The sequence below is a fragment of the Musca autumnalis genome, unplaced genomic scaffold (genome assembly GCF_047663935.1).
Source record: "Musca autumnalis isolate F117 unplaced genomic scaffold, ASM4766393v1 scaffold_5, whole genome shotgun sequence".
In the NCBI taxonomy this organism is placed as follows: Eukaryota; Metazoa; Arthropoda; class Insecta; order Diptera; family Muscidae; genus Musca; species Musca autumnalis.
The window spans coordinates 19,003,532-19,147,710 of record NW_027412088.1 but is presented as its reverse complement, the minus strand read 5'-3'; the positions used below and the strand labels follow the sequence as shown (position 1 = coordinate 19,147,710).

The 144,179-nt window shown below is 36.3% G+C and overlaps 1 protein-coding gene across 1 annotated transcript; it reads left to right on the top strand.

Annotated features, from left to right (window-relative positions):
• The first annotated feature begins 53,098 nt into the window (after window positions 1-53,098).
• On the top strand, window positions 53,099-140,479 carry LOC141387100 (uncharacterized). The gene is made up of 2 exons (XM_073956237.1): window positions 53,099-54,381; window positions 137,827-140,479. Exon 1 carries the CDS (start codon window positions 53,379-53,381, stop codon window positions 53,946-53,948), a length of 570 nt encoding a protein of 189 aa, XP_073812338.1. The 5' UTR covers window positions 53,099-53,378; the 3' UTR covers window positions 53,949-54,381; window positions 137,827-140,479.
• The last annotated feature ends 3,700 nt before the right edge of the window (window positions 140,480-144,179 follow it).

Below are 144,179 nucleotides of genomic sequence, written 5' to 3'. Positions count from 1 at the left end.
GACGACAATAAAGTAGAAAATTGTAATTCAAATTTAAGTCAAAGGGGCATGATATCACCGACTGTTATAGTGCTGTAATACCTATATCGTCAGATCAAAAAGTTTTTTTCTGTTCACAGGTCATAAAACAAACACGAATAAGTACGAAAGAATGGACTACTGAGGTTATACAGCACTATAAAAGTCGGCGATATCATGCCCCTTTGACTTAAATCTGAATTACAATTTTCTACTTTATTGTCGTCGAAGAAACAATCTTCCATACCAATTTTCGAACATTTATGATACATGTGGGCAACTATGGTGGATTTGTGAGCATGATAACACATAAATTTGTACTGCAAGGATAGTTAAAAAATGAAACTTGAACTAAAATACCAACTATTTTCAATGACCTTTCTATTTTATCGATCCTAATAATATGGCTACACTTGGTATTTGCTTTCAGACAATTTCCGAAGCTCAGAAGAGATCTAACGAAATCAAAAAGTCATTTAAAGCAAGTTTATAAAACGTTTTGGTTTGAATATTTCTTGATTTTATCTGAAAGTTCTTGGTAACTTTTCAATGTTGAGAATTGAACCCACGTTCCAAATAAAGCGGGTCAAATTTGTTGTAGGATTTATCAGAATGTTCCAGTTTACTAAACTAAACCAAAAAACTGCGCAATATTTGCTTGGATAGTACAATTTTTCAATTTTATTTGATTCAAACCTATTCTGATGATCGCAAAAATTGGTCACTTTTTTGTACATTTTTTATTATAATTGGGATATTTTCCGAAAATATGGCAACACCGTCCAGTTTTTTCTTGGGAATGTTGGCATAGTATAGGACTCTCAAAAACTAAATAGTATGGATCTGCAATACGAACACATCAGAAGATACCTTAACATATATAAAGAAAAAAATTCAAACCTATTCAGATGACCGCTAGTGTATATTGGATTGTTGGTCTCGGTTGGGGTCGTAATTATTACTGCAGATAATTGTCAGTATAGGTCCACGTTTTGATATAGCTCCCATAGAACGGTACAGCTATTTTTGAGGATTTAACATCATTATCACACCAAAATGGCTAAAATTTGGTTTTAATGAAATTTAAAGAGGAGAGCATAAATATTCGTATCGACCGAAAGACACGCCTTTTTATTTGCGCTCGGTATGCAACAGTTATAGGTTCACGCTTTGATATAGCTCCCATAAAACAGTACCTCCCGATTTTCGATAGTTTGGAGATATAGTAACTTTTGGGGTCGTAAACAGTCTTGCAGAGAATTTTCAGTATACGTCCTCGTTTTGATATAGCTCCCATAGAAGGGTGGCGCCTGATTTTCGCTATTTTTGGTGGATTTAACCTCTGGATAGTGACATCTCAAGTTATCGGGATTTTACTGTATTCCAAAATGTGGAGTTGATCGTGCTATCCCACTTATTGTTTAGTGTTCAGCGTTTATAGCATTTTTAGGCACGCAAAATTATGTATATTATCTGAAATAATAAATGTTTGAACATTTTGTGATGACCGCGATATTTCACTTCCGCGAAGACCATTCAGGGTCAAGACGGTAATTACAGTAGTATTGCAAACAATCTGTAAACAATACGTTCAAAAATATCATGGACTTTAAACAAGTTGAAGGAGAACCTCCGGTCACTACACTTAGCCATATTAAAATAGCTCACGACCGCGCTATCCCACTTGTTTAAGCTAGTGTTCACATCATTTTTGTGTCACGCTTACTAAAATTATGTATATTAATTGAAATAACCCAGATAGCATTTAGAAGACTGTTTTTTCAAAAATCACATTGAGGAGTCTTTTTAGAGTCCTTTTGGTGATTAAAAATTGATTAAGTCGCTTGTGTGATCAGAAAGGGACTCGAAAGTGACTCCCTGTAATGATTAAAAAGAGTTCAATTTAAAATACAACAGCAAATGTGTAGCAATCACAAATAAATCATTAGGTGTTTAAAATGTGACAATTTTTTGTTATTTATTGTCACATTTTGATCATCTGGAAGATTGAAAAATGCTTAATCAAAACAGGGTCATACAGGTGTTTGAAAAGTGATTATAATTATGTATACTCTGATCATATTTTGAACAGTTAGGTGATTAAAAACTGTTTGCTTTGTTTTATTTTTATTTGGTTGTAAATAAAAAAATAAAATTCTCATATACACTTTCTACAAAATTTTGATATAAATGTAACGTATAATATTAAAGGTACAGACAAACACAACACAACAGGTTTTGCCAAGTGAAATGAAGAAGCAGTATACTAACCACCAAGCAACATAAAGGACAATTAAAAGACATAACAAAGCAGAAAAGACTATAAAACAAAGGAAAGAAACAAATAAGAATAAAAAGATTTTTTTTTTTTAATTTATTTCGTCTAACAAAAAGACTCATAAATGACTCCCTAAAGACTCATAAATGATTATAAACATGACTCTAAAAAGACTCGAAAAAGGGTCCGAAATAAATCAACAAAACACCAATAAATGATTGAAATACGACTCGAAAAAGACTCATTTGTGATTTGTTTAGAAGAGTCGCCTGAGGTTATGTTTTCCTACCGACAAAGGAGTCATTTATGATCAGAAAATGAGCTCATATTCTAGCTTTTTAATCGTGCAGTCGGATCAAAAAAGACTCGAATTTGATTAAAATTTTCAAAAAATGCTGACTGGGAATACATTTTTGAAAACTTTGTGATGACCGCGATCATTCAGGGAAAACAATCTGTAAACAATGCGTTCAAAAATAACAAAGATTTCTGATTTTATTAAAAACATTGTTGGGAGGACCACCGGTCACTATTCTTAGCAGTAAAAAAACAGCTTACGACCGTTCTAATTAACTGAAATAATACATTTTTGAAAATTTTGGGATGAACGCGATATTTCACTTCCGCAACGACCATTCAGGGTCAAGATAGTAATTATCATAGCAATGCAAACAATATATTAAAAAGTATCTTGAATTTCGCGCTTTTCTTAAACAATTTGTGGGGAGGACCACCGGTCACTACACTTAGCGGGATAAAAATATTGATTACGACCTATTATCAGACCTAAAAACTCCACATACAAAATTTCATAAGATTTCCAAATCGATTTTTCGGAATTTCTAGTGACATCTCCTGTTATCGGGATTTTACTGTATTCCAAACTATGGCGTTGACCGCGTTATCCCACATATTGAAGCCAGTGTTATATCGGTTTTGTAGTCACGCTTACTAAAATTAGGTATATTATCTGAAATAAGACATTTTTGAATAATTTGGGATGACTGCGAAATTTCACTTCCGCGACGACCATTCAAAAAAATATATAGCCTATTTTCACCACCGGTGTTCCCAGTACATTATCTAAAATTTTCAAGAAAATCTATTCAGCCGTTTTTGAGTCTATTCGGAACATACAAACATACAAACAAACAAACATACTAACATACACACATTGCCTTTTATATATTAGACTAGCTGACCCGGTCCGCGTTGCTGGCCCGTTGTTTGGGTTCTCTGTGTAAACTTTACTTATCTATCCAGTATTGATACACCCATAATTAGGCATCCCTCTAGAAACTTCATAATATAAATCAATGTTTTGACATAAATTCCATGTAATGGTATCCCCCAAATTTAAGATATAAAATCTCTTTTATTATACCCTTCACCATTAATCGACAGTTTAAAGCACTTTGTGACCCACATATAATGGTCGGTGCACGTCAATTGACATTGCTATATATTGGATTGTTGGTCTCGGTTGGGGTCGTAATTATTACTGCAAAGAATTGTTGGTATAGGTCCACGTTTTGATATAGCTCCCATAGAACGGTACCGGCTGATTTTCGCTATTTTTGAGGATTTAACATCATTATCACACCGAAATGGCTGAAATCTGGTTTTAATATATTTTAAAGAGGAGAGCATAAATATTCGTATCGACCGAAAGACACGCCTTTTTATTTGCGCTCGGTATGTAACAGTAATAGGTTCACGTTTTGATATAGCTCCCATAGAACGGTGGCGCCTGATTTTCGCTATTTTTGGTGGATTTAACCTCATTCAGCCCGATCGAACGTAACGCCATTTTTCTTCGCGCTCTATATGCAATAGTGGTAAAATACCCCTCAGCGAAATGTATGTTCCTTCGGGATATGTATGGCAACATTTATATAATTCATAAAAAAATTACTTCTATAAATTGTAGTTGTTATTATCGAGATTTTGCTGTATTTAAAAAAATGTATCTTTACCTAGCTATTCCAAGGACTGAAATCAATGCTCATGAAGTTTCACTTCCCACATTTTGAGATTTTATCCGTAATTATAATATTTTCGAAAATCGAACACGATCGCTGTATTCTGATTCCAATGATGATATTGTATTGTATATCAATAACTTTGCCTGATTTCCAATGGATCTTTCTGGAATTTCGATCTTGTGACATCTCAAGTTATCCGGATTTTACTGTATTCCAAAATGTGGAGATGGTCGCGCTGTCCCACTTATTGTTTAGTGTTCAGCGTTTATAGCGTTTTTTAGGCACGCTTACAAAATTATGTATATTATCTGAAATAATAAATGTTTGCAAATTTTGTGATGACCGCGATATTTCACTTTTCGCGATATTTCACTTCCGCGAAGACCATTCAGGGTCAAGACAGTAATAACAGTAGTATTACAAACAATCTCTAAACAATACGTTCAAAAATATCAAGGACTTCAGATTTTAAAAAAAAAATTTTTGAAGGAGAACCTCCGGTCACTACACTTAGCCGTATTAAAATAGCTCACGACCGCGCTATCCCACTTGTTCAAGCTAGTGTTTATATCATTTTTGTGTCACGCATACTAAAATTATGTATATTAATTGAAATAATACATTTTTGAAAACTTTGTGATGACCGCGATCATTTAGGGAAAACAATCTGTAAACACTACATTCAAAAATATCAAAGATGTCAGATTTTCTTAAAAACATTTTGGGGGAGGACCACCGGTCACTACTCCTAGCCGTATAAAAACAGCTTACGACAGTTCTAATTAATTGAAATAATACATTTTTGAAAATTTTGGGATGAGCGCGATTTTCACTTCCGCGACGACCATTCAGGGTCAAGACTGTAATTACCATAGCATTGCAAACAATTTGTAAACAAAATATTAAAACGTATCTTGAATTTCGCGGTTTTCTTAAAAAAATTGTGGGGAGGACCACCGGTCACTACACTTAGCGGGATAAAAAAATAGATAACGACCTATTCTCAGACCTAAAAACTCCACATACAAAATTTCATAAGATTTCCCAATCGATTTTTCGGAATTTCTATATAGTGGCATCTCAAGTCATCGGGATTTTACTGTATTCCAAAATATGGCGTTGACCGCGTTATCCCACATATTGAAGCCAGTGTTATAGCGGTTTTGTAGTCACGCTAACTAAAATTAGGTATATTATCTGAAATAATACATTTTTGAATAATTTGGGATGACCGCGATATTTCACTTCCGCGACGACCATTCAAAAAAATATATAGCCTATTTTCACCACCGGTGTTCCCAGTACATTATCTGAAATTTTCAAGAAAATCTATTCAGCCGTTTTTGAGTCTATTCGGAACATACAAACAAACAAACATACTAACATACACACATTGCCTTTTATATATTAGATATAGATAATGGACAAACTTAACCAGCAAAGTTGATAAAATTATCCATCGAAGTGTATAAAATTATCCACCAACGTAGTTATCCACAAATCTGGATAAAATTATCCACTAGAGCGGACAAAAATATCCACCAAAGTGGATAAATTATCCATCAATGTGGATAAGGTTATCCACGAAACTGGATGAAATTACCAAATACAGCGGATAAATTTATTCAAAAAACTGGGTAAAATTATGCACAAATTATCCACCAAAGTGGATAAAATTATTTATCAAAACGGAGAATATTATCCACCAACGTTGATAAAATTATCCATCAAAGTGGATAAAATTATCCACCTAATTGTTACACAAACATCCCCGACGGGACAAGGAAGACTTCACCTTATCCACCTACGTATTACGTAAATTATCCACTAAATAGGGTAAAATTATTCACCATCGTAGATAAAATTATCCATAAAACTGGATAAAATTATTCATTAAGGGCATAACATTTTGGACTATAATGGACGATGTGTAAAATTATCCAACAACTTAGATAAAATTATCCACAAATCTGAATGAAATTATCCACTAGAGCGGACAAAATTATCTACCAAGGTGGATAAAATTATCCATCAAAGTGGATAAGATTATCCATCAACGTGGATAAAATTATCAACCAAACTGGATAAAATTACAAACAAAGCGGATAATATTATCTACCAAAGTCGATAAAATTATCCACTAAATTGGATAATATTATCCAGAAATGTGAATCCAATAATACAGAAAGGTGCATAAAATTGATGGTGGATAAATTGAAGCGGATAAAATGATTCTCAAACTTGAATAAAATTATACACTAAAGTGGATAAAACTATTCATAAAAGTGGATAAAGTTATCCATAAAAGTGGGTAAAATTATCCAGCAACGTGGATAAAATTACACTATGCAACACTGAAAATGCAAACAACTTCTAGTATGCATTTTTTGAAAGTACATATTTAGACTACAAAAACCCTAGTAGGGTTTTGTCCTGTCAGATCCAGTTCGGATTTTATGGCCTCATCTAAACCTGGCTAAATCTACACTTTTTTGCATTTATCAGGCCTTTATCTCAGAAACGAATAGGAATTTGACCTTGCTGTCTTTAGCAATATTGTTGCCCTAAACTAGTACAACTTATCTTTTGAAAAAACCACATAAGAAAAACTCCATCTAGGGCATCAACATCTATAAAATATAGAAAATTTTACATACTTGCTGAAATTCTGGTCAGTATCGGCTAAACTATTGGGAGTTGAACCAAGTAACCTTTTGCAAAAATCTTCCAAATAAAGTTCTCAACAATTCTTTAGAACATTTCGAAACTCTAAAATGCTTACTTCATGTTGTTTCAGCGGTATTTTGCATCATATATTTCACAACACGTACGAGTATTTCATACACAGTTCACACCAACAGTTTATTCTCGCATTTCGGATTTCACTACATTATTGACATTTTTATTAAATCGTCGTTCAAAACTGTACTGAAAACAACGGAATGGAGGCATTCTGAAGAGTTGTGTATTATATTCCAGGGAATATTTTTCCAATAAAAAATATTCAAAAAAAATTAACGGTTTTGAAAATACGGTGCGAATGTATAAAAATTGTGGCATTTTTTCTAGTTCATTATTTCTCAAAATATTTTATTCTTGTCCTTACCTACAAATTTGCATCAGAGGTCAGATGAAGATTCGCATTGGTTTCAGAGATATAGTCCCGAATTTCTTTAAAAACTCAATATTTAACCATGTTTAGATGGGGCCATAAAATCCGAGCTGGATCTGACACAACAAAACCCAACTAGGGTTTCTTGTCGTTTGGGTCTGTACTTTCAAAAAATCCTCAGTTCGAATTGTTTGCACAAGATCACCTTAAAAATGTTGCACAGTTTTATTAAAAAAACTAAATGAAATGATCCATAAAAGTGGATAAAATTATCCAATAACGTAGACAAAATTATACACAAAACTGGATCAAATTATCCACTAAAGCGGATGACATTATCCACCAAAGTGGATAAAATTATTCACTAAAACGGAACAAAAATTATCCACCAAAGAGATAAAATTTACATCAAAGTGGATAAAATTATCCATAAAGTGGATAAAGTTATCTAGAATGGTGGATAAAATTATCAGGAGAGGTGGATAAAATTATCCACGAAACTGCATAACGTTTTCCACTAAAGCGAATAAAATTATACACAAATCTAGAGAAAATTATAAACAAAAGTGGATAAAATTATTCATAAAACTGTATGAAATTATCCACCACCGTAGATAAAATTATCCAGATATCTGGATAAAATTATCCTTTAAAGCGGATAAAATTATTTATCAAAGTGGATAAAATTATGCATCAAAGTGGATAAAATTATCCACCAAAGTGAATATAATTATTTATCAAAGTTGATAAAATAATCCAGCAAAGTGGATAATTTTATGCACTCCAAGGATAATTTTATAAACTTTACCGGATAAAATTATACAAATAAATCCACTAAAGTTAATAAAATTATCCAGAAAGATGGATTAAATTATCCACAATAAAATTTATTAAAATTATCTATCAAAGTGGATAAAATGATCCACCAAAGTGGATATAATTATTTACCAAAGTGGATAAAATAATCCAGCAAAGTGGATAATTATATCCACTCCAAGGATAACATTATCAGCTATACCGCATAAAATTATACAATTAAATCCACCAAAGTGAACAAAATTATCCAAGTAAAACAAAATGTGAATAACATTATTCACACATGAGGTTAAAATTTTCTACTACATATGTAATTGTTTAAACGAGTTGCAGTTTTAACCTCACTATCCGCATTTTGCCGGCAAATGATATGCAATGAATTTGTGTCTTTAAGGGTTCCCCTGTCGCTCTAACTTAACATTTGGTGAACTGCATTATCCCAGCATACATTAATGAATTTTTCTTTCTAATGAACTTCGTCAACAGTTTGTTCCGGATTAATTAAATGATGTTCAATTAGTATTCGTTTCATTTGTCGATTCCTTTCGCCATTGATTCGATTTAAACAGCTATCACGGCGGGTAGTTTGTTTTCATTGCAATTTCCATTCATAGCTAATAGTCGCTCAATGGATTCGACACAGAAGTTCTTAGTTTTTTGTGTTAAGGAATTGCAATATAAAGCTTTTGAATCAATGACTGCTTAGAATTTTGCGATAAATTTTGTAATTAAAGAAATTGCACAGAAATTGGATACAGTTTGGAAGAAAGGGATGTGAGTGTTTCTGAATAAACACTCTATGTTTATTTTTTTTTTCTATTAACCAAGCATTGCATTTTGTAACTTCTTTTAAAGCCAACAGAAAACGCTCTGCAAACGACAACCATGGACATGAATAGACTGAGTGACTGACATCTAACTAGCTATACCAACAGAAAGCAAAATCACTTGAGAAGTTATAAAAAAAGGAAAATGAAAGAGGTGTGTTCCATGCTAAAAATTGAAATAGAAACAAGGGAATGAATGACTCGCATCATTCATATGGAACATGACACGGCGGGAACAGAAAAAAAAACAGAAACATGCAATAGTTTGGGTTGTGGCGAAAGTGTCTTTGTGTCAATAGACTCAATTTTTTTTCTTTCAGATGCACAAATACCACAACGATTGCTGGGGTTAAGCCAAACAACAACCACTACTATCAGCCATTTTGACAGGCCGACAACGCCAACGCCAGCCACTCATGCCAGCCTGCTGGCACACATCACAGTTTAAACCACATCAAACCAAAGTGAAACACAGCAGTATCTAGCCATCCAGCTATTCAACATTTAGTCAACAGACTCAGTTTCAGCTTCAGTGAGTCTTTGTTTTCTTTTTTTCTTCTTCTCTTTATTTTTTTGAAGGGGAACCACAGTTTCCGTTTCTGTTTTCATTTATTTAAAAAACAATTTGTAACGTTCCACTTTTCTAAATAGTTTCCTCTTCGTTTTGTTTATTTGCTGTTTTTTTTCGTGTCGTTCCCATCGTTGGCTACAAGTTGATAACAACTCTTTCGCACACACACAAGTCGCAAATAAATCCATGGATACTCTATAAAGCATTGTGAAGAAGTTTCTCCTAGAAAAAAGGGATACGCGAAGCAGGGGCTAATTTGGTTTTAGTGGTCTATAGTTTTTGTCACTCGGGATAGAGTTTTTTTTTGTTGAGATGAAATGTGTATTAGGTTTCTCTGGGAATGTTTATAATCTACAATTTATTTTGTTTGAGCAAGTGTGAGGGATGTGGCGTTTGGTGTTGCTGAGTGTGAATTTGAAAAGTTTGGAAAAAAGTTTCATGATTTTTACAAATGCAATTGATGTGTACGGTTCCCCACGACTATTCAATGACAATGACGAGGAAATATTATGTTTAAATTTTTTAAATGAAATTTGAACAGCTAGGGTGGAGGAAGCATTCACGGCAATAACCATACAGTGGAATCCCTACTTCGATTTAACGGGGTCAGACTTCAATGAACTGGCACTGTATTATGAATTATTAATATTTTTCATTTATGGGGATGCGATTTGTCGCAATTCCACTGCAGTCTCATCTATATAAATAAAAATCAATTGCCGTTCTTTGGTAATGGCATAAGTTGAGAACGGCAGGACCGATTTGGATAGTTCTTTTTTTGAAAAGTACGTCATAACCCAACTAAGGTTTTTATGCAAAGAAAATTTGACCACGCCCACTTTTACGCCACTTTTTTAATTTTCAATTTTAATCTTTTCTACAAAAACTGCTGAACTGATTTTCCTGAAATTGTCAAGGAATGTACAAGGATGACCCCCTGTGATAATAGGCTACATATTTTGTTGAATTTCGGAGGGGGAGAGGTCCTTCCCCTATACCTTTTTTTTTAAAAAAAATGCTATATCTATATAAATAAAAATCAATTGTCGTTCGTTGGTAATGGCATTAGTTGAGAACCGCTAGACCGATTTGGATAGTTCTTTTTTTTTTTGTAATGGTCGTCATAATCCAACTTAAGGCCTCGACACATAAGTTGCCAAAGTCATATCTGATAAAACAAACTAAAGACCAAGTTCGACCTAATAAAAAGATTTTAGAATCACATTTGAATTAGGTCGAAGTTGGTCTTTAAACATTAACCAGATATGACTTAAACAAGAATGCCATGCTTCAATTTTAATCTTCTCTACAAAAACTACTGAACCAATTTACGTGAAATTTTCAGGGAATGTACAAGGATGGCCTCCGGTGGAAATATGATGCATATTTTCTTGAATTTCCATGGAGGCGGGGTACTTCCCTTTGTCATATAAAAAAACGCCATATCTTTATGAATAAAAATCAAATGCCATCATAACCCAACTTAGGTTTTTATGGAAAGAAAATTTTACCGCGCCCACTTTTTTCAATTTTACCCAGCAAAAAAAGTCATTACCAAATAATGACTTTATTCAGTAAATTTTTGCAGTTGTAACTACTTACTGATTGATCGTAAAAGTCATTATTTTTACATGGGATGTCATAGGAAGGAAGTACTTCCTTAAATGCGTTTTTATACCCTCAGCCTTTAGGCTAGAAAGGGTATATACACTTTCATACGGGCAAAATGTACCTCATCGAAATAATGGTTTTAGAACCCAAGTATGTTTGGACGAAATGTGTTTCAGACAATTTGGAGTCGATTTAGCAATGTCCGTCCGTCTGTCTGTCCGTCTGTCTGTCTGGCTGGCTGGTGCGCACGATAACTCTCGAACGGATCAACCGATTTGGTCCAAAATTTGCCTTTCGCAATATTTTGTCCAAACTCAAGAAGTATGGACTTGCCCCTGAAAAAAACTTTTACCATCGTAATTGAGGCAGCGAATGCAAATCGCTTCAACAAAAATCAAAGTGATTCGATCGCAGGTCTTAAAGTAAACTATCCGAAATTTTGTGTGGGAGGTTCCTGATGGAGTGGACAAATATAGTCCATATTTGAACCGGATCTATATCTAGTAGATATATTAGGATGTGTAAAGTATGGACCAATTCGGCCACTCCCTTAAAGAGTTACCGTATGAACAAAATTTCCGAACATTTTTGAATTTTTGTGGGGGAGGTACCTGCAGGAGTGGACCGATATGGCTTATCTTCAAACTTAAACTATGTTTGAACAAAATATTACTAAGGTCACATTTTGGACCGAATCGGCAGATCCGTTCTAGAGCTTTCTTGCGCTCCAACCCCCTCACACGGTGTCATAGGGGGTTTTTGCAACTTTCAGGCTATTTTTCAGGAAGTATGGACTTGCCCGTAATGAAACTTCTACCGTCGTATGGAGGGCAGTGAATACAAGTTTCTAAAACAAAAAACAGAGCAATTCGAGAGATGGCCCTAAACTGAACTTTTCCAAAATTTCGTGTGGGAGGTACCTGAAGGAGAGGGCCGATTGAGTCTATATTGAAACATTATCTAAGTCTGGTACACATTTTACGATGGGCAAAGTATGGACCAAATCGGTTACTCCCTTCAAGAGTTATCGTACGCAAAAATTTTCCGAACATTTTCGAACTTTTGTGGGGGAGGTACCGGAAGGAGTGGACCGATATAGCCCATCTTCGAACTTAAACTAAGTTTGGGCAAAATATTACCAAAGCCAAATTTTTGACCGAATCGGTTGATCCATTCGAGAGTTATCGTGCGCACCAGCCAGCCAGACAGACGGACGGACATTGCTGAATCGACTCCAAATTGTCTGAAACACATTTCGTCCAAACATACTTGGGGTCTAAAACCATTATTTCGATGAGGCACATTTTGCCCGTATGAAAGTGTATATACCCTTTCTAGCCTAAAGGCTGAGGGTATAACAAGTCAAAAAGTATCATTCGGCTTTGCCGAGAGAGATATACCCTCAGCCCATGTGAATTGAAACCCTTTTTGGACATTTGAACTTGTCGAAAAAAGTGGATTAGGATTAAAGTTCAAAAGTGTTGCGGAGGAGGTACTTAAAGGTATGGACCGACATAATCTATTATCGAAGTGGATCTTATTTTGGGAGTCATATACTTTCTATGGATATCGCGCCCACTAGTCATTTCTGTGGGCCATCGCATAACTTTTGGGCCAGTATGCCAGAAAGCATGGACTTGTCCACGGAAAACATAATATCGCAGATAACGAATAGCATCGGTATACATTTCCAAACAGACCCTAAACTGCACTTAGACACAAATGTTGAACTTTTGTCGGGGAGGTATCCTTAGGAGAGGACCGATATGGGCCATTTTAGAAGTTCAACTAAATTTGGACAAAATGTTGGGAGATCCAAAGTTTGGTCCAAAATGGTTGCCCATTCAGGAGATATCGTGCATACCATTTTAATGAAATTTTTTAAATATTGGGGGGAAGTACCGGAAGTTGGGAATCGGTAGTTGTCCATCTTCGAACTGAAACTAAGTTTGGACAAAATATGACGAAGGCCAAATTTTGGACCAAATCGATTGATTAGTTCGACAGTTATCGCGCTCTCCAGTCACTACATATGGTGTCATAGGGGTTTTTTACACATTTCAGGATGTTTTCTCAAGAAGTATGAACTTATCCCTAAAAAAGCTTTTACCGTCGTAATTGAGGCAGCGAATGCAAGTTTTTTCAACAAAACGTCGGCTTTCTCCTATCTGCTCTAGTTTCCGAGATATCCACGCCTCGACGGAAAAGCATAAACTTTTTTCAGTTATGAAATTAATATTTTAAAAACTTAGAAGTTTAAAAACACATTTCAAAAATCAGAATTTTAATTTTCAATTTAGAAGTATTTAAATTATTGAGGCAAATACGGAAATTTTTTTGTCACTTTGTTTCATTTGATTTACAATATTTCACATTTGTGTCATAAGTGCGGATATGGAACAAATCCACAAAAATGCTTCTTTTAAAAAACAAGTAAAAAAGTATCAGTCGGCTTTGCCGACAGATATATAACCTCAGCCTGTGCAAATTGAAACACTTTTTTCACAAAAAAACTTATGTATTTAGGGGGTTTCAAAATTTTGGTCGTATGAACCGACAAAAATGTTGATTAGGACTAAAGTTCAAAAATTTTGCGGAAAATGTACTTAAAAGAATGGACCGACATAGACCATGGGGGGTGCCATAGGGTGTACCATCGTAATTGAGGCAGCGAATGTAAGTTGCTTCAACAAAAATCAAAGTGATTCAATAGCAGGTCTTAAAGTGAACTTATCAAAAATTTTGTGTGGGAGGTACGGGATGGAGTGGACAAATATAGTCCATATTCGAACCTGATCTATATCTGGTAGATATTATGAGAATATGTAAAGTATGGACCAAATCGGTCACTCCCATCAAGAGTTATCGTGCGCTCAATTGTTCCGAATATTTTTGAACTTTTGTGGGGTAGGTACCTGAAGGAGTGAACCGATATGGCTTATCTACGAACTTAAACTAAGTATGAAAACAATATTACGAAGGCCACATTTTGGCCGGAATCGGCATATCCGTTCGAGAATTATCTTGCGCTTCCACCTATAAACATGGTGTCATAGGGTTTGTTTTTCAACTTTCAGGCTATTTTTTCGGGAAGTATGGACTTGCCCCTGAGAAAAATTGTACCTTCGTATAGGGGACAGTAAATACAAGATGTTACAACAAAAACCAAGGCGAATCGAGAGCAGGTCCTAAACTGAACATTTCCGAAATTTTGTTTAGGAGGTACTCGAAGGAGTTTACCGATTGAGTCCAGATTGGAACCTCATCTAAGTCCGGTAGAAATTTCATAATGTGCAAAGTATGGACCAAATCGGTTACTTTCTTCAAGAGTTATCGTACGCACAAATTTTCCGAACATTTTCGAACTTTTGTGGGGGAGGTACCGGAAGGAGTGGACGGATATAATCCATCTTTGAACTTGAACTAAGTTTGGACAAAATATTACGAAAGCCAAATTTTGGACCGAATCGGCAGATCCGTTCGAGAGTTATCTTGCGCTCCAACCACTACACACGGTGTCATAGGTGTTTTTGTAACTTTCGGGCTATTTTCTCAGGAAGTATGGACTTGCCCCTAATGAAACTTACAGCGTCGTATAGAGGACAGCGAATACAACTTGCGTAAACAAAAATCAAAGCGATTCGAGACCAGGTCCTAAACTGAACTTTTCCGAAATTGTGTGTGGGAGGTACCCGAAGGAGTGGACCGATTGAGCCCATATTAGAACCTCATCTAAGTTTGGTAGAAATTACACGATGTGTAAAGTGTGGACCTAATCGGTTATTCCCTACAAGAGTTATCGTGCGCACATGTTTTGCGACAATTTTTGAACATTTGTGGGGGAGGTACCTGAAGGAGTGGACCTATATGGCCCATCTTCGAACTTAAATCGAATCTGGACAAAATATTTTGATACCCAAAATTTGAACCGAATCGATTGATCCGTTCGAGAGTTATCGTGCGCACCAGCCAGCCAGACAGACAGACGGACGGACTTTGCTAGATCTACTCAAAATTGTCTGAAACGGATATCGTACAAACATACTTGGGGTCTAAAACCATTATTTCGATGAGGCACATTTTTGGTCGTATCAAAGTGTAAATACCCTCTTTAGCCTAAAGGCTGAGGTTATAATAATAATTTGGAAAATAATGTGGAACTCTAAATTAGAGTTGTATAGTTTACGAACGAACTAGTTCAATTGAACGATTCATTGAAAAGAGCGTACAAACTAGATCAGTCAATATAGTTCAGTAGTTCACTGAGCACCACCGAAAGATAAAATAACGATCAAAGAAGCAACGATTAAAGAACGAACGAAGAACGTCTTCAGAGTTAACATATGACTTTGTAAAGGCAATATTTTTGTTTACATTTTGTATTTTATACGCATATGTACACACAACTTTATTTATCGTAATTTTTGTAATTTTAATATTTTCATTTATATTTAAACTTAAATAATTGCAAATTTAAAGTTTTTAAAATTCCAAATTTGTTTTTTAGTCACACCAAAGCTATCGTTGCTGAGTTCTTCAAAATATTTTTTCAAAATATTCTCCTGTTGTTTGTTCCTTTTCGGTATACAAATGAACGAACTTGCAAGCGAACGAGTCAGAGCCGGTGAACGATAAAACAAAAAGAGAGCTGACTGACGAGAGCTTTTCGACGAACGATTGAACTACTGAACTCAAAGAGCGACCTAGTTCGTTCAAAAGAGCTGAACTAAAAAGAGCGATCAGCTAAAAGAGCTAAAAAGTACAACTCTACTCTAAATTAGACGTGCGAAAGCGATTTTTTATTCGATAGCTGTAGGAAAGGTGGACGAGCCTTTATCGTGGGACTTCTGTTTCATCTCCCTATATTGCGAATCATATCCTGCTCTCCTTAGTAATTTAAAAAATGCGTAAAACAAATTCAAAGCGAGCAAATCTAGATAATCTTTTGTCGAACTTTGTAAGCTTAAACTAATATTACGATGTACAGTTTGGACGTTAAAGCGAACAAAATTATTAAATTTTTTAATTAATTTTTCGTTAGAGACGAGCTTACTGACCAAGATGCTTTTTGAAAAAGGAAAGCCGACGATACGAACCCACACAATCACCACTGTGTGACATGCATGTTCGTATCGTCGGCTTTCCTTTTTCAAAAAGCATCTTGGTCAGTAAGCTCGTCTCTAACGAGAAATTAATTAAAAAATTAATAAAAAATGACCTTCGCCTAATAGGCAAAATTTTCAAATAAAAATTATTAAATGTTATCAAGACCGCAAGAGCTGCCAGGGCTCAGAATGTCTTAACCATACTTTTAATGCTATGAGAATTGAGATAGAGGTATGGAAGGTCAGGGTTTTACAGTTACAAGATAAATATTATCTCTATTCCAGAGCAGTTGTAGTGTAAATGGTTAGTACCGTTTCCGTTTGTGCCACATTTGCTCATAAAAAGCCATAAAAATTGTGTCATCATCACGCCAACGTTTTTTCTCTGTTTTCATTAAAATTTCATGTTTTATGGTGGCTGCCGTGTAATTACAGGTTTTTAATTGAATTTTAGTTTTTGTGTGAGTTTTTTTACCAACGGCTTTTTAATATAATAATATTCTATGGCGCTAGACAATACGTTTTTAGCACTCTTTCAGCGTTTTTTTTTTTTTTGTTTCTGACCATAAAGCCATTACAAAAGCAGCGAAGAAGTAAAAAAAATGACTAGACAGATAAAACAAAACTACTTTGCAAACAAGCTCAGATGCAAAATAATAGTAAAAATACAGAGAGCAGGAAACGAACACCAGAATAGTGAGTGGTGCTTCAATGATTTTGTTTTGCATTTTGTAGTTGGTTTTTTTTTTGGTCCACTTTTCCAAAAGTTTTTCGATTAATTTACAAGGAAAAATAATGGTGATTTGAAAATGAAAAGAACAAAGATGAAGTGCCAACAGAGGTGAGGGAAGGAGTGATATACAAACAAATAAGAAAAAGTTTTTAATAAAAACTCCATTCAAATAAAAGATGAAGCAGACGGATGAGCGAGCAAGCAATGGAGCGAACGGACAGGAGGAATGGCTGCCCCACTACTAATCCTTCAGTAAAGGGAGAACATAAAATGGTACATTCATTGTCTAACCGTGATTAATGTTTCCCATATATTTTGTTGTTTTTTTTTCCTCCATTTGTTTTTGGGATAAGATTGTCCCGAAAAGAAAACAAAAGCTTTTAGCAAACCATAAGTTTGAACCAGCATAACCAATTTCCTGATACTGAAGTTTAGAGAATAACTTTGAAACTCTTGTTTGTGTTTTTGGTTTAGCTTTTGTTGTCAATTTCCATTCGACATTATTATTTTTGCCACCTGAGAATTCTTCTTCCATGGGGAATTGTTACGTGTAATAAAACCATCCATAATCCTTCTTGTGTTACAAGGAGCCATAAGGCGTATTTATTTTTCTAAGGAAATCATAAGATACATTCCTTAAGATGTATTGGATCTTGGTAGAATTTAAATAAAGATTTGTATAAATTCTTCGCTTACCTTGTTTGAAGTGATGAAGTGGTGGGTGCCTGAAATAAAAATTAATCAAAATGTTATTAAACAACTCCAAAGAGATTTATCGCAACGGCGATAAAAATTTGAGGACAGAAAAAATTATAAATAATAATAGTAACCCCAAAAGATGTTAGTATCCGATCAATGATATGTGCCAGATATTTTAATTATCTTCATATTTTATATTTTTTATTTATTTTATTTTTTATGTTCTATATTTTTATACCCTCAGCATTTATGCTAACGAGGGTATATGGCGAAAAACAAAAATCCTTTGCAATTCCATTTGAAAAATATGAAAAAAAAATTTTGCGAGCACATCTACAATTTTTGGCATAGAGGTTAAGAAAAAAATTCTGGTTTCAAATCTGTTCGCGTTCACAAAATTGGACTATGCGCGCAAAAGTAATAGCGGTTTTTATTCTCATATAAAGAAAAAATATTTAAAAATATCTTATTTGTTGTTATGAGAAAATGTATGCATAAATCGTTAACAGCATTCCATATCAATTCGTGGATGTTTAAATAGTTATTTATTTATTATTATTTTCGCGGAAAATCAATAAATAATAAAAAAAAATTTAAGAAAATCCAAATTATCCTGTCCCAGAGTCCGTACAAACCCTCAAAAAATAAATTAAAAAATATATGCGGAATCTAGACAATGCGTAGAAAAATATGATACCAAATTTATAGAGATTGGTTACATAAACTGCATACTATAGCAACAACAAAAGAGAAAAACTTATTGTTGGAAAATATTGTTGCAAATATATTTTTTTTGGTTTGATTCCAAAAATTAGAAAAAAATATTTGGGAGTTCTCCAACTATTTCGCTAAAGTCCCATACAATAATTAATGTATACTGCTAAAATTTCATCAAGAAATATGGTTTACCATCGTTAAAACTTATTTGCTTACTGCGATATCTTATAAGGATAGGAAATTAAGAGTAATATTGAAATTACAATCATTCAAAAAATGTGGAAATTAAAAAGCTTTTTATTCGCGAATTATTTAAAATCAGTTGGTGCTCATCCGTTTTTGGATACAGCGAATCAATCTCTTCCAATATCTACACATATTTCGGTGTTTCACTCAACGGTCAAAGTGTGCCTCCAGTTGCATCACACAATGCAAAAAACCTAAAAGTAGGTAAAAATCGCGCAATTTGCATACGATTTTGATGCGCATCAAATAGATTCTTCAAGAACCGCGGATGTGCCTCAACATTCTATTTTTGGTAAAAAACCCATATTACTTGCGAATCTCTATAATTTATGACACGCGATTTCGCACATATTATAATCTATATATATAAAAGAGCTTAGTGAGTGAGTGAGTGAGTGACTGACATATCATCGCCCAGACGAAACCGCTGAAGCTAGAAAGCTGAAATTTTGGCTGTGGGTTGCTGTCGGTGTGTAGGGGTGAGATAAGGCTGGGTTTTTGGAAATTCGACCTAGAAGAGTACGAAAAGTACTAAAAGGTACTAAATATGGTACCCTTTGTATTAGGCAAACGGGAAGAGCTAGAATTCTGAAATTTGGAATGAGGGTAACTGATGGACATTTAGAAAGATGTACCAAAGGGTTTTTGGAAATTCGACTTGTAAGTGTACGAAAAGTTACTAAATTTGGCACCAATTGTATATTTTGAGCGGATATAGCTACAATGTTCATATTTGGTATGGAAATCAAGGTTGGGTAGTGGTGTTGATATAAGGAAATTATTTTGGAAGTTCGTACTTATGTGTACGAGTAGTACTAAATGGTACTAAATTTGGTACAATTTGGATTTGGGTGAACGAATAGAGCTGAAAACCTGAAGTTTGGAATTTATATTTGGGTGAACGGATAGAGTTGGTATCCTGAAATTTGGAAATAAGATTACTTATGGAGTGTAGGATTGAGGTAGTTTTGGAAATTTATACTTATGGGAACAGAAAGTACTAAATGTACTAAATTTAGTACAATTTATATTTGGGTGAACGGATAGAGCTGGAATCCAGAAATTTGGAATTAAATTACTTTTGGAGTGTAGGATTGAGTTAGTCTTGGAAATTTATACTTATGGTTACGGAAAGTACTAAATGGTACGAAATTTGGTACAATTTAAATTTAATTCAACAGATAGAGTTGAAATCCTAAAATTTAGAATTAAGGTTACTGATGGAGTGTAGGATTGAGGTAGTTTTGGAAATTCATACTTATGGGAACGGAAAGTACTAAATTTGGCACAATTTGGATGTGAGTGAACGCATAGAGATGGAATACTGAAATTTGGAATTAAAACTACTTTTGAAGTGTAGGATTGAGGTAATTCCGAAATTCGTACTTATAAGTACGGAAAATACTAAATTTGGTATAAATTGCATTTGTATGGAGAGATAGCGCTGGAATCCGGAAATTATAATAAATAGTAAATAATCAATATATATAAAAGAGCTTAGTGATGAGTGCGTGAGTGACAGACAGATCATCGCCCAGACGAAACGGCTGAAGCTAGATGAACGGATAAAGCTGGAATCCTGATATTTGAAATTAAGATTACTGTGAGTGTAGGTTTGGCATGGTTTTCGAAATTCGTTCCTATTCTGCGAAAAGTACAAAAGTACTAAATGGTACTTAATATGGTATAATTTGGATTTTGGTGAAAGGAGAGAGCTGGAAATTTGGAACTTAGATTACTGTTGGAGTGTAGAACTGAGATAGTTTTGAAAGTTCGTACTTATGGTTACTAAAAGTACTAAATGGCTCTAAATTTGGTACAATTTAGATTTGGGTGAACGGGTAGAGGTGGAATCCTGAAATTCGGAATTACTGTTGCAGATAACTATCTATCTAAATTAAGATTAATGTTGGAGTGTAGGTTTCAGGTATTGATAGTATTAGAAATAGGAGAGGAATTCGAAAAGTATTGATGGTATTAGAAATAGAGGCGGAATTCGGAAATTTGGTATTGGTGTGTAGGGTTGAGATATGGATGTTGTTGTGGATATACGTACAATAAGTGTACTAAAATTACTATATGGCACAGAATTTGGTTCCAATTGTTATTATGTAAAGGGGTACAGATGAAATTGTGAAATTCGGTATTAGTATAGCAGTTGGCGTTTAGAGTGAAGATAGAGAGGATGTTTTGGAATTTCGTACTTATGTATAGTAAAAATACTAAATCGATTGGGATATAGTTTTGGATATAAGGAAATAATTCTTGAAATTTATACATATTACAAGTACTAAATTTGGTACCAGTTTGGTGTTGCATGAAAGGTGTGTGAAAAGTACAAAATTGCAATAAATTTGGTATTGGGCTTAGGAATAGAACTGGAATTCCGATTTATTATTTATTTTTCAGGTTCATTGTTAGAGGTGGTCGTACAATAAGTGTACTAGTAATAATACTTAATATTGAAGCACTGGTATTGAGTGAATCGATAAATGAAATTTGTTATGAGGATCGCTGTGTAGATTGGATCAGAATGTTTATTAAAATCCGCCTTTAAATATATTAAAGGTTTCTACATGTAACAAGTAGAGCTAAAACTGTACAATTTGAGCTAAGGTCCTGGATTTTAAAAATTGTAGTGAATAGTGTACTATTGTTTTTATGTTAACACGAATTCGGTTTCTAAATAATGTACTGAAATCAAAAAGCAGTAAGTTAATTTGAAAAGGTAGATCTTTTTACAATAAGGTTTTTACATTCTGAGAATAAAAAGGCCTCAAATAAAATAACAAGTTTTGAATAAACGTTTTCCACATTTTGATATCACAAAATTTAGTTGGAAAATGTGGATTAAAAATGTGAACTAAATTTTCAAATATAGCATGGACTGGAATTTAAAATGTAGCCCGCTGTTGAAGTGTAGGGGTCTTTTTTGAAATTCGAACAAAACGTGTACGAACAGACTTAAATGATATTAAATATAAATTCAAATAGATGGCAGTACATCAACATTTTCAGTGTTCACCATATTAAATACTGTTTATTTGTATATTATTCCTTTTCCGCATACGAAGTAGCGGGCATTTTGCTAGTCACGTATAAAGGATTCCATTTACGTAAAAAAAATTTAAAGAAAATCGCGGTTTAGTACGCGGATTTGTCAAAATAAAGTTTTGCTGATTTTCCTATTTTCAGGGTATCTATATCCGCGGTTTTAGTGGATGGATTTGATCGCGGATGGGCTCATTAGATCCTTCGCGTAAAAAACTAGATTCACGCGGGGTACAAAGGAAACTGAATGGCACATGTAAACGCAAAAAATAGGTTTTTTAAAAAAATTCACGCATCAAATATTGCCCTTTAGGCTCCAATTACTAGGATGCTGTAAGGAGCACTCTCATAAGGTGTGCATTAAACGACGTAAAAACACGAGTTTTATAATCCTGTTATGAGTTTTGAATATTATCTTGTTGCGCATCCTAATTATTAAAACAATTCAAAAAACCCCGAAATTCCGAACCGATTTGGTCCATACTTTCCATACTTTCTTAAAATTTCTACCAGACTTAGATGAGGTTCCAATGTGGACTCAATCGGTCCACTCCTTCGGGTACCGCCCTCACAAAATTTCGGAAAAGTTCAGTTTAGGACCTGTTGTCGAAACGCTTTGATTTTTGTTGTAGCAACTTGTGTTTACTACCCCCCATACGACGCAATAAGTTTCATCAGGGGCAAGTCGATACATCCTGAGGAAATAGTCTGAATTGTATAAAAAACCCCTATTTCACCGTGAGTAGTGGTTGGAGCGCAAGAAACTCGCGAACGGATCTGCCGATTCGGTCCAAAATGTTGCTTTCGTAATATTTTGTTCAAACTTAGTTTAAGTTCGAAGATAAGCCATATCCGTCCACTCCTTCAAGTGCCTCACACACAAAAGCTCAAAAATGTTCGGAAAAATTGTGCGCACGATAACTTTTGATGTGAGTGACCGATTTGGTTCATACTGTACATATCCTAATATATTTACCAGATATAGGTCAGGTTTTCATATGGACAATATTTATCCACTCCTTTGGGTACCTCCCACACAAAATTTTGGATAAATTAACTTTAAGACCTGCTCTCGAATCACTTAGATTTTTGTTGAAGCAATTTGTATTCGCTGCCTCAATTACGACAGTAAAAGTTTTTTCAGGTGCAAGTCCATACTTTTTGAGAAAACAGCCCGAAACTTGATACAAACCCCTATGGCACCATATGTAGTGGCTGGAGAGCTCGAACCGAATGGGTATTGTAATATTTCTTTGAATATTAGATGAAATTCGAAGGTGCTGCTTATAGGTTCACTCATTTCGGTACCTCCCACACAAATGTTCGAAAATATTCTCTAAAATGGTAGGCGCGATTTCTCATAGACGTAGCAACCGATTTTAGTCCGGTCAAAATAGACATGCGTATAAGGGGGAAATAGCAAAAATTCCCACAAAGCTGAATTTGGTGGAGAGCTAGGGTTGGGCATTAGAAGCAACGTCCTAAAAGTCCCCATCGATCCCATGTGCGCAAAACAAGTTATTCGGGGTCGAAGGTCATTTTTGGAGGCATTATTCAGATTTGTTTAATTTTTCTCAAAAACGGTAATACTTAGCAAAAGCCCGCTAAAGTAAAAGTTGTAGATTCAATAATTGTCTACAAGAGTGGTATTTATGATTCTTAAAAAAGACTTACCATTTTCGAGATATCTCGATCTAAAGGTCAAATAAAAAATTAGCCGCGTAAGTACATTATGAGGCGAACCGGTTAAAGTAACGACTCTATGTGTTAGATACTTTCGTAAGCTTTCAAACGATATCTACTTTGCAGTAATCGACTCAGTAGAACCGGGTCTAACCCGGTTTTTAAATTTGGCCTTTCGGGTCTAATAACCGGCGAAGCGGTTGAAAATTATACATTTCCGTAATCAGCGAAACAAACCCTACCTTGGGACAAAACTTGAAAAAAATCTGAGAGTTTTCGTTGGGGTCGTTCCCGTTGGGCTTTCGATTATACATGTGGGTTAAATGGGCTATTTGACTCTAACACTGAATAACTCTACTAAACACACTCCGATTTTGTTGGAATTTTTTAGAAGATAGCTATAATTTCGCTCTTCAAGAAAATATATATTTTTTGAGGGACAGACCCGATTCCTTCGCTTATTTTAGCCGGTTCGTCTGAATATGTGCATATTTCCCTTATAAGTGCTTAAAAATCATGTGTTTTTTAGAACAGCTATACCTCAAGAATGGTTCCTTCTAGGGAAAAAATTATAAAGGTTAAACTTGTAGATAATTTTTCTCTCTACAATATTTACTTTAGTCACTTTTTGATTAGATCAACCGTTTTCAAAAAATAAATCCGAAAACCTAAAAACCCTTAAATTTTTACCTTTGATTTTTTTTTTTGCACACATGGGATCGATGGGGACTTTTAGGACGTTGCTTCTAATGGCAAATCCTAGCTCTCCACCAAAATTCAGCTTTGTGGGAATTTTTGTTATTTCAATGTCTATTTTGACCGGACTAATTTGGTCCAAACTTTGGATGACTAAATATTGTCGAAACTTAGTTTATGTTCAAATTTGGGCCCAATCTGTCCAATCCTTATGGTACCACCCAAACAAACATTTTTGTATGGGTAAGGGTCTGTTCGAGGATCCTTTGGACATTTTTACCGAAGGGTTTCCTAGTGGCCCTGATTACAGCGATATTATGTTTTTCGTAAGCTAGCTAAGCTATCCATCGTTATCCTCTCAAATTTTTGAGTCCATAATTTTGAAAACCCCCCTAAATACATAAGTTTTTTTTTGGGAAAAAAGTATTTTAATCCACACAGACTGAGGGTATATGGGCAATATTTTTAAAAATTTAACATCGTTGAAGCCTAGGTTTAGCCTTTAATAACTCGCGAAATGTGGGTGAATATTATACAAATTAAATGCTTTCGGATAAAATGAAATGTTTTTAGACTTGGCAAAAAATATTGACCTTAAAAGTTAATTTGCGTGGAAGCTGTGGCTACATTTATGTTAAATAATGGGTAAAAATGGGTTGAAGCCAACGTGTCTTTTTTTATTTTCTATCGATTTATGATTAAACCACACTTTCCGCAATTTTCCCATCAAAGTAAAAGTAGAAGGCAACTAAATAAGGATCATCTCACTAGTGTATAACTTTTCAAAATTTGATCTGCGTCTACCGTTAAATGATGCTGACATTTGGAAGCCAGATTTCAAGTGTTTTTTGAAATTTTCTTCTAATTTCGTTCCGCAAACAGGTTTGTAAAAAAATCACATATAGGATTGTAGAACTCGCGATTCTGAGTTATTTGATATATGTGTCGTGAATGTAGCCTACACAGCTTCACAGAAATCTGCATCCAAATACGAAAATTTTATGCGAACATTTTTCTAAAAATCATATTTTTCGGACCTAATTTTTACAATTTTCATTCGATTTACTCGTACATCCACTAAAATTCTGCGGGCCGTTTCCACTGAAAAACTAGTGCAGCATCTTCGTTTTTGTGGAAACAGAGATTTAAAAACTTCACTGATAAGGGAGCTACATTAATTTTATCCCAAAAGATAGTGTGTGATGCTACATCCACGGTTCCTGATTGATCGCCTTGAAATAGATAAATATCGATGTAGACTTTCGTGGTGACACTGAAACCGGATGCGGAACAAAATTCATTGTACTTTCCGCAAATTAGAGATGTTTTATAGGCTTTTTAATGCTTAGATGCAGCCGATGCTACATCTAAGCGTCCAAGTTATATTTTGAAAAATATATACAAATTAAAAGATATGGTCTTGCTGATAATTACGCGATTTACACATATTTTAATAATGCATATAAGTTAAAGCGGTTTTGATTTAGATTTTCTTGGTCCAAAATGATCGTATTGTTGTGTTATTTAAGCTCTTTAGACCTAAGTGTTTGTAAATAAAAATTCCTTTTTATTTCATTTGTCCCGACGTTTCGTCAATATTTGTTGACATCTTCAGGGGATACGTCTATTTTATTAAAAACATCAAATTAAAATCTAATCTTCATGAAATTATGATTTACTTACAATGAATAAAGTATATTTTACATGAAGGTTTTTGTCAAGAAGCACATTTAATAACAAACACAACTTAAAATTAGAATCACAGATCGATTATACTATATTGCAACGCGGTAACTAATGCTAATGTTATTTGTATCTTCTTTAACGTTCATTGTCCTCTCTATTTTTTGTTGAATTCTCAAGCTTTCTATTGTGTATCTTTTCCTTTCTTTGTTTTCCTTATCTAATATTTTGACATTTTCAAAGTTCGCCTTGTGTCCAGTTTTCAATATGTGTTGAGCCAGTGCTGTTTTCTGTGTTCCTTTTTCTATATCAGTTTTATGTTCCCCCATTCTCGTTTGTAAAGTCCGCTTTGTTGTGCCTATGTACACAAGATCACAGCTTTCTTCTTCATTCCCATTGCACTCTACTTCATAAACAATGTTGCTTTGTTGTTGTTTTTCTATTGGTGTTTTGACGTAAGAGAAAAGTTTACTTGTTGTTTGATTGGCTTTGTAGGCAAAACATATGTTGTTTGTGTTGTTTATTGTCGTTCTTATGTTCTTGTTATCTGTTAAACCAGGTATGTATTTTAGGCTGCAATATCGTTTTTTCTCTTCATTAGTTTTAGGGTTACCATGTTTACATTTAAATTTTCTACTTGTTTCGTTAATAATGTTGGTAATTACTTTTGTGGGAAAGCTATTGTTATTTAATATTCGGGTTATTGTTTTTATGTTGGTTTGATGAAATTCTTCGTCACTGATGCGAAGTACTCTTGTGACAAAACTTTTAGCAGTGTTTATAATTTGTGATTTTGGTTGTGTGCTGTGGTAATTCATGATTCTGCCGGATGCCATAGTTTTTTGATACCAGTCAAATTTAATGCTGTTGTCATGTCGTCTTAGTTTGGTGTCAAGATATGCTATATTGCCATCTGTTTCCATTTCAAGTGTGAACTGAATTTTTTGGTTGTATTTATTGAACTCGTTTAGAATTTCATTTACATTGTCTTTTTTGACTATGGATAGAGTGTCATCTACATATTTATACCCTCAGCCTTTAGGCTATGAAGGGTATATACACTTTCATACGGGCAAAATGTGCCTCATCGAAATAATGGTTTTAGACCCCAAGTATGTTTGGACGAAATGTGTTTCAGACAATTTGGAGTCGATTGAGCAATGTCCGTCCGTCTGTCTGTCTGTCTGTCTGGCTGGCTGGAGCGCACGATAACTCTCGAAGGGATGAACCGATTCGGTTCAAATTTTGGCTTTCGTAATATTTTGTCCAAACTTAGTTTAAGTTCGAAGATGAACTATATCGGTCCACTCCTTCCGGTACCTCCCCCACAAAAGTTCGAAAATGTTCGGAAAATTTGTACGCACGATAACTCTTGAAGGGTGTAACCGATTTGGTCCATACTTTGCCCATCGTGGAGCGTGTACCAGACTTAGATCAGGTTTTAATATGGACTCAATCGGTCCACTCCGTCGGGTACCTCCCACACAAAATTTTGGAAAAGTTCAGTTTAGGAACATCTCTCGAATCGCTTTGATTTTTGCTTTAGCAACTTGTATTCACTGCCCTCCATACGACGGTATAAGTTTCATCAGGGGCAAGTCCATACTTCCTGAGAAAATAGCCTGAAAGTTGCAAAAAAACCCTATGACACCGTGTGAGGAGGTTGGAGGGTAAAAAAACTCTCGAACAGGTCTGCCGATTCGGTCCAAAGTTTGGCCTTAGTAATATTTTGTCCAAACATAGTTTAAGTTCGAAAATAAGCCATATCGGTCCACTCCTTCAGGTACCTCCCCCACAAAAGTTCAAAAATGTTCGGAAAAATTGTGCGTACGATAACTCTTGAAGAGAGTGGCCGAATTGGTCCATACTTTACACATCCTAATATATCTACCAGATATAGATCAGGTTCAAATATGGACTATATTTGTCCACTCCATCCGGTACCTCCCACTCAAAATTTCGGATACATGTTCACTTTCGAATCACTTTGATTTTTGTTGAAGCAACTTGCATTGCTACCTCAATTTCGATGGTAAAAGTTGTTTCAGGGGCAAGTTCATACTTCTTGAGCAAACATCCCTGAAGTTCTAAAAAAAACCCCTATGGTACCATATGTAGTGGCTGGAGATCCATTCTTTTTAGTATCTCCTCCGCAAAACTTTTGATATTAAATCCTAATCAACATTTTTGTCAAATCTCCCTAAATACATGCGTTTTTTGGAAAAAATTGTTTCAATATACACAGGCTGAGGGTATATCTCTGTCGGCAAAGCCGACTGATACTTTTTTACTTGTTTGTTATGTATTTCATCGTGATGTTCTTTTTCGTCAGCTCGCTGATAGCATTGTCAAGAAGATCGTCCAGAACTATATCTGCTATAGTGGGTGATAATGGGTTTCCCACAGGCATGCCAAAGATTTGATTGTAAATATCATTGTTGTAGTTGAAATAATTGTTGTCTTTGAGACAGAAATTAAGTATTTGTAAAAATTTACTTTTTTGGATGTTTGTGTGATTTTTGACCTTGTCCCATTTATTCATAATTATTCTGATGGCTAGATTGATCGGTATGTTTGTAAAAAGAGATATGACATTAAAAGAAACTAGTACCTCGTCTTTTTCAAGCCTAATATTAGCCAATTTTTCTTTTAGTTCAATTGAATTTTTTATGTTATATTCTTTGGAGATAATATTTTTAAGAATTCGTCCAATATATTTTGATAGACTATAGCATGGTACATTTGTCGATGATACTATGGGTCTTAGGGGAGTGTTCGGCTTATGTATTTTCGGTAGACCATAAAGTCGTGGTGCTGTCGCTGCGGAACAATGCATTTCTTTCTTTTCCCATTGATCAATGATGCTGCTTTTATACAATTCTGAGATTATGGTGTTGTTTGTTTTTTGTAGTTTCGTTGTTTGGTCCTCTCTTAATTTCCTGTACGTATTTTTATCATCTAAAAGATTGTGCATTTTTTCATCGTATTCTTCCCTGTACATGGCAACCGTTTTATTTCCTTTATCTGCTTGAATAATGATAATGTTGTCGTGTTTATTTAAAAAATGTAAAGTTTTTTTATATATCGTCAAAATGAATTTTTCTTTGGAGTTATTTTTTACATTTCTTTTGAAGTTGGTAACCCTATTTCCAATCTTTGTTCTACATATCTCCTTGTCATTTTCTTCTGAAATTTGTATGCATTCTTCAATGTCGGCTAATATATGTAATGGCGAAAAGTTTTTGTTGTCAATTGGGATAGCAAACTTCTTTCCCAGTGATAGTATCCATTTGGACTCCATTGGAAAATCAACGTCAGTTTTGTTTTCGAACCAATCATTATTTAGTATGATTCCATATTTGTCAAATTGTTTCTTTTTTAATTTTCTTAGTTTATCTTGTTGTGTTTCATTGATCTTTTTTGATATTTCTATTGATCTAGTTTTCTGTTTCTTTTTGAATGATTGGTAGTCAGCAGTGGACATTAGCGTTTTAATGCTAGTGTCCAAATTTGACATTTTGTTTTTTGTTGATTTGATGTCTGCATTGGCCTGTGATATCTCCAGATTTAAAATCTTTTTGTGAAATTGTTCTTCTATCTTGCCTACTTTGTCTTTTATTTGATTACATTTGAAAAGCTGTGTTACCTTGGATGAAATATTTTTGGTATGTTGTGGAGTAATGCCGTAGTCTCTGCATACTAATAGAAATTTTAATCGTTCAGTCTGTTGTGTTAGTCTTCTCATTTCGTTGCAATATTCTTTCAACGTTCTGCAAGTTGTCTCACCATATTTCAAAGTTGTGTGTTGAAAATAGTTCTTCATTATGTGCTTTATTGGTATGTTTGATTATGTGATGATGTTTTTGATAAATAGAGTTTAAATTTTCGGCTGGCTTTCCGACAGTTTGTTGATTTAGATTTTCTTGGTCCAAAATGATCGTATTGTTGTGTTATTTAAGCTCTTTAGACCTAAGTGTTTGAATTTGAACTCTTTTTCCACTTAAGAAGTCTAATGAGTTATTTCAACAACCCGATAACTTTCCTTCTATATGAATGCAGATAAAGCAAAATCCGCCAATTTTCTTGGAAGTTTCAAGAAAAATAAAGGAAGTATTCTTATAGAATTTTTCGAATATTTTCAACTCTAGAATGCATGTGGAAACTATTATTCCAAACCAAAATTTGTTTTTTGTAACACAAATATGTGCTTATTTTGGCTATAATATCCTAACTACTATCCCGATGTTTATAAGTTTGGTCTTATTTGATTCCCCATGGAGTCTTTACTGTTATTTTCAAAAAATCGGATAACATTACAAATTTGGTAAATTTTTTGTAAATTCCATTTAACATTTAAAAATATTATGCAATCTACCTTATGACGTCACTTCGTGATAACTTTTTAGTGACAATTGTGCTCAATAAAATAATTAGCGTTTTTATAATAATTTTTTCTTAAAAGCAGAAGTGAAACCGCGATAACATTTGTCCACAACAACCAAAAATTTGCTCGCGAGCGGATTTGTACTGGGGAATTTTTTCTTAACCTATGTACCAAAAATCGTTAATGTAGCGCGAAAAGAAAAAATTAAATTTTCTGGAAATGGAATATGAAATAATTGGCAACATTTCCCATACATATGTCTGTCGGCAAAGCCGACTGATACTTTTTTAATTATTTATTTAATATTTTATACTTTATATTTTATACTAGCCGGTTCGCGTTGCTGGCTAGTCGTAATCAGTTTTAAAACTTGTCTGTCCGTCCGTCCGTTCCCAACGTACAGATCACATTTATTGTCTGATTTGGCTGCAAATTGGGAAGATAATTGTTTTTTAGTCTTCGGAAGAAAGCTATTGCTTTTGGTGAAAATCGGTTCAGATGTGGATATAGCTCCCACATATATTTTCGGCCGATTTGAGTTATTTGATGCATGAAACACGCTACACAGAAAAAAATCCGGCGATAAAAAAAATTATCATTTTGACGAAATTCGATAAAATTATTTGATCACAAAGTAAAAAAACAACTCATAAATTATTTGACATTTTTTTGCCTTCTTTAGGCGAAGGTCATTTTTTAGAGTGTTATTTGAATTAATTCTCTTCCGAGTTGAGCTATTTTGACCTAAGGAGTACATTTAAATATTAGGAATCCAGGCAACACCATTCAATATGCCTGATGATCGGCATATTGAAAAATAGGGTTACCAGCCAAGTCGGACTATAAGAAAGGTTTGTAATTAAATGACTAACATTAAAATAAAATAAATAATTCGAATATACACATTTCGAATGACTTGTGATATAAATGCTAGTTATCAAGCTTAGCCTTCGTCCACCCACTAAAAACACCATTCAATATTCCTGATGATCGGTCTAACCAACCGTGAAACGTATCATTGTGGTTGAATGTGTGGGTCTTCGGTGGATTCCTAATTTTTCAATGTACCACTTAGGTGAAAATAGCTCAACTCGAAAGAAAATTAATTCAAATATTTCACTTATTGACTAAAATATTTATCGATTTTTTATATTGAACTGATAAAATGGAATATGTGGAATATTTTGATAAATATTTTTGTCAATATGTGAAATATTTTATCAGTTGTATTTTTATTTTGTGATCAAATAATTTTATCGAATTTTGTCAATATGACTATTTATTTATCGCCGGAAAATCGATAAATTTTTGATTGAATCTTTGAATTTTTTATCAAATGGCTAAATTTTTTTTCTGTGTATATCTGTCCAATTTTAATGAAATTTGGAATATATGGCGGAATTAGGTCTATAGATAAATGTGCCAAATTATATCTAAATCGGTTCAGATTTCGATATAACTCCCATATATATTTTCGGCCGATTTGAGGTATTTGATGCACCAAAAACTTTATATACAGTATCGGCCAAAACTAAAGCACCCCCTCAGTAAATTTTTTTGAAATGATAATTTTTGTATGAAAACTAAATTATAAATTTATTTTTTATTTTTCTTTTTATTTATTTATATCTTTATAATTTAAAAATACAAAAATAAGGAGACCAGAATGTAATAAACAAAAGTAAAAATTCAAAAAATATTTTAGGTCGCAAATATAAGCGGACAAAACTAAAGCACCCCCCAATTTGAGGTACAGCAAAAACTATTGAAATCAATATTTCGTTGCGCATCCTCTATTCTGATTGACACAATTACATCTTTTTGGTATAGAAGATACGAAATTATTAATTACTGCAGGCGATATAATTGATTTTCGGAAAATTTAGATTAAATCCTTAAAATACTGAAAATCGGAAGGTACCGTTATATGGAGGCTATACCCAAACGTGGACCCAGGTCCACGATTTTTGGTGGATATGTTTTGTGACCACTAAGAACCCTAAGTACCAAATTACAGCTAATTTAGTAGGAAAATATGGCTTAAATATCCGAAATACCGAAGATCGGAAGGTACCGCTATAAGGGGGCTATACCAAAACATTTGCCGATCTTGTTCATATTCATCCAAAAATGATGCTACAGCATTCTCTGGTCAAATACTAAATTCCTTAAGTTTAAAAATTAGCAAAAGAACGAATTGCAAATGAACGGTAGACGCCGGCTTATTCAGTCGACGACCAGCAAAAAACCTTCCGCCTCCATGTTTTAGAGCTTCTTTGCAATATTTAGGATTTAACGGTTGCCCATTTGGTCCAAGCCTTTTACCATCTGAATACATTAAATTAAACATAGATTCATCGGAAAACAGTTCAAATGGGCCTTGACGAATGCCAGTCTGGCTACTTCATTTTTAGTCGATATGGAAGGTTTTTTTTTTGCTGGTCGTCGACTGAATAAGCCGGCGTCTATCGTTCTTCTGCAATTCGTTCTTTTGCTAATTTTTAAACTTAAGGGATTTAGTATTTGACCAGAGAATGCTGTAGCATCATTTTTGGATGAATATGAACAATATCGGCTAATGTTTTGGTATAGCCCCCTTATAGCGGTACCTTCCGATCTTCGGTATTTCGGATATTTAAGCCACATTTTCCTACTAAATTAGCTGTAATTTGGTACTTAGGGTTCTTAGTGGTCACAAAACATATCCACCAAAAATCGTGGACCTGGGTCCACGTTTGGGTATAGCCTCCATATAACGGTACCTTCCGATTTTCAGTATTTTGAGGATTTAAGCTAAATTTTCCGAAAATCAATTATTTCGCCTGCAGTAATTAATAATTTAGTATCCTTTATGCCTAAAAGATGTGATTGTGTCATCCAGAATAGAGGATAAGCAACGAAATATTGATTTAAATAGTTTTTGCTGTACCTCAAATGGGGGGTGCTTTAGTTTTGTCCGCTTATATTTGCGACCTAAAATATTTTTTGAATTTTAACTTTTGTTTATTAAATTCTGATCTCCTTATTTTTGTATTTTTAAATTATAAAGATATAAATAAATAAAAAGAAAAATAAAAAATAAATGTATAATTTAGTTTTCATACAAAAATTATCATTTCAAAAAAATGTACTGAGGGGGTGCTTTAGTTTTGGCCGATACTGTATGTTCAACTTTGACGAAATTTAGAATGAGCGATGGAATTTAGTCTAGAAATAACAACGCCAAATTTTATTGATATCGGTTCAAATTTGGATATATCTCACAACAGGCTATATAAGTCAAATTTTGATGAAATTTGGAGTGTGTGACTGTATTTGTTCTAGAAATAAATGTGCCAAATTATATTGATATTTGTCTAGATTTAAATAAAGTCCCCATGTATTTCTTACATATTCACAGTGGTGTAGGGTACCACATAGTCGGCTACGCCCGACTTTGATTCTTTCGATACTAATTTATTTTATATGTTATATTTATAACATATACTTTATATTTATTTTATATTTTATATTCTACATTTTATATTGTTATATTTTTATTTTATATTTTATATATTATTTTTAATATTCTATATACTATATTTTATTTACAATTAATGGAATTTTAAGCGATTGAAAATAATAAAGTAATGCCTTATTTTAATAAAACTACTAACAACAATCATCTCCCATTGCAAACTTTAATCTGCTTTTGACACTAAACAGGAGCAATATGTTGTCGTTTGCTGTTATGGGTCATTTAAAAGGATACAGTTTTGGACATATTGCCCATTAAATGGTCCCCACTTTAAAATGAAGCCATGAAATCTGTTTTGTTTTGTCTCTTTTATGAAAACAAAACTTAATTGAAAATTATCTTTATTCACTTATCGGTTTATTGTGATCAATTTTTATGATGCCACCACCTTGAATTCAAACGAAAGAACCCAAAAAAGTTCAAACTAAAGAAGACATAAAAAATTAACAGGAAAATATTGGAAAATGTATAGAAAGTCAATTGGCGGAGAGGGAGAGGTATGGCAATTTAAAATTCAATTAATAAAACAAGCTTAGTTGGAAACAATTGCTAACATTAATCGTTATTTAGCCCAGACCCTTAATATTAATTACATTTTATAGAAGCCGTGGCAAAGGGAAAGAAACGCCAATAAAGCCATTGCCTCATTAAGAGGACAGCAGTGATGTAAACAATGGACGAATAAAAGACGGGACACAACACTGCAGCAAATATTTGATGGTCTATTTTTTCAGCTATAAAGCTCATTAAAACGTTAAGCTTACAAAACCGTTTATTTTTCTTATTGTTGTTGTTGTTGAGTTTGTCTTTAAAGGATCAATAAACTTTTAGGTGTTTCTAATACCTATTGCTGTTGTCGTTTTATAGATATTGATGGTAGAGATTTTACTGCTGCTGTTGTTGTTGTTTGTTTGTTATTACAATTATTGCCATTTTAATTGGTCATATCGTTGAGCGTATCGCCTAGCCTCGTCTCATTAAAATGCCGTCTGAATAACAAACAATACGATTTAGCTCAGCCATCGGAGCCAATAGTGATTTAAGGTGATAAAATAGGTCTTTGCATATTTAATGAATGAATGTTGAAGCGACAAGGCCAAGGCCAACATTTCTATACAATTTGAAGGGGGCTGCAGTGGAGAAGAGTATCGATTATCTGAGCCAGACAAATAATAGAAAATGTCACAAAAATTGTTCTATACGAGTACTATATTGAAGGTATGCTATTTATTTAATGAATATTGAAAATCAATTGAACATTTGTCAAATGAAAACAATTGGATTTTATTTAGAGTAAGTGACTTAAAGGTTGTTTTTCAACGATTTAATGGGGCTAAGCGAAAGGATAAGTCTTGGTGTGCAAACGTGTCAGAGGGATTGTCTTACTATGAGATAGCTTACACTAGCTATCAATGTTATATGGCCCGAAATAACAACATTCTATATCTACCCACGCAGGCAATTTTACTGCATTTTTGCTGGTGTGGACCCAAAAAGTAAATGGCGTAAGTAAAATCTCGAATATTGCACATTTGACATTGATAGATAGTGTAAACAACCTCTAATTCTTGCTTGGGCATCATCACAAGTAAATATTTACACCATTTTTATACCCTACACCACACTGTGGTAAGGGGTATTATGTCTTTGTGCATTTGTATGTAACATACAAAATGTAACGAAATAGACTCCTACTTTCTTTTGGGGATATACATATAATCACAACATACAGGCCGCATTTTTTGTCCGATTCAGCTGAAAATTGGGTAATATAATTTTTTTAGCCATAGGAAAGAAAGAAAATCGGTTCAGATTTGGATATAGCTCCCACATATATTTTCGTCCGACTTGAGGTATTTGCTGCACCAAACACTCAATATACGATCGAATTTGATGTAATTTGGAATGTGTGACTGAATTCAGTCTAAAAATAAATGTGCCAAACTACATCGAAATCGGTTCAGATTTGGATATAGCTCGCATATATTTTTTCGCCCGATTTCACGTATTTGCTACACCAACCTAGCAAAAATTCGGATCCGTTAGTCAACCCATAACCCATAACAAAGTAATGTAAACAAAAATAACTACTTATATTACTCCTTACTAAGTTATGAATACGGCCGATGGCCGGGTACTTTTGGTTAAAAAAAAGAAAAAACATCGAATAGTTGGTGGTGCACATGTAAGCACATTAACCCATTACCACCCATTGTACTCGCTTGAGTACAGAAAAAAGGCAATATTTAGGCACCCACAATTTGTATAGAAAAGAGAATTAGGCAAAGTAGCGTTTACTTGTGCATTCCAAGCAATGCATTTTATAGAGAAGTGAAGATAAAAGTAGACAAAAATGTACCGTTATTGTACATGTTGTTTTGTTTTTGTACCACTTTGTCATATTTGCAAATTTTTAGTAATAATTTTCTTGCGTGGAGCAAAGACGTGTTTGATGAAACAAATGTTTTTATTATTTTTGTGAAGAGGAGCGTTTGTTTGATCATTTTACATAAAGATACATACATTTTTGTTTTTGTGGACGAAAGTTATGTGAGTAGAAAAATCGCTGTACCCAACCGAGTACAATGGGCTGATATGTATATTTTTTTAGAATTTTCTTAAAATGGAAGCCTTTACAAATTTGAACGGCGCTCTTGATTTTGTGGAAAATGATTTTCACAGTAATTTCGATATAGCGATTATTCCACCAAATCCGCAATATGTTACAGATGAGGAGGAGAGTAATCCAGATTACATTCTTTATGATCGCTTGCCAAATGATGTACCCGGTGAATTCGAAGTGTTTTTCGAAAATGATAGCGAAGACGATATTCCACTTGCACAGTTGCGACAAAAAGCCATGTCTTCAAAATCGACCAAAAATGCTCCTAAGTGGACAATGAGACCTTGCGATATTCCAATGAATCAAACAAATTTTTTTGTAGAGAATAAAGTCAAGATGATTGAAGAACTGGATGGGAAATCACCGGTGCCGCTTTGTGAAGCTTTATTTGACGAAAAAGTTGTCAATTCAATCGTCGAGCAAACTTGCATTTATGCTTTACAAGCTAATGAACACAAATTTTCTTTTAACGCAGAAGATTTGAAAATATTCGTCGGTATTTTGCTGTACAGTGGATATCGTTCTATGCCTAGAGGAAATATGTATTGGCAGCTTTGCGAAGACACGCACACTCCAATCGTTTCTCATAATATGTCGCGAAATAGATTTGTTGAAATAAAACGTTTCATTTACTTGGCGGATAACAATAAATTAGATACTACTGACAAAATGGCTAAGGTGAGGCCTTTGGCAACACTTCTCTCGGCAAATTTTTGCAAGTACGGTTCTTCTTCTTTATTTGCCTATTCGTCATACGAATGTTGGCGACCATTACAATTACAAAGAAACAATGGATTTTAAATAAAAAAAATCAAATAAATTCATAGATTTTTCACAATATCGGCAAATATGTCTCTGCTTCTGGCAGCACTAAGTAGGTGTCTCACGTCTCGTATTCCAGTCCATTCTTGAATATTCGCAATCCAACAACTATTCTTAATTTTATGATATCCTGCAAGAGCTTGTATTTTGAATTCCTCATGATATGTCCAAGGTAGGCAGTTTTTCGTCTTTTGATGTTTATCATTATCTCTCTATTTCGATTCATTTTTCGAAGCACTTTAATGTTTGAAACTAAGGCAGTCCATGGTATTTTTAAAATTCGGCGGTAGATCCACATTTCGAAGGATTCTAATTTCTTCACGTCTAATGATTTTATTGTCCATGCCTCCATAGCGTATAGTAAGGTTGACCATATATATGCATTTATAAATCTACATTTAGTTTCAAGATTTATATCATGGCTGGACAGAACTCTCTTGTATTTGAAAAACGAGTCTCTAGCAATTTCAATACGCCTTCTTATTTCCTTGGAGCAATCCCATTCGTCATTTAAAGTTATTCCGAGATATTTGATGTTTTGGACTCTTTCGATTGAGAAATTTTGTATTTTAAGGGAAATATTGCTGTGAATATTCTTCCTGCTCACAACCATATATTTTGTGGTGCCGTGACTTAACTCCCAACGGACATAACTCCCAAAACGATTTTGGGAGTTATGTCCGCCTTGGTTTGCGGACATAACTCCCAAATTTTTTGGGAGCTATGTCCGACCCCCCTTAGCGGACATAAGTCCCAATGGGAGTTATGTCCGTTTTTAAAATTTAAGTGATTATTTTATTAAATAGAATTTTTATTTCAAATGTATAAAAAAGTTAACTTTAAGTTCATATGCATTTTTTTATTTCATAAAAAAATATATATTTGATTTAAAATTTTTAAGAAAATGAAGTACAAAATAAGTAGTAGCCACCTCAAATCGAACTATATTCAAAATTTGCCTTCAAACCTAAACGAAAAATGCTGCCTACAGGAAAATAAAAAGTTTTTGTTTAAATTCGCAGATACTTTTTGAAAAAAGATAAGCGCCGCTGGCGAAAATATTTTTGAAAAAATCGCGCGATTTTTTACAAAAATATTTTCACAGTTTAAGAAGATAAAAAGTTTTTTAAAAAATATTCAAATACATTCTGAAAAACGAAAAGCGCAGCAGGCGCGATTTTTTACAAAAATATTTTCACAATTTAAGAAAATAAAATGTTTTTGTAAAAATATTCAAACCCTTTCTGAAAAACGAAAAGCGCCGCAGGCGAAAATATTTTTGAAAAAATCGCGCGATTTTTTACAAAAACATTTTCAGAGTTTAGGAATATAAAAAGTTTTTGTAAAAAATATTCAAATACATTCTGAAAAACAAAAATTGCCGCAGGCGAAAATATTTTTGAAAAAAATTGCGCGATTTTTTACAAAAATATTTTCATAATTTAAGAAAATAAAAAGTTTTTGTAAAAATATTCAAACACTTTCTGAAAAGCGCCGCAGGCGAAAATATTTTTTAAAAAAATCGCGCGATTTTTTACAAAAATATTTTCACAATTTAAGAAAATAAAAAGTTTTTATAAAAATATTCAAACACTTTCTGAAAAGCGCCGAAGGCGAAAATATTTTTAAAAAAATCGCGCGATATTTTACAAAAATATTTTCACAATTTAAGAAAATAAAAATTTTTGTACAAATATTCAAATACTTTCTGAAAAACGAAAAGCGCCGCAGGCAAAAATATTGAAAAAATCGCGCGATTTTTTACAAAAATTGTTTCACAATTTAAGAAGATAAAAGTTTTTGTAAAAATATTCAAAAATATTTTCACAATTTAAAGAGATAAAATGTCGAAAATATTTTTGAAAAAAATCGTGCGATTTTTTAGAAAAATATGTTCACAATTTAAGAAGATAACAAGTGTTTGTACAAATTCAAATACTTTCTGAAAAACGAAAATATTTTTGAATAAATAGCGCGATTTTCATAACAAATATTTTTACAATTTAAAACTTCTCCTAACTGCTACTTACATAATTTCGGGAATAATTTCGTTTTTAACTAATTTTATAAAATCAGGAGGATTTTGTGGATACTTCGGTATTGGTTGACCTTTACAAATGTATAATTCCGCTTACATTCTAACTTCTACTCTAAAATTAAAAAAAAATATATAACTATAAATTTCAAAATTAAGCAAAAAAATAATTTATAAATTAAGAAAAAAATCGTTGGGAGTTATGTCCGCAATTTATTTGGGTGTTATGTCCGCTTTGCCTCACGGACATAACTCCCAACAAATTTTGGGAGTTATGTCCGCAAACCGCAGCGGACATAACGCCCAAAATCATTTTGGGAGTTATGTCCGTGGGAGTTATGTCCGGGCACCATATTTTGTTTTTCTTGTGTTTATATTTAGTCCATATTGGTTGCTGCATGTCACTAATTTGTCCATTAATTCTTGCAGATTTTAGATACTATTAGCTAGTATTGTAGTATCATCAGCGTATCGTATGTTATTGATGTATCTACCACCAATGAGTATACCTTTTGAAGTTTTATTGATTGATTATTCGAAATTTTTTTCAGAGTATATATTAAACAGCAAAGGAGACAATATACATCCTTGTCTGACGCCTCTTGATATTAGGATAGGTTCTGTGTTGTCTCCGTCAATAATAACTTGTGCGGATTGATACCAGTACAGATTTTTGATACATCGGACTTCTTTACTGTCAATCCCAATTGAGATAAGGATATCAATTAGTTTGTCGTGTTACGTTATATGCATGAAAAACTGTCAATTGATGAATCCATGGTGCGATACTTTGGAAGCCACTCCTCAAAACAATTCATAATAGGAAAACCAGTAAAATTTGGATTTAAAAATTGGATGCTGACGAGCAGTTGTGGGTACTTATACCAGTTCGATACCTATTGTGGGGCCAAAGGTGTAAAATTAGACAGATCAAAGCTTCCCCTTAAATCCCGGGTCGTGCTTGATTTGGTAGACAACGTTCCATCCCCTTCAGATCATGTGATATTTTTTGACAATTTTTTCACGTCATATAATCTCCTGGTCGAATTAAAAGAAAGAGGATTTTGAGTTATTGGAACTGTTCGGGACAAAAGAACAGAAAAAAATGCCCATTAGAATCGAACGCCTTTTTCAAAAAGCAAAAAAGAGGATACTTCGATTGCAGATTTGACAAAACCAATAAAATAATATTTGTTAAATGGAACGACAACAGCCCTGTAACCGTAGGATCCAATTTTGAAGGTGTTGAGCCTATGCATAGCGTATGCAGATGGTGTTCAACTCAAAAAGGCGAAAATTAGTGTTAACCAGCCTAACTTGATTGCAAAATATAATTCAGGAATGGGTGGCGTTGACCTCCACGATCAAGCTCTACAAAGTTATAAAATAAAATTCCGAGGAAAGAAATGGTAGTGACCCCAATGTTGAGTTCCACTGTAGTAAATGCATGGAAATTATTTAAAGTTGCAAACAGATCACATATGGACTTGCTTCAGTTTCAACGAGATATTGTTAGATTTTATCTGAGAAACTGCAAATATTTCCAAACGGTCACTAGCTCCAGATGTTGCAACTAGTCATGGAAACCACTTTCCGAAAAGGATAAAAAATCAATTACGATGTCGCGTGTGCTATTGTACAATAAGGTGGTTATGTGAGCAATGTTATGTCGCTCTTTGCGTTGAAAAATTATGTTTTAAAAATTTGCATACCTTAGCAAAATAGCATACACATCTCCCCATTGTACCCATCCGAGTACAGCTCTAAAATCCAAATTAAAATTTGTTTTCTTTAAATTTTTTGTTATTTTCATATTTGTTAACTGCATTTAAATATAAATAAATAAATGAATCTCCATATTATTGATTTTAACTGGTCTTGGGTTTTAATGGGTTAAAGCGTTTGAACAACACTTAGTGTGCGTGGTTAAAATGTAGTGTGTACAAAGCAGAAGTTCGTGTGTTCAAATCCAGCAAATAGCGACATAAAATAAAAATATGAAGTGTGTTGAAATTAAAATAAAGTCCACCAAAACTGATTTATAAATAAAAAAACATTCTTTTAGTTTATAGCTTATTTTCCAACTTCCATTGGTCATAAAATAACTAGTAATTCAGTGCGACATGCCCTTGTTAAAATAATGGGTTAGTAGGGGTTTTGTAAGTAGTTTCGACTGCCAGAAATCCGTTACAAAACCTATTATTTTGGGAGGATTTTTTTTTGCTGGGAACGGAATTGTTCTGTGCTGTGTGACGGAATTGTGTCTAGTAATAAGGGTACCATCTATATATATAAAATAGATAATATACAAAATAGAAAAACCGCTGGACAGATTTTCCTGAAAACTTGAGAACATATTCCAACATTGCCTGAAAGTAACATAGGCTATATACATTTTGAAATTCCGCGGGAATTTAGAGATATAGCATCAGAATCTGTGGTACCTCCAGAAAATGTTAATTTAATATACGAATATCTATAGAATGGTAACACATATAGCCTCCAAATTTCGTCAAAATAAGCGGGAAGTAAGTGCACGTCATCTCCTACAAAATAAACATGGTAGGGTCAAGGGGGCTGTCCTCCCCTTTATGCTGCTAATATCAAATATCATCAATTTGAATTAATGTAAGCTTGAAATGCTTTAAACTTATAAAAAGTTATAATCAAACCAATCTAATGTATCACGAGCAAAACATCATGTTAGGAATTGGCGCGGGGGAAGTAACCCCATAGGACCAAACTACAGAAAATATTATTTATGTCTTATAATCGAGAATTGTCAAATGTCAACAGTGATCACCACGTTATAGTTTATAATTATCTAACACCGCAAATTGTTGTTCAACGGCCCGGAAATGCATCTTTCCTGAAATTCAATTGCAATGGTCTCCGCAATAAGGTCAGCGAAATTGTAGATTTTATGAGTCGGAAAAACATCATGGCCGCCGCGATCCAAGAAACAAAGCTCACCGTCACCTGTAGCTTGCGTTGTGATGGTTACAACGTTTTGCGGAAGGATCGCACAAGAAGCGGAGGAGGAGGACTTGCCTTCCTGATACACCAGTCTGTCCAGTACAGACCTATCTCGCTTGAGCTTGTCTCTAGTGATCCATACATGGAATGTATGGGGGTAGCAGTAAAGTGTGGTACTGCCGAGGTAGAGCTCCTATAGCGCTGGCTGGGCAAATTGATAGCTCCACGTTTTGCACAGTGAATGAAGACGCTCCTACGAGCATTAGACAGAGGCAATCCCACGGCAGCGGGGTCTTACGTACCGGATTGACCCGAAACCAAAAGTGTTTCGGCCAGCGGCTGCCAACCCAGCATTATATGCTGCTACAACAACAACAACGAGCATTAGAGGAGACTGCCACAGCTCGCCAGATAACACCATTGTGTCACCAGGTCTGATAAATAACGTATTCTGGCAATCCGTAATTTCCCTTAGCTCAGACCACCTCCGTATCATCATCTCCGTAAACAGACCACCCGATTTCATAGCCTCTGAACGCCGTACTTTCCTGAACCATGGGAAAGCTGATTGGCAAGGGTTCAGAGAATTTACCAATCACCGCTTCGGAGAATTGCCCACTCCCTCAGATCCTCGGGTAGCTGAGAAAACTTTCCGGGACATCATCACTACAGCAGCCGCTCGATACGTACCTCGAAATAAGACTAAATTTCCCAGCAGAGGCGACGGGACTAGCAAATGAGCGTGATGAGCTTCGTCGTACGAACCCTGAAGACCCAAGAGTTAGAGAGCCTACTCTTGAAGTCAAAAGATTAGTAGGCGAACATAAGCGGAAAAAGTGGCTAGACCACCTGAAGCAATGCCAATCACTCTCGAATCCTGAAAAGAAGTATGACAGAACAGCAGTTGCTTTCAACGGCGTGACAGTAACTGACCCAAAGAGGTGCGCGTGTTATTTTAACCGGCAGTTCATAGAGCACCCCGAGAGTGATAGGGCGAAGAGAAGTGTGCTACGCCGTACAAGAAGAGCCCTTCCAGCCGCGGAGGTACTACCACAATTTACGATGAGCGATGTTGAAGGTGTCATCCGAAACGCGAAATCATCCAAAGCGTTGGGCCCACACCGAATATCGATGGTAATGCTTAAGCAACGGGGTGAACCTGGAGTTGAGTATTTAACAAGTGTCCTCAACCTATCGTTAGCCACCCATATCATACCAAAAGCCTGGAAAGTTGGCAGGGTGGTCCGGTTACTGAAGCCTGCAAGGATGCCAGCAGGGTGAATCGTACAGGCCAACTTCGCTCCTGTCGCCAGTAGCAAAGATCCTAGAGGCACTACTCCTCCCCACGATGAGAAGGTGTTTTCCAGTTGCCCAACATCAACATGGATTTCGGAAAATGCATAGTACTACAACAGCATTAGATGCCATATCCACACATATCAGTAGAGGACTGAACCAGAAAAGGCCCTGCGACCAACAGTCATGGTGGCTCTTGAGCTATCGAAAGTTTTCGATACCGTCAACCATGCCAAGCGGTTCGAGGATATAGAGAAGACTAATCTCCAGCCATATTTGAAACGTGGGGTAATCAACTATATGTGCGGACCCCAGTCGTTTGTGGAATTCAGAAACAAAAAGTCCAAACCCAGTAGAGTGAAACAGGGAGTTCCCCAAGGAGGGGTGATATCTCCGGAACTGTTTAACCTCTACCTTTCTGAAATTCCTCAGCCTCCAGACGGTATAGAGATCGTGATGTATGCGGATGATTGTACGACCTTGGCGTCGGGTCCTATCATCGATGACATATGTGATAAGTTAAATGTCTACGTAGCTGACCTAATGCAGTTCTTCCATCTGAGGAATATGAAAATATCCGCCGCTAAACCACTGCCACACTGTGCACCACATGGACGGCTGAAATGAGGCTCCCACTGAACATATTGGTCGATGTTGCACTGATTCCGACCACTAACTACCCCAAAATACTGGGTGTAACGTTCGATAGCATGTTTAAGTCGTCCGCGCATGCCACAGATATTTGCGATAAGATCAGAAGTAGGAACAAGGTGCTCAAGTCGCTGGCCGGCAGCACTTGGGGAGCTGACAAAGAAACCTTGTTGACCACCTACAAAGCAATAGGACGGTCTGTGGTAAGCTATGCGACGCCAGCGTGGTCTGCAAAGGTTAGCACTACGCAGTGGAAGAAGATTCAAACCTGCCAGAATGCTGCCCTGAGGACTGTAACAGGGTGCCTCCTCATGACACCAGCGGACCATCTTCATGAGGAGACGAAGATTTTACCGGTGCGTCAACATAATAAAATGTTGTCGATGCAGTACCTGCTTGCGTGTTCTCGCAGTGAGTATCCCTGTCACGATTTAATGAACAGGCTTCCTCCACCTAGGCACTTCAGTAGAGATCTTCATGATCTAGAGAGAGAGGTCCAAAGTCAAGATCCGGACGATGCAACCGCCTCAATTCGTATTGGGCCCGAGTGGGCCACGATACCCAACACCTGCCCAGCATGTGGATTTTCATTTGTTTAGCTGTCCATATAACCCCACTCACATGTCTCCTGATTCCTTATGGACGCAACCAGTCCAGGTTGCAGAATTCTTGAATCTGGATACAGAGGAACCTGATAACTGAAATAATACACTAACGAACACATTTGCGTTGCTACAACAACAACGTTATAGTTTATAATGTCAATGATGATAAGGTAAGGGAGTAGTTGCATGGGGAAGGTACCCCAAAATTCATTAAAATAATAAATTTAATATATCCGACTCACTTTATGTTTGAGAAATATTAACCTCGGTAAGGATTTATTATATAGTAATATATGAAATCTCGAAAAAGGGCGGGTAGCGTCAGGGGAAGTAACAACGAATCCGTCAAATCAAATTCGGTACTTTTTATTCATCGCTGTATTAAGTTTGATATACATAATTCAAATACTTAATACTATTTTAATAAAGTACAATTTTCATAGAATCATTCAAAGTTGTAAGAGGTTGTCCCCTCACCAATTGCCGTTTTAGAAAAATATAATAAGGAAGAAATATCCCAAATGGATATGGAGTATATATTTGAATCATTATTAGTTAGCAATCTTATGTCTTAATCTTATCTTATGTGTCACAAATAAAAACGGCGGTTAGTCAAAGGGAGACAAGTAACTCCAATAGGATCCAAGTAATTGAAACTTTATAGACGATTCGAAACAAAGTATGGTCTATAGGGACCATACAGAGTAAGCTGGACATCACATAAGACTCACTATAAGTGTGAATACAAGTACGAGTTATCCTAAGAACAATTTTAGGGTGTCATAATAGGATGGAAGTAGACAATGTTACTACCATAGGATAAAAGATGAAAACAAATTTTTAATTATTATCATGGTTGAAGCACTTAGTGTCATTCCTACTGAAACGAATTTCTTTATAGGATAGATTAGCCTCAGGGGAAATGTACCTCTAATCTAACGAAGTAGCCTACAAGTCTTAGATCTTGATAAATGTAACCTGTAAATTAATGTATATTTGATCTTAGTCTGGATTGCGAAGCTCACCGGGTTCAGCTAGTATTATAAAGAAATCAGTTCAAATTGATATATATCTCCTATATTTTACATATTCACAGTGGTGTAGGGTATCATGTAGTCGGCCCCACCCGACTATGATCCTTTCCCTACCGGTTTTGTTTGTAACTTATAAAGTCATAATACTATTCCCGAAACTACTTATTTCGGGAATTTTTTTTCTAACACATAGCTAAATAAAACGTTAAGCCAAGAAAAAGTTTTCTAGTCCATTATAATTAAAACTTATACACATTCCTCTAATCCTCCGAAATACATTCAAATAATTTGCTATTATCCACTCAAAACTTAATGACATAAATTATGTAAATTAAAAGAGATATTTTCTACTTTATTTTCATGCAGCACACACTTATCGTAAAGACCAACCGACAAACTTTCTTGGTTAAATAAAGCCAAAAATACCATGCCATTCATTTAATTTCTACGCCGGCAATAACTTGCAATTAATTTTCTCACTAAAACTTAATCCGGTTAATTGAAAAACTTATAATAATGCCGTATGCCATAGTTTTTGTTTTCGGGGAAGGTATTTGCATTGCTAATGCCGCTTTACATGGTCCGATGCCGTGACAATAATGGATGATATTGCATTAAGTGGAACCATAAATATTTACATACATATGTATGTATGCATGTGTGTGTGTTTGTAGTTGGTTAGTTTACAGACATAAAATCACACAATGAAACACACAGACACAAAAGCTCGTAATATATGTATGTAGGTGGACACACGTAGTAATATAAATAGCTATGGACACAAGCGTTGCTTTTAATAAATTATTAATTAGCTTGGCGAACCACCACAGTGTCGACGAAGTAAACAAAAACCGACGGCAAAGTAATGACTTTTACAAACATACTTACATACACACACATGAGATTGTAGAGATTATACAAAGAAATTTTAGATATCATTCATTTAATAAAGGAAAAATAACACGGGAGAAAAGGCGATCTCCAAATTGCGCTACTACGCCACAAGAAATATAGTGGCATATTAATGATAAAAATGAAGTTTATTTATAGAAAGGGATAGGTGTCTATTCCAGAAAATCTCACAGCTAAGCAGGATGTTAACCTGCACGTAGGCCCTTATATAGAACTTTTCTATCGAAGAGACCCCACCGGGCAACTAAAAATTATTTGTTTTTAAATGTAGATTGCCTAAAATCGAACATTAAAACCGTTTATAATGACCAAAATTTTGACAGAATGTAAATGGCGCTTACAATATATTTCCTATTTAACGCTTATGTAAACTAGTTAAAACTAGAAAAAGCACCTTACTATAAAAAAACCAAAGAAAATAAAAAAATCCCTCTAAAGGTGACGACCACCGTACACGTTTTAAGGACCATGATCTGCGAGTCTGCACCTGAAATGTTCGCACACTTTATAGAGAAGGTGCAGTTTACGCACTGGCAGACGTACTTGAGAAGTACAAGGCCGACATTACTGCCATACAGGAAATACGATGGAACGGGAAGGCGTCACAACAACACCAAAAGGTGACGCACTGTTTAATAGCTGCCATGATACAAAGCATGAGTTTGGATGCGGATTTGTAGTTGGTCGGAGGTTAAAACATGTTGTCTCCAGCTTCACACCAGTAAATGAAAGACTCCCTGCAATTCGATTAAAAGCAAAATTCTTCAACATCAGCTTTATTTGCGCTCATGTTCCCACTGAAGACAAGGACGAACAGACCAAAGATATATTTTAGGAGCGCTTCGAAAAAACTTATGACCCTTGTCCTGCCCATGACATTAAAATTATTCTAGGCGATTTTAATGCCAAAATTGGAGAGGAGAATATCTTTGGCCCAACAGTCGGGAAATTGAGTCTCAACAGTGAAACATCTGACAATGGTATGAGGCTGATAGACTTTGCGGCAGCAAAAAAATGATACTTAGCAGTACCAGATTTAAGCATCTCGATATTCATAAGGGTACCTGGATGAACGATGAATACATTCATCGATCGTGTTGGATGTACGATCGTTCCGAAGAGCACACATAGATTCGGATCACTACCTTGTTGCAGCAAAGGTACGTACCCGTCTAAACGTTGCAAATAAAGTACGAACAGATACAACGCGGAAGTTGGACACCGGTAAGCTGCAAACACAACAGATAGCCACAGCATATTCCACTCAATTACCCAAATTGCTTAATGAAAGCACTCCTCGTCCCGATAACATATCATCACAATGGCAAAATATTGTCCACTCCATGCAAACAGCCGAAAACCCATACTTGGATACCAGAGACCTCCACCAAGGAATCCATGGTATGACCAGGAGTGTCGTGCTGCTACCGAAGAGAAAAATGCGGCATAAAGGGCGGGCTACTCTACAATCAGAAGCAACGAGTAGCGCCCGAGAGAGGTATCGGGAGAAAAGGATAGAGGATAAATGTCTTTTCCGCAAGAAAGAGAGAGAAATAGAAAGACGAGAGTGAGAAAATCGAGATGTACAAAGAGTGAAACATCAAACTGATGGCTTGGTACAGGCACATCTTCCTGTAGAGACAAGCAAGGTAATTTGGTAACAGATACGGATTGTATGCTCAGGCTATGGAAAGAACATTTCTCCAAACTGTTGGTATCCGATAGTAGCAAAGACGGCGAAGATACCACAGATCCAATCCCAGAAGATGGTATTGAATGTATACCGCCCAGCCAAGATGAGGTAAAGACAGCAATAAATCGGCTGAAGAATAATAAGGCAGCAGGAGCCGATGGCTTACCAGGCGAGCTGTTCAAAACCGGAGGCGACACACTGAAAAGGTGTATTCATCAGCTAGTTAGCACCATCTAGCAGGAAGAACAAGTAACCTGAGCATCCTGTGCCCTGTCCACAAGACAGGAGATAAGACTGTATGCTCTAACTATAGGGGCATAAATCTTCTCCCTATTGCCTACAAGATAGTGTCAGGGATAATGTGCGAACGACTAAAGCCTATGATCAATGAAATAATTGGGCCATACCAATGCGGCTTTAGACCAGATTTTTACCCTGCCGCAAATCCTGGAGAAGACCCAAGAGATGCAGATCGACACTTACCACCTTTTTGTTGATTACAAAGCAGCCTTCGAGCCATGTCTGAATTTGGTATCCATGCAAAGCTTATCCGGCTTTGTAAAATGACATTAACTGATACTCGATCGTCAGTTAATGTAGGAAAGAACCTCTCCGAAGAGCTTGATACCAAAAGAGGTTTCAGACATGGTGATGGCCTCTCGTGTGATCTTTTCAACATTCTGCTGTAAAAGTTTATACGAGATGCGAAGGTGAAAAGAAGTGGCACAGCCATATGTTACTTGCTTATGCCGATGACATTGACATCATAGGTCGATCGGTAAAGGAAGTAACTGATACGTTTGAAAAAGTCAAAGGTGATCTGCTAAAATATGTCTTGCGGTAAACGGCGAGAAGACAAAGTTAATGGTGTCGTCGCGTAATGCGTCCATAGAGATCGGGCCAACTGTTGACGTTGGTTCCTATAATTTTGAGGTGGTAAAGGACTTCGTCTACCTCGGCACTGCGGTAAACACAACCAACAACATCGAAGAAGAATAGTGTTGGCCAACAGATGCTACTTTGGGCTGAGTAAGCAGTTTAGGAATAAAGCCACATCTCGTCAAACAAAAACAACGCTTTACAAACCATTGATACCACCCGTGTTGATGTATGGTTCCGAAGCCGGGTACTTGCGCAAGCAGACATGGCAGTTCTTGGTGTGTTTGAGAGAAAAATTCTTCGAAAGATCTACGACCCACATCTGCGTTGACGTTGAATATTGACGTCGTATGAACCACGAGCTGTATCTGCTATACAACGACATCAATATAGTTAAAAGTATCGAGATGCAGCGATTGCGTTGGCTAGGCCATATAATAAGAATGAGCAATGATGAACCCGCTAAAAAAGCGTATAAACACGGGCCACATGGCAGTGCACGAAGAATTGGCAGGCCAAAGAATAGATGGCGCAAACAAGTGGATGAGGAGATGACAAGGCGCGGTATTCCAGAATGCGTAGCACAATAAAGAGAGAATTGGTGATCTTTTCTTAGTTCGGTCTATGGAACAAATGAGCCAGCTAAGTAAGTAAATAAGTAAGTAATATTTCTATGAGACATAGATCAGGTTAGAATATGGATTATATATGTATGTAAACTCCTTTGTACACTCCCCACATCTTACAATTTCGGAAAAGTCCAGGTTAGGACATAATTTAGAATCGTTTTGATTTTTCTTGCAACAGGTTGCACTCAAGGCCTCTATTACGATGGTACTAGTTTTTCAGTGGCAAGTCTATATGTCCTAAGAAAATAGCCCGAAAGCTGTAAAAACCCCTACGACCAGCATGTGTAGTGGCTAGTGCGCACGACAACCCTCGAACCCAATACTGTTTTAGTCCACACTTTGCATATCGTTTTACTTCTTCGAATATTAGACGAAATTCGAAAATGGTGGCTTTAGGTCCACCCTTACATTACATCCTCCGCAACAGTTCGAAATTATTTCCTAAAATTGTATGCGCGATATCTCATAAACGGAGCAACCGATCTTCTTCTCCGATCTTGAATCTCGAAATTTTTTGTTCAAAGTTCGTTTACGTTCAAAAGTGGGCCCTATCGGTGCACTTTTTGGGGTACCACCCACACAAACGTTCAACATTTTTTTAAAGTGTGTTTAAGGGCATGTTTGAGGATCCTGTGGAAATTTTTACCGAAGGTTCCCTAGCGGCCCTATTTACAGCTATAATATATTATGTTTTTTTCGTGGAGAAGTCCATGATATAATGGTCCAAAAGCTCTAAATTATATGGTGACCAACTGAAATGACTGGTGTGCGCGATATCTATTGAGAGGAATGAATCCCAAAATAAGACCCACTTCCAAAATGGACTATGTCGATCCATTCCTTTAGGTACCTGCCCCGCAAAACTTTTGAGCTGTTACCCTAAGCTATATTTTGTCGGAAAGTTAATACGCCCAAAATTCTGAAAACCCCCTAAATACACAAGTTTTTTGGTAAAGAAATGTTTTAATTCACACAGGCTGAGGGTATATTTCTTTCGTGAAAGCCGACTGAAACTTTTTTACTTGTTTTATTTTATTATACCCTCAGCCTTTAGGCTAAAGAGGGTATTTACACTTCGATACGATCAAAAATGTGTCTCATCGAAATAATGGTTTTAGACCCCAAGTATGTTTGTACGATATCCGTTTCAGACAATTTTGAGTATATCTAGCAATGTCCTTCCGTCTGTCTGTCTGTCCGTCTGTCTGTCTCGAAGGGAGTGACCGAATTCAACCAAACTTTGCATATAATACTACCTCTAACCATACATCAGATTCGAATATGGATTATATCGGTCCACTCCTTCAGGTACTTCCCACACAAAATTTGAAATAAGTGCAGTTTAGTGACACCTCACGAATCGTTATGAAATTTTTTGTAGCAGGATGTTCGTGCGGCCCCCGTTACGTCATTGTAATTTTTTCGATAGCAAGTCCATAGTTCCCGAGATAATGGCGCATCACCTCAAAAAAAAAAAAAAAACGCTGCACTATGTCGCGAGTTCAAATAAACGGTGGCCAAATATAAAAGGAGTTGGCGTTGACAGATGAATTTTGGTATAAATACTTATAGTTCACTGACAATGTCGAGACTCAATCGGTCCACTCCTTCGGGTACTTCCCACACAAAATTTCGTTAAAGTTCATTTTAGGCCCTGTTCAAGAATCGCTTTGATTTTTGTTGTAGCAATCTGCATCCACTGCCCCCCATATAACGGTATAATCTTCATCAGGGGCAAGTCCATACTTCCTGAAAAGATATCCTGAATAGCCTGAAAGGTACCTATGACACCGTGTGTAGTGGTTGGAGCGCAAGATAACTCTCGAACGGATCTGCCGATTCGGTCCACAATTTGGTCAATTTATATATTTTGTGCAAATTTAATTTAAGTTCGAAGATAAGTCAAATCGTTTCACTCCTTCAGGTATCTCCCCCATAAAGTTCAAAAATGTTTGGAAAATTGTGCGCACGATAACTCTTGATGGGAGTGACCGATTTGGTCCATACTTTACACATCCTAAAATATCTACCAGATATAGATCAGGTTCGAATATGGACTATATATGTGCACACCTTCGGGTACCTCCCACACAAAATTGTGGACAAAAGACAAAAGACCTGCTGTCGAATCACTTTGATTTTTGTTGAAGCAACTTGCATTCGCTGTCTCAATAACGGCAGTAAAAGTTTTTCAGGGCAAGTCCATACTTCTTGAGAAAAGAGCCGAAAGTTGTAAAAAACCCCTATGGCCCCATATGTAGTGCCTGGAAGGCTCGAACCGAATATATTACCGAAAATAGCTTTTTTATGTTTTTCGCAGGCTAGTGCGATAAAAAGCCCTATCTATCGATATCCCCGCAAATTTTTGAGCTTTAATCCTATCCAGACTTTTGTCGGTGTATAAATACATAAGTTTTTTTTGGGGAAAAAGTATTTCTATCCACACAGGCTGATGGTATATCTCTGTCGACAAAGCCGACTGATACTTTTTTACTTGTTTTATTTTATTTTATTTTATTTTGTTTTTTAGATGGCAACAGTTCACAACATATGACCCCAGCACGGATTTTTCCTGTCTCAGCTTTGGTATATTTATCTACGGATCAACCAAGTATGATTCGGAATAATTTAGATATAGCTACCGAAATAGCTATACCTTCAGATAAACTCCTTTGAATTCCATAATCTGTTCAAAGTTTATACGACAAAAAAACCTAGAAAATCTTGATACAGACCATCTTTGGTGACAACACAACATACTTGAAACTGGGAGCGTATGAGCAATTGCGATATAATGTATACGCTCCATTGAACTAACTAACGCACATCAATAAAGTAAAACACCAAAATCACGTAACTATTATACATTACATATCTCTTACGTTTAATTCCAATATAACAGTTTGAGTAACTTGTTAAGAGAGTATGAACTTCTTAATACAACAGAGTTCAGTAAAGAGAACTTTGTTAAAAACAAGACATTGCAAAGAGTAGTAAGACATCACGTCTATGCAACATTAATATGACAGTTCAGGCAATAGGTAAAGGGAGGGGAAGCAAAACTCCATCTCATTTTAGTATAAGACTTTTCACGTTGTTGATATTTGGTCGCCGCAGAGAAGTATTCAAATCCTTGTAAAATTCTCCTAAAGAGAAATTAGTTTACCGTTTATTTTCAAATATTAAACGCTTCATGGGGCAAAATGACTTCAGTACAAGTTCGAAACTCAGCTAGACGTGTTGTATCTTTCGTTGTATTTACGTTTTCAATTGAATCGTTTAAACGAAATTTACGTTGAACTTGTTGTTTGTTGTTTTTTTGTTCTTCTCGGAAATTGCTTTACCTACCAACCGTAAAGAAACCTTGAACTTGACATAGAAAAATTATAGTGGATATTTCGTCATTACAAAAAAATAAGAAAAAAAAAAGAAAACACGAAACCAAAAAAATTGCTAGCTTGTCTATCAAAAGGCAAACGCAAAATAAAAATATGTGTTTATACATGAGTGTGCCACAGTGGTGGAATTTACAAAAATTTGCTCGCGTTCTAAATGAGCGGATTAATCACACAATTGATGTGACATTTTTGTTTATTTATTTTAAATGTTTAAAGAAATGCTCGCGGGCGGAGTGCAAACGAAACGAATTGAATGCAAATGAGTGGGGTCAGTGCTTGGAGAACAAAAGCTGGGAAGTGAAATCAAAAACGAAACATGGCCATTGGCTACAAAGTGGCAATAAATTGGTGAAACTTCATGAAAATACCACAACACCCTACCAATCAAGTGAATCAAAAGTAATAAATTTCAATTATTTCCCGCCATCACCAGCAACAGCAGCAGCGTCCACAAACGCTGTCACAACCACAACAAAAGAATTGCCTGTTCTGCCACATTTTTATCATCAGCAGCAACAACAATCGGAAAAGCATCATCATCATGCTCGCCATCAAGTGTGTAATCATGAACAATTATTGTTGGTGACGGATATGAAAGTCAAAACAATACCACCGCAATCGCCATCACCTCCGCCACCACCACTACCACAACTACACATTTAAGTCAAATGTATAACAACATCCGCTACGGCCGATAAGGACAAATGTAAATAAATCATTTATTGCCATGCGAATTGTATTGTCATTGTTGTTAGTGTTGTTGTCATGGTTAAAGAGATCTGAACCACCACACTTAACAACTGAACTGTAGTTAAAATGCAGAAATGCAAATATCGAAACAAAATACAATAAAGTGTTGCTGTGATAAAAATAAAGCCAACATCATTATTACTGATGACACCGCCACCACCACCAACACCACGGCTACCAACAACAATATCATCAACAGCAACATCATCATCGTCATCATCGTGACCCAAGGCCACAATCACCACAGTTTCCATGTCAATTCTGTATATAGATGTGTCTCTTTTTGTACCGACAAATGTAAATAATTATTGTGGAAAATTTATATATTTTTGCTGTAAACTCAGAGGTAATTATCGAACATTGACATTATGGTAAATATTGAATTATTTGCAGAGTATGTGTGTGTGTGCGTGTATATTTTTAGTATGATATACAAATATGAATATCGTGTAATATATTAAAATTGTAGACAAGTTGTAATCTGCAGTGTACACAATGTCACAATGAGTTCGAAAGCAACAATTTAATTTAAATTTAATAGAATGCAAGAGAAATGTCCTTGAATATTATGTTAGTTAATATGGATACAATTCTCAAGGGAAAATATGCGTTAATCTAGGGCAATGGGTTGTTAAAAAATATTAAATAAATATTAGATTGGATAAATGTGTAAAGAAACAAGAATTTTGATATCATTATCTTGACAATTGTGAACGTTCCAAATAAATGTGTACCTTTTCACAATAACCAAATTACTGCTAATTCAGTTGGAAATTTGGCAAGTGGGAGTTAACCAAAATATTGTGAAATTTACAGCTAATTCAAAATATGTAAATTCGATAGGTACCATTGCACATTGGGAAGTTGGTTTTTCCCAAAACTTTTTTAAAACATCAAAGAAATCTGACCTATCTGTACTTACCATCTGCCCATCTAAACATTGTAATCGCGCAATTTTGATCGGATCGTCACGGTGGGTTGATGGGGGGTCCTGGAGTGGAAGATTGACTATTGATTTTGTTGACAATCGGATCATATTCAGGGTTCGGAATAGGCAAAAAATTTCTATGGATAAAAAGGAAAGGTTTAATTCGTATGCGAATATCTGTGCTTATATTAAGAGTATTCCAAAGCAAAGTCTGTTAATGGAAGTATGTAGAAAACCTCACCTTTACAAAGATGTGTAGGTGGTCAAACAACGAAAATATCGCAATAGTCAGTATAACATTCCATTTTCCATTTTTTGTAATCCCGCTACAGGTCGCAATTTTGATCGGATCCTCACGAAATTTTGGGGGCTAATGGGGGTCCCAGAGAGGAATCTGAGCTTTAAATGAATACCAAATGTTTTGGCATTGTTGATTAGATACACTATACAACATTTCCAAGGTAATTGTGTGCAAACAACTTCTACTGCAGATTTTATGAAAGTAAAGACCCAATCGACAAAAACCCTATTTGGATTTTGTGATGGCTGAAAATTTTGTTTTTGTGGCAAATCGAGGCAATATCTCTGAAACCAATTGAAATCTTGTTTAAACCTCTGACACAAACATTTAGATAAAATATTTGGAGAAATAATAAACTCGAAAAACTGCATTTATTGCCTTAAAATGTATTAAATATCTAACAGTTTCATTATTTTGTATATTTTGCACCATATCTTCAAAACTGTTAAACTTTTCGTTGGCTTTTCTATAGAAAACAAGTGAAAGTTATCAGTCAGTCTTGCCGTTATATGCCGTTACATATGTCTATATACCCTCAGCATGTGCGAATTGAAACACTTCTTTCCAAAAAATTGTATTTTGGGTGTTTTCAGAATTTTGGACGTATGAACTTGCCGACAAAAATATGGATTTGGATTAAAGCTCAAGAGTATTGCGTGGAAGGTACCTAAAGAAATGGACTTCCATTTTGGAAGTGGTCATTTGAGTTCAGTAATTTATTACAAGACATGGACTTGCCCACGAAAAACATATTATCGGTATAAACAGGCAGACATGGAGTACCATCGGTAAATATTTCCAAAGAATCCTCGAACAGACCCTAAACCGCACTTAAGCAATTACGTTGAACATTTGTGTAGGTGATATCTCAAGGAGTAAACAGATGGGGTCCACTTTTGAATATTAACTAAGTTTGGACAAAATATTTCGAAATCCAAAGTTTGGACCATATCGGTTGCTCCGTTTATGAGATATCACGCGTACCATTTTAGCGAATATTTTCGAATTTTTGTGGGGGAGGTACCGAGAGGAGTGGACCTAAAGCACTACCTTCGAATTTCATATAATATTCGAAGAAATATTACGATATGCACAGTGTGGACTAAAGTAGTATTCGATTCGAGGGTTGTCGTACGCACCATGCTGACTCCTGCTCAAAAAAGGTGTACCATCGTAGTCGGGGTATTGAACGCAACATGTTGCAAGAAAAATCAAAACGATTCGAGAGGAGGTCCTAAACTACACTTTTTCCAAATTTTGTGTCAGAGGTACTTGAAGGAGTTGACATATATAGTCCATATTTTAACCATACCTATGTATTGTAAAAATATTATGATGGGCAAAGTATGGACCAAACCGTTCACTGCCTTGGAGAGTTGTCGTGCACACCATTTTATCGAAAAATTTTGAACTTTTGAGGGGAAGGTACCCGAAGGAGTGGGCCGATATGATCCATCTTCGAATTTTGACTAAGTTTATTCAAAATATTACGAAGACCAAATTTTGGACATATGGTGCCATGGGGGTTTTTAACAATTTTTGGACCATTTTCTCAGGAAGTATTGACTTGCCCCTGAAAAAACTTGTACCATTGTAATGGAAGCAGCGAATAAAAAGTATTGCAAAAAGAATCAAAGAGATTCGAGAGCAGTCCTTAAACTGCATTTTTTTTCGAAATTTTGGTTCGGAGGTACCCGAAGGAGTGGACCGTTAGTGACCACATTCGAACCTTATTTATGCCTGCTAAAATTTTTCCTATGTGCAAAGTATGGACCAAATAGGTGACTCACTTCAAGAGTTATCTTGCGCACAATTTTTCCGAAAATTTACGAAAATTATTGGCACTACCTTTGACCAAAACTCTGATCCCGTGTCAGTATTGAACTATAACTGCTGCATCTAGCGACATATAGAGCCGCTACAAAATCGGTAAAAACGTTTGTTTTTGGTCCATTTCACGCACTCAATATTTCACCATCATCAATTTTGGTCTGAATCCGAACTCAATACAAAATTTCGTGACGTTCGCTCTATAATTGCGGCCTGGAGTTTGATTACAATTTTTTAATGGATGGACACACAAAATCGCTTTATTTCGTCGAGATATGAATTTTTGTATACCACATGGGGGTCTACGACGAATATTTTGCGGTGTTACAAGAATTTTCGGAAAAACAAATTTATAATAACCTTTCCACATTGTTTTGTAGGTTATAAAAAATAATAATTGATTTGAGCTGAGGTTCTGCAGATTCCCGAGCTGGCAACCGTTTGAAGCTGCAGGAGCTATGATCAGATACTTTTCCGCAGAAAGGTTTTCTAGGCACAGAAAACCCGTGAAGCGAAAATTTAAGAGTTATTAATTTTAACAAAAACAGGGAAGAAAGTATCAGTCAGTTGTGCTGATGGAGATATACCCTCAGACTACGACCAAAACAAAAGCAAACACATTAATTATGCTGCAAAAAAATTTTATTAATTTTATGTCAAAAAAAAGTGGAATGTTTTACTTCAATATACGTGGTATCTGTAGGTATGGTAATGTGGGGCTATTCCAAATCATATACCAATAATTTTTAGTAAGCAAACTTCTGATTAAGAGAGAACTCGAAATATTAAATTGCGTTAAATTAAGTTTGGAAGAAATTTTTGAGAATGTTGAGTGTTATCTTGCACACTATCCATTTTAATATGAGCAGGCAGGGTTTTTTGGAGCTTTTGGGCCATTATATCAGGAAGTATGGATGTACTCCAGAAAAAATTATCCGGTTCTAATAGGGACTGCGGATAGAACCTTCTGCAAAATATTTTAAATAGATCCGAGATGAGTCCTCAAACTACCCTAAGGACGAGACCGAACCTGATACATGAATTGGATGAAGTAATACGATGTGAAAATATTGGACCAATCGGAGTTATCTTGCAGATTTTTCATTTTAGTTAGTGCCGTTCGGGTTTCTTGGGGTTTTAGACCATTATCTCAGGAAGTGTGGACTTGCGACAGAAAAAAATTGTACCGTTGCAAAGGGGACTGTAAGGACAACCTGCTGAAAACAAACCAAACGATCCGAGAGGAGCTCTTAAACTTCACTTTTTCCGAATTTTGTGTGGACCGATATAGTCCATATTCGAACGCGATCTATATCTGGAAGGAACAATATGGTGTGCCAGGTTTTGACCTTCGAGAGTTATCGTTCACACCATGTTACAGAAAATTTTGAACTTTCGTGGGAGAGGTACCCGCAGTAGTGGACCGATATGGGACATCTTTGAACATAAACTAAGTTTGGGCAAAATATTACGAAGTGCCAAATCGGTTGATCCGTTCAAAAGTTACTTAAAGTGCGCATCAGTCAGACAGGCGGACGCACATGGATAAATCGAGCATATGTACTTGGCTTTAAAACCGTTATTTCCATGAGGCACATTTTTGGTCGTATCAGAGTGTATATACCCTCTTTAGGCTAAAGACTGAGGGTTTAACAAGTATAAAAGTATCAGTCGGTTTTCTGACGGAGCAGGCATAACATATTTTCACCCTCAGCCTGTGACATAATGAAAAGAAACAAATCCAGTATGGGTTGTTTTTCCAAAACATTACTGTTCTAATGAGAATTGCGAGAACTATCAGAACTAAAGTTTCAAATTTATCTGCGAACACGTCTGAACCTGCTCATAATACTGAATATTTTAACTTTTACGATGAAGGTACTGGAGGAAGTGGACATTTGGAAGAACGATTACAAAGTGCAAAAAATGAACAAAATCCAGGACTCACTTTAAGATGAATTGTTGTTAATTTTCTTAGTCAGTATGGATATACCCCGATAAAAATTATATAAGCGATAACCACCAGCTATTATAATGATCCTTGGCTACACTCCACATGGCAAATTTTAAAGATTTTTGTGGGAGGAAGTCGAAGAAGTAGACCGAAATAGTCAATGTTCGATAGAACATGATTTAAGTGTGAATGAAATATAAACATGCGCAACAATAAACATGCGATAGTTATTGTGTCCACTAGAGTGGTTTTAAAAAATCGATTTCGGAGTTTTTTATGCTTTTTATGTTTAGTTTTGTTAAGAATTAAGATTATAAAAGTTTGAGCTCAACCGGAATATGTTAACACGTACCACTGGGGTCTCAAAGTTTCCATGGGCCCTTTATATAGCTAATATTAAAATCTGACCCGATTTTCCAAATTTTTTGTAGGATTACTTGTTTAGCTACTAAGAAGAACTGGTAAACTGTTTTCATCGATTGGACAATAAATGTGGTCTGTAGAGCGATTTCTTTAAAGGCGAATTTGTATGGGACCAAAGGCGAATTTTCACAAAATCACTCTACAGTCCACATTTATTGTTTACAATAACAGTCTAGTGCCCACTAGGCACATTAATTGGTAGCTGTGGATTTTTTAGAGCTTTATGTCAGGAAGCATGGGCTTACCCACGGAAAACATTATATCGCTCTAAATAGGACAACAAGAAGTACATTCAGCCGTTAAACTGCACTTAAGCGAAAATTGTGAATTTTTGTGAGAGATAGCTGATAAAAAATATAAAACTTTTTTTGAACAGTGGGCTTGGATGCAATTTCGGGATTTAATATTTAAAATGAATTTTTTAAAAATTTTGTACTCTTCGATTTTCTTGATTTTCCCGATTTTTTTTTTTTTGTATTAAACTACGATTAATTACAAAAATTTTAAGTCCTATTTGGTAGTTGGATTCGAATAATTTATATTTTTCCTAGTTTTTTTTTATACCCTCAGCCTTTAGGCTAAGGAGGGTATATACACTTTGATACGATGAAAATGTGCCTCATCGAAATAATGGTTTTAGACCCCAAGTATGTTTGGACGAAATGTGTTTCAGACAATTTGGAGTCGATCTAGCCATGTCCGTCCGTCTGTCTGTCTGTCTGTCTGTCCTGCTGGCTGGAGCGCACGATAACTCTCGAACGGATGAACCGATTCGGTTCAAATTTTGGCTTTAGTAATATTTTGCCCAAACTTAGTTTAAGTTCGAAGATGAGCTACATCGGTCCACTCCTTCCGGTACCTCCCCCACAAAAGTTCGAAAATGTTCGGAAGGTTTGTGCGCACGATAACTCTTGAAGGGAGTGACCGATTTGGTCCATACTTTGTATAGCGTAAACTTTCTACCAGAGTAATATGAGGTTCCAATATGGTCTCAATAGGTCCACACCTTCGGGTACCTCCCACACAAAATTTCGGAAAAGTTCAGTTTAGGGCCATCTCTCGAATCGCTTTGATTTTTGTTTTAGCAACTTGTATTCACTGCCCTCCATACGACGGTACAAGTTTCATCAAGGGCAAGTACATACTTCCAGAGAAAATAGCCTGAAAGTTGCAAAAACCCCATATGACACCGTGTGAGGTGGTTGGACCGAAAGATAACTCTAGAACGGATCTACCGATTCTGTCCAAAATTTGCCCTTAGTAATATTTTGACCAAACATAGTTTAAGTTCGAAGATAAGCCATATCGGTCTACTCCTTCAGGTACCTCCCCCACAAAAGTTCAAAAATGTTCGGAAATATTGTTCGTACGGTAACTGTTGAAGGGAGTGGCCGAATTGGTCCATACTTTACACATCCTAATATATCTACCAGATATAGATAAGGTTCAAATATGGACTATATTTGTCCACTCCATCTGATACCTCCCACACAAAATTTCGGATAAGTTCACTTTAAGACCTAATGTCGAATCACTTTGATTTTTGTTGAAGCAACTTGCATTCGCTGCCTCAATTACGATGGTAAAAGTTTTTTAGAGGCAAGTCCATACTTCTTGAGCAAACAACCCGAAGAGTGTAAAAACCCCCTATGACACCATATGTTGTGGCTGGAGATCCACTTCCATAACGGTCAAAGTCGATCCATTTCTTTTACGATCTCCTCCACAAAACTTTTGGTCTTTAATCCTAATCAACATTTTTGTCGGTTCAAACGCCCAAAATTTTTAAAACCCCCTAAATACATACGTATTTTGGGAAGAAAATTGTTTCAATATATACAGGCTGAGGGTATATCTCTGTCGGCAAAGCCGACTGATACTATTTTACTTGTTATTTCTCAATACAATTTTTGTTTATACCAATGTGAAACATTTGTTATTTTACCAAAATATTAAAAAAAAAATATTTTTTTTAATTTTCAAAATTCAACAAAATATGTAGCCTGTTTCCACCGGTGCGGTTCCAGCACATTCCCTGACAATTTCAGGAATGGAAGTAATTTTTGTAGAAAAAATTGAAATTAAAAAAGTGGGCGTGATTAAATTTTCTTCCCACAAAAACCTATGTTGGGTTACGACGAACATTTCAAAAAAATATTATCCAAATCGGTCTACCGTACTCAACTGATGCAATTACCAACGAACGACATTTGATTTTTGAATTAATTGAATTAACACGGTGCTCTTGAACAAACTTACACCTGGGAAGTTTTTGTGGATTCTGAAACTACCATGGTCATATATGAGAAAAATCAAAAAACAAAAAAATTGCCGGAGCGCTTTAAAAAAAATCGGGGTCAAAGTTCACATTTTTAGTGTGATTTAGGTTTTCACGATTCTGCTGGGAAACCGCAAGCCTTATCAAAATGGCACTAACGAAAATGCTGTAGCAGTGAAAATTCTGTACAAGATTGTCCATTTGATATTTTCGTAGTTTTTACCATTTTTGAGATTTATAAGTTAAAATTGGAACAATTCACTGACTGTATCGACCCCTTTAAAACAAGTTCATGACTGCAATTTCCCAACTAAAACTTATATATCTTAAAAATGGTAAAACCTATGAAAGAATTACGAAAGCCAATCTTGTAGAGAATCTTCACAGGGATAAGATTTTCTCTAGTCCCATTCCGATGTGAGTTACCGTTTTCAAGCAAATTGTGAAAACCTACCAAAAAACTAAAAATGAGACCTGAACTTATATATCTCAAAAATTTTAAAACCTAAGAACAAATCGTAACGTAACGGTAGAGAATTTTCACAGATATAACATTTGCTTTAGCTTCATTTCGATAGGACTTGCGGTTACCAAGCAAAATAGCGAAAACCCAAAATAAACCAAAAATTGTGAATTTAGTCTGCGATTCATTTAAATATACCTCCATCGATTTGTTCTTGTTTTTGAATTTTTCTCATCTATGAACATTGCTGTTTCAGAATCTGCAAAAACATCCCAGGTGTAAGCGATTTTTATTTAAAGTTAGTTAAGGCGCACCGTACATGACATTGTTTTATAAGGAGGCGATGCAGTCAGTGCATTCTACCAATTGTAACTACTATATCTCATAAATGGTAAAACTTACAAAAATATCATAATTGTAACTACTATATCTCATAAATGGTAAAACTTACAAAAATATCATAATGGACACTCTTGTAGAGAATTTTCACTGCTACAACATTTTCTTTAGTTCCATTTCGATAGGACTCGCGGTTTCCAAACAAAATCGTGAAAACCTAAAAACCCTAAAAATGTGAACGTTGAACGCGATTTATTTAAAAAGCGCACCAGCGATTTTTTGTTGTTGTGATTTTTCTCATCTATGAACATTGTAGTGTCAGAATACGCAAAAACTTCCCAGGTGTAAGCTGTTTTCATTTAAAGTTGGTTCAAGAGCACCGTGTTAATCGAGCTACTATGACCTGAGGAGTTTGCATTGAAAAAGTGAATTCACTTCGGTCATGTTAGCTCGATTTATTCAATTAATAAAAACTTTCATAAATAATGACCTTTGTCCTTTTAGTAGAAAAAATTTAAGTTGAAAAAAGTGGGAGTGGATAGAAGTTGGCGTATTCAAATTTTCTTTCCATAAAATCCTAAGTTGGGTTATCCAAATCAGTCCAGCCGTTCTGAACTGATGAAACTACCAACGAACGACAATTGATTTTTATACCCTCAGCATTTATGCTAACGAGGGTATATACATACACTTTCATAAGGGCAAAATGTGCGTCATTGAAATAATGGTTTTAGACCCCAAGTATGTTTCGACGAAATGTGTTTCAGACAATTGGGAGTTGATTTAACCATGTCTGTCTGTCTGGCTGGCTGGAGCGCACGATAACTCTCGAACGGATTAAACGATTCGGTCCAAATTTTGGCTTTCGTAATATTTTGTCCCAACTTAGTTTAAGTTCGAAGATGGGTTATAGCGGTGCACTCCTTCCGGTCCTCCCCCACAAACGTTCGGAAATGTTGTGAAAATTTGTGCGCACGATATCTCTTAAAGGAAGTAACCGATGTAGTCCATATTTTGCTCATCGGGAAATTTCTATCAGACTTAGATGAGGTTCCAATATGGACTCAATCGGTACACTCCTTCGGGTACTTCCCACACAACATTTCGGAAAAGTTCAGTTTAGGACCTGCTCTCGAATCGCTTTGATTTTTGTTGTAGCAACTTGTATTCATTAAAATTAAAAAATCTAAGTTTTCGGGTGCTCACCGAACAGATGTTTGATATGATTTATTCCATCACTTCCAGTAAGTCTATTTTTTACAGCAATTTATTTGGTTCATAAGCTCCTAATCAAATAAACTCAACTCGAAGAACAATGAAAGCTTTAAAAAGGAACTTTCTCTATTTCTCTCTATTTTAATACGTTATTAAACAATGACGATTCACAACAACAAATACATATCTACTTTTCATGATTTCGGTTAACCATGAGACTTCAATTCCAATTTAACACAAGTTCAGTTTAAAGGTTTCCTTACGTAACTTTGACGTTACTCGTTTTACACAGTCGAAACTTTAAGATCATTCTGCTTCTTTTTTGAGTGGTTGTATTTTTATTATTTACTTGATTCCATTCTATGATTACTTCTGAAGTTTTAAATTATTCCTTCACTTCACTCGAACTTACCTCATTAGTCACTGGAAGGTAGTGTAGGCTATGTATTCAAATTGCATGAACATTTTCCCAAGCCAAAAGTTGGTTTATCCTGAAAATAACACAAATAAAACTCTCATTAAAAGGTGAGAAAATTAAAGAAAAACTTTATTTTCTATTGGTTAGAATGCCACAATCAGGAGGAATCACCTGCTACAGTTGAACAAACTTTTTGACCAAAATCTTCTAATGACCTTTGCACAGGGTTGTTGGCAGTGAGAATTTGTGTGAAGGGTCAAGCAAAAACTACATAACCAGGAGTTGAAAATAAATACTTAAAATTTGGTCTACTTGAAAATTCTCTAATTATTTTTTCGTTAAAGTAATTATAAAAATTACAGTTTACATAAATTGGCAAATTGTTAGAGGGCAGATAACCTCTTCTCTTTACTTTAATTTGTATAGTGAATTCTAGGAAGTTTATTCAGGTGGTAGAAAATTGTCAGACATTTCACAGGAATTCAATACCTCGTAGTTTCTTTTTCGAACTTAACAGCTAATGACAAAATGTCAATAGCATTAAAAACTCAACCACACCACTCAATCCACCTGTTGTCTTAAATACCAAAATAGAATAGAAGGCCAGACTTTAAAGAATCCAACACAAAAAAAAGAAACCCAAGCAATAAAAGTCCTTGAAAGCCTTGTTCTCTTTGGTCGATTGTTGTTTAATTATTGCCTTGTCTGCATTGTCATGTTTTGTTTATCTTTTTCGTTTGTTCATTATTTCATTGCAGAATAAGGTCTTGTTTGTTGCATTGTTTATTTTTTTCTTCTTCTTTTTCTACTTTTATTCTAGTCGTTATGGTCAGTTTTCTAACTATGGCTGTTGCTGTGTGTGTGTGGTAGTGAACTCAATTACTTGTAAAATATTGATAGTGCTGTTGTTTATTGTTTTTATTGTTGCTGCTGTTCTTGTTGTTGTTTGTTTTTCAAACCAATAAATACCGTAATATTTTTGCTGCAGACCATAACTCTTTTTTCCGGACAATGAAATACTATCACAAGTCCATTATGAATGGCAAAGTGTTTGTTTATGTGTGGTGTTAGTTTGCCATGTACTTGCTTATTGTTTTATTTATTTTTTTTTTCTCTTTACCGTTTTCCTCGTAGGTTTTTTATTTTATTTGTATTTAGATTTTTTGTAAATATACATTTTTAGATTTTATTTCCAGTTTTATTTATTATCTTAATTAAAAAATATGTTATTTATTTTATAACAATAGGTATTTTCATTAAGTTTTTAGGACAATACTTGAGACTATCACAGCAAAGCAACTAAGAAACTATGAATACTGTATATCAGTATGTATACTTTGAACGAATAGCAATTTAATATAAAATATAATACAAAAAATATAAAATATAAAAATAAAATATAAAAAATAAAATATATAAAATTTCAAATATTAAATACTAGCAAAGTGCCCGCTACTTCGTATGCGTTAAATACACAAAACAAATACACAATATATAATACAGAATGGTGGAAACATTTTGTGTACTAATACGTACCACTTTAGTTCGATTTTCGTCATGCCTACACATCAAGAGCAATCCACATTTTTTGAGATATTTTAATTGAGGTTCTCAGCGCAAATACGGCCTAACCCAACAACCGCCATCCTCATTTCCAGCTCTATCTGTTCCCCTAAAACCAATTATAGAACTATTAGGTACTTTACATGTAAATACATAAATACGAACCTCCTCCTATTATTTCAAAATTCCCTTTACATAATAACAAATTGTACCAAATCCTGTGCCATTGACAACTTTTCGTATATTTATGGCACATATTTCTTAAATCGGACGTTATAAGCAAATGATAACAGTAATCTTAATTCCAAATCTCACGAATCCAGATCTACCCGTTCATCCAATACAAAATGGTATCATACATGGAACCATTTCGTACCCCTAAGTGTACCTAATTCTACATTTTAGGATTCGTACGCTATAATTTCACCCAAATCCTAATTGTACAAAATGTAGTACTTTTTGTAAGCATAAGTACGCAATTCCAAAACTAAGTACGCATTTCCAAAACTAACACCAACCGTAATATTACCTCCAAAATTCAAGATTCCAGCTCTAGCCGTTCGCTCAGATCCAAATTGAACCAAATTTAGTACTTTTCGTACTCATAAGTACGAATTTCCAAAACTTCTTTCATATCTCAATCCTACACTCCAACAGAAATATTTATTCCAAATTTCTTGATTCCAGCTCTACCCGTTCGCTCAAATCCAAGTTGTACCAAATTAAGTACCGTTTAGTAGTTTTCGTACTTATATGTAAGTACGAATTTCCACAACTTCCTCAATCCTACACCCCAACAGTAATCTTAATTCCAAACTTCAAGATTCCAGCTCTAGCCGTTCGCTTAAATCCAAATTTAGTACAATTTAGTAATTTTCCTACCCATAACTAAAAATTTCCAAAATTTTATCAATCCTACAATTCAACAGGTATTTTAATTCCAAACTTGAGGATGGCAGCTACATCAGATCACCGAAATCCAAATTGTACCAAATTTAGTACCATTAAGTACTTTTCGTACCCATAAGTACAAATTTTCAAAACTACCACAGTGCTATGTTCAAACAATAAGCATAATTCCGAATTTCAGGATTCCAGATATATCCGATAACTCAAATCCAAATTTGGTACCATTTAGTACTATTCGTATCCATAGTACGAATTTCTAAACCTACCTCTATCAACACTCCAACATCAATTTTAATTCCGAATTTCACGATTCCAAATGTATCCTATCACTGAAATCCAAATTGTACCAAATTTAGTACTATTTAGTACTTTTCCTACCCATAACTACAAATTTCCAAAACTTTATCAATCCTACACTCTAACAGTACTCCTTATTCCAAATCTCGGGTTTCCAGCTATATCCGTTCACCCAAATCCAAATTGTACCAAATTTGGTACTATTTAGTACTATTCGTACCCAAGAGTACGAATAACCACAACTACCTCAATCCTACACGCCAACAGTAATCTTAATTCCAAATTTCAGAATTACAGCTGCATCAGATTACCGTAATCAAAATTGTACCAAATTTAGTACCATTTAGTACTTTTTGTTCCCATAGGTCCGAATTTCCAAACCTACCTCTATCCAGCACTCCAAAAGTAATCTTAATTTCGAATTTCAGGATTCCAAATGTATCTGATCACCCAAATCCAAATTGTACCAAATTTGGTACCATTTAGTACTTTTCGTTGCCATAAGTACGAATTTCCAAAAGTATCCCAATCCCACACTCCAATAGTAATCTTAATTCCAAATTTCACTATTCCAGCTCTATCCGATCACTTAAATTCATATTGTACCAAATTGGGTACCATTTAGTACTTTTCGTACCCAAAAGTACGAATTTCCAAAATACCTCTATCATACACCCCGACTGTAATCCTAATTCTAAATTTCAGGATTCCAGCTGCATCCGTTCCCCCAAATCCAAATTGTACCTTATTTGGTACTATTTAGTACCTTTCGTACCCATATGTACGAATTTCGAAAACTACCTCCATATCTCAAACCTATGCTCCAACAGTAATAGTAATTCCAAATTTCAGAATTCCAACTTTATAGGTTCGCCCAAATTCAAATTGTACCAAATTTAGTACCATTTAGTACTATTCGTACACATGAGTACACGTTTTCAAAACCACCTCCTTTATCAACTCATCTTCTAAACCTTGATTTTCATTCCAAATTTCAAGATTTTAGCTCTATCCGTTCACGTAATACCAAATAGTACTAAATTTAGTAACTTTTAGTACTTTTCGTACACTTATAGTTCGAATTTCCAAAAAACCATTTGGTACATCTTTCTAACTCTCCATCAGTGAACCTCATTCCAAATTTCAGAATTCTAGCTCTTCGCGTTTGCCTAATACAAAGGGTACCATATTTAGTAACTTTTAGTACTTTTAGTACAGTTCTAGTTCGAATTTCCAAAAATCCAGCCTTATCTGACACCTTCGGACCAAGAGTGACCTTCACCCAAAATTTCAAGATTCTAGCTTTAGCCGTTTAGTCTGGGCGTTGATTATCAGTCAGTGAGTCATCATTACTAAACTCTTTTATAAGTATAGACTAGCAAAATGCCCGCTACTTCGTATGCGGAAAGGAAACGAAATATATATATAAACAATATTTAATACGGGAATGGTGAATACTGGAGATTCTGTTGCACTAAGACCAATTTTTATTACCAATATTTTTTTCGATTGTAGTCAGAATTTAAAAAAAAATCTGCCGTATCGCATCCCTACACAGCTACGATATTTTTTATTGCGAACTTCCAAAACTACGCATCATATTGCAAATTTCAGATTTGACTCCTGGTTTTACCCCTTCACTAACACAGCATTTCCTTCCAGTACGAATTTCCAAACACTTAACTTTATCTCACCCCTTCACAACAACAATCACGCACATTCACAATTCAAGGTTCTAGCTTTAGCGGTTTCGCCCAGAACCCGAATAGGTCCGTTAAATTTTCGGCATTCAAAATGGCCATAAAAATCCACGTTTTCGGATATCCCCATATAACGGTACCTCTCGACAAAGTGTATTTTCAAAGAAGAACAAATGTATATTGTCCAATTTTCTTTAAATTTGGACCTTGAATACTCAGAGGATATAAAAGTTTAATTTAAAAAATCTCCACTTCAATCCACGTTTATTAGAAGAGATATTTTGAAGATTTAGAGTATTTGGAAAATCTTCTGCACATTTACCAACCGAAATTCAGAATTTGTGGCATGAGAGGTTGGAAAACTTCTTTACATAAAATTGTACTTAATGTGCAAGCGGTCAGAACAAAAAACATTTTTTGACATTTTACTTAATTTCAGTACATTATTTATAAACCCCTTGGCGTTAACATCAAATCAATGGAACAATATTCAGTACAATTTTTCAAACTCACCAAATATATTCAACAAATATTTTTCCATTTCGTATTTTTTGTACAAATAGCGTATTTCCAAATTATATAATCCCAGTTTTGTTCCTACACCCATCACCAAATTTAGTACCTTAACTATTTAAAACGGTTTTGGTACCAACATGTTACCCAACTTATCGTACACATAGGTAAACGTTTTCAAAATTACTTTCTTATATTCAACATATATCCTAACCCCAATTCACTTTTCCAGTCTTACCAGTTCCCCTGAAACCCATTTGGGGACTATTTAGTAGTTTTTGTATAAATAAGTACGAATTTTCAAAACCTCCTCCCTACCTCCACTCTAAACACCAATTGCTCATCTAATACCGAATTTCAAAATTCCAGTTCTACCCTTTACAAAATCACAAATTGTACAAAATTCTATACCATATAGCAAATACCAAAAGGTACCAAATTTTGTACCATTTAGCACTTTTCGTACACGATTTCCAATGTAGTTCCATTTAGCACTTTTCCATATGTACGAATTTCCAAAACTACCTCAATCCTACACTCCAACAATAATCTGTTCACGCAAATACAAATTATAGCGAATTTCGTACCATTTAGTACTACTTCGTGCACATTAGTACGATTTTCCAAAGCTACCTCCATATCTCAATTCTATATTCCAACAGTAATCTTAATTCCAAATTTCAGGATTCCAGCTCTTCAAATCCAAATCATACTAAACTCACTACCATTTAGGACTTTTCGACCTTTGGTACATCTTTCTTACTCTTCATCAGTGACCCCCATTCCAAATTTCAAGATTCCGGCCCTATTCGTTAACCCATATCCAAATTGTACTATATTTAGTACCATTTAGTATTTTTCGTATACTTTTAATTCGAATTTCCAAAAACCTTTCTTTTTTACTCTCCATCAGTGACCTTCATTCAAATTTGAGGATTCCAGCTCTATTCGTTCACCCAAATCCAAATTGTACTAAATTTAGTACCATTTAGTACTTTTCGTGCACTTATAGTTCAATATTTTAAAAACCTTTCTTTGTTACTCTCCATCAGTGACCCTCATTACAAATTTCAGGATTCCAGCTCCATCCGTTCACCCAAATCCAAATTCTACTAAATTTAGTACCATTTAGTACTTTTCGTATTTACAAAAACCTTTCATTGTTACTCTTCATCAGTGACCCTCATTCCAAATGTCTGTATTCCAGCTCAATCCGTTCACCCAAATCAAAATTGTACTAAATTTAGTACCATTTAGTACTTTTCGTACCCTTGTAATTCGAATTTCCAAAAACCTTTCTTTTTACTCTCCATCAGTGACCTTCATTCCAAATTTCAGGATTCCAGCTCTATCCGTTCACCCAAATCCGAATTGTACTAAATTTAGTACCATTTAGTACTTTTCGTGCACTTATGGTTCGAATTTTCAAAAACCTTTCTTTGTAACTCTCCACCAGTGACCCTAATTTCAAATTTCAGGATTCCAGCTCTATCCGTTCACCCAAATCCGAATTGTACTAAATTTAGTACCATTTAGTACTTTTCGTGCACTTATGGTTCGAATTTCCAAAAACCTTTCTTTGTTACTCTCCACCAGTGACCCTAATTTCAAATTTCAGGAATCTAGCTCCATCCGTTCACCCAAATCTAAGTTGTACTAAATTTAGTACCATTTAGTACTTTTCGTACCCTTATAGTTCGAATTTCCAAAAACCTTTCATTTTTACTCTTCATTCCAAATTTCAGGATTCCAGCTCCATCCGTTCACCCAAATCCAAATTCTACTAAATTTAGTACCATTTAGTACTTTTCGTATTTACAAAAACCTTTCATTGTTACTCTTCATCAGTGACCCTCATTCCAAATGTCTGTATTCCAGCTCAATCCGTTCACCCAAATCAAAATTGTACTAAATTTAGTACCATTTAGTACTTTTCGTACCCTTGTAATTCGAATTTCCAAAAACCTTTCTTTTTACTCTCCATCAGTGACCTTCATTCCAAATTTCAGGATTCCAGCTCTATCCGTTCACCCAAATCCGAATTGTACTAAATTTAGTACCATTTAGTACTTTTCGTGCACTTATGGTTCGAATTTCCAAAAACCTTTCATTTTTACTCTTCATCAGAGATCCTCATTCCAAATTTCGGGATTCTAGCTCTATCCGTTCACCCAAATCCGAATTGTACTAAATTTAGTACCATTTAGTACTTTTCGTGCACTTATGGTTCGAATTTCCAAAAACCTTTCTTTGTTACTCTCCACCAGTGACCCTAATTTCAAATTTCAGGATTCTAGCTCCATCCGTTCACCCAAATCTAAGTTGTACTAAATTTAGTACCATTTAGTACTTTTCGTACCCTTATAGTTCGAATTTCCAAAAACCTTTCATTTTTACTCTTCATCAGAGATCCTCATTCCAAATTTCAGGATTCCAGCTCTATCCGTTCACCCAAATCCGAATTGTACTAAATTTAGTACCATTTAGTACTTTTCGTGCACTTATGGTTCGAATTTCTAAAAACATTTCTTTGCAACTCTCCATCAGTGACCCTCATTACAAATTTCAGGATTCCAGCTCAATCCGTTCACCCAAATCCAAATTGTACTAAATTTAGTACCATTTAGAACTTTCCGTGCACTTATAGTTCAAGTTTCCAAAAACCTTTCTTTGTTACTCTCCACCAGTGACCCTAATTTCAAATTTCACGATTCCAGCTCTATCCGTTCACCCAAATCCAAATTGTACTAAATTTAGTACCATTTAGTACTTTTCGTGCACTTATAGTTCGAATTTCCAAAAACCATTCTTTGTTACTCTCCATCAGTGACCCTCATTGCAAATTACAGGGTTCCAGCTCAATCCGTTCAACCAAATCCAAATTGTACTAAATTTAGTACCATTTAGTACTTTTCGTACACTTATAGTTCGAATTCCCAAAAACCCTTTGGTACATCTTTCTAGCTCTCCATCAGTTACCCTCATTCCAAATTTCAGAATTCTAGCTCTTACCGTTTGCCTAAATCAAAGGGTACCATATTTAGTACCTTTTAGTACTTTTCGTACACTTCTAGGTCGAATTTCCAAAAACCCAGCCTTATCTCACCCCTACACACCAACAGCAACCTACACCCAAAATTTCAACTTTCTAGCTTCAGTGGTTTCGTCTGGGCGCTGATGAATCAGTCAGTCAATCAGTCAGTCAGTCAGTCAGTCAGTCACTCACCTCACTACTCTTTTATATATATAGATAAATAATAAAATGTAAATATAAAAAATAAAATATAAAAAACAAAATATAACAAGTAAAAAAGTGTCAGTCGACAGATATATACCCTCAGCCAATGTGAAGTGAAACTTTCACCTACGGACAGATCGAATGTATTTAAGGTCTTTTCAGAATTTTGTGGCCCTTTTTGGACATTTGAACTTGTTGACAATAATGTGGATTAGGAATTTGCACTAAGACACAAATGTTTAACATTTGTGGGGGAGGTACCCTTAGGGAGGAACGATGTGGGCCATTTGAGAACTTAAACTAAATTTTGACAAAATATTTGGAGATCCAAAGTTTGGACAAAATTGGTTGCCCCATTCAAGTGATATCGTCCTTGCATTTTAGAGACATTTTTTAAATATTGGGGATAAGTACCGAAAGTTGTGGACCGGTATTGCCTATGAAACTAAGTTGGGATATAATATGACTAAGACCAAATGTTGGACCAAAAAGGTTGAACAGTTTGAGAGTTATCGTGCTCTCCGACCGCCACATATGGTGACATAGGGGTTTTTTACACCTTTCGGGCTGTTTTCCCAAGAAATATGGACTTGCCCTGAAAAAAACTTTTACCGTCGTAATAGAGGTAGCGAATGCAAATCGCTTCAAAAAAAAAAAAAATCAAAGTGATTCGAGAGCAGGTCTTAAAGTGAACTTATCCGAAATTTTGTGTGAGAGGTACCAGAAGGAGTAGACAAATATAGTCCATATTCGAACCTGATCTATATCTTGTAGATATATTAGGATGTGCAAAGTATGGATTACATTTCGTCCAAACATACTTGGTGTCTAAAACCATTATTTCGATGAGGCTGAGGGTATAAAAATTAAAATATCAAATATAAAAAATAAAATGTAAAAATAAAAAAATCTAAAATACATAATATAAGATATAAACAAGTAAAAACGTATCAGTCGGCGTTGTCAACAGAGATATACGTACCCTCAGTCTGTGAGAATTCTTACTTACTTAGCTGGCCCATTACAGAACATTTGTTCTATAGGCCGAATTAAGAAAAGATCTCAATTTCTCTCTGTCTCTTGCCTTTCTTTCTAGAACACCGCCCCTTGTCATCTCTTCATCCACTTGTTTGCGCCATCTATTCTTTGGCCTGCCAATTCTGCGTGCACCGCCAAGCGGCTCATATTTATACGCCTTTTTAACGGGTTCATCATCGCTCATTCTTATGATATGGCCTAGCCAACGCAATCGTTGCATCTCGATATGTTTATCTATACGGATGTCGTTGTATAGCAGATACAGCTCGTGGTTCATGCGACGCCGATATTCACCGTCAACGCAGATTCGTCCGTAGATCTTTCGAAGAATTTTTCTCTCAAACACACCAAGTACTGCCTTATCTGCTTGCGCAAGGCTTCGGAACCATACATCAGCACGGGTAGTATCAGTGTTTTGTAGAGCGTTATTTTTGTTTGACGAGTTGTGGCTTTGTTTTTAAGGAGCTTACTTAAGCCAAAGTAGCATCTGTTGGCCAATTTGTCTACCGCCGAGGTAGACGAAGTCTTTTACTACCTCAAAATTATAGGAACCAACGTCAACAGTGAGCCCGATCTCTATGGACGCATTGCGCGTCGACACCATCAACTTAGTCGTATCTGTTACTTCTTTTACTGATCGTCCCATGATGTCTATATCATCAGCATAAGCAAGTAACATGTTGCCATTGGTGTAGATTGTGCCACTTCTTTTGACGTTTGCTTCTCGTATAACCTTTTCCAGCAGGATGTTAAAGAGATCACACGAAAGGCTGTCTCCTTGTCTGAAACCTCTTTTGGTACCAAACTCTTCGGAGAGGTTCTTTTCTATTTTAACTGAGTATCTCGCGTCAGTTAAAGTCGTTTTACAAAGCCGAATGAGCTTTGCGGGGATACCAAATTCAGACATGGCATGGAATACCTTTGAACGCAGCGGGCTGTCGAAGTCTGCTTTATAACCGATCTGCATCACTTGAGTCTTCTCCAGGATTTGCCGCAGGGTAAATATCTGGTCAATGGTGGATTTGCCAGGTCTAAAGCTGCATTGGTATGGCCCAATTATCTCGTTGACCATTGGCTTTAGTCGTTCGCACAATATCCCTGACACGATCTTGTAGGCAATCGGGAGTAGACGTATGCCCCTATAGTTAGAGCATACAGTCTTATCTCCCTTCTTGTGGACGGGGCACAGGATACTCAGGTTCCAATCGTCGGGTACTCGTTCTTCCTGCCAGATGGTGCTAACTAGCTGATGAAAACACCATATCAGCGTGTCGCCTCCGGTTTTGAACAGCTCGGCTGGTAAGCCATCGGCCCCTGCTGCCTTATTATTCTTCAGCCGGTTTATTGCTGTCTTTACCTCATCTTGGCTGGGCGGTATACATTCAATACCATCTTCTGGGATTGGTTCTGTGGTATCTTCGTCGTCTTCGCTGGATACCAACAGGTTTGAAAAATGCTCTTTCCATATACTGAGCACACTGTATGTATCAGTTACCAAATTACCTTGCTGGTCTCTACAGGAGGAGGTGCCCGTACCAAAGCCATCAGTTTGATGCTTCACTCTTTGGTAGAATTTTCGGACTTCATTCTGGCTCCTGTACATCTCGATTTTTTTCACACTCCCGCTTTTCCATCCCTCTCTCTTTTTTCTGCGGAAAAGACGTTTCTCCTCTCTTCTTTTCTCCCGATATCTCTCTCGTACGCTACGCGTTGCTACGGATTGTAAAGTAGCGCTATATGCCGCATTTTTCTCTTCGGTAGCAGCACGACACTCCTGGATTCCTTAGTCGAGGTCTCTGGTATCCATGAACTGATTTTGCGGCTGTTTGCATGGAGTGGATAATACTTTGCCATTGCGCTGATATGTTATCGGGATGAGGAGTGCTTTGATTAAGCAATTGGGCTAGTTGAGTGGAATATGCTGTGGCTATCTGTTGTGATGTCCAACTTCCGTGTTGTGTCTGTTCGCACTTTTTTGCTACGTTTAATCTGGTACGTACCTTTGCTGCAACAAGGAAGTGGTCCGAGTCTATGTTTGCACCTCGGAACGATCTTACATCCAACACGCTCGATGAATGTCTTCCATCTATCACAACGTGATCAATTTGATTTCTTGTTTTCTGATCTGAAGACAGCCAGGTGCCCTTATGGATGTCGAGATGTTTACATCTGGTGCTGCTAACTACCATGTTTTTTGCAGCTGCGAAGTCTATCAGCCTCATGCCATTATCAGATGTTTCATTGTGGAGACAGAATTTTCCGACTGTTGGGCCAAAGATATTTTCCTTTCCAATTTTGGCATTAATCTCGCCTAGAATAATTTTAATGTCATGGGCAGGACAACGGTTATATGTTTCTTCTAAGCGCTCATAAAATATATTTTTGGTCTGTTCGTCCTTGTCTTCAGTGGGAGCATGAGCGCAAATAAAGCTGATGTTGAAGAATTTTCCTTTTATTCGAATTGTAGCAAGTCTTTCATTCACTGGTGTGAAGCTGGAGACCAGATGTTTTAACCTCCGACCAACTACAAATCCGCAACCAAACACATGCTTTATGTCTTGGCAGCTATAATACAATGCGTCACCTTTAGATGTTGTTGTGACGCCTTTCCCGTTCCATCGTATTTCCTGTATGGCACTTGTACTTTTCAAATACATCTGCCAATGCGTAAACTGCACCTTCTCTATAAAGTGTGCGAACATTCCAGGTGCAGATTTGCAGATCATGGTCCTTAAAACGTTTGCAGGGGTCGTCAACTTTAGAAGGAATTTGTTTTTCTTTTCTTTCGTTTTTTTCGTAGTAGGCTGCTTTTTCTAGGGGAGGGTTACTAACCCGGCGCCCAAACACAAGTTTTTAACGTTCTTATGGGTGAACGCGGGCACATGTTAGCTCACTACCTTTAACGGGTGTTAAAGGCAACTCCCCAGGTGACACCACGGGAAGGTCATTGTCCACTTGAGATGAGAGAGGGACCAAGATAAATCCTGGACGTTGCCATGTTAAAGCCGGTCAGGACCATTCCTTGGTATCTCTCATCCCCTACGTCACCCAAGTATGAACTTGCCGACAAAAAATACATTTGGTTTGAAACTCAAAAGTGTTGCGGAGGAAGTACTGGTAGGAATGGACCGACATAGTCCATTTTGGAAGTCGATTTTATTTTGGGAGTCAGTAATTTCAGTTACTCACCGTATAGCTTTAGTTCGGGCAACAATGTCAGAAAGCATGGACTTGTCCACGAAAAACATAATATCGCCTAAACAGGACTACAAGAATTAGCGTCGGTATAATTTTCCAAAGGATATTCGAACAGATCCTAAACTGCACTTAAGCAAAAATTTTGAACTTTTGTGGGGAACGTACCACCCTAAGGAGAAGACCGATATCGGCCATTTAAACTTAGTTTGGAAAAAATTTTACGAAGGCCAAATTATAAACGAATACATGTTGCTACAACAAAATCATATCAAAATCAAAGCGATCCGATAGCAGGTCCTAAACTGAACATTTCCAAAATTTTGTGTGGGAGGTACCCGAAGGAGTGGACCGATAGAGTCCATATTGGAACCGAATATATGTCTGGTAGAAATTTCACGATGTGCAAAGTATGGACCAAATCGGTTACTCACCTAAAGAGTTAGCAAGGCACAAATTTTCCGAACATTTTCGACATTTTGTGGGGGAGGTACCTGTAGAGTAAACCTATATGGCTCATCATCCCACTTAAACTATATTCGTACAAAATATTAAGAAAGCCGAATTATGAACCAGCCAGACAGACAGACGGACGGACATGGCTAAATCGAATCAAAGTTGTCGGAAACTTATTTCGTCCAAACATACTTGGGGTCTAAAACCGTTATTTCGATGAGGCACAATTTTTTTCGTATCAAAGGGTATAAATATAAAATATAATAACACTGTGCAACACTGAAAATGCAAACAACTTCTAGTGGGCATTTTCTGAAAGTACATATTAAGACTACAAAACCCCTAGTTGGGTTTCGTGTTTTTAGATCGCGTTTGGATTTTATGGTCTCATCTATACCGGGCTAAAACGACCCTTTTTTTAATTGATTCGTGCATTATCTCTGAAACTAATAAGAATTTTGCTTTGCGGTCTTCAGCAATATTGTAGTCCTAAAGTAGTAGAACTTATATGTCTGACATACGAACTACGAAAAACCGCATATAGCGCATCAAAATTGATAAAATATAGGAAAGATTACATAATTTCTGGAATTATGGTCAGTAACTGTCAAACTATTGAGAGTTGAACCAAGTAGCCTTTCGCAAAAACTTTCCAAATAATGTCCTTAGCAATTCTTCACAACATTCTGAAACTGTAAAACACTTATTTCATGTTGTTTAGGCGGTATTTCATATCATACTTTCTACAAAACATATTTCAAACACCGTTCACACAGGCTGTTTATTCTCATATTTGAAATGTCAATGTATTGTTGATATATTTATCAAATTGTCGTTGAATAATATGCTACAAACAACGCGATAGAGGAATTTTACAACAATGATATGTTCCGAAGAGTTGTGTATTACTTTCCAGTGAATATTTTTCCCAAAGATAACATTAAGAACAATTTGACGGTTTTGGAGATACGATGCGAAATATATACAAATCACTGAAATTTTAGATATATTATAAAATTTGAGGCAATAAATGAGGTTATTCGTGTTCATTATGTTTCCAAATACATTCTTCATGTTCTTATCTACAAGTTTGCTGCGGATGTCATGGAAAGATTCGCATTGGTTTCAAAGATATAGCCCCGATTTTCTTTAAAAAGTCAATATTTAGCCATGTTTAGATAGGGCCATAAAATCCGAACCCGATCTAACAAAACAAAATCCAAAGAGGCTTTTTGTCTATTGCGTCTGTACTTTCATAAGAACCGCATATGAAATTGTTTGCACAAAATTACATTGAAAATGTTGCACAGTGTAATATATTATTAATATATTATATCAAATATAAAAAATATAAAATTAAACATTTCCTTCAAATATTTTCATAAAAAAATCAAAAATTTCATAAAACTGATTTAATCATCTACCGAATAAAACGTTCCGCAAACATCCTCTGCCAAAAGATTTAAATGTGAACCCTTTATTGAAAAAAAGCAAATATTATTATTTCTTCGGTAAATATTTGAACAAGCTTCAACGCAGCGCATGAAAACAAAATCATCGAAGTGCCACAGAACAGGCAACAGGAAGCAAGCAAGGAGCTCTACGTCGTGTTTCTTTTAAAAACAATATTGAGTTTATGGTCTATAAACGTTGTAAACATTTATTGTTATTCAATTTAGCAAAGACGTAAAAAACTTGTTAAACATTTCCTCCTCTAACCCTCCCCGTTCATGTCTTTTGTTATGTCTTGTGGCTTAAGGGATAATTTCGTTATGATTTTTTATATTTTGGGTTAAAGGATTTGCGTTACAATGTTTGCCAGAAGACAGAAGAAAGTAAATTTGATATTGTATTGTAGATAAGAAAAGCAAAAAAAAAAAAACAGCATATTTAAAAAAGGAAGTACGTACGGCTGTGCTTTTGTTCATTTCTTTATGGATAATTTCTGTTACATGCAGGTTATTCCATTTTAAAGCTTTATCTTTGGGTTTTCATTGAGCCACTATTTCTTCTGTTTTATTATTGAAATATTTAAAACGAACAACAACGGACAAGCACACATAAAATATTATCCTTGCACAGCATGAGAAAAAAAAAATGAATGAATGGATGGATGTCTATGATTCTATAGGCCACCAGTCTTTTATATATTCAACCAGACGAGCCCACAGACATATTGTCCTTTGTAGACCACATTCTCAATTCGGGTTTTTATTTTTTTTTTTATTTCGACACAAAAAAATCCATTAATTCTCGACATGTTTGAAATGTTGAAAGAAAATACCCCTCTGCCCTCCCTTTGCTTCTTTGTAATGCTTTTGATTCACACAGAATAAAATATGAAATAAAATTAAATAAAAACCACAGCAAAGGAAAAAAACTGGTAGGGATATGAAATCCAACCACCACAGTCGTCGTATTATGGTACTTCTTCAGAACTAAATATACTCACGCATTTTAGTTTAAAGACTGAGAGGCCGTTTTACCTTGAAAGGAAAAAGAGTGATTCTATAGACCCTTTCTAGACAGAAGGTCCTACTATAAATCTCTTCTAAAAAAAGGTGCATCATAAACCACTTCTGAAAGAAAGGATGGTTCTATAGACTCTTTCTGTAGGGAAGGATACTTCTATTGACCCTTTTCTCAAAAAAAGTGTGCTTCTAGGAATCCTTTTTATTTCTCAAAGAATGGGTGGGAACATTTCTCAAAGAAGGGGTGCTTCTAGAGAACCTTTCTCAAAGAAAGGGTGCTTCTACAGAAACTTCCTCAAAGAAAGGGTGTTTCTAGAGAACATTTCTTAAAGAAAGGGTGTTTCTAGGGAACCTTTCTCAAATAAAGGGTGCTTCTAGAGAACCTTCCTCAAAGAAAGGGTGCTTCTAGAGAACATTTCTTAAAGAAAGGGTGTTTCTAGGGAACCTTTCTCAAATAAAGGGTGCTTCTAGAGAACCTTCCTCAAAGAAAGGGTGCTTCTAGAGAACATTTCTAAAAGAAAGGGTGCTTCTAGAGAACCTTTCTCAAAGAAAGGGTGCTACTAGAGAACCTTTATCAAATAAAGGGTGCTACTAGAGAACCTTTACCAAAGAAAGGGTGCTACTAGAGAACCTTTATCAAAGAAAGGGTGCTACTAGTGAACCTTTATCAAAGAAAGGGTGCTACTAGAGAACCTTTATCAAAAAAAGGGTGCTACTAGAGAACCTTTATCAAAGAAAGGGTGCTACTAGTGAACCTTTATCAAAGAAAGGGTGCTTCTAGAGAACCTTTATCAAAGAAAGGGTGCTTCTAGAGAACCTTTCTCAAAGAAAGGGTGCTACTAGAGAACCTTTATCAAATAAAGGGTGCTACTAGAGAACCTTTATCAAAGAAAGGGTGCTACTAGAGAACCTTTATCAAAGAAAGGGTGCTACTAGAGAACCTTTATCAAAAAAGGGTGCTACTAGAGAACCTTTATCAAAAAAGGGTGCTACTAGAGAACCTTTATCAAAGAAAGGGTGCTACTAGAGAACCTTTATCAAAGAAAGGGTGCTACTAGAGAACCTTTATCAAAGAAAGGGTGCTACTAGAGAACCTTTATCAAAGAAAGGGTGCTACTAGAGAACCTTTATCAAAGAAAGGGTGCTACTAGAGAACCTTTATCAAAAAAGGGTGCTACTAGAGAACCTTTATCAAAGAAAGGGTGCTACTAGAGAACCTTTATCAAAGAAAGGGTGCTACTAGAGAACCTTTATCAAAGAAAGGGTGCTACTAGAGAACCTTTATCAAAGAAAGGGTGCTACTAGAGAACCTTTATCAAAGAAAGGGTGCTACTAGAGAACCTTTATCAAAAAAGGGTGCTACTAGAGAACCTTTATCAAAGAAAGGGTGCTACTAGAGAACCTTTATCAAAGAAAGGGTGCTACTAGAGAACCTTTATCAAAAAAGGGTGCTACTAGAGAACCTTTATCAAAGAAAGGGTGCTACTAGAGAACCTTTATCAAAGAAAGGGTGCTACTAGAGAACCTTTATCAAAAAAGGGTGCTACTAGAGAACCTTTATCAAAGAAAGGGTGCTACTAGAGAACCTTTATCAAAGAAAGGGTGCTACTAGAGAACCTTTATCAAAGAAAGGGTGCTACTAGAGAACCTTTATCAAAAAAGGGTGCTACTAGAGAACCTTTATCAAAGAAAGGGTGCTACTAGAGAACCTTTATCAAAGAAAGGGTGCTACTAGAGAACCTTTATCAAAAAAGGGTGCTACTAGAGAACCTTTATCAAAGAAAGGGTGCTACTAGAGAACCTTTATCAAAGAAAGGGTGCTACTAGAGAACCTTTATCAAAGAAAGGGTGCTACTAGAGAACCTTTATCAAAGAAAGGGTGCTACTAGAGAACCTTTATCAAAAAGGTGCTACTAGAGGACCTTTATCAAAGAAAGGGTGCTACTAGAGAACCTTTATCAAAGAAAGGGTGCTACTAGAGAACCTTTATCAAAGAAAGGGTGCTACTAGAGAACCTTTATCAAAGAAAGGGTGCTACTAGAGAACCTTTATCAAAGAAAGGGTGCTTCTAGAGAACCTTTCTCAAAGAAAAGGTGCTTCTATAGACCCTTTCTCAAAGAAAGTATGCTTCTAGGAATAATTTCTATCGACCCTTTCACAAAGAATGAGTGCTTCTATAGACCCTTTCTCAAAGAAAGGGTGCTTCTAGAAGACCTTTCACGAAGAAAGGGTGCTTCTAGCGAACCTTTCTCAAAGAAAGTATGCTTCTAGGAATAATTTCTATCGACCCTTTCACAAAGAATGAGTGCTTCTATAGACCCTTTCTCAAAGAAAGGGTGCTTCTAGAAGACCTTTCACGAAGAAAGGGTGCTTCTAGAGAACCTTTCTCAAAGAAAAGGTGCTTCCATAGACCCTTTCTCAAAGAAAGGGTATTTCTAGAGAACCTTTCTCAAAGAAATGGTGCTTCTAGAGAACCTTTCTCAAAGAAAGGGTGCTTCTAGCGAACCTTTCTCAAAGAAAGGGTGCTTCTAGCGAACCTTTCTCAAAGAAAGGGTGCTTCTAGCGAACCTTTCTCAAAGAAAGTGTACTTCTAGCGAACCTTTCTCAAAGAAAGGGTGCTTCTAGCGAACCTTTCTCAAAGAAAGTATACTTCTACGAATCCTTTCTATCGACCCTTTCACAAAGAATGAGTGCTTCTATAGACCCTTTCTCAAAGAAAGGGTGCTTCTACAGAACCTTTCTCAAAGAAAAGGTGCTTCTAGAGAACCTTTATCAAAGAAAGGGTGCTTCTAGAAAACCTTTCTCAAATAAAGGGTGATTCTAGAGAACCTTTCTCAAAGAAAGGGTGTTTCTAGAGAACCTTTCTCAAAGAAAGGGTGTTTCTAAAGAACCTTTCTCAAAGAAAGGGTGTTTCTAGGGAACCTTTCTCAAAGAAAGTGCGCTTCTAGAGAACCTTTCTCAAAGAAAGGGTGCTTCTAGAGAACCTTTCTCAAAGAAAGGGTGCTTCTAGGAATCCTTTCTATCGACCCTTTCACAAAGAATGAGTGCTTCTATAGACCCTTTCTCAAAGAAAGGGTGCTTCTAGAAGACCTTTCACAAAGAAAGGGTGCTTCTAGAGAACCTTTTTCAAAGAAAAGGTGCTTCTAGAGAACCTTTCTCAAAGAAAGGGTGTTTCTAGAGAACCTTTCTCAAAGAAAGGGTGCTTCTAGAGAACCTTTCTTAAAGAAAGAGTTCTTCTAGAGAACCTTTCTCAAAGAAAGGGTGCTTCTAGAGAACCTTTCCCAAAGAAAGGGTGCTTCTAGAGAACCTTTCTCAAAGAAAGGGTGCTTCTAGAGAACCTTTCTCAAAGAAATGGTGCTTCTAGAGAACCTTTCAAAGAATGGATGCTTCTAGAGAACTTTTCCCAAAGAAAGGGTGCTTCTAGAGAACCTTTCCCAAAGAAAGGGTGCTTCTAGAGAACCTTTCTCAAAGAAAAGGTGCTTCTAGAGAACCTTTCTCAAAGAAAGGGTGTTTCTAGAGAACCTTTCTCAAAGAAAGTGCGCTTCTAGCGAACCTTTCTCAAATAAAGGGTGCTTCTATAGAACCTTTCTCAAAAAAAGGTGATTTTAGAGAACCTTTCTCAAAGAAAGGGTGTTTCTAGGGAACCTTTCTCAAAGAAAGTGAGCTTCTAGAGAACCTTTCTCAAAGAAAGGGTGCTTGTAGAGACCTTTCTCAAAGAAAAGGTGTTTCTAGAGAACCGTTCTCAAAGAAAGGGTGCTTCTATAGACCCTTTCTCAAAAAGGGTGCTTCTATAGACCCTTTCTCAAAGAAAGGGTGCTTCTACATACCCTTTCTCAAAGAAAGGGTGCTTCTACATACCCTTTCTCAAAGAAAGGGTGCTTCTACATACCCTTTCTCAAAGAAAGGGTGTTTCTACATACCCTTTCTCAAAGAAAGGGTGCTTCTACATACCCTTTCTCAAAGAAAGGGTGCTTCTACATACCCTTTCTCAAAGAAAGGGTGCTTCTACATACCCTTTCTCAAAGAAAGGGTGCTTCTACATACCCTTTCTCAAAGAAAGGGTGTTTCTACATACCCTTTCTCAAAGAAAGGGTGCTTCCACATACCCTTTTTCAAAGAAAGGGTGCTTCTACATACCCTTTCTCAAAGAAAGGGTGCTTCTACATACCCTTTCTCAAAGAAAGGGTGCTTCTACATACCCTTTCTCAAAGAAAGGGTGCTTCTACATACCCTTTCTCAAAGAAAGGGTGCTTCTACATACCCTTTCTCAAAGAAAGGGTGCTTCTACATACCCTTTCTCAAAGAAAGGGTGCTTCTACATACCCTTTCTCAAAGAAAGGGTGCTTCTACATACCCTTTCTCAAAGAAAGGGTGCTTCTACATACCCTTTCTCAAAGAAAGGGTGCTTCTACATACCCTTTCTCAAAGAAAGGGTGCTTCTACATACCCTTTCTCAAAGAAAGGGTGCTTCTACATACCTTTTCTCAAAGAAAGGGTGCTTCTACATACCCTTTCTCAAAGAAAGGGTGCTTCTACATACCTTTTCTCAAAGAAAGGGTGCTTCTACATACCCTTTCTCAAAGAAATGGTGCTTCTACATACCCTTTCTCAAAGAAAGGGTGCTTCTACATACCCTTTCTCAAAGAAAGGGTGCTTCTACAAACCCTTTCTCAAAGAAAGGGTGCTTCTACATACCCTTTCTCAAAGAAAGGGTGCTTCTACATACCCTTTCTCAAAGAAAGGGTGCTTCTACATACCCTTTCTCAAAGAAAGGGTGCTTCTACATACCCTTTCTCAAAGAAAAGGTGCTTCTAGAGAACCTTTCTCAAAGAAAGGTTGCTTCTAGAGAACCTTTCTCAAAAAAGGGTGTTTCTAGAGAACCTTTCTCAAAAAAGGGTGCTTCCAGAGAACCTTTCTCAAAGAAAGGGTGCTTCTAGAGAACCCTTCTCAAGGAAAAGTGCTTCTAGAGAACATTTCTCAAAGAAAGGATGCTTCTGTAGACAATTTCTTAAAGAAAGGATGCTTTTATAGACACATTCTCAAAGAAAGGGCGTTTCCATAGACCCTTTCTCAAAGAAAGCGCGCTTCTATAGACTTTTTTTTAAAGAAAGGTTGCTTCTATGAACCCTTTCTCACAGAAAGGATGCTTCTATAGACCCTTTCTCAAAGAAAGGGTGCTTCTATAGACCCTTTCTCAAAGAAAGGGTGCTTCTATAGACCCTTTCTCAAAGAAAGGGTGCTTCTATAGACCCTTTCTCAAAGAAAGGGTGCTTCTATAGACCCTTTCTCAAAGAAAGGGTGCTTCTAAAGACCCTTTCTCAAAGAAATGGTGCTTCTAAAGACCCTTTCTCAAAGAAAGGGTGCTTCTAAAGACCCTTTCTCAAAGAAAAGGTGCTTCTAAAGACCCTTTCTCAAAGAAAGTGTGCTTCTAGAGAACCATTCTCAAAGAAAGGATGTTTCTATAGACCCTTTCTCAAAGAAAGGATGCTTCTATAGACCCTTTCTCAAAAAGCAAGGGTGCTTCTATAAATGGTGCTTCTATTGACCCTTTCTAAAAGTAAGGATGCTTCTATTTACCCTTTCTGAAAGAAAGGGTGCTTCTATAGACCCCTTCTCATAGAAACGTCGCTTCTATAGACCCTTTCTCAAAGCAAGGCTACTTCCGAGACACCTTCTCAAAGAAAGGGTGCTTCTAGCGTACCTTTTTCAAAGAAATGTTGCTTCTATAGAGCCTTCCTCAAAGAAAGGGTGCTTCTGTTGACCCTTTCTAAAAGAATGGATGCTTCTATAGACCATTTCTCAAAGAAAGTGTGCTTCGAGAGTCCCTTTCTTTATTGTTATAAATTAAACTTATTATTTACATGCATATCTTAAAAAACGGTACTTTTGTTCCTTCCTTTGTCTCTTCATATGCAATATTCGTTCCAATTTTTCATCCTGTAAACACATTTGTCCTAAATGGCAAGAACACAAGGCAAAGCAACAACACGACCGATAAAAATTCCCCAGAAGGAAAACTGAAGATGTTACCCTTTGGAGCATAAAATAAAATACGATTAACTGAAATCGGAAAAGCAACGCATGAATGCACATCATTGTTCCTTAGTACTGTCGAGAGAAAAAAGGAAACATTCGATTTTGCATCACTATCAACATTTGTAGTGCATTCATAGCAGCAGGCAGGAGGACACAGGAAAGTGAAAGGTGTGCAAGCGTGTGAAATTTGTGTGTGTGTGTGTTTGTGTCTGATATAAAAATGTTGTAGAACTTTGTAATACATTTTATATGAGCTGCAGCAGGAAATGGTAATGTAAAAATTGTGAACACGGAACCAGAACGTCCATACAACTTTGCATTTTTCCCATTGCATGTTCCATTTTCTTTGATTCAGTGTATCTTCCGCACCATCCAATAATGGCATCATTTGTGTCCAATGTATTTTATACTTTCAATACCGTTGTAGAACATCAACAAACACTTTCCGCACCAGTCAATAGGTTTTCCTACTTCCTTTTTGCAACACCTTTTATTGAACAACTATCCTCACAAAGGGAATATCATAAAAATATGGCATGGACTATTTCTCTTCACTCTCTCCCTCCCCTCCTTGGTGAATGTTAAGTACCTTATTTTCTTCATTCTTTGGTGCATTACACTGACAACTTTATTGATTCTTTTTAGTGTTTTTCTGTTTTGTTTTGCAAGTGCATTTCTTTTTAACACTGCGCTCTGTTGTATTGTGATTTTACATATATAAATGCTTCCATGGAAGTGTTTTTTGTTTGCTTGTGAGGTTGCCTAAGTGTCATTGTGTTGTTTTCCAATTTTATATTTGTATTGGAAACCCAAGGAAAAAATAATCTTTGATACTTAACGTTCAGTGTTCCATCTTTCTCACTCAACTTTTTCTTTATTGTGAACTTTGTTGCTATCGATTTTCCGATTACAACGGCATTGACAACATGTTTAACAAGCGTTACAATTACCATTTAAATACACACATGTGGACATACATACACAAATGAGGAATACCTATGAAATTCAAGTTCACTTTGTGAGGGTTGTTACAATTCGTGTAATAGAGTAATGAAAAAAAATTTATTTACAATTGGAAATGGAAAACTTTAGAGGAGCATCTGCAAGTAGTACTGGGCGGGATATAAGATGGCAGCAGCATTAATAAATAATAGATTAATAGTTCCCGTTTACAAGATATTTTTTCTAATACATACAAAATAATAATTGCACAATGTCCGCGTGATACAAAATACGGAGGTCACAATAATATCAGCTCTGCAGAGTATGATCAACTGGATGAGCTGAATAAAGCATTTATTAACAAGTAAAAAAAGTATCAGTCGGCTTGGCCGACAGAGATATACCCTCAGCCTGTGTATATTGAAACAATTTTTTCCCAAAAAAAACGTATGCATTTAGAGGGTTTTAAAAAATTTGGACGTATAAACCGACAAAGATGTTGATAAGATTAAAGAGCAGAAGTTTTGCGAAGGAAATACTTAAAGGAATGGATCGACATTGACCATTATGGAAGTCGATCTCCAGCCACTACATATGGTGCCATAGGGGGGTTTTACTCCCTTCGGGCTGTTTGCTTAAGAAGTGTGGATTTGCCCCTGAAAAACTTTTACCGTTATAATTGAGGCAGCGAATGCAAGTTGCTTCAACAAAAATAAAAGTGTTTCGATAGCAGGTCTTAAAGTGAACTTATCTGAAATTTTGTTTGGGAGGTACTGGATGAAGTGGACAAATATAGTCCATATTTGAACCTGATCTATATCTGGTAGATATGTTAGGATGTGTAAAGTATGGACCAATTCGGCCACTCCCTTCAAAAGTTACCGTACGAACAATTTTTCCGAATATTTTTGAAATTTTGTGGGGGAGGTACCTGAAGGAGTGGACCGATATGGCTTATGTTCGAACTTAAACTTTGTTTGGACAAAATATTACTAAGGATAAATTTTGGCCCCAATCAGCGGATCCGTTCAAGAGTTATCTTGCGCTCCAACCACCTCACACGGTGTCATAGGGTTTTTGTGAAACTTTAAGGCTTTTTTTCTCAGAAAGTTTGGACTTGCCCCTTATTAAACATGTACCGTCGTATGGGGGCAGTGAAAATAAGTTGCTAAAACAAAAATCAAAGCGATTCGAGAGCAGGTCCTAACTGAACTTATCCGAAATTTTGTGTGGGAGGTACCCGAAGGAGTAGACCTATGGAGTCCATATTGGAACCTCATCTAAGTCTGGTACATATTTCACGTTGCACCGACGTAGCCGGGCCCCCCGGGCCCCCCCCCCCCCCGAAATGATTTTCGATCCCATAGGATATTAGCTTATGCTACACATTTTTTTAATTTTTGAATACAATTTTAAAATGTTTTAAATTTTTCAAGAAATATGTAAAGTATTTGGAGGATGTATTACAGAGAATTATTTAACAACATTGGTATACTTATTGTCCAACATATTTGAAAGTATAAAAACTAAGGAAAGCGTTAGGCTTTTTGAGCAATTTTCCGCATAGTTGTTGTTAAATTTGAAGATGTTGTTTAAGCGTTTATTCGTAATTTTAGGCTGACTGCAAGTGTTACTTAGTTCAGAACAATACTTTGGCTTATAAACAACATCTAGAAAAAACATTCTTGCAATCTTTTGTATTTGAAATTTTTGATGAAAGCAATTCAACAATAAAAGATAAAATCGTTGCTAAATGTTTGTGGTTTTAAATTTTTGTATATAGTTTCTAACACGCTTTTGTAATGAACTATTTTGAATATCATAACAATTACAAATTCTTTATTATGTTTGAAATTTGCAAAAAAAAACTATATCAACCATTTATTATGATATAATTCTGTTCCACCGCAGTGTCGCCCATTGAGATTATTTGAAACTGGTTTCTTGCTACAAATTAGTACATGTCTATTGTACAAAAAAAAAAAAAGGATTTTTCTGTCGTATTTTTATGTTTTGTTCGACCTTTCGAATGATAGTAAAATAAAGATTATTGAGGTTAAAGTTTATATTTTATTTATTGCATATTTTTTCCAATATTTCGAAATTACATTGAATTTCATCTTCAGGGATTTTTCTGTCGATTACTCATTGAATTGCATTTTGGGAAGTACTTTCAATGGATACACATTTCTAGAAATGTTCCTTTTTCCTTCTTCGACAAAGGACTTTGTAACGACAAACGATATAAAAAAAACTGGTCTTCGTCAAAATCTCAACAAGTATCAGCCGGCTTTGCGGGCAGGAATATAACCTGAGCCTGTGTGAATTGAAACGTTTATCTATGGACAGATCGAACAACGGCTACACAACCAAAATCCCTTAACCCAAAGCTATGTATTAGGAGATTTTCAGAATTGTGTAGCCATTTTGGGACGTATGACACGGTGCTCTTGAATCAAATTTAAATGGAAGGTGCTTACACCTGTAGTGGAATTCTGTAACTCAATTTTTGAGTTACCGTTAAAATTAAAGTGCTTATAATTTCGAGAATTACCGATAGTATTCGGTAAGTTAGCGACCAATAAAAGTAGTCGTAACGGTCTACCGATAGCAACAGTGTTGTCAACTTTTATTTGAACTTTTCATTCATAATTTTGCGTTTTTGTGCTACCGATTTTTGTCGGTAACTCAAAAAATGATTTACAAAATTCCACTACTGGGAAGTTTTTGCGGATTCTGAAACTACAATGTTCATAGATGCTAAAAATCAAAAAACAAAAAAATCGCCGGAGCGCTTTTTAAATAAATCGCGATTCAAGTTGACATTTTTAGGGGTTGTTTAGGTTTTCACGATTTTGCTTAGAAACCGCAAGTTCTATGAAAATGAGACTGAAGAAAATGTTGAAGCTATGAAAATTCTCTACAAGATTGGCCTTTACGGTATTTTCGTAAGTCTTACCATTTTTGACATATTAAAGTTCAAATTGGGACAATGCACTGACTGTATCGCCCCCTTATAAAACAATGTCATGAAGGGTGCGCCTTAACTAACTTTTAAAGAAAACAGCTTGCACAGAGGAATTTCTTGTGAATTCTGAAACAGCAATGTTCATAGAAGAAAAAAATCCAAAAACAAGAAAAATTCGTTGTTGGGATTTTTAAATAAATCGCGGTCAAAATTCACATTTTTAGGTGTTTTTAGGGTTTCACGATTTTGCTTGGAAACCGCAAGTCCAATCGAAATGGAGCTAAAGAAAATGTTGTAGCTGTGAAAATTCTCTACAGGATTGACGTTTATGATTTATTCTCAGGCTGTACCATTTTTGAGATAAAGAAGCTCAGTTTACATTTGTAGGTTTTTTTCTTAGGGTTTCGCGATTTTGCTTGAATACGGCAAGTCTTGTCGGCATGGGACCTGAGAAAATTTTATAGCTGTGAAAAATCTCTACAAGACTGGCTTATGTAATTTTTCCTAGTTTGTACCATTTTTTAGATATATAAGTTTAAGTTGGGAAATTGCAGTCATGACATTGTTTTATAAGGAGACGATACAGAATTGAATTTGAATTGTCCCAATTTCAACTCCATTGTTGTTTTGATTTTTAGCATCTATGAACATTGTAGTTTAAGAATCCGCAAAAACTTCCCAGGTGTAAGCACCTTCCATTTAAATTTGATTCAAGAGCACCGTGATGAACTTGCCAACAAAATATGGATTTTATCATTGATCACAAGTGTTGCGGAGAAGGTACCTGAAGAAATGGACCGGACCAACATAGTTTATTTTGGAAGTAGATATTATTTTGGGGGTCATTCCTTTTAAAAGTTATTGCGCCCACCAGTCATTTCAGTTCTTCACCAATGTGGTTCATTTTCGAGCTTAAACTAAGTTTGGACCAAATATTACTAAATCCAAAGTTTGATCCATTCAAGAAAAATCGCACATACCGCTTTAGCTAAAATTCTTGAAATTGGAGGGAAAATACCAGACCGAAAATCACCATCTTCGAACATTATATAAGGCTCGCAGAAATATCGCGATAAACAAAGTTTGGACCAACGCAGTATCCGGTTAGAAAGTTGTCGTGCGCACCAACCACTACACATGATTGCCGTAGGTGTTTTTTACAGCTCTCGGGCCATTTTCTCTAGAAGTATGTACTTGCACCTGAAAAAACTTGTACTGTAGTAATAGGGGACCCGAGAACGCTTGTTGCAAAAAAGCAAAGCGTTTCCCGAGAGGTCTTTTTGTTTATTAATTTATTAATTTCATATTTTTATGGATTTTTGCTAAAAGAATGTATACATGTATAGACCTGGATTGGTGCTAGAATTTCATTTTAAAAGAATTAAGGACTGGTTGCCAGGGTTTTCCTAGTTCCTAATCAACTTATGAGAAGATCCACGATAGGAAACCAGAATTTCTATAAGAGAAGTCCGACCATTGTTCCGCGATTGGGTGCTAGAATTTCATCATGGATAGACTCACTATTGCTCAGCATTAGTTCTCTATCAAGAAAACCACTATCAGCCTTCAGAAATTCTTTGCGATAAGATCTACGATTGGACACCAAAATATACTTAGGGAAATAACTACAATTGGTTTCTTTATGACAATAACAACGATTGGATTTCCGAAATTGACCATATTCTGACACGGCAGCGTGATAAAAGACAAAACAGAAAAAGTGATATCACTCAATTACATAACATTCACTGTAGTTGTGAGTTATTTGATAAATTATGCTCCCTAAAATATATGTGATTATTAATAATCCATATGTGATTATTAATTAATCCATTGTTTTGAACATATATTAACTCTGATATATTGCCAAAAAACAAGGGACATTGGCCTAGAGGTCTTACGTCATTTTAATTAAAATATAGTAATGAACATTATTTCATCAGTAATATAAGTCTAAAATAAGGTTTACTTCTTTGTTAAATAAGAAATTTTCGCTAACATGAACTTTCAAAATTTTGGTCAGGTGGGCCCCCCCCGAAATGAAATCCTGGCTACGTCCCTGTCACGTTGGTCAAAGTATGAACCAAATCGGTTACCCCCTTCAAGAGTTATCGTGCGCACAATTTTTCCGAAAATGTTCGAACTTTTGTGGGGGAGGTACCGGAAGGAGTGGACCGATATAGCCCATTTTCGAACATAAACTAAGTTTGGACAAAATATTACGAAACACAAAATTTGAACTGAATCGGTTCATCCGTTCGAGAGTTATCGTGCGCTCCAGCAAGCAGGACAGACAGACAGACGGACGGACATTGCTCAATCGACTCCAAATTGTCTGAAACACATTTCGTCCAAACATACTTGGGGTCTAAAACCATTATTTCGATGAGGCACATTTTGCCCGTATGAAAGTGTATATACCCTCGGAGGAGCAATGGGGAAACCGACGGGTATAAACATTTTGAACAGTTGGATGCACAGTTCGTAAACTATAAAACCTGGGAATAAGAAGCAACCGGAGAATAAAAGGTACCTTAAGTAGCTACCAAAATATATGGAGTCCAAATCAATTTCCGATATCGAAACTTTTGGGATTTTTTGAAATTTTACCCATACACAGTTGGAACCACAGTTCGAAAACTATAAAACCTGAGAACAAGCGGCTTCCGGCGAATGATAGGTACCCTAGTGGGTATCAAATTGTTTAAGGTCGATAAACGAAATCAATTTCCGATGTCGAAAATTGTGGGACTTCTTGAAATTATACCCATGAACAGTTGAACCAACAGTTCGAAAACTATAAAACCTAGCAACCTCTAGTGGGTATCAAAATGTGTGAGGTCCATATTCGAAATCAATTTCCGATATCGAACACTTTTAGACTTCTTGAAATTATACCCATGAACAGTTGGATCCATAGTTCGAAAACCATAAAACTTGAAACAAGCGGCTACCGAGGAATGATTGTTGCCCCAAGTACCAACCAAAATCTGTAAGGTGCATATCCAAAATCAAAATCAGATATCGAAAATTTTGAGGCTTCTTGAAATTATACCCACGAACAGTTGGATCCACAGTTCGAAAACTATAAAACCTGGATACAAGCGGCTACCGGGGAATGAAAGACACCTCAATTAGCTAACAAAGTATGCATGGCCAATATCCAAAATCAATTACCGATATCGAACATTTTGGGACTTCTTGAAATAATAGTCATGAACAGTTGGGTCCATAGTTCGAAAACTATAAAACCTGAGAACAAGCGACAAACGGGAAATAAAAGGTACCTGAAATAGCTTCCAAACTGTGTAAGTTCCATATCCGTCGCCAAATGTCGATATGGAAAAATTTGGGACATCTTGAAATTATACCCATGAACAGTTGGGCCCACAGTTCAGAAACTATAAAACCTGGGGACAAGCGACTACCGGGGAATGATATATACCTAAAGTGGGTATCAAAATGTGTAAGGCCAATATCCGAAATCAATTTCCGATATCGAAAGTTTTGGGACTCCTAGAAATTATATCCATGAACAGTTGGACCCACAGTTCGATAAATATAAAACGTGGGAACAAGCGAAAACCGGGAAATGAAAGGTACCTCAAGTGGATATCAAAATATGGTTTTATAGTTTTAGAACTGTGGGTCCAACTGTTCATGGGTATAATTTAAAGAAGTCCCAAAAATTGCGATATCGGAAATTGATTTCGGATGTGGACTGTATATATATTGGTCGCTACTTAAAGTACCTTTAATTTCGATGTTGCCGTTTGTTCCGAGGTTTTATAGTTTTTGAACTATGGGTCCAACTGTTTATGGATTTAGCCTTGTGCAGCCAACCGGTTGTCTGGTTGCTGCGCAATATAACTTTCGAATGGATCAACCGATTTGGTCGAAACTTTTGTTTACCTCGTGCAAACTAAGATCAAGTTCTTTCGGCTATATATGTACATAATACCCAGTACACATTCCCGAAGGAACACAGGAGACTTTTCTGATATTAATGAGCACTCCCGATTTGGTCCACACTTTACACACCATAATATTTTTTCCAGGCATAGATTAGGTTCGAACATAGATTATTTCGGTCAATTCCTTTGGGTACATCCCATACAAATTTTCAAAATTGTTTGCAAAAGTGCAGTTTAAAACATGGATCTGATCGCTTTGAATTGTTTTTTTCCGTGTAATTTATAATAAGGGCGGTGTTTCTCTAATCCAAAAATGCTACATAAAACAGAAAGTTATATAAAAATCTTGTAAATAGCTGAAATCGGGGTTGCTGTTGTAAAGGTTGTGGCTATGGGTGAACTTGAAGCTATCGCTAAAAGGATTTGGTGAGGAGCACCAACGTATGCAACAGCACAAAAATGTAATTCCGGGAGCCCACAAGACCCAACTTTGACTTCCTGGAAGCAAAAACACCCTGCGCATATCCCTGGTGAGTTGGTTAAATATTCACCCATACTCAGAAATGTTTACCGAATTTTCTTGAAGCTATCGCTAAAAGGATTTGGTGAGGAGCACCAACGTATGCAACAGCACAAAAATGTAATTCCGGGAGCCCACAAGACCCAACTTTGACTTCCTGGAAGCAAAAACACCCTGCGCATATCCCTGGTGAGTTGGTTAAATATTCACCCATACTCAGAAATGTTTACCGAATTTTCTTCTTGTGGTCCAGTCTACCATGCTATAATATTTTTACTGGGCGAGTCCATTCATCCAGATATTATCTGTCAAAATAAAATGGCTGGTGGGTACAATCTCTTCTGAAAGGAGTGACTGACTGACTTACTTAGCTGTCCCATTACAGAACATTTGTTCCATAAGCCGAACTAAGAAAAGTCCTCTTGAAGCCCGTATTTATACGCCTTTTTAGCGGGTTCATCATCGCTCAGTCGTTGCATCTCGATACGTTTATCTATAGTAATGTCGTTGTATAGCAAATACAGCTCGTGTTTCATACGACGTCGATATTCACCGTCAACGTAGATTGGTCCACAGATCTTTCGAAGAAATTTTATCTCAAACACACCAGGCACTGCCTTGTCTGCTTGCGCAAGTACCCAGGCTTCAGAATCACACATCAGCACGGGTAGTATCAGTGTTTTGTAAAGCGTTATTTTTGTTTGACGAGATGTGGCTTTGTTTTTAAATTACTTACTTAAGCCAAAGAAGCATCTGTTAACCAATACAATTCTTCTTATTTCACAACTGATGTTGTTTGTTGTGTGTTTCGGCGATGCCAAGGTAGACGAAGTCTTTTACTACCTCAAAATTATAGGAACCAACTTCAACACCTCTGACGCATTGCACGTCGACACCATCAACTTGGTCTTCTCGCCGTTTACCGCCAGAACAACCACTTTAGCAGATTCTCCTTTGACCTTCAGAAAGGTATCAGTTATTTCTTTTACTGATCATCCCATGATGTCTATATCATCAGGATAAGCAAGTAACATGTGGCTATTGGTGTAGATTGTGCCATTTCTTTAAAAGTTTACCTCTCGTATAACCTTTTCTAACAGGATGTTGAAGAGAGTACACGAAATGCTGTATCCTTGTCTGAAACCTTTTTTGATACAAAACTGTACGGGGAGGTTATTTGCTATTTTATTGAGGATCTAATGCCAGTTAAAGCCATTTTACAAAGCCGAAGGAGCTTTGCGGGGATACCAAATTCAGACATGGCATGGAGTACCTTTGAACGAAGGGGACTGTCGAAGGCTGCGTTAAAATCGACAAAAATGTAGTAAGTGTCGATGTCGATCTTGGGGTGAATATCTGGTCAATGGTGGACTTGCCAGGTCTAAAACCGCAATGGTATGGTTCAATATCCGTCACTATCTTGTAAGCAATAGGGACAGGATATATGCTCCACTAGTTATTGCATACAGTCTTATCTCTTTTCTTGTGGACGGGACACAGTATGCTCAGAATCCAATTGTCAGGTACGCGTTCTTCCTACCACGTGGTGCTAACTAGCTGATGTATACATCTTATCAGCGTATCGCCTCCGGTTTTAAACAGCTCGGCTTTTAGGCCATCGGCTCCCGCTGCCTTATTATTCTTCAGCTGGTTTATTGCTGTCTTTACCTCATCCTGGCCGGGTTGTATACATTCAATACCATCTTGTGGGATTGGATTTGTGGTGTCTTCATCGTCTTCGCTACTATTGAAAATAACATTTTGGAAAAATGCTCTTTCCATATCCTTAGCACACTATCTGTATCAGTTACCAAATTAGCTTCTTGGTATCTAGAGGAGGATGTGACTGTAACAAAGCCATGTTTCGCTATTTGGTAGAATTTTCAGATTTCATTCTGGCCCCAGTACCTCTCGATATTTCCACTCTCCCAATTTTCCATTTCTCTCTTTTTCTTGCAGAAAAGACGTTTCTCCTCCCTCTTTTTCTTTCGATATTGTAGAGTAGCACTATATGCCTCATTTTTCTCTTCGATACTCGATACTCCTCGTCATACCATGCATTCTTTGGTGGAGATCTCTGGTATCAAAGTATTGATTTTGCCGCTGTTTGCATGGAGTGGGCAATATTTTGCCAGAGTGCTGATATGTTATCGGGTCAAGAAGTACTTTGATTAAGTGATTGGGTCAGTTGAGTGGAATATGTGTTGGCTCTCTGTTGTGATTGCAGCTTACCTATGTCCAGCTACCGTGTTGTGTCTATTCGTACTTTATTTGCTACGTTTAGACGGGTACGTACCTTTGCAGCAACAAGGTGGTTGTTGTTGTTGTAGCAGCATAAAAACCTACATAGAACCCTAGGTTTGATGCTGGGTTTGCAGCCGCAGGCCGAAACACTATGGTTCCGGGTCAATCGAAGCGATTAGAGCAAATATTGTAGCTGTGAAAATTCTCTACAAGATTGCCCCTTGTTTACCATTTTTATACCATCAGCCTTTAGGCTAGAAAGGGTATATACACTTTCATACGGGCAAAATGTGCCTCATCGAAATAATGGTTTTAGACCCCAAGTATGTTTGGACGAAATGTGTTTCAGACAATTTGGAGTCGATTGAGCAATGTCCGTCCGTCTGTCTGTCTGGCTGGAGCGCACGATAACTCTCGAACGGATCAACCGATTCGGTCCAAAATTTGGCTTTCGTAATATTTTGTCCAAACTTAGTTTAAGTTCGAAGATGGGCCATATAGGTTCACTACTTCGGATACCTCCCCCACAAAAGTTCGAAAATGTTCGGAAAATTTGTACGCACGATAACTCTTAAAGGGAGTAACGGATTTAGTCCATACTTTGCACATCGTGAAATGTCTACCAGACTTAGATGAAGTTCCAATATGGACTAAATCGGTCCACTCTTTTGGGTACCTCCCACATAGAATTTCGGATAAGTTCAGTTTAGGTCCTGCTCTCGAATCGCTTTGATTTTTGTTGTAGCAACTTGTATTCACTGGGGCAAATCCATACTTCCAGAGACAATAGCCTGAAAGTTGCACAAAACCCCTATGACACCGTGTGAGGTGGTTGGATTGCAAGATAAGTCTCGAACGGATCTGCCGATTGGGTCCAAAATTTGGTCTTAGTAATATTTTGTCCAACGTAGTTTAAGTTCGAAAATAAGCCATATCGGTCCACTCCTTCAGGTACCCTCACCCTCAAAATTTCAAAAACGTTCGGAAAAATTTTTCGTATGTTAACTCTTGAAGGGAGTAGACGAATTGGTCCATACTTTACATATCCTAATATATCTACCAGATATAGATCAGGTTCAAATATGGATTATACTTGTCCACTTCATCCAGTACCTCCCAAACAAAATTTCGGATAAGTTCACTTTAAGACCTGCTATCGAATCTCTTTGATTTTTGTTGAAGCTACTTGCATTCGCTGCCTCAATTACGATGGTAAACGTTTTTTCAGGGGCAAGTCCATACTTCTTAAGCAAATATCCCGAAGGGTGTAAAAACCCCCCATAGCACCATATGTAGTGGCTGGTGATTCACTTCCATAATGGTCAAAGTCGATAAATTCCTTTAAGTATTTCCTCCGCAAAACTTTTGCTCTTTAATCCTAATCAACATTTTTGTCGGTTCAAACGCCCAAAATTTTTAAAACCCTCTAAATACATACATACGTTTTTTTGGAAAAAAAATTGTTTCAATATACACAGGCTGAGGGTATATCTCTGTCGGCCAAGCCGACTGATACTTGTTTACTTGTTTTTTGAAAGTTTGACAGTTTTTAACGTGTACTCAGGACAGTTTGACATTAGCTTTATCTGCGCTCATGCTCCAATCGAAAACAAAGACGAACAGTGGCTTGATTGAGACAACAACAAAACATGGGTTTTGAACGCTTTTACAGCATCTTCTGGCGATGACAATCATTGACCACGCCTTTTTTCTTGAGGTGCTGAAATCAAATGAAGTCATTGGATCCCCAGCCAGGGCTGTTCGGCGCATGACCCATCAATTCCACGTTTTGTTCGGCCAAAAAGGCGTGGTTTGAATCGATGTGTGAGTGCTCGCATTGTCATGATGCAGAACGATTCGTCTCTTGCTCGTTTTTAGAAAAATTTTAACACTCAGAATTAACCTTCCTACATTTCTCAAGCCGTATAGTCGCCACCCGGTCGCTTTTGCCGAAGAAACAGACGACCATTTTATTTCGGACTCCTTAGCATAGATCCAAGCTTAGTCGTCTGTGACGATTTTATGAATGTCGTTTGAAGCAGCGCGATTGTTTTTATTCACAATTTCTTTGCACCAATCCACAAGAGACTTTTTTGAGCGATTGACCAATGTTGCTGGATCTAACGAGAAAAATTCAGTTTTGCGGCCAGGTGTTCATGCGACATCAAATGTTAGTTGGTGTAAGAAATGCCCAAAGGTGCCTCTATCTCACGGTATATGACATGGCGATCTTGCATTATCCGTTGACGAACGGCTTTATTTCTTTCTGGCAAAACGTCCAATGTTTTTTTGGCGAGTGTTGGCCACGATTGAATTCATTAACACAGTTTTTCATAGTGCTTAGGAAGGTCCTTTATCGACATACAACGATTTCATTTTATCGATACACTCTTGCCGCGTTTATCCACATCGAAACTTTTGAAAAATAATTGGACGAAAATGTTCACAAGTAAATTCCATTTTTTTGCAACGTGATTTTTTCAAGTTACTGTAAACAACCCAACCTATTGGTCGTATGTCAAACTGTCCTGAGTACGCTTAAGCTAAAAGCTGTCAATCTTTCCTAAAAACATGTAAAATGACGTTAAATGAAGGTTTTTTAGTGCCACTCGTACTTTTCAAGTACATCCAAGTTTTTACCGTTCTTATGGGTGAACGCGTTGCACATTGTTGCTTACTACCTTTAACGGGTGTTAGAGGCAACTCCACAGGTGACACAACGGGGAGGTCAGTGGCCACTTGAGATGAAAGAGGGACCAAGATAAATCCTGGGCTTTGCCATGTTAAAGTCGGTCAGGACCGTTCCATGTTAGCATTCATCTCCTTCGGCTCTGACTGACATTGGTCCAATTTGTTCACATGGCAATATTTCTCTCAAACATAGATAAAGTTTGAAAATGGACTATATCGGACAACACCTTTGAGAGTTGTTGTAAAATTTCACATTACACAGATTTTTGAAATACATTTAAATGTCTGTGTGAAACTTTCAATTATCAAATTTAATTTTAATTTAAAATATATTGTATAGTTTTTTTGACATCTCAATTGAAATGTTTGAATTTCAATTGTTGTTGTTGTTTTTCGTGTGTTTTTTGTCATTGCCTATACACATATTTTAATTAGATTCACATAGCAATAATGACATTTCAAGTGGCGATCGCCAAAATCCATTAGAAAGTTATTGGAAGCGGTTAACCGCATATTTGTGGTTTTAGTAGCTGCATTCAATAAAATTCCAACTATAAAGCTAATATTATTTTTAATAATGAACAGAGAGCCAACAAAAAGCTGAAATAACTAAGTGCAATTAAAATTTCACATTTAAAATAATTTAAATGCTAATAAAAACAAAAATAAAAAAAAACTAAAACCAATTATAAAGTGACAATTGAAAAATATTTATTTAGAATGATATAATTAATGTGAGCAAATTTAAAAATGACATTTAAAAATATTTAACTGAAGGGAAGTAATCCAAAATGCTTTTATCTCAATATGGTACATTTTGAACCCATATAATGGGAGGTTTGTCTTTCCGTAGAAATAATTATAATATTGATAGCATGATTCCAATCTTTCAATTTAAATTAATTGGCATTTTCTACAATTAAATATTTCATATTACCTTCGAAAATAATAATCTACAAATTTCACCAATATCCCACAACTTTTCTATGTCAATTAAAAACATTCCTTTTCTGTTAAATTTTCATAACCATTAAATAACATTTACTTGTCTCTGTTCATTAAATAAAAATTCCAAATTCCAAAGAATCCATAATAACTAAACTTAAAACACACACAAACACACGCAACTTTACCAATTTACAACATAACGATAATGGTTTTTAGAAAACTTATCAGAACATCACTTGAAACCCTCAAAACAGAGCATGTAATTATGAGTCGATCTATATTCAATTAATTTTTCAAAACTATAAGCACAACTCAACAGCACCAAAAGGATGAATGGAATGGAAGTGTAAATATTCTCAGAATAGAATTAATTCCCAAAAATATTGAAATTGTGTTTGTCTTTGAAAACTCAATAAATGTATGTAGAGAGTGAAGAAAGGAGAAGTGGTAAACTAAGCAAACACACAACATGCATGTGTGTGTAATTACATTTTACCACAAGCCGTTAACAAACAGAGAATGTTGTCAAAATGCGTTCTTTGAAATGAAACGGGTGTTGGCTTTGCTTCTTGCACTGCATTTGTAATCTGTCAGAATAGTAATAATGTTTTCATACTCTTGCAAATTATTATTAAATAATGAAATAACGACAACAGCAACAACCTTAACTAACATACAGACTTTCTTACAATATGTCTATATGATTATATTTATGCATGTGTGTATTGAAAGAAAGTGTCTGCTTTGGAGTATTTGAGCTTTGTCATGAAATCCCATATCCATTCACAGACAATTGCTTGTGTGTGTGTGTGCGTCCTTCATCATCTGTGTGCACACGATACTTTATATGATTTTGCATAATGTTTGCAGTTAATAGACTGTAACGCAATATTGTGTTCATCCATTCATGTGAACACCCATCTGCATATAGGAGAGCACACCCATACAAATGAATATATTTCACATTCACCCACAACACACACACACACATCCGCTTACTTCCACTTCAATGCACACATAATCAAAAATTGTATGAGAAACCACATGGCTGGCAGCAAACATTGCTGTTCAAACATATTGAGCCAAATGGCCGAGAATCATTGCACCTTGGTGCCAAAACTACCGCTTAACGTTAACAGCTGTTCCTTTTCTTATTAAATTGTCCATGAAAAGCGACCAAAATGTGACGCAAAGTAGACCAAAATGGAGGAATAATTAATTGAATTAATACTTATTCAAGATGCATTAATATTAAATATCGAAATGTCAGGTATGGGACTGAATATTGGAAGATAGACTAGGATGAAAATGTGGGGGAGGATACACATAGTCACTTTTTAGCTCATAAAAGGAAGAAATACCTAGATACGAATTAGTGGGCTATATCGATCGACTATTTGGGGTACCTTCAAAATTTGTACTAAATCAAAATCGTTCGAAAGATGTAACCGATTTGGTCGAAAACTTTACACCTCGCAATATCTTTTCCAAACTTGGATCTAGTACAAAAATATCGGCCAACTTCTTCGGGCGCTTACCCTACAACAGTAAACATGTAAAAAGGCGTTAAGTTTGGACGGGCCGGACCTTTCATACCCTACACAATACAATATTCTTAAGTAAAATGTAATAATTATTTTAGCCTGTGTTGCTAGTGCTTTATTACTATAATTTTATTATAATTTGTTATTATAATAAATATTTTAAATAAATAAATAAATATTTTACTTTCCAGTCCACAAGTTTAGGTACAAAAAATTTTCGACCACTGATACCGCAAATGCCTAAAATATCTAATCTAATTTAAACAAGTAAAAAAGTGTCAGTCGGCTTTCCGACAGAGATATACCCTCAGCCAATGTGAAGTGAAACTTTCATCTACGGGCAGATCGAATGTATTTAGGGTCTCTTCAGAATTTTGTGGCCCTTTTTGAACATTTGAACTTGCTGACAAAAATGTGGATTAGGAAATAACTGCACTTAGACACAAACGTTCAACTTTTATGGGGGAGGTACCCTTAGGGAGGACCGATATGGGCCATTTTAGACGTTATACTAAATTTTGACAAAATATTAGGAGAACCAAAGTTTGAACCAAATTGATTGCCCCATTCAAGTGATATCGAACTAGCATTTTAGTGAAAGTTTTTAAATATTGTAGAGAAGTACCGGAAGTTGTGGTCAGGTATTGCCCCATGAAACTAAGTTTGGATAAAATATGACGAAGACCAAATGTTGGACCAAATCGGTTGAACAGTTCGAGAGTTATCGTGGCATAGGGGTTTTTACACCTTTCGGTCTGTTTTCCCATGAAATATGGACTGGAAATAATGGAGGTAGCGAATACAAATAGCTTCAACAAAAATCAAAGTGATTCGAGAGCAGGCATTAAAGTGAAGTTATCCGAAATTTTGTGTGGGAGGTACCAGAAAGAGTAGACAAATATAATCCATATTTGAACCTGATCTACATATGTCTGGTAGATATAATAGGATGTGCAGAGTATGGATTACATCGGTCACTCCCTTCAACAGTTATCGTGCGCACAATTTTTTCTAACATTTTTGAACTTTTGTGAGGGAGGTACCTGAAGGAGTGGACCGATATGGTTTATCTTCGAACTTAAACTATGTTTGGACAAAGTATTACAGAGGCCAAATTTTGGACCGAATTGGCAGATCCGTTCGAGATTTATCTTGCGCTCCAACCACCTCACACGGTGTCAACTTTGGGGCTATTTTCTCAGGAAGTGTGGACTTGCCCCTGATGAAATTTGTACCGTCGCATGGGGTGGGCAGTGAATAAAAGTTGCTAAAGCAAAAATCAAAGCGAACTTATCCCAAATTTTGTGTGAGAGGTACCCGAAGGAGTAGACCTATTGAGTCCATATTGGAAACTCATCTAAGTCTGGTAGACATTTCACGATTTGCAAAGTATGGACCCAATCGGTTACTCCCATCAAGTGTTATCGTACGTAAAAATTTTCCGAACATTTTCGAGCTTTTGTGGGGGAGGTACTCGAAGGAGTGGACCGATATAACCCATCGTCGAACTTAAACTAAGTTTGGACAAAATATTACGAAAGCCAAATTTTGGATCGAATCGATTAATCCGTTCGAGAGTTATCGTGCGCTCCAGCCAGCCAGACAGACGGACGGACATTGCTCAATCGACTCCAAATTGTCTAAAACACATTTCGTCCAAACATACTTGTGTCTAAACCCATTATTTCGATGAGGCACGTTTTGCCCGTATGAAAGGGTATTTATGCTAACGAGGGTATGTTAGAATAAATGCTGAGGGTATAAAATTGTGTTCAACCAGGTACTACCTTTACTACCTCGTTATATGGAGGCTATATCAAAGTGTGGACCTATCTTGACAAGTTTTGCAACTTCAGGGAACCTCAAATATCAAATTAAGGGTAGTAAGACCCTAAAAATATAAAATCGGGAGGTGCCGTTGTATGGGGACTATTTAAGTCAAGAAGTTTGGTGACCACTGAAACCTCAAATGTCAAATTACAGCTACTTCGGTTTAAAATTTTTTAACTAAAATCCTCAAAATACCGAAAATCGGGACGTACCGTTATATGGAGGCTTTACCAAAACATGGGCATATGTTGACGATTATTAGTGAAGAAGTTTCGTGACCACAGGAAACCTTAAATGTCAAATTACAGTTAGTTCGGTTAAAAATTTTAGCTAAAGTCCTCAAAACACCGACAATCGGGAGGTACCGTTATATGGTGGCTATACCAAAACAAGGACCTATATTGACGATTTTTGGTGGAAAAGTTTGGTAAACACTAAGACCCTCAAATGCTAAATTACAGCTAGTTCGGTTCAAAATTGTAACGAAAGTCCTCAAAATACCGAAAATCGGGAGGTACCGTTATGTGGGAACTATAACAAAACATGGACAAGTTTGATGACCACCGAGACCTTCAAATGTCAAATTACAGCCAGTTCGGTTAAAAATTTTAGCTAAAGTCCTCAAAATACCGAAAATCAGGAGGTACCGTTATATGGAGGCTATACCAAAGCATGGACCTATGTTCACTATTTTTAGTGAAGAAGTTTCGAGCCCACAGAAAACCTTAAATGACAAATTACACCTAGTTCGGTTAAAAATTGTAGCCAAAATCCTCAAAATACCGAAAATCAGGAGGTACCGTTATATGGAGGCTATACCAAAGCATGGACCTGTGTTCACGATTTTTAGTGAAGAAGTTTCGATCACACAGAAAACCTTAAATGACAAATTACAGCTAGTTTGGTTCAAAATGGTAGCGAAAATCTTCAAAATACCTAAAGTCGGGTGCTACCGTTATATGGGGATTATACCAAAACGTGGACCGCTGTAGCCCATCATCGCACTTGACCTGCCTACAAACAAAAGACGCATCTTCCCAAAATTTCATCGTCCTATCTCCATTTTTTGTGAATGCTAGAGTGATTACAACAGGCGGAGAGACGGACGGACGGACATGCATAGATCGGCTTAGAATTTTACCCTAATCAGGAATATCTATACTTTATAGGGTCGCAAATGATTATTTCAATGCGTTACAAACGGAAAACAAATTTAATATACTCTCCATACTATGTTGGAGGGTATAAAAAACAAGTAAAAAGTATCAGTCGGCATTGCCGACAGATATATATGGGGATTTCTGAGTGAAATCGGACACTTTTTCAAGATGAGGTTTTTGATTTCCTTTATTTTTTGCTGTGGTGATGCTGCTCATTAGCTACACATTTTAGTATATTTTTAGATTTTTTGACTAACGGTTCCAGAGATATCGCACCTTAAAAAAGTCAAATTCTGTAAAAACTACATGCAAAGAAATACTCATAACTTCTTTAATATTGGTCCAATTTGAAAAAATCTTTTTGTATGTTTTGTTGTTTTATCAGCTATTAAATAAAAAATAGCAAAAAAATTTGCACAGTGGGCGTGGATGCTATTTACGCGATTTAATATTTAAAATCAAATTTTAAAGATGTTCGACCACTTCGATTTTCTTTAACTTTTTTTTTTGTATTAAACTACGTTCAATTACATAAATTTTAAGTTCTATGTGGTAATGGGATTCGGAAGAGTACTATTCTTTTCTGAACTTTTTAAAATTTGCCATTACAATTTTTCCTTAATACCTTTGTCCAAAATTGACAAATTTTAAAAAATTCAGAAAAAGTAGTAATCGTCCGAATCCCATTACCACATAGGACTTAAAATTTATGTAATTGAACGTTAGTTAAATACAAAAAAATTTAAAGAAAATCGAAGGGTCGAACATCTTTAAAATTTGATTTTAAATATTAAATCGTGAAACTTTCATCTACGGACAGATCGAATGTATTTATGGACTTTTTTAAAAATGCTGACCCTTTCTGGACATTTGAAGTTGCTGACAAAAATGTGTATTAGGTTTAAAGTTCAAAAGTGTTGCGGAGGAGGTACTTGAAGGAAATGGACCGACATAGTCCATTATGGAAGTGGATCTTGTTTTGGGAATCATATCTTTTCGATAGATATCGCACTCACTAGTCGTTTTAGTTGGTCATGGTATAACTTTTGGATCAGTAAGCCAGAAAGTATGGACTTGTCATCGAAAAACATAATATCGCCAAATGACGAAGGCCAAAGTTTGGACCAAATCGGTTCGAGAGAAATCGTGCTCTCAAGCCACTATATATGGTGCCATAGAGGGTTTTTTCCCTTTCGGGCTGTTTTCTCAAGAAGTACGGCCAGCCCCCTGAAAAAACGTCGTAATTGAGGCAGCGAATGCTGGTTGCTTTAAGAGCTATCGGGGTCTAAAACTATTATTTAGACGAGCCATTTTTTGGTCTTTAGCCTAAAGGCTGAATGTTTAAAAATAGGGTAACAATGTTGGGGAGGATAGGTGTGGCTGGTCAATGTTTAATTCCTATGAGACAGAAATACAAAGATAACAGTACCACGGTTTTCATGTACACATAGTAGGTCTAAAAATTTAAGAAAATGAGGTTCATCCTTACAACAACTTTAAACGGATCTGTCTGGTTTTCTGATAGAAATTTGATCCCAGTCCCACAAAAATTCAACATTATTCGTTAGATTGGTGAGGACGAGGCCATTTTTCGAAGAGAGCAATCAATTTGGTTCAAACTTTGAACTTCGTAATATTTCTTCGAGACATAGATCATGTATGAATATGGATATGTTAGTTACAAAGATTTCCGTTTGAATGTATTAATCCGATGGTGGGATCAGAATCTACTAAGACATTCCTATCAAGTTTGAAACACTTGGAAATATCCCATCGAGAGCATTCGAAGGAATCTTGTAAATGTGGATCATGACCTTGAATGTCCTTTAATCTAGTGTCAATGATATTTGGGTAGCAATGATTGTTTATCTGGGTCAGTTATCTTCAATTCTAGGTAAATTGTTTTTAATTTGTTTTCAATTAACTTTAAATTGAGTGAAGGGTTAATGACATTTTATACAGGGTTAACAAATTTTAAGTTGGATCAGTGGCCTCTAAATCGGAGTTAACGAATTTTTAGTCGGGATAAAGGACCTTTACTTACGGCTATATACCTTAATCCGACCTTATTGAACTTTACACTTGGTGAATAGTATTTAGTTTAGCCAATGACCTTCAATCCCGAGAAAATGTCCTTTAAGCAAGATCAATGATCTTTAATTGGGTATAAATTAATCCAGGAACAATGACCTATAATCCCGGATCAATGGCCTTTAATGCAAGGTTAACGTTTTTTAAGTTGGCTTAATGCTCTTTAGTACGGAGTTTATGAACTTTAATTCAGGACCCCTGAGCTTTTACTCCTGGTTAATAGCATTTAATCTGGCCCAATAAGCTTTAATCGGAGTAAATGCCCTTCAATCAAGATCAATGATCTTTAATCGGGTATCAATGGATTATAATCTGGGCCAATGATCATTAATTCGAGGTCACTGAACTTAAATCCGAGAATAATGACCACTAACACCAATAAACTATCTCTATCCAGGGTCAATAACATTTGATACGAGGTCAACGACTTTTAAGTTGGCTCAATGGCCTTAAATCCAAAATTAATGAACTTATATTCGGGGTGCCACCGTGATGCAATGGTATGCACATCCGTCTTGCACGATAAAGGTAGTGAGTACGATTCCCCGGCCAGGCAACATCAAAAATTTCAACGGTGACAAAATACTCCTCAGTAATGTTGGCGACATTTTCTGAGTATTTCAGCCATGTAAAATTTCTCTACAAGTGGTGTCTTAAGACACACCGTTTGGACTCGACAATAAACTGTAGGTCCCATATAATAGAGCTAATATGAATCGGAGTGCACTCATTGATATGAGAGAAGTATTCCCTGTTCCGTATGGGATGTTTGTGGAACAATTATATTATTATACTCAAGATCTCTAGCTTAACTTAAGATTTAATCAGCTTTACTCCACATTTACAGACCTTTACTCATGGTTAATAGCATCTAATCTGGTCCAATGGTCTTTAGTCCGGAGTAAGTACACGTTATCCAATATCAATGATATTTAATCTGGTTTCAATTAATCCTAATCCAGATCAATGACCATTAATCCACGCCAATAACATCTTATCAGCGGTAAATTACCCATGATCGATGTCAATAACCTGTAACACGGACCTCTAATTCAAGATGAATGAACTTTAGTATATGGTGCTTTAATCATAGGTCAGTGCCCTGTACTCTTGGACCAATTATCTTTAATCCTAGTCAATGACTTTTATTTTGAGTCAATACATTCTAATCAGAGGTCAATGGCCTCTCAACCGAGGTCAATAACATTTAATTCGGGTAAAATATCTTTAATCCGGGTCAATGACCATTAATGCGCGTCTATTGTTTTTCGTTCTGGAACAATTCGCGTCAATGACGTTGAATCCGGGTTCAATGTTTTTTATTCGGATACAAATGTTTTTTAACCCGGGTCAAAGACCTTTAATTGCTGATCAATAACTTTTAATACAGGGAAATTGCTTGTACTCCAGGGTCCTTTACTTTTAATTTGAGGTCAATCACACTTTTCCGGGGTAATTGATCTTTAATCTGGATTAAATTACCTTTAATTCGAGGTCAATGATCATTTAATTCCGGGTAATGGAATTTAATTCGGACCAATGTTCTCTGATACTGGGTTCATGTCTCCTAAGTCGAGGTCAATTACCTTTGATTTGTGGCGTCAACGACCTTTAATCCGGGTTTATGGCATTTACTCTATGGCCACTGACCTCTTATTCAGGGTCAATGGCGTTTTATCCGAGGTCAATGTCATATAAATCGGCTCAATGTCAGTGTCATTTAACAAGTGCTTAAAACTTTAAATCCGGGATAGTGATCTTTAATCTGGGTCAATGACCCTTAAAGGCGGGTCCATGACATCTAATTCAAAGTCAACGACGTTCTATCCGAAGTCAATGTGCCGAGGTTCAAACTCAATGTAATTTAAAAACGAAACAATGACCTTTAATTCGGTCCAACTACCTTAAAACCGGTTGAATGACCTAAAATCAGAAGTCAGACACCATTACAACTGTGTTGAGGACCCATAAACGCTATCAACGACCTCTAAGTCGGGGTTAATGAGGTTTAATCAATGACCTTAAGTCTGGGTAAAGAATCTTTAATAAGGATCAGTAACCTTTAATCGTTATCAATGACCTTTAATCCGTTTCAACGACCAGTGATCCATTGTCAACGATTTTTTGATCTAGGGCCATTGTACTCTAATTCGAGGTCAATAACCTTTAATGGACCTTTAAATGACATTAAATTCAAACTGGTCTGCGATCCACCAACTTCTCTGTATAATTTAGGGATGAAAGTAAATGTGGCCGCTATTATGGTGACTGCTCATAAAAAACCTCTGAATATAGCAAGATTTAATCGGGTGATCAACATCTAATTGAGCGCAACAATTTCGCCCTAAATTTTGGTCAAATTTTTGTTAAGAAAATGGTAATAATGTTCATTTGACAAATCAAACAATCCCTCCCCAGTGTCATCCACCAACTATCAACAAATCGTTGAAGAATCCCACACGTCCAAACAAAAGAAAACAAATATCCCCAATGCCCCAATGAAATCATGTAGAACCCGAACGCAGAACCACAATTTCTTTTGCTTCGAATGATGTGCAATTGCAAACAAAACTTAAACACGAACATGAAACAATAACGATAAGGATATCATCTCAACTTCAATACGCAATGTGGTGGAATGTAAGACATGTAAGAGTAGGATGTGGATTGAGTGTACGAGCTGGAGGGAACTTTCAGTTTGTAATGAATGACCACAAGGAAAATTTCAATTGCATTTAAATTGACGTAGCAACGCTTTTATTAAACAGTATGAATATTAGAGACACAAAAATAGTGGAAAGTTAATTCAAGAGAAACAGAAAGTTTTAAGTGAAATCGTAGAATTGAAACTTGTACACTCTTTATAAATATCATGCAAAATTGTATTTAAGTTTAGTTCATACCCAAAAAATAGAAAATATGTTAGAGTGTCTCATAGTCTGCTAATAATTCAGATTTTTAATTGAAAATCGTCAGGGTTTGATATTTGAATGAGATTGTTAGACTTCTTTTATGGATACAATAGACTTTTGCGTAGCATGATACCAAACCATCACATCTGCACATAAAAACAAATTTTTATTGATATTCTATTTCTGACAATGCATAATCATGACAAGAGCTAAAAATAAATCACACAACACCTTGCCGCGATTAGAATGGAAACGCGACAACAATCTAGCAGCATCCAATGCTAATAATGTATTAACACGTATTACAAACTCATCACTCAATCCCCTTTGTTAAAAGTTCGACATGAAGCACAAACAAAGCGAGAGAGAAAGAACATAAAAAAGGATAATAAAATGCAAAAGACGCACATTTTAACGGGCCATGGATGGGGGTTATATGGATGAGTTTACAGTACGATGGAGCAGAGGTGGCAACAAAATCAAAGCCTTACTAAATACCGTAAATTGTTTGGAAAAAAATAATTTTTGCACATGTCTACCTCGTTAAAAGACAAGAAAACAAAAAAAACCTCCCACATTCACACACACACACACACACACAAGTACACACTTTTCTTAAAGGTATTTAGATATGCATCTGTGAATATTATTATTAGCATTTTTGGTAGATAAAATAAGATAAATTATGAATTGTGACATAAAGTATTAGTGCCAAGACATGCCAAGACAAAAAACTTATATATTATATTACAATCTTTTCGGTAAACATATGTTAAAGATTTGTCTAAACGATTATTATATTAATAATTGCTATTATCATGTATTTTCGGTGTTCGAAATATTTATTTTAATATGTCTGTGTCTGCTTAGTAAAGTTTTGTTGTTGGCATAATAAGAAAAGTTGAGTGACATTTATTTGTTAAATTGCTCTGTTGGTGTTTAATATTTCACAATGGAAATTAGGCGTATAAGTAACGACATCATTTATACGCATACGTATGAATAGTAGATACTATTAAAGAATTCTCTTCTTTGTAATTATAATTATAAAGTTACTCAAATAGATACAGTAATGCCCCACTTTTTGCAATTAAATGTAATTTTAGGGCCTAATTTGATATTTGTCAAAACAGATCATAAAAATATGTATGGAATTCATATAAAAACATTTTGAAGGCAATCAAAAACAAGTAAAAAGGTACGGTCGGCGTTGCCAGCAGAGATCTTGTGACATTAGGAAGATAAGCAAACCAACATATTTTAGTACGGAATTTATAAAACATATTAATATTATGTGTTATATTGTCTTTAAATTGAGGATTTTTTTCTGCAATTTCATGATTTTTACGGACTTTGTCCAAGAATAGATATTCATGACCCTACACCATTTGCGTATGACTTAGACCTTCGCTTAGAAACCGATATACTTATTTTTTAAACTTATTTATTTAGGGGGATTCAAAATGTTGTGCGCGCTGTTTAGGAAGTAGGAACTTTCCGGAATAATATACTTTCGGGACAGTTTTCTTGAAAATAGTGTACGTTCCGGATCAATATGGACCTTTGCAAATGAATTTGATATGGGTAATTCGGTTGGAAAATAAGACCAACATCCATATATCTATATATATCTATCTATATATACATATAAAATTCTCCAGTCACGGTGTTTGACATTGAACTCCTCCGAAACGAAAACGAATTTGATGAAATTGTGTATGTGGAGTTTTTAGGGCTGAGAATAGGTCGTAAGCTATTTTTTATACGGCTAAGTGTAGTGACCGGTGGTCTTCCCCCACATTTTTTTTCTAAGATTGTTTATTTTATTTTTTTCTTTTTTTGGTAATTACTGTCTTGACCCTGAATGGTCATCGCGGAAGTAAAATGTGGCGCTCCGCAATTTTTTTCAAAAATGTATAACTACAGATAATATCCTTAATGGCTTTGAATTCCCTATAAACACTGGCTGCAATAAGTTGGATATCGCGATCGACTTCACAATTCGGAATACAGTAAATCCCCATAATTTGAAATGGCACTTGACCAAAATTCCAAAACAATAGATTTTGAAATTAGCCAAAGTTCTTCAAAACGGTCAAGTAGGATCTTTCAATGCAAAATCTTATAGAATAAAGGGAAGTTGTCGTTCCGAGTGACCTCCCGCACAAAAGTTTTGACCAAAACGCGAAATTTCAGAAATTGCTCGACGTGTTGGTATACAAAACATTGGCAATTGTGGTCTATGAGGGCGGTTCGGAAACTTCTTAGCCTATCAATGAAAGAGAATAGTTAGTTTTTCAAAAATATTTTTATTCTTCAATACAATCTCCTGAAACTTCAATACACTTAGTCCAACGCTTTTCTTGCAATTCTGTCCCTTGATTAAAATAGTTTTCCTCAAGGTCTTCAAAATAGTGTTTTACAACTGTAATTGTATCTTCATTTGACATGTAGGAATGTATATCCACAACCTTCAAAATACCGAAAATCTGGGGTATCGTTCTATGGGGGGGTATATGAAGGCCTAAACCGACAAATTTTAGGTGGAAAGTTTGTTACCCCCAAGGAAGACCTAATACACACTTTCAGCCATATCGGCGGGAAATTGAGGCCACAACCTTCGAAATACCGGAAATCGGGAGGTACCCTTCTGTGGGGTCTATATGAAGACGTGGACCTTTACCGAGAAATTTCAGGTAGAAGGTTTTATACCACTAAGGAAGACTTAATACCAAATTTCACCCATTTCGGAGGGATATTGAGGCCACAACCTTTCAAAATAGCACAGATCCGGAGGTATCATTCTATGGGGGCTATACGAAGACGTGGACCTATACCGACAAATTTCAGGTGGGAAGTTTTATACCCACAACGAAGACTTAATACCAAATTTCAGTAATTTCGGAGGGATATTGAGGCCACAACCTTCCAAATACCAGAAATCCGCAGGTACTGTTCTATGGGGGCTATATGAAGACGTGGACCTAACCGGTAAATTGCAGGTGGAAAGTTTTGTACCACCAACGAAGACTAAATACCAAATTTCAGTCATTTCGGTGAGATTTTGAGGCTACAACTTTCAAAATACCGAATATCGGTAGGTACCGTTCTATGGGGGCTATATGAAGACGTGGACCTATGCGGACAAATTTCAGTTGTAAAGTTTCATACCCCTAACGAAGACTTAATACCAAATTTCAGCCATTTCGGTGAGACCACAAATCCATGAATATATTTTTGCATATGGTTTCGCATATGCTCATTTTATGCAGATATGTCAAAATATGTTAAAATATGCACGATATGCAAAATATGCAAACATTTCTGGGCCTAATTCGTTTTATTTTGTAATAAAACGAGTTTCTGTCTAATCAGATTTTCGCTACCACCATCCTAACCATATATGCATTTGCATAGGATTCCGCTGTCTAATCATTATGAATTTCTTGTCCCGATAAACCTTTTTTATGTAAATATTTAATGACAGCACGCATTTCTAATTTTTCCATTGTAAAAATATTGCGAATGCGCCTTTTTTGAACACCTGTTTCTATATGAAGGAGTTGCCAGATCGAAACAAAATTTAACAGGTGTTCATAAAAGAGATTGAAGTTTCCAAAACACTTAACTTTTTTCTGTTTATACCGCGCTTTTTGTGCTAGGCTAAGAAGTTTCCGAACTGCCCTCGTATATCACTAGTTGGTGTATTGATAGTAGAAATCCGCGTCCTATTTTTTAAATCTTTATAATTTCAGAAAACTTCATAAAGTTATTACGTTAGACTAAAAAAACTACGGCTTTAAGTACAGTAGTCTCGATAATTCCAACTCGCAATTAAAGATAATTTTTCATGAATTACTGAAGGTTTTATGTTAAGGAGAATAAAATAAAAACGAGTTCAATGAAACAGCACTTTGTTAACAACATGTAAAACGGCGTTAAGTTCAACTGGGCCGAACTTCAGTCATTTCACTTGGTTAGTGTTGCTACAACTTTCAAAATTTCCAAAAATCGAGCGGTATCGTTTTATGAGCGCTATATCAAAACTAGGCCTATATTCTCTGTCGAAATATTTTATACCTCGAATGGAGATTAAATACCAAACATAGTCATTTTGGTTGAATGCTGTGGATTTAACCTTGAAAATTTTGAAAATCGGGAAGTACCGTTATTTGGAAGATATATATAATACCTAGACCTGTACGAAATATTCTATGCGGGAAGGTTTTGTACGCACAAAGAAGACTAAATATCAAAATGTAGCCATTTTGGTAGGATAATGAAACTAAAAACTCCAAAATATATTTAATTGGGAGGTACTGTTCTACGGTAGCTATATCAGAACGTGGAACTAAACCAATAATTCTGTGTAGAAATATTTTATGCCTCCAAGGGAGACTTAATGCCGAATTATTATAGCCATTTCGGTTGATTAATTAGCTAAAACCGTTTAAATTGCCAAAAACTGGGAGATTCCCTTCTGGGTACCGGAAGGTACCCTTCTGGGTACCGGGAGGTACCCTTCTGCCGTAAACCGGTAGGTACCCTGGGCCTGTACCGAGTATTCTATGCGAACATATCCCCAACGAACACTAAACACCAAATTTTAGCAACTTCGGTAGGATAATGCGGCTAAAACTTTAAAAAATATTTCGAAGTGTTACAAACGGAATAAAAAAGTTAGTTATACCCTCCATCTTATGGAATTTTGTATTTTAAATCTGGAGATATCATTACATGAGATTTGTGCTAATGTTTCGAGTTACAAATGAAATGTTTCGAATGGAGTAAGTCGGATGACAAATGGAATAATTAGAATTACAAATAAAATAATTCGAATTACAAATAGAATAATTCGAATTTCAAATGGAATAATTCGAATTACAAATGGTATACTCGGATTACAAATAAAATGTTACGAACTACAAATGGAATTCTCGAATTACAACTAAAACGACTCGAATTACATTTGAAAAAGTGTAGATAGATAAATATGTAGATAGGTTATTAATGTTTACACAGATCACCCAAAAACAACGGGCCAGCAACGCGGACCGGGCCAGCTAGTATTTTTATAAATAAAACCACTCGATCGGTTAGATAGACGGTTATAATAAAACATTTGCCTATAACAACAATATTTTGAGAACTCTAAAAACTGAATTACAAAACCCTCACGCGAAATCAAAAGGTAATGTTGTATGGGGGCAGATGTATCCTGTCCATTGATTTGCCGAAATGACAATTTACAGCTAAATTCGATTGGGAAACATAAACAAAACTTTCAAAATACATAAAATAGGCATGGTCCCCTATATGGGGACTATACAAAAATATTGATCTATTCCAATAACTTTTGTCAAGACCCAAAAAGAAATTTTCATAACCTTTAGAACTACCTTAAATAAACTTAAATATTCGTAAGCCAACAGGCCTTATGTACGCCATCTTCGAATTTGATGTAGATCTGCAAGAATGTCACGATAAGCTAGTTGGGCACTTCCTTCAGGAGTTATATTGCGCACTAGCCATTTTAGTTATATATCTCGCGAGGACTATCTACTGCAAAAACTTCAAAACGAAGCAAACTATACTTTTTTGAAAAACTTTGACATTTGACATTTAATTACGTAGGTGGTTCACTACAAAATATTTGTCCTATAAGCGGAACTGAGATTTGATTAAGTTGGTTTTGGCCAAAAAGTTTGTAACGCATCCAAATAATGGTCGTAGACCCATAAATATATATACCAAAATGAATGTCTCGACGAGCTGAGTCGATCTGGCTATGTGTGTCCGCCCGTCCGTCCGTCTGTCCATCTAAACCTTGTAATCACGCTACAGGTCGCAATTTTGATCGGATCGTCACCAAATTTTGGGTGTTGATGAGGGTCCCGGAGGGGAAAAGCCTATTAATTTTGGTGATGGTCGGATAATATTTAGGGCTCGGAATGGGCAAAAAACTTATTTGGAGAGAAAGTCAACGTTTTTTTCCAAAGCGAATATATGCGCATCTACAATGGATATATCAAAAGCAAAACCTGCTCATGAAAGTAGAAAATATCACCTTTCTAACGACGTAAAGTAGGTAGTCGAAAATACAACCCAAATTTTCAATTTTGCGATTTTATTCATAATGACGAATATCACAGATTTGGATGGGGACTTTCCAAAAGCAAAGTCTGGGTATGAAAGTGGAAAATCCCATCTTTACAGTGATGCATAGTAGGTTGGCGTAGGTGGCCAAATAACGGAGGTATAGCAGTCGTCGGTAATGCATCCCATTTTCCGATTTTTTTGTAATCACGCTACAGGTCGCAATTTTGATCGGATCGTCACGAAATTTTGGGGGTTAATGGGCGACCCACAGAGGAAAGAGCCTACTGAGTTTGATGATGGTCGGATAATATTAAGGGTCGGAATGGGCAAAAACCTATTTGGAGAAAAGGTCAACGTTGTATTTCAAAGTCAATATCTCTGTTTCTTTAAGATGTATATTAAAAGCAAAACATGGCACGGAAAGTAGAAAATATCACCTTTACAACGATGTAAAGTAGGTTGTCGTAGGTGTTCAAACAGCAGAGATATCGCAATAGTCGGTAATACTTTCCATTTTCCGATTTTTTTGTAATCACGCTACAGGTCGCAATTTTGATCGGATCGTCACGAATTTTTTGTGAGTTGATGTGGGTCCCACGGGCGAAGAAGCTTATTAAGTTTAGCGATGGTCGGATAATATTCAGGAGTCGGAATAAGCAAAAAGCTTATGTGGAGAAAAGTCAACGTTTTTTTCTTATGTGAATATCTCCGCTTCTGGTAGGAGCATTCCAATAGGAAAGGCTGTCAATGGAAGAAGAACAGATCTGCTTTATATTGATGCAAATTGTGTTGGCGTAAGTGGGCAAACAACCGAGATATCGCAAAAGTCAGTAATATATCCAATTTTTCCACTTTTAAAAACACGCTACAGGTTTGAATTTTGATCGGATAGTCACGAAATTTTGGGGGTTGATGGTGGCCCCACAGAAGAAAAAGCCTATTGATTTTGGTGATAGTCGGATAATATTTACGGGTCGGAATGGGGAAAAACGTATGTGGAGACAAATTCTTTGTGAATACATCGGCTTCTAGTAGGGGTAAAGCCTGTTAATGTAAGAATAAAATATTACCTATACATTGGAGTAAAGTAGTTGGCGAAGGTGGCCAAACAAGGGAGATACCATAATAGTGGGTAATGCATCCAATTCTTCCATTTTTTGCAATTCCGTTACAGCTCGCAATTTTGATCGGATGGTCACGAAATTTTGGTTGCTTATGGGGGTTCCAGAGAGAAAAAGGGAATATTATGTTTGGTGGTAGTCGAATTATATTCCCTAAAAGAAATGTTTACCAGTGAAAAGCTTATGCATAGGGGTAGTGGTGTAGGGTATCACATGGTCTGCCCCGTCCCGACTATAGCCTTTGCTCACTTGTTTATGAAGAAGTTTGATTACTAAAAATGTTTAGTATATGTCAATGATTTGGTATAGCCCCACATTACGGTACATACATATTTTAAAGCAAACTCGTGATACAAAATCACTGTATTTTATATACGGCATAATTATTATGTTTGGTTTTTTTGGTCAGTCGCTGTGGGTATATCTCAGTCAGCTGTGCTGACTTGTTGTTAGGCACTTCCACACCTTTTGAGATAAGGCTTCGAAAATTGCCAGGCGTTGTTTGATCTGCTTGTGAAATAATTAGATTCTTGCACCAACCTACAAACTCGCTAAATTGCACCCTTGTACTTAGTTTAAGGTTTAGACCACTTACAAACTTTTCATCGCATGTAGTTCTTGGGTTTGTCATTACAATGGCATTTTTGGAAAATTTATTCTTCCTAAAAAGGGTGGCCGGAACTACATTATGAGCTGAAGGTATACTTTTGATGCCAAAACGGGCTGATAATTTCATAAACTTTCTAAATATTTGTATATTATTCCAAAATGAAGAACTATGAGTATTAACTTAAACACAAATTTGAAATTTCATTTAGCTCTTATCCTTAAAATGTTTCTTCTTTTCAATTCCTCCGCCTTAGTCGAAAATACATCGTTCTCTCTCTGCTAATATTTACATTGGCCTTAAAGAATTAGACTAATGTGTGTCTATCAACAAAGCAAATGCCTACAAATTCTAGCAACAAATATTATCACTCAAATCTCATAAATAATTTTACGAATTTCCCATACATTTCCACCTGCCGTTAGTCAGATAACAAAGACATTTGTGTTTTTCTTAATTTAAGTAAATGTGTGTAATACATCAGAATGTCTCCAAAGTTTCTCCATCCGCATTCAAATGTCAACAGAATCCAAAAATTCTTATCGTCTTACAAAAATTCTATCCCAATTCACATAGTTTAGGCATTAAGATTTTAAGACTTCGTCAAAACACATTAAACTTTCTACATTTGTGGTGTTTGTTTTGACAAGTGTGTACGGATGTGTGTGTGTGCGTATGAGAATTTGTTTGTGTTATGGCTTTTAGCATTAAAACATATGAAGAAATGTCTTCAAAATGAATTTGCAACAAAGCATAAAATTATTAATAATAAATTGTTCTTAAGTAGAAGAAGGTAAAATATGTAAAAAAGAGAAAATGTCATAACTTTGAAAAGCGGATGTCGGGAACATACACACATGCACGTACATATGTACATTTATCTGGCATGTTTGATATACGAGTATGTATCAACAAAGAAAAAAAGAAGGAAACGCAATGCGTAAATTTGTAAGGGGAAATATGTTTTCGGAACAGGTATGAAGGAAGGTAAAACGGGCCTTGTTTTTTTGCAATCTTCAACAACAAACCACAATTTTGTTGGGTTTTAATAATTCCATTTAATTTTAAAGGCCATGTATTTGCCTCACTATGTCATATAGAATATTGACTAGAGTTCATCTATACGAATAAGTATTGTCACAACTCATACGGCACCTAGTTCTGACCACACAGCATTAATCTGTAAAAAAAAATAATTGACTGAAAAACTTATGATCTCAAGGGCTACCTTCAATTTAAATTCCAACACGATTCGAGAAAAAGTCTTAAAAGGACAAAGTATTCAACTGTTGTGGAGGACGTTCCCGAAATAATGCACCCAATGGGACCATAATCAAACTCAAGAAATGAACGTTTTAGCAACAGTTTCCAAACAAATTGACTGTAGTTTTGACCAAGTTTTCCTGCCAAACCAAATTTTTGTGTAACCCCCATACAACCTTACTTCCCGTAACTATTCCCACAAATAAGGCCCCATTCCTTCCAACAGCAACAAATCAATCTTCTCTGCATCATAAATTCACTTTGGACAAAATGTACATTTAAGCCATTTATCGCTGTTGTCGTTGCTGTTGTTATTTATTCATATACACACATAAGTGTAACATATACAAATACAATCACATTAGAGAAACACACGAAAAACATCTTAGCATCTAAAATCCCCCAAACCACTTTCGTTCTGATGTTAGCTCTTCCGTCTTACATTCATAACTCATAAAGGTCTTACAAGAATGGAAATTGCTTTAAGTGTTTCTACGATGCCTTAGAGTGTATGTAGGAAATCGGTATGTGTGCGTGTATGATGCGTGCCTCTAAACGTTTTCATAATTTATACGTTGTGTGTTTCTATCAAATGAATGTGTGTGTTTGTTTACATCTTGGTAATGAGTAGAAAATCTTTACTTCAATTTTCGTCTACACCAATAAAGCCCCTCAAGTGTTTTGGCAGGCATACCTGAAACCTAGAAGAATACACAATACCTAAGGGGTAAATAAATGAATCTACTGCTCACAATAATTCAAATATGCAAACATTGTGCGTTCTTTCAAACTTCCTCCTCCGCCTTATCATAGGGGGCATCCATGGCAGGAAAATCGTCCGCCATGCCTACGAGGCATTCATGCAAGCGTAAAGGAACAAACACAAACGTTTGTTATCTAAATGCAAATAGTATGTCATAGTCAAGTACAAGGCACTGTGGAATGGAATTGAAAGAAAGACATAGCATACATTGAAGTTACGCTACTCTTTAATAACAAGAAACTATGAGTCAGTTGCCCTAACTTTTTTACATATGTTTCGCCATTTAGTTGACAAAAATGTTAAATTACTCGTTATTTTAACCCAGCCTATAGAGGGAGGGATCCCAAGGAAAAAAGGTTGGCATACTTTCAGAAAAATAGTTTAGATCAAATTCAGTGCGTTTTGTAAACCTTAATCTCAAAGGCAATGATGAAGTTAAGCCAATGGGGGAATACTCCAGACTTCAGCAATCATATGATTGAATCTTCACATCCGCATCTTCACCCACATCCAACCTTCGGTGAGATGCAATAGATGTCAGGAGTGGGTGCATCTAAGGGGTTATTCTGGACTCGTCCACGTGAGGGACTACGACAGGGACTATGTTGCTGCATGCTGTGTGAACACAGTCCCCAGTGAGTCGTCGTCGGATTACGAGACTCCCTCGTCGTCGGATTACGAAACTCCCCCGCAGTCCCCTCGACAACAACCGCACACGTAGCCTTTAACACCAACCGTTGTTGTGCCAATCCCCGCAAATGCAGCCTTTTTGCAATTGAATTGCAATGGACTGCGAGGTAAGATCGAGGAGATAGTAGATTTTATGAGTCGGAAGAACATCAAGGTCGCGGCGGTGCAGGAAACCAAGCTGAACAACAACCCGCTCTTGCAAGGTCATAATCTTCTGGTCTGGGTGATTTTAATGCGCATCATGAGATGTGGCATTCGGCCCTCGAGAACGACCAGAGAGGTACAGCGCTGGCTGAGCAGATTGATAGCTCTACGTTGTGCACGGTCAATGAGGACGCCCCTACCAGAATTAGAGGAGAGTGTCACCATCATGTCACCTGGTCTGACAAATGACGTTACCTGGCAACCCGTCATTTCCCTTGGATCAGACCATCTCCCCATAATTGTCTCCATTAGCAGACCACCCGATTTCATCACCTCTGAACGCCGCACATTCGTCAATTATAAGAAAGCTGATTGGCCGAGTTTCAGAGAGTTCACCAATCACCGCTTCAGAGAACTGCCCAATCTTTCTGATGTTCGGGTAGCGGAAAGGACGTTCCGAGACATCATCACTGCTGCAGCCGCTCGCCATATCCCTGCTGGTCGAATACCCGAAGTGAGACCAAACTTCCCAGCAGAGGCGACGGGATTAGCAAATGAGCGTGATGAGCTTCGTCGAGCCAACCCCAATGATCCCAGGGTCATGGAACTGTCACTGGAGGTTAACAGGCTGGTCGGCGAGCATAAGCGGAACAAGTGGTTAAATCATCTGAAGAGTTGCAACATTGGAGCCGGTATAAGTAAATTGTGGTCAACGGTTAAGTCACTCTCGAACCCCGGAAGGAGGGATGACAGGACCTCAGTCACGTTTGGCGACGTTACGTTGACTGACCCGAAGAACTGCGCAAGTTATTTCAATCGACAGTTTGTCCAGCACCCCGAGAATGACAGGGCGAAGAGAAGAGTATTAAGTCGCATTAGATCTCTTCCTGCCGAAGATGAGCCACCACAGTTTAAAATGAATGATGTTACTAATGCCATCAGGAATGCTAAATCATCCAAAGCATTGGGCCCTGATGGAATCTCCATGGTAATGCTGACGCAACTGAATGAGACGGGAGTGGAGTATCTCACCAAAGTTCTCAACTTGTCGCTAGCCACCCTCATTGTTCCCGAAGTCTGGGCAGGGTGGTCCCACTACGGAAGCCCGGCAAGGATGCCAGCAAAAGTGAATCGTACAGGCCGATTTCGATTTTGTCACCTGTAGCGAAGACCCTCGAGGCCCTAGTCCCCTACAGTATCAGAAATAGCTATCGAGTTGCCGATCATCAGCATGGATTCCGTAAGCAACACAGCATGACAACAGCGCTGCACGCCATTACCACATATATTTGTCAATGACTCAACCAGAGACCGCCGTGTGATAGAACAGTGATTGTGGCACTTGACTTATCAAAAGCCTTTGATACAGTCAGGCACTCCACGCTGTTTGAGGACATTGAGCAGACAACCCTCCGGCCAAGCTTGAAACGTTGGATAGTCATGTGTGGACGCCAGTCGTACGTGGAATTCAGGAACAAGAAGTCCAAACCCCCCGTACAGTGGGAGTTCCCCAAGGTGGGGTGATATCTCCGAAACTGTTTAACCTCTACCTCTCCTGTATTCCGCCCCTCCAGACGGCATCGAGATCGTAACGTATGCGTCAGATACCTTCCCTGATGACAGCTGTGAGACACTGAACACCTATTTAACCGATCTTACCACCTTTTCCACTCGAGGAATATGTAGATTTCCGCCACAAAATCTACAGCCACTCTGTTCACCACATGGACAGCGCAGTTTGGACGAAAGTTGAATGTCATGGTCGACGGTAGCAGAATTCCGAACACAAACTGCCCCAACATTTTAGGGGTCACAATCGGCACAACATTCAAGTCATGCGCACACGCCGCAGCTATCTGCAACAAACTGAAAACCAGGAACAAGTTCAACAAGTCCCTAACCGGCAGCACTTGCAGAAAAAGAAACCTTGTTGACCACATATAACGCGATAGGTTGGTCTGCGGTAAACTATATGGCTCCAGTTTGGTCCCTGAGATTATCGGATACGAATTGGAAAAAGATTCAAACCTGTCAGAATGCCGACCTGAGAACAACAACATGGTGCCTTTTCAAGTCTTCAGTGGGCCAACTACATGAGAATGCAAAGATTCTTCCAGTAAAGCAACATAATGAGATTCTTTCCTTGCAGTACTTGCTTGGGTGTTACCGTGAGAGCCATCCCAATCACCATCTGCTGGCTAGGCCCGACACATTCAGGCATATCAGGAAGGATATTCAAGCTCTAGAGCAAGCCTGGTCACGTTTGGCACGGCGGTGCCGATGATTTTCGGCAATTTACATGCACAGAAAGAGCGTACAAAAGAGAACAAATGTTTTGATTTGTTATTTTTTTACAGCTTGCGTGAATACAAACTTACTAACACACTGTTATAAGTTGCCAATATTTTAAATACATTCACATTTTCTCCGTTCTCTTTTTGGTCATGCCTTCTCTAGAGCGGCTGCTGCGTTGGTCCAAACGTTGCTAATCGTAATATTTCTGCTAATCTTAGATATAGTTATACGATTTTACTAATCTGAAAACTCCTTTTAGTTCAAACTTAGTGTTTAGGTGAAGGAAGGGAAATCCACAGGTATTTACGACGTTAGCTCGGGATACCGTTTGATGAACAGTGGAGGGCGAAAAGAACCAAAGAAGTAAAAAGTTTATAATATGCTTATTTTCAAACAACAAAGAGATTGCCTTTTGTAATTTGGAGTAGAGGCGATAGAGGCCTTTTAGTAATAACGCGTAGACAAGCGACTAATGACAAGTGAACGCAGAGGTTCTAGCTGATCACAGAGGATCCCATGTCATATAATAATGCAATTACAATTATTTCAGTGAGAGAAAACTCAACAACCAACTCCGCAGATTGAACGTGCAAAAGAGTTGCCTGATGATGTTACTCAGCATCCGTGATCGACTGTGTTGGGGAGGTTGAGTTGGAACGTATCAAACTTATACACTTAGTTTCAATTCGTAAAAGGGCCATATAGTTGCACTCTTCACAAATGTTCAAGATTTCTTTTAAATGCAGTTAAAGGTCTGTTCGAGGATCCTTTAGAATTTCTTACCGCAAGTACACGTTGTGGTCTTATTCAAAGAGATATTACGTTTTTCGTGGGTAAGTTCATGCTTCCTGACATAATGAGTAAAAGCTTCAAATTACAAGATGACCAACTGAAATGACTGGTCGGTGTGATATATTTCCAAAGGTCTGACTCCCAAAATAAGATCCACTGGACTATGTTTATCCATTTCTTCAAGTACCTAATCCGCAACACTTCTGAACTTCAAACAAAACATGATTTTTTCACAGTTTATTTTTTTTCATTTAATATTTATTTTATTTATTTCAAATATTTATTATAATAAGAAATTACAATAAAATTATATAAAAACCAGTAAAAAAGTATCAGTCGGCTTGGCCGACAGAGAAATACCCTCAGACTGTGTATATTGAAACGATATTTTCTCAAAAAAAACTTAAGTATTTAGAGGGTTTATGAAACGACAAAAATGTTGATTAGGATTAAAGAGCAAACGTTTTGCGGAGGAAATACTTAAAGGAATGGATCGACATTGACCCTTATGGAAGTAGATCTCCAGCCACTACACATAGTGCCATAGGGGATTTTAACAACCTTTGGGCTGTTTGCTCAAGAAGTGTGGATTTGCCCCTGAAAAAACTTTTACTATCGTATTTGAGGCAGCGCATGGAAGTTGCTTAAAGTGGACTTATACGAAATTTTGTTTGGGAGGTACTGGATGAAGTGGACAAATATAGTCCATATTTGAACTTGATCTATATCTAATAGATATATTAGGATGTGTAAAGTATGGACCAATTCGGCCACTCCCTTCCAAAGTTGCTGCACGAAAAAATTTTCCGAACATTTTTTAAATGTTGCGGGGGAGGTACCTGAAGGAGTGGACCGATATGGCTTATCTTCGAACTTAAACTACGTTGGGACAAAATATTACTAAGGCCAAAGTTTGGACCCAATCGGCAGATCCGTTTGAGAGTTATCTTGCGCTCCAACCACCTCACACAGTGCCATAGAGGTTTTGTGCAACTTTCAGGCTATTTTCTCAGGAAGTATGGGGTTACCCCTGATGAAACATGTACCGTCGTGAGGTACCCGAAGGAGTGGACCAATTGAGTCCATATTGGAACCTCATCTAAATCTGGTAGACATTTCACGAGTTCCAAGTTATGGGCCGAATCGGTTACTTTCTTCAAGAGTTATCGTACGTACAAATTTTCCGAACATTTTCGAACTTTCGTGGGGGAGGTACCGGAAGGAGTGGACCGATATAACCCATCTTCGAACTTAAACTAAGTTTGGACAAAATGTTAAGCCAAAATAAAAGCCATAAAAGCCAAAAAATAAAAGCCAAATTTTTGACCGAATCGGTTGATCCGTTCGAGAGTTATCGTGCGCTCCAGCCAGACAGACAGACGGACGGATACTGCTCAATCGACTCCAACTTGTCTGAAACACATTTCGTCCAAACATTCTTGGGGTCTAAAACCATTATTTCGATGAGGCGTATTTTGCCCGTATGAAAGTGTATATACCCTCGTTTGCATAAATGCTGAGGGTATAACAAGTGAGCAAAGGTTATAGTCGGGACGGGACCGTTGTGCATAAGTTTTTCACTGGTAAACATTTCTTTAAGGGAATATAATCCGACTACCACCAAACATAATATGCCTCTTTCTCTCTGAGACCCCCATAAGCAACCAAAATTTCGTGACCATCCGATCAAAATTACGACCTGTAGCGTGATTGAAAAAAAAACGGAAGAATTCGATTCATTACCGACTATTGTGGAATCTCCCTTGTTTGACCACCTTCAACAACCTACTTTACACCAATGTAAAGGCAATATTTTCTTGGAAATAAAATATTCCGTTGGAATCCACCTACTAGAAGCCGATATATTCACAAAGAATGAAAGGACAACTAAATGGGAAAATACTCATTGTTGTTGTAATAAACAAAACAAAAATGCATTTGAAAGAAGAAAAGTTCGAGGACAGCGAAGCCGCTCCACATCCGATATGTCTGAAGAGCCTTTACCGAAGGCGAAACATGCATGTCACATAGTGGTGGGTGTGTGGGTTCGAATCGTCGGCTTTTTCACTTGCATTATAGATCATAAAGCTCGATTAAAAAATTAAAAAAAAATTAATAAAACTTTTAATTTGTCTCCACATAAGTTTTTCCCCATTCCGACCCCTAAATATTATCCGCCTATCACAAAAATCAAAAGGCTTCTTCCTCCATGGGACCCCCATCTACCCCCAAAATTTCGTGACTATCCGATCAAAATTCCAACCTGTAGCGTGATTACAAAAAATGGAAAAATTGGATATATTACTGACGTTTGCGATATCTCGGTTGTTTACCCACTTACGCCAAAATACTTTGCATCAATATTAAGGAGATCTATTCTTCTTCCATTGACGGGCTTTCCTTTTGGAATACCCCTACCAGAACCGAAGATATTCGCATAAGAAAAAAACGACTTTTCTCCACATAAGCTTTTTGCTTATTCCGACTCCTGAATATTATCCGACTGTCACCAAACTTAATAAGCTTCTTCCTCTGAGGGACCCCCATCAACTCCCAAAAAATTCGTGACGATCCGATCAAAATTGCGACCTGTAGCGTGTTTACAAAAAAAATCGGAAAATGGGATGCATTACCGACTATGTATTGCGATATCTCTGTTGTTTGACCACCTACACAACCTACTTTACATAGTTGGAATGGTGATATTTTCTACTTTCCTTGCTCCAGGTTTTGCTTTTGATATACCTCTTAAAGAAACAGAGATATTGGCTTTGAAATAAAACGTTGACCTTTTCTTGCTTTTAAGAGCTTCCCATCAAAAGCTGTGGTGGTCAAACAACTAAGATTCATTTTGGTATATATAAGTATGGGTCTACGACCATTATTTCGATGCGTTACAAACTTTTTGGCCAAAACCTACTTATAATACCCTCCCCACATAGTGGTGTAGGGTATAAATAGCACTAGCATCTAAGGCTATCGGCTAAATTCATTTAATATATTAGTATAAATACTATAAAATAAACTGAAAAAATGTATAGATTAAATAAATCTTATTGCCTTTCAATAGGGGACCCGAATAGTTTTTATATATGTACTTCAAAAGTACCACAAAATCTGAAAGCCTCCTAAATACATAATTATTATGGAAAAGGATTTTGGTTGCGAAGTACAAACCTAAACACGAGTTATCTTTTTATCTGTCAAAAATAAACTGACAAAATGCAAAATTAAACATACGTAACACACGAAATTTGAAAATAAAATACATTTTTTGATCAGACTTCGTACATACCCTCCCTCTTTAGCCTAAAGGCTAAGGGTATAAAAATACGAAAGAGGAAATATTGACCCCCTATTTAGGTTACCTCTTGATGTAAACTTTCAAAAAGCCAATACATGCATCTGTCATAATTCGCCAAAATTTTGTCGTAATTTTGTAAATAATAGAATTGTGTTGTACAGCTTGTTTTATAGTTGAAGGATTATTTCTAATTTGCGAATATCTAATGTTTTATTTAAACTTTCTCAAATATCCGTAACATGTTGTAACCACCTACATAAACATGGGGACAACGTTGCAAGCACGTCAGTGCAGAAACACATGATTTATTATTTATTTTTAATTATTTTCAATAACTTAAGTTTTTTTTTTTCAAAAGGTATCTTGATCCATGCGGTGCTAATGCGTAGGGGAAGTAAGGTGTTGGATATGACATGGTGTGCTCCGTCCGCTTGCTCACATTTCTGTTTCGTATTGTATTCAGTAATCTACGCAGTGGAAGTTACACATGTGTGTTACATAGCGTATACGTATTAGAATTTTTAAGAGAATCGTAACCATGTTACACTTACGCCATGTGGCACTTTTACCTCATAGAAATTTGATATTTGATTTGAATATGTACAATAAAATATCGTATGCAATCATTCTGTTAGATTATACTATTTAATGTTTCAGTCAAAATTCAATATTGAAAACCAATATTGCTTTAACACTATCATTCGTATATGTATATCAAAGTAATAAGTGTCCATAAATGTAAAGCGGAGAATCTACACACGTTTGAATGTTTGAAATATCGAAATTTACATATCTGCAATATAAATAACACAAAAGGGAAGCATATGTTCTTCACTAGAAACACAATTACTAAGAAAAGTTATTGGACGACATGTGGAAGGAAGACCATCATGTGAATGAAACGAATGTGAAAAAGAACGGTAATAAATGACAAATATTTCAATTGGAAAATACCAAAAATATCAATGAAACTCAATATTCATTCACTGCAGATGGATTGAAAGAAAACATTTGGAATAGCCACAATTTTGCATTTTTTCGAAACAAAAAATATTCAACTGAATAATAAATGGTTGGAAACAATTCAATTGAATTTTTTCGTTAAGTTTTGTGACTATTTAAAAATTAAATTTTACAATGAAAATTTAATATTTACCACGCAATCTCTCGACTGCTGCTGATGCTGTTTCACCCTGTCCATTTAAACTAAATGTCCTTGTTTTATATGCAAGGCTGCGGCCGCATGTGGGTGTTTTGTACGGTTGTATATTTGTGTTTGTGTGTGTGAAGGTGTTGTAGAGGAAAATTTATTCATTCGCCTTTTTTCTGATATCTGCCAGCCTGCCAGCCAGCCAGCCAGTATTGTAAAATGTATTCCATTCATATTTAAATACTTCGGAAATCCTACATAACATTTTAATCGTCTGGAGAATATTTATTGTGTTACAGATGGACAGAAAAAATTACAAAAAGAAAATATTTATAAACACACTAGTCTGCAGATATTACGATATAACAAAGAATTAAAAAAAAAACAATTTACATACATTTAGAAATAACAACTACTAACCATAATCCATATAACAATCATAGAGGCCTTAGAGCTATGGGAAAATTTTAGGTCTAAATTGGACGAATTTTGGACGGTAAGACTTAAAGTAGGCCCTTCACCAATGCTTAATAATAACATTTGCTGTTTCCGTAATAAAATAATATACAAACTGTCTCAGGTAGTGTGGAACAGTGTTAATGGTAAGAAGACATATAATTCCTTTTAAGCTTTAATTTTCTCTTAAGAATTTCCATGAGCCCTAAGGATTAGTATAAAAAAATATAAAAGTAATTTTTTATATTTACCAAAAATTCCATGAGATTAAACACACATAAGCTTTGCGATAAATTCGAAGAATGCATGAACAGCCATGCCTTCGCCTTTGTAATCGTAAGCTTATTTATCTTTGGAATTCTTTTTACATGCCAAAAAATTGAAGAACAAATACCAAACATTAAAATAAAGATTATATCAATTTAAATTTTAACATATTATCACTTAGAAGTTGATAACAAAGAAAATGTGGAAAAATGTATTTAAAACAAACCAATAAAAATATATTGTTGTTGTTGTAGCAACGCATACCTTTGGACCTCTCTCTCTAGATCATGAAGGTCTCTCCTGACGTGCCTGGGTAGGGGGAGCCTGTCCATTAAATCATGACAGGGATGCTCACTGCGGTAAGAAACAAGCAGGTACTGCATAGAAAACATCTTGTAGTGTTGATGTACCGGTAAAACCTACGCCTCCTCATGAAAATGGTCCACAGGTGTCATGAGGAGGTACCCTGCTGCAGTCCTCAGTGCGGCATTCTGGCAGGTTTGAATCTTCTTACACTGCGATGCGCTAACCTTTGCAGACCACGCTGGCGCCGCATAGCTTACCACAGACCGGCCTATTGCATTGTAGGTGGCCAACAAGCTTTCTTTATCAGCACCCCAAGTGCTGCCGGCCAGCGACTTGAGAACCTTGTTCCTACTTCTGATCTTATTGCCCAGTATTTTAGGGTAGTTAGTGGTCGGAATCAGTGCATCAATATGTTCAGTGGGAGCCTCATCTCAGCCCTCCATGTGGTGAACAGCGTGGCTGTGGATTTAGCGGCGGATATTTTCATAATCCTCAGATGGAAGAACTGCACTAGGTCAACTATGTAGACTTTTAACCTATCACATATGTCATCGACGATAGGGCCCGACGCAAAGATCGTACAATCATCCGCATACATCACGATCTCTATGTCGTCTGGCGGGTGTGGAATTTCAGAAAGGTAAAGGTTAAACAGTTCCGGAGATATCACCCTTGCTTGGGGAACTCACTGTTTCACTCTACGGGTTTTGGACTTCTTGTTTCTGAATTCTACAAACGACTGGCGTCCACACATATGGTTGATTACCCAACGTTTCAAATATAGCTGGAGATTAGTTTTCTCTATATCCTCGAACAGCTTGGCATGGTTGACGGTATCGAAGGACTTTGATAAGTCAAGAGCCACCATGACTGTTCGGTCGCACGGCCTTTTCTGGTTCAGTCCTCTACTGATATGTGTGGATATGGCGTCTAATGATGTAGTAGTAATATGCATTTTCCGAAATCCATGTTGATGTTGGGCAACTGGAAAACACCTTCTCATCGTGGGGAGGAGTAGCGCCTCCAGGATCTTTGCTACTGGCGACAGTAGTGAAATCGGCCTGTACGATTCATCTCTGCTGGCATCCTTGCCAGGCTTCAATAGCGGGACCACCCTGCCAACTTTCCAGGCATCCGGTACAACATGGGTGGCTAACGATAGGTTGAGAACACTTGTTAAATACTCAACTCCAGGTTCATCCAGCTGCTTAAGCATTACCATCGATATTCGGTGCGGGCCCAACGCTTTGGATGATTTAGCGTTTCGGATGGCATCTGCAACATCGCTCATCGTAAATTGTGGTGGTACCTCCTCGGCTGGAAGAGCTCTTCTTATACGGCATAGCGCACTTCTCTTCGCCCTATCACTCTCGGGGTGCTCTATGAACTGCGGTTAAAATAACACGCGCACCTCTTTGGGTCAGTTACTGTCACGACGTTGAAAGTAACAGCCGTTCTGTCATCCTTGTTTTCCGGACTCGAGAGTGATTTAACCGTTGCCCACAATTTACTTATTCCTGCACTAATGTTGCATTGCTTTAGATGGTCTAGCCACTTTTTTCGCTTATGTTCGCCTACTAGCCTGTTGACTTCAAGAGTAAGTTCTCTAACTCTTGGGTCTTCGGCGTTCGTACGACGAAGCTCATAACGTTCATTTGCTGGTCCCGTCGCCTCTGCTGGGAAATTTGGTCTTATTTCCGGTATTCGACCAGCAGGTATGAAGCAAACGGCTGCTTTAGTGACGATGTCTCGGAATGTTCTCTCAGCTACCCGAGGATCTGAGAGGTGGGCAATTGTCTAAAGCGGTGATTGTGTTCGTGTGTTTAGGTGTTTGTGTTCGTGTATAAAAATATATTGGATAAATTAGTTCTTAAGCAAAGAGTTCCAAAGAAATCTGTAAAATGCGAGCGTTTATTTTGGAAATAAGAAATACACGCCCAATAAAAAGTCAGAAATCAAACATAGTTCAGAATGGTCCAAGAAGAGTGATGTAGGAACTAACCACGTTACGGTACTGTTTAACAACATTCAGGACTAATTCCAGTTCATCGTCCAAATCAGGGTTTCGGAGTCGGAGTCTACGAGTCGGAGTCGAGCAATTTTGCTGGAGTCGGAGTCTGAGTCGAAAAAAATAACTCGACTCCGACTCCGGGCAATTTTTTTTTCACGTTATAGAAATATAACATTAACACATAACATTAATAACATTTGAACAAGAACATTTTTTTAAAAATAATTATTTATTTTAAAAGAAATGTATAAGAAAACATATATGCAAACGGTATATTATACTAAGTTAAGGGACAATTTACAGGATATTTATATTTGTTGATCCAATTTCTTTACATTTTTGGAAACAAAAGTAAAGTTTTTTTTTATGTAAAGTAAAGTTAAGAAGTCTTACTGGTCTTCTCACAAAGGTCTATTAGTATTCTCGTCTTGTTTTTATGAGAAGTCTTCCTTGTCTTCTATTAAAGACATTGTGATCTCTATGGGAAATCTTACTGAATGCCCTGTGACACAAAATGGAAGTCAAGAACTAGGGGTGGAAAAATTCCTGTTCGGAATTTCGGTAAATTTCGTATAATCTATTAACTATATATGAAATTCAGATGGTTACGCTACTGAATTAGGGCATCATATTTGTCGTTGGTCAACGACAGATTCATCCCGAAATATCTCAGAAGTCTGACAATCTTCTTCTAGGATTCGTTTAGATGTAGACATTCAAATAACAGGATCTGTCCGCCAGGAACAGAGATAGTTCATGTGCATCCGAGTTTTCTACAAAATCAATATCATATACGAAATTCAACGAAATATATAATCATAGAGTTTTCATGAGAAAGGATCGGGTAAAAGTGATAAAGCGCAATGAAAACATGACAATATAGATTTCTTGTCCTAATGGACCGACCCTACATAATATTTGTTTAGCAAAATTTTGTAGAATATTCTCAAGCACGAAATCTCATCGTCTGCTAATTTTTCAGTTCCTGAAAACATCTATCTGCCTACGTGCTGGGTAGTATACACAATATATCTCAAATATTTCAATAAAATTATCCACTCCACACTAAAGTCCAAATTTTGAGCTCTGGATTGTAGTTTAAGGGGTGATCCCTACTTATAAATTTCAGAAAAAAGTAGAAAGTATAAATATCGTGCAAAAAAGGAAAATCGACAAAAACTTGTTAACTTTGCTGTTTTTCAATGTAAGATTCGGCAGAAACAATATTGGTATGCTCAAATGTATTCGAACGAATGTCCTTTCTAATGAATATGTAAGGAAAAACTAACACATTAGCCTATATATTCCAAAATATACGAAAAACTTAAAATTTTGTGCATATTTTATTCATGTTTAGTGGTATAGGAATTCACTCTCGGAGTCGACCCGGAGTCGGAGCCGGAGTCGTAAAAAAAACTCGCCTGGAGTCGGAGTCGGAGTCGAGCCAAAAATACCTCGACTCCGAAACCCTGGTCCAAACTAAGTCGCAAATGACTTCCTCATGGTGCAATGGTATGTACACCAACCTTGCACACTGAAGATCGTGGGTTCGATTCCCCGACAAGGCAACATCAAACATTTCAACAACGGCAAAATACCCCTCAGTAATGTTGTCGACATTTCCTGAGTATTTCAGTCATGTACAACTTCTATACAAATGGTGTCTTAATACACGCCGTTGGGTCTCGGCAATAAACAGTAGGTCCCCTATCATTTAGCTAATATGAATCGGGGTGCACTCATTGATATGAGAGAAATCTCCCTTGTCCCATATGGGATGTTTGTGGAACAATTAATGACTTCTTCGTGCTGTCACCTGGGCAACTGTATTCCACACCGGTACTTATAACGAGCTTACATATTTAGCGAAAAACAATCACCATAAAAACTGCTCAAGAGTGTTGCGGAGGTGGTACCTGAAAGAATGGACTGCATTATCTATATTGGAAGTGGGTCTTATTTAGGAGAGCTAATCCATTCGATAGATATTGCCGACACCAGTCATTTCAGTTGGTCGCTGTATAATTTAGTGCTTTTGGACCATTATATCAGGAAACACGGACTTTCCCAGGAAAAACATAATATCGCTGTAAACAGGACCACAAGATGTAGGTTCGGTAAAAAAACTGCACCTAAACAAGATTGTTGAACTTTTTTGAGGGAGGTACCCTAAGAACTGGACCGATATGTCCCATCTTCGACCTTAAACTTAATTTAGTCAAAATATTTCGATATCCAAAGTTTGGACCAAATTGGTTGATCCGTTTAAGAAATATCGTGCTTACCATTTTGGCGAATATTTTCCAACATTTGTAGGGGAGGTTGTACCGGAATGCACAAAACGACCACGAAAACGCGACAAAATCGATTAGCCATACCTAGAATTGAGCTGAGCGACATTTTTGCAGAAAATTTGGAAGCTGAAAAACGTCATCTTGTGGTATTTTAATAACGGCTCTTAAAATAACGGAAGAAGGACATTGAAGGAAGCGAAGTTAGAAAGTCGAAGAGCTCTACGTAAATAATCCTCACTTGATTTGACAACAGTGAACAAAGATAAAACGCTAATTCCTGATGGCATACAGGGTCTCTAGCAAAAACTTCATCACGCCATAACGCGGAAATTCGACTCACGGCGGACCAAGGCCTTTCTTCCCCAAGAGGAATTTTCCGTGCCCCAGACTTTCACCTCCATTTTGCTGCAAAGTATATTTGAAGAAATATTTCGAAATGCTAAGTTTGGACCAAAGCTGTATCCGATTACAGATCTGTCGTGCTACACATGGTGGCCGTAAGGGTTTCTGCAACGTGCAGGTAATTTCCTCCAGAAATATGGACTTGCTCCTAAAAAACATGTATCATCATAATATGGGCTGCAAGAACAATCAAAACGTTTCGAGATTAGATTTTAACAACTAAACTGAGAAGTACGTATGATAACCCTCGATGGGAGATACCGATTTATCCAAACATTTACATCGTATTATTTCATATAGACTCGGATAATGTCCGAATGTTGACTACGTCGAAGCAATCTTTCAGGTACCTCCAACATAAAGTTTGGAAAGAGTGCAGTTAAAGGACTTGTCGGGGACTGTTTTTTAATTGTTGGCCTCAGTTACGACGGTACAATTTTTTTCGGGAGCTAGTCCGTACTTCCTGAGAATTGGTCCAAAAACTCAAAACAAAAAACCCTATTGACGTCAGAGGTATTGTGATTACCTTTTTTCATAAGGTCCGAGGCTGAGGGTACATCTCTGTCGGCCCAGCTGATTGATACGTTTTTCCTTGTTCCTTCACAAAACATCAATATTTTCGCTTAAGATCAGGATCCTCGAACTTACCTTAAATGTGAAATTTTTACCAAAGATAGTGTATGTGGTCCTATTTAGTGTTTGAGGACATCAAGTACACTCCCTCCAGTCAAATTTAAGGCATTGGATAACTAATTAAGTGTGTGAACGCCAGACATACGTGGAATTCAGGAGCAGCGAATTCTCCCAGGTGAGACCACATCTTCGTAACTAATAGTTATGTAAACCAATGGTCAACACAATAATTAGGTCATACCAATGGCAAATCTAATCTAAAATTAAAAAAAAATGCACCAAAAGTTTTCTTTTAAGCTAGACGGGTTAAAACTTCCCACAAAATTGTTCCTCAGAGAATTTTCGTTAATACACCTAAAACGCGAGAATTACAAGGAATCTCACTCTTAAGGGGGAATATTGACCCACTTTTTTGGCTACCACCAATGTATGTGTATTTTTATAACCACAGCACTTATGCTAACTTTCGATGAGGCACATCATCGAAAAAATGGTTGTAGACCCCAAGTATGTTTGGACGAAGTCCATTTCAGACAATTTGGATTTGATTTAGCCACTTCCGTCGGTGAGTCTGGCTGGCTGGAACGCACGATAACTCTCGAACCGATCAACCGATTCGTTTAGAAATTGGGCCTTCGTAGTATTGTGTCCAAATTTAGTTTAAGTTCGAAGATAAGCCACATCGATCCACTCCTTCAGGTACCTCCACCACAAAAGTTCGAAATGTTCGGAAAAATTGTGTGCACGATAACTCCTGAAGGGAGTGGCCGATTTGTTCCATACTTTACACATCCTAATATATCTATCACATATAGATCAGGTTCGAATGTGGACTATATTTGTCGACTCCTTCGGGTACCTCCCAAATTTCGAATAAGTTCACTTTAAGACCTGCTCTCGAATCACTTTGATTTTTGTTGGGGCAAGCCTATACTTCTTGAGAAAACAGTACGAAAGGTTTAAAAACCCCCTATCAAATCAACCGAATTGGTTCAAAATTTAACGTTTGTCATATTTTGTCTAGACATAGTTTCAGTTCGAAGATGGGCGATACCAGTCCACAACTTCCGGCATTCCCCCCCCCCAATATTTAAAAAATGTCACTAAAATGGTATGCACGATATCTCATGAGCGGGGCGACCAATTTGGTGCAAACTTTGGATCTCCTAATATTTTGTCCAAATTTAGTTAAACTTCTAAAATTGTCCGTCCTCTCCTTCAGGTACCTTCCCCACAAAAGTTCAAAAATGTCCGGAAAAATTGTGCGCACGATAACTCTTGATGAGAGTGACCGATTTGGTCCATACTTTACACATCGTAATATATCTACCAGATATGGATCAGGATCGAATATCGACTATATTTGTCTACTCCTTCGGGTACCTCCCACACAAAATTTCGAATAAGTTCAATTTAAGACCTGCTTTCGAATCACTTTGATTTTCGTTGAAGCCACTTGCATTCGCTGCCTCAATTACGACGGTAAAAGTTTTTTCAGGGGGCAAGTCCATACTTCTTGAGAAAGGTGTAAAAACTCCCCAATATTTAAAAAATTCACCAAAAAAGTGGTGTGCACGATATCCCTTGAACGGGGCGGCCAATTTGGTCCAAACTTTGGATCTCCTAATATTTTGTCCAAATTAAGTTTAGCTTCTAAAATGGCACATATCGCTACTTTCCTTAGGGTCCCTTCACTATAAAAGTTAAAAATTTGTGTCTTAGTGCAGTTTAGGGTCTGTTCAAAGATCCTTTGGGAATGGGAATGTATATACCGATGCTGTTAGTTATGGTTTTGTTAAAAGCGATATTATGTTTTCGGTGGACAAGTCCATGCTTCCTGTCATACTGGCCCGATATCTCTCGAAAAGATATGACTCCCAAAATAAGACCCTCTTCCATAATGGACCAAGTCGGTCCATTGCTTTAAGTAACTCCTCCGTATAACACTTTTAAACTTTAATTCTAATCCACATTTTTGGCGACAAGCTCAAATGTCCAAAAAGAGAAACAAAATTCTGTAAAGATCCTGATCTATAGATCGGGTTCGAATATGGTACCTCCCACATAAAATTCGGATAAAGTGGAGTTTAAAAGCTCCTAACGGATCGTTTTGAAATTTTCATCAGTATGTTGTCCTTGCGGCTCCCTTTACGACGGTACAATTTTTTCATGCGCAAGCCCATACTTCCTGAGCTATTGGCCTAAAAGTTCCAAGAAACCCTGACGGCACCAACCAAAATAGCAAATCCGCAAGATAATTCAGGATGGGAATTTCTGATTGGTGCAGACTTTTATCCAGGCATGTACCAGGTTGGAATATGGACTTAATCGGTCACGCCGTCGGCTACCTACCACACAAAATTCGGAAAAAGTGAAGTTTAAGAACTCCTCTCGCATCGTTTTGATTCTTTTTTCAGAAGGTTGTTCTAGCGGCCTCATTTACAACAGTACAATTTTTTCCGGAGTAAGTCAATACTTCCTGAGATAATGGCCCAAAAGCTCCAAAACCCTGCCGGCACATACTAATATGGCTATTGTGCAAAGATAACTCTAAAACTTTTTCTAAAATTTCTCTCAAACTTAGTTTAACGTAATTTATTATTTCGAGTCCTTTATGAAGAAGTTTGGTTACTAAAAATTGTTGGTATATGTCAATGATTTCGTATAGACACATATTACGGTAGGTACAGATTTTAAATCAAACTAGTGATACAAAATCAATATATTTTATATACAGCATAATTATGGTTTTTGGTTTGGTTTGGTTTGGTTTGGTTTGTTTTATTTTTTTTTTTTTTTTTTTTTTTTTTTTTTTTGGTCAGTGGCTGAGGGCATATCTCCGTCCGCACAGCTATTGCTCAATTTAATAAATTGATTGGTTGACTTTCTCGCCACTATATAAATTATTTGGACCAATGTGCAACAGATTAATAAATTCAATAAATTCACCTCTATAGGCCCACAACCTATGTCAAAAATAACGTAAGTGTATATCACAATATTTTATCCTTAAATTACGGACATACTGCACCAATGCCGATTGCTCCATAAATTAATATCCATAAAAAACCATATGTATAGTTGTTTGTTTATTTGTGTTTACATTCTTACATTTTGAGTGTGAGGTGTTTGTAAGAAAAATGTTCGTTCTTGTTTCTCTCAAACATTTCCTTCCAAAATGTCCTCTGACGTGGCATAACAACATTGATGCGGGTATAAAGACATGATACAACAACTACAACAGTAAATCAGATATTTTCAACTGTCACTTATCTTGTTAAGCTTGAATAAAAGAAACAAAAAGAAAACATTTACATTTTACATGTCTACACACATATGTATGTTTTTATGTATATATGTATGTAAGTACAGGTGAATGGTGACAGACATAGGCACTGAAATGCATACACATCATCTAAGGAAGAACATAAAGATGGTATGAGGGACACATTTATGTGTTATAACAAAGTTAAAAGGCTTATCTGAATTGTATGATATGCCAGCTTAAGGTAGAGACACCCCAAAGACTTCGACATCTATGTCAGAGACATTCAACGAGAGACAGTTTAGATAGAAAAAAAAAAAAAAAACAAAACAACACTGCAAACGAAAGGGTGACAATTTGTTTCCTGACAAAGTCAAAAAAGGTAATGGATAAATGTAGAGATAAAAATGTACCCAGTGTGTGCTTAATTGACATGTTAAGCATCCGCATAAAGATGTCAATTTTTATAAGGCAAATATACAAAAGAATAAACAAGGATATTGTATAATATTTGTGACATTGTAAATATCTTAATTAACCTTATACTGTTTACACTAAAATTCTAATTTTTGTTGTTTTTTTTCTTCCATTTCTTTTCAGAAAATTAAAGCCTTTTGTTTTGGAGCTACATTACACCACTTCGCCAATGGAAAGCTTTTTCTTCTACGGGACATTTCCCTTCACTCCCTGCCGTCTAAAGGTGTATCATAGGCGTTTACTATTGTTTCCTTGTTTATACCCATATAAAATATGTAATAAAAAGCAGGGTTTCGGAGTCGAGCCATTTTTCCTTCGACTCCGACTCCGACTCCAGGCCAGTTTTTTGTCACGACTCCGACTCCGGAGTCGACTCCGAGGGTAATTTCCTATACCACTAAAAATTAATAAAATTTGCTAAATTTTTCAACTTTTCCTATACTAGGACCCTATATGCTTATCTGTTCTTTTCTCTAAGACAATTTGTAATGCAATGCGATGTAAAATTGATGTTCCGTATTGAATCTGCTGTATCTTATATCAAAAAGAACAACAACAGAAAGAATTTAGAAAGTTTCAGTAGATTTTGCCGAAATATATGTACGAGTATACCCTCAGATTATCAATTTAAAACAAAAACAAGTAGAACTGACGAGTTTGATTAAATTTTTTTTTTGTACGGACGCACAGAGGGGAAACTTAGGCATAAAGTTGCTCAAAACTCAAAATATGAAAATCGTTTTTTATGAAAAAATGTTGATAAACGGCAACCAGACTCTTTTCTACATTTGCTATAACCATCCTTGACTTTGTAAGATTAACCAATCCAATGCAGCAGTCGATTGAACTCAGCCTTACGAAAACTAAGAAATTAGGTGAACATTAAAATGATATTATTTTCGCGAAAACTTATATTTTTCAAGATTTATTGTTTTTGTATAGTCTCCGAACAAGATTAGCATTTAAAATTTTCAGATTGATTTTAAATCTTTGCTCTTTAATAATGGTAATACATATCCTCTTTATGAAAATTGTTTATGATCATTTTTAGGATTACTACAATTTCAATAGTGAAAAAGTCTATTTCCCCGTCGTTTCCCGACCATAGTTTCTTCTAATGTTTTATGCGATTGAGCCTCAAATATCAGATTCAATCATAAAAAATTGCGCATATTTGCGCCATTCCGAAAAAATCTAATTTTTCTCAACTAAAATATGAAATATTTTTATATGGAATTGAAAGGTTTACTCACACTAAATTTTGCTCCGCGTTATAACCGGGGCTCTAATTTATTAGACTAAACCAACACCTATCAAATATGTTTGCATTATTCAGAAACATTCACGGCTTTTCTCATGTGAATTGAGAAAAATTTAATTTAAGAAAATTTCAAAAAATAAAATTTGGAATGAAATATATGTATATGGGACTATATATACATCTGTACTGATTTGTTTGAAAATTGGCTCAAAGTTTTTTAAGGCTAGTTCAGGTTGCATGTGTCAAATTTCAGTGATTTTGGTGCATTTTTATCTCATATCAGATGCGAATATATATGGAAGCTGCATCCAAATCTGGACCGATTTTCATTAATTTCTATAGGATTAATCCTTGTGCAGAAGATATGCTTTGTGCAAAATATTATATCAAACGAAGTATAAATGAGCTTTCTAGGACTTTTGATCAACTTTTAACACAAATTTCCCCTCTGTGGGACGGGTCACATTTCTTTTTCGTTTTATTGTGTCGAAATATGAATATAGGTATGCCAACAGTAATTTGTTACTTACAGATTTTACGAAAGCGAAATTTTGACTTCTACAGTTCCCTTTTTTTAAATGCATATTTTTTAATTCGTTTCGCTTAAATACACGATTATTATGTTCTTAATGATCCCACAAAAACATGTGCTGATCGTTTTATTCGTTTTCGAGCTTCAGTGGTCACCGCAAACTGCTTTAGTAAAAACAGTGTTTCGTAGGTGGCCATTTGTCAGAAAACTGTGCAATATTTTTCAAAAAAAAAAATCTGAAAATAGCTCAAGGTATTATAAATCAGATGAAAACAATATCTTTTGGAAAAAATTGGTAGATTACTTGTAAAAATTCATGAAAAATTTCATTTTTCGTGCACAATAAGTGACCATAACCCCTTAATTGTGGACAAAATAAACTTATAATACTTTTTCCACATTATATTGTGAAGTATAAATATGTGAGATCTAAAACTAGTATTCCAGAGTGTATATAAGTTTTATCATAAATGTGATGGTATATTAAGAAATCGATTCATATTGAAAGATGCAATTATAATTCTATTGTCATGCAACATTACTAAATATAATAAATCCTTTGCTTACAAGTTTACTCATAGATTTCCTATAAAATGAATAAACGATTTATCAAAATGTTAATAAAGTTAATCTCTCTATCATAAAAAAATAACAACTCTTTTGATAAATGTAGAAAAAAACATTTTGCCGGAGTCGGAGTCGAGCTTTTTTTCACGACTCCAGACTCCGACTCCGACTCCGACTCCAGCAAAATTTGCTAGACTCCGACTCCAGACTCCGACTCCGAAGCCCTGATAAAAAGAACAAAAATTATTAGCTTGCTAGTTATAATAAAATACACAGCATTTGTAAGAAGCTTTTTATAATCTTTCGATATAGAACAGAGGAATTTTATTAGAACTTAGACTAGCAACTAAGACAAATACGAGTATCTAAATGTAAGATGATTAAAATAAATAGCAAATCAAATTTTTGAAAATAAACTTTTGTTTCATTTCAATGGTTGAATAAAATTGGTAATGGTTGATTCTAACAGAAGAAGAACATTCAGAATAAGTAAAAGAATGGGAGAAACAAGGAAGAAAGTATTAGTCAGATGTGCTGGCGGTCGTGGTGATATACCCTCAGCCTCTGACAAAAAAAGAAGCAAGCATACAAATTATGCCGCTTATAAAATATATTGCTTTTGTATCACGAGTTTGCTTCCAAATACGTGGAACCGTAATGGGTGGCGGGAGCATGCCAAATCATTGACATATACCAACAATTAAGAAAGCGATAAGTTCGATCGGACCGAACTTTTTATACCCTCCACCATGAAATACATTTTCCAAAATGATGTTTAGTCAGTCGGAAGCATTCGTTCATGTAATTCGGATTTTTTATCAAATAAATAAAATGCATTTTGTTAGAAAATATTAAACCCTCGTTTTCTACAGGGTCTATACCAAAACGTGGACCAATATTGGAAATTTTAGTGGAGAAGTCTTTTGGTCAATGTCAAATTTCAGCTTATTTGGGTGTACCCTTATATGGGGGCTATACCAAAACGTGGATCTAACATGACCTGCCTACGAAAAATGGAAAAAGGCACTCGGGTTCAAAATTTTAGCGTTCTATCTCAATTAATGCGGACGCTAGAGTGATTACAACAGACGGACGGACATACGGACATAGCTAGATCGTCTTATAATTTGATCATGACCAAGAATATATATATTTTATAGGGTCGCAAATGATTAGTTCGATGTCTTACAAAGAGAAAAACAAACTTAATATACCCTCCATACTATGGTGGAGGGTACAAGAACGGTTCCATTTTCAGCAAGGAAAGAATTTTAAAAAAGTTTGAGAGCTTGAGGAAGGCAAATTATCTCAGGAAGTATGGACTTACTCTGGAAAATTGTGTACAGTTGTAATAGTGACAGTGAAAACAAACAACAACAATTTTTAAATACATATGTATATCCGAGACGAGTCCTCAAACTGCACTTTACCCAAATTTTGTATGGCAGGTACCAGGAGTACGGGACCGATAAAGTCTATATTCCGACCTGATACATGGCTGGATGAAATAATACGATGTACAAAGTGTGGACCAATCAGAAACTCCCTGCGACAGTTATTTGGTGGATTTACAATTTTAGTTGATGCCACCATGGTTTCTTGGATTTATTTGCCATTATTTCAGGAAGTATGGACTTGCCCCCGAAAAAGTGCGCCCCAAGAACAAGCTGCTGAAAAAAAATCAAAACGATCCGAGAGGAGGTCTTAAACTGCACTTTTCCCAAATTTTGTGTGGGAGGTACCCGATGGAGTGGGCCGATATTGTCCATATTCGAACCCAATCTATATATGGCAAGAATAATACGATGTGCAATGTTTGGACAAAATCGTTTATACCATTCAAGAGTTATCGTTCACAACATTTTACAGAAGAAGATTTGTGCGGGAGGTACCGCAAGGAGTGGGCGAGCCGTATTTTTTAACTTAAACGGAGTTTGCCCAAAATATTACGAAAGGCATATTTCATCGAAATCAAACATGTAATGCGGGTTTGGTGCAGGAAATAAGCGCAATCGGGTGAAAATATATATGGGAGCTATATCCAAATAGGAACCAATTTCGATAAAATTTAGCACATTTATTTCTAGACCGAATTCAGTCACACATTCCAAATTTCATCAAAATGGGACATATGTATATGCGTGTTTGGTGCAGTAAATACGTGCAATCGGCCGAAAATATGTATATATGGGAGCTATATCCAAATCTGAACCGAGTTACACCGAAATCAATAGCGTTCCTTCTATGGCTAAAAAATGATATTCCTCAATTTTCAGCTGAATCGCACAATAAATGCGACCGATACGTTGCGAACGGACGGACGGCCATGCAAAAATCGACTCAGAAAGTGATTCGTGTGATCTCTTCAACCTCCTGCTGGATAAAGTTATATGAGACGCAAACGTCAAAAGAAATTTTACAAATACACCAATAGCCACATATTACCTGCTTATGCTGATGATATTGACATCATGGGTCGATCAGTAAAAAATTTTACTGATACATTTAAGAAAGTCGAAGGAGAATCCGCGAACGTAGGTCTGCCTATAAAGGGCTACAATATCATCTTGATATCGACGGACAAAACGTCTAAAGAGCTTAGGCCAACTTGGGAAGTTGGCACCTATAATTTTGAGGTAGTTAAAGACTCCATCTACTTCGGCACCACCATAAACCCAACAAACAACATCAGTTGTGAAATAAGAAGAAGTATATTATTGGGTGGCACCGTGGTGCAATGGTATGCACACCCGCCCTGCACGCTGAAGGTCGTGGGTTCGATTCCCCGACCAGGCATCATCAAACATTTTTCAACGGTGGCAAAATACCCATTAGGAATGTTGGCGACATTTCCTGAGTATTTCAGCCTTGTAAAACTTCTCTACAAGTGGTGTCTTAGACACGCCGTTCGGATTCGGCTATAAACAGTAGGTCCCATATCATTGAGCTAATATGAATCGGAGTGCACTCATTGATATGAGAGAAGTCTCCCTTGTCCCTTCTGTGATGTGTGTGGAACAATTATTATATATATTATTGGCCAAAAGATAAACATCTGATCGAAACAGCCCGGTATACAAATATACACATCGAAGCAAAGATACTTATTTGGTTTAAGGGGTCATGGCCACATATTGACCATGAAAAATGTAATTTTTCATGATTTTTTTACAAGAAATCTACCAAACATTTTTAGAAGATTTTGTATTCATCTGATAGATCGCGCCTTGAGCTACCTTCGGTTTTTTTTGAAATATATTGCACAGTGTTCTGACAAATGGCCGCCTACGGAACACTGTTTTTACTAAAGCAGTTTGCGGTGCCCACTGTAGCTCGAATACGAATAAACCGATCAGCATATGCTTTTGTGGGAACGTTAAGAACCTAATAATCTTGTACTTAAGCGAAACGGAATAAAAAATATCCATTTTTAAAAAAATTGTGAACTGTCAAAGTCAAAATTTCGATTTATCTAAACAAATTGATTATTTTTTTGCTATCTGTCAAAAATAGTTTTTTTGTAAGTCTCTCGCTTAAGTACAAGCCTATTATGTGTATAATAATCCCACAAAAACATATGAAGATCGCATCATCCGTTTTCGAGCTACAGTGGGCACCGCATTCCAAAATGCCATTTTGAGAAATCCGTGTTTCAAACTTCTATGTTACATACAAATCACAATGAATTTTGTTCCACAAACATCCCAGAAGGGACGAAGGGATTTCTTTAATATAAATGAGTGCACCCCGATTCATATTGGCTCAATGATATGGGATCTACTTTTTATTGCCGAGTCCGAACGTCGTGTCTTACGACACAGCTTGTATAGAAATGTCACAAACATTACACTGAGGGGTATTTTGCACCGTTGAAAATTTCATGTTGTCTGACCTGGAAATCGAAACCCGGATCTTCAGCGTTCAAGGTGGGTGTTCATACCATTGCACCACGGTGGTACCCACTTTGGCTTGAGTAAGCAGTTCAAAAACAAAACCAGTATATCAAACACTAATGTATGGTTCCGAAAAAAACAGATAAGGCTTGGTTTGTTTTAGAGAAAAATTCTTCGAAATATATACGGGTCAATATGCGTTGACGGTGAATGTCAACGTCGT

What these genes read in the sequence shown, in the direction of transcription:
- LOC141387100 (XM_073956237.1), top strand. Translation starts at nt 53,379, where the DNA reads ATGTGTTTATACATGAGTGTGCCACAGTGGTGGAATTTACAAAAATTT.